Source organism: Pteronotus mesoamericanus, unplaced genomic scaffold (genome assembly GCF_021234165.1).
Source record: "Pteronotus mesoamericanus isolate MK-2021 breed Mesoamerican mustached bat unplaced genomic scaffold, CSHL_Meso_final scaffold_99, whole genome shotgun sequence".
In the NCBI taxonomy this organism is placed as follows: domain Eukaryota; kingdom Metazoa; phylum Chordata; class Mammalia; order Chiroptera; family Mormoopidae; genus Pteronotus; species Pteronotus mesoamericanus.
In genome coordinates, this window is record NW_026555330.1 from 15,965,117 (window position 1) to 16,103,328 (window position 138,212).

General features: G+C 46.1%; 15 protein-coding genes, 9 non-coding genes and 2 pseudogenes across 25 annotated transcripts; 13 read left to right on the top strand and 13 right to left on the bottom strand.

Moving 5' to 3' along the window:
* Nucleotides 1–2,034: 2,034 nt before the first annotated feature.
* TRNAT-CGU (transfer RNA threonine (anticodon CGU)) lies at nucleotides 2,035–2,107 on the top strand. Its single transcript has one exon. It is a non-coding gene; the product is annotated as a tRNA-Thr (tRNA).
* Nucleotides 2,108–5,446: 3,339 nt separating this feature from the next.
* TRNAI-UAU (transfer RNA isoleucine (anticodon UAU)) lies at nucleotides 5,447–5,540 on the top strand. Its single transcript has 2 exons — nucleotides 5,447–5,484; nucleotides 5,505–5,540. It is a non-coding gene; the product is annotated as a tRNA-Ile (tRNA).
* A 3,734-nt stretch (nucleotides 5,541–9,274) lies between these two features.
* Nucleotides 9,275–9,347, top strand: TRNAF-GAA (transfer RNA phenylalanine (anticodon GAA)). The gene has a single exon. It is a non-coding gene; the product is annotated as a tRNA-Phe (tRNA).
* A 3,335-nt stretch (nucleotides 9,348–12,682) lies between these two features.
* TRNAR-ACG (transfer RNA arginine (anticodon ACG)) lies at nucleotides 12,683–12,755 on the bottom strand. Its single transcript has one exon. It is a non-coding gene; the product is annotated as a tRNA-Arg (tRNA).
* A 1,162-nt stretch (nucleotides 12,756–13,917) lies between these two features.
* On the bottom strand, nucleotides 13,918–13,999 carry TRNAS-CGA (transfer RNA serine (anticodon CGA)). The gene has a single exon. It is a non-coding gene; the product is annotated as a tRNA-Ser (tRNA).
* Nucleotides 14,000–14,630: 631 nt separating this feature from the next.
* On the bottom strand, nucleotides 14,631–14,704 carry TRNAT-AGU (transfer RNA threonine (anticodon AGU)). Its single transcript has one exon. It is a non-coding gene; the product is annotated as a tRNA-Thr (tRNA).
* A 2,257-nt stretch (nucleotides 14,705–16,961) lies between these two features.
* Nucleotides 16,962–17,035, top strand: TRNAI-AAU (transfer RNA isoleucine (anticodon AAU)). The gene has a single exon. It is a non-coding gene; the product is annotated as a tRNA-Ile (tRNA).
* A 3,711-nt stretch (nucleotides 17,036–20,746) lies between these two features.
* On the bottom strand, nucleotides 20,747–21,134 carry LOC129063795 (histone H2B type 1-K). The gene has a single exon (XM_054564862.1). The coding sequence runs from the start codon at nucleotides 21,132–21,134 to the stop codon at nucleotides 20,754–20,756; it is 381 nt and encodes a 126-aa protein (XP_054420837.1). The 3' UTR covers nucleotides 20,747–20,753.
* A 285-nt stretch (nucleotides 21,135–21,419) lies between these two features.
* Nucleotides 21,420–21,847, top strand: LOC129063808 (histone H2A type 1-like). The gene has a single exon (XM_054564874.1). It carries the CDS (start codon nucleotides 21,455–21,457, stop codon nucleotides 21,845–21,847), a length of 393 nt encoding a protein of 130 aa, XP_054420849.1. The 5' UTR covers nucleotides 21,420–21,454.
* A 1,129-nt stretch (nucleotides 21,848–22,976) lies between these two features.
* Nucleotides 22,977–23,410, top strand: LOC129063775 (histone H3.1). The gene has a single exon (XM_054564841.1). It carries the CDS (start codon nucleotides 22,977–22,979, stop codon nucleotides 23,385–23,387), a length of 411 nt encoding a protein of 136 aa, XP_054420816.1. The 3' UTR covers nucleotides 23,388–23,410.
* Nucleotides 23,411–25,521: 2,111 nt separating this feature from the next.
* Nucleotides 25,522–25,621, top strand: LOC129063977 (uncharacterized; annotated as a pseudogene).
* A 1,105-nt stretch (nucleotides 25,622–26,726) lies between these two features.
* On the bottom strand, nucleotides 26,727–27,430 carry LOC129063809 (histone H2A type 1-H-like). The gene has a single exon (XM_054564875.1). The coding sequence runs from the start codon at nucleotides 27,393–27,395 to the stop codon at nucleotides 27,009–27,011; it is 387 nt and encodes a 128-aa protein (XP_054420850.1). The 5' UTR covers nucleotides 27,396–27,430; the 3' UTR covers nucleotides 26,727–27,008.
* A 285-nt stretch (nucleotides 27,431–27,715) lies between these two features.
* LOC129063789 (histone H2B type 1-K) lies at nucleotides 27,716–28,145 on the top strand. Its single transcript, XM_054564857.1, has one exon. The coding sequence runs from the start codon at nucleotides 27,716–27,718 to the stop codon at nucleotides 28,094–28,096; it is 381 nt and encodes a 126-aa protein (XP_054420832.1). The 3' UTR covers nucleotides 28,097–28,145.
* Nucleotides 28,146–34,377: 6,232 nt separating this feature from the next.
* LOC129063786 (histone H2B type 1-C/E/F/G/I) lies at nucleotides 34,378–34,770 on the bottom strand. The gene has a single exon (XM_054564854.1). It carries the CDS (start codon nucleotides 34,768–34,770, stop codon nucleotides 34,390–34,392), a length of 381 nt encoding a protein of 126 aa, XP_054420829.1. The 3' UTR covers nucleotides 34,378–34,389.
* Nucleotides 34,771–34,974: 204 nt separating this feature from the next.
* LOC129063865 (histone H2A type 1-H-like) lies at nucleotides 34,975–35,385 on the top strand (annotated as a pseudogene).
* Nucleotides 35,386–35,871: 486 nt separating this feature from the next.
* Nucleotides 35,872–36,552, bottom strand: H1-5 (H1.5 linker histone, cluster member). The gene has a single exon (XM_054564831.1). It carries the CDS (start codon nucleotides 36,550–36,552, stop codon nucleotides 35,872–35,874), a length of 681 nt encoding a protein of 226 aa, XP_054420806.1.
* A 3,063-nt stretch (nucleotides 36,553–39,615) lies between these two features.
* On the bottom strand, nucleotides 39,616–49,037 carry LOC129063866 (uncharacterized). Its single transcript, XM_054564952.1, has 3 exons — nucleotides 48,631–49,037; nucleotides 41,564–41,868; nucleotides 39,616–40,047 (listed from the first exon to the last, which is right to left on the bottom strand). Exons 1-3 carry the CDS (start codon nucleotides 49,035–49,037, stop codon nucleotides 39,617–39,619), a joined length of 1,143 nt encoding a protein of 380 aa, XP_054420927.1. The 3' UTR covers nucleotide 39,616.
* Nucleotides 41,556–41,870, bottom strand: LOC129063811 (histone H4). The gene has a single exon (XM_054564877.1). It carries the CDS (start codon nucleotides 41,865–41,867, stop codon nucleotides 41,556–41,558), a length of 312 nt encoding a protein of 103 aa, XP_054420852.1. The 5' UTR covers nucleotides 41,868–41,870.
* Nucleotides 49,038–50,168: 1,131 nt separating the features above from the next.
* LOC129063807 (histone H2A type 1-like) lies at nucleotides 50,169–50,596 on the bottom strand. Its single transcript, XM_054564872.1, has one exon. It carries the CDS (start codon nucleotides 50,559–50,561, stop codon nucleotides 50,169–50,171), a length of 393 nt encoding a protein of 130 aa, XP_054420847.1. The 5' UTR covers nucleotides 50,562–50,596.
* A 274-nt stretch (nucleotides 50,597–50,870) lies between these two features.
* Nucleotides 50,871–51,296, top strand: LOC129063790 (histone H2B type 1-K). Its single transcript, XM_054564858.1, has one exon. The coding sequence runs from the start codon at nucleotides 50,882–50,884 to the stop codon at nucleotides 51,260–51,262; it is 381 nt and encodes a 126-aa protein (XP_054420833.1). The 5' UTR covers nucleotides 50,871–50,881; the 3' UTR covers nucleotides 51,263–51,296.
* A 4,313-nt stretch (nucleotides 51,297–55,609) lies between these two features.
* TRNAM-CAU (transfer RNA methionine (anticodon CAU)) lies at nucleotides 55,610–55,681 on the bottom strand. The gene has a single exon. It is a non-coding gene; the product is annotated as a tRNA-Met (tRNA).
* Nucleotides 55,682–56,049: 368 nt separating this feature from the next.
* TRNAG-GCC (transfer RNA glycine (anticodon GCC)) lies at nucleotides 56,050–56,120 on the bottom strand. The gene has a single exon. It is a non-coding gene; the product is annotated as a tRNA-Gly (tRNA).
* A 16,638-nt stretch (nucleotides 56,121–72,758) lies between these two features.
* Nucleotides 72,759–73,700, top strand: LOC129063799 (putative olfactory receptor 2W6). The gene has a single exon (XM_054564865.1). It carries the CDS (start codon nucleotides 72,762–72,764, stop codon nucleotides 73,698–73,700), a length of 939 nt encoding a protein of 312 aa, XP_054420840.1. The 5' UTR covers nucleotides 72,759–72,761.
* Nucleotides 73,701–95,104: 21,404 nt separating this feature from the next.
* Nucleotides 95,105–100,186, top strand: ZSCAN16 (zinc finger and SCAN domain containing 16). Its single transcript, XM_054564829.1, is given in 9 exon segments — nucleotides 95,105–95,222; nucleotides 95,225–95,321; nucleotides 95,323–95,386; nucleotides 96,207–96,251; nucleotides 96,253–96,331; nucleotides 99,101–99,166; nucleotides 99,169–99,231; nucleotides 99,234–99,525; nucleotides 99,527–100,186. Coding segments are annotated over 9 exon segments (948 nt in total). The 3' UTR covers nucleotides 99,651–100,186.
* An 8,354-nt stretch (nucleotides 100,187–108,540) lies between these two features.
* Nucleotides 108,541–121,452, top strand: ZKSCAN8 (zinc finger with KRAB and SCAN domains 8). Of its 2 annotated transcripts, none has more exons than XM_054564817.1 (6): nucleotides 108,541–108,678; nucleotides 112,962–113,471; nucleotides 114,038–114,179; nucleotides 115,798–115,886; nucleotides 116,182–116,305; nucleotides 116,952–121,452. In XM_054564817.1, exons 2-6 carry the CDS (start codon nucleotides 113,055–113,057, stop codon nucleotides 117,908–117,910), a joined length of 1,731 nt encoding a protein of 576 aa, XP_054420792.1. In that variant the 5' UTR covers nucleotides 108,541–108,678; nucleotides 112,962–113,054; the 3' UTR covers nucleotides 117,911–121,452. The 2 variants fall into 2 exon arrangements, with proteins under 2 accessions (XP_054420792.1, XP_054420793.1); XM_054564818.1 differs by having other exon boundaries at nucleotides 112,965–113,471.
* Nucleotides 121,453–128,106: 6,654 nt separating this feature from the next.
* On the bottom strand, nucleotides 128,107–131,970 carry LOC129063867 (zinc finger protein with KRAB and SCAN domains 4-like). The gene is made up of 2 exons (XM_054564953.1): nucleotides 131,409–131,970; nucleotides 128,107–129,112 (listed from the first exon to the last, which is right to left on the bottom strand). The coding sequence occupies exons 1-2, from the start codon at nucleotides 131,787–131,789 to the stop codon at nucleotides 128,171–128,173; spliced, it is 1,323 nt and encodes a 440-aa protein (XP_054420928.1). The 5' UTR covers nucleotides 131,790–131,970; the 3' UTR covers nucleotides 128,107–128,170.
* Nucleotides 131,971–138,212: the final 6,242 nt, after the last annotated feature.

Genomic DNA, 138,212 nt, shown 5'->3' on the forward strand with positions numbered 1-138,212 from the left:
TTTTAAAATCTATTATCTTGCTACATCGACTTCTGCTTCTATGTGCGGCTGCCACATGGCACGGAACTTGTTAAGTAGACACTCTAGTAGTCTGACCGACGTGTAGTTCCCACCTATCACCTGGCACCTCAAAATGCTACCGACCACTCCAGGCAAGGCCAGCCATGGGGCTGGACTGGAATTTTGCTGAGGTACATTTGTAGGCAAAAAATTGCTGCCTGGTAGTTTAAAAGCAATACAGGAAGAAAAACTTATTGAATGTCAAAGCTGCAAAAACTTAAAATCCTAATTTTAAGACCAAGATTCTAGTCTATGTAGAATGTCATAGAATGCATTTTTTTTTTACCTTCATAAAACAAAAGACATCTAAGTCACATCATTATGAGAAGAAACCTCAGAGGGAGGTTTTTTCTTACTTTAACAGAATGAGCATACCATTGCTATTGAAGACCTTAAAGTGTTTTTAGCAGTGTCATAATCTTGAGGGAGTAAACAAACCAACAAGCCAACAAACAAACAAACAAACAAACCCCTCCCCCGCCAAATCCAAGGAACTAAGCATAGATGGCTCGTTGGTTGAACCACTAAGGAAAAATACCACAAGATGTTATGGTGGTGCTTTTAGAGGCCAGAAACCTCCAGAGCAGGAAGCGTAACTTGAGTCCCGCGCCCTAGACGGTTCGGCGGCCCGGGCGCTACCGCTGTCGAGTTTTCAGAGTCTTATGCCATAGCCTCTGACGGTCAACGGCCAGCTGCATCCTAGGGGAAGGGGGTGGGGGCGCTGTTTCTGGAATTTTTCGGACTAGGACGGAACTCTGAAGAACTCACTGAGAAACGGGAAGATGGCAGAGCACGGGCGTCAGCGAGGACCCGAGTAATTCCCACAGCCCTGAGACGGGGTGTTGGGTGCTGAGGGCTCCCCTTTCGCCTCCCTTCCCACATCACCCCCAGCCCAGGCCCCTTCGGGCCTCGCTACATCTGTGACCCGGACCCCAGGGTCACTGTGTTCTTTGTAACTCAACACTCGTCCAGCAGATCCAGCTCGATGCTTCTCCAGGATCGGGAGAGACTCTCAGCGACCAAAGAGCCACAGATCTGGACAAGAGGGCCCTCTCCCCTGTCCTCAACCCATCCAGACTGTGTCGTCAGACAGTAGTAAAGGGTCCTGCAGGAGATTTCCTGCCCCACCTGACAGTCTTCCAATGGACTCTCCAGAAATCATGGAGCTTTCCCCTGGTTCCTGACCAGCAGGCCTGTGAGAGGAAGTAAATGGGGTTGAGTCTCCTGTACCCCCTCTCCTTATGTTGTGGTTGCTGGCTGTCCGAGCTCCGTCAAGGGCCCCTTTACTTAGTGAAATGTGTTCGTTTTTTGGTATCTTCGCCAGGGCTCCTGTGGACAGGGCTCCTCTGTCTTGATCCAGAGACACAGGTGGAGCGAGAAGCAGGCCTGGCCCTCAGCCCGGACCCACCATCCAGCCCAGGAGGAGCTTTGTCCGGGCCCCGTTGCTCCCCGAGCTGCCTGAACCTGGTCCTGCCCTCGCCTCTCGGCCTCTCTCCTCACACCTGACGTCGGAGATTTGAGACGAGGATCTGAGAACTGGAGTCTGGAGACCTGGGTGACCGTCAGAGCGACCGGCGCTGTGGCAGGAAGGGCGCGCGGGGCGAATGACGCAGCTGCACTTGGTTCCCCTCCCCCCGCCCCCACATCCCGGCAGGTGGGCCAGGCTCTGCTTCCCGCTGACACCCCCCCCCCCCGCGCGCTCCCTACCCCACCCCATCCCCACCCATCCCCCGCTGCTGCCCTGATCCAGCTAAACCCTCCCAGGCGGATTGGAGGGGGCCTGCTCTTCCTTTGACAAAATCAATAGAAAGGGATATTGAGACTCTCAGAGAGAGCGGTAATATCTTTGTCCACAGCCCAGAAAACCATACAGGGGCTGAGGGTGAAACGTTAGATTTTTTCGAAAGCACCAAAACCTAAAGATTTGACCGTAAGATTAACTTTAAGAGAAGAAGTCAAAGGGTAAGTAACGGAGGCTTCGTAGCTCAGGGGTTAGAGCACTGGTCTCGTAAACCAGGGGTCGTGAGTTCGAATCTCACCGGAGCCTTGGAGAGGTGGGTTTTTTCAAAGCTGCAGTGGAAATAGGTGGTAAAATGATACTGTGTCATCTAAACTCAATGATACCTGAAGTGCAAGCAAGGCCAACGCCATAGCTCCCCGTTTACTCACACTACTCCCATGGAATAGGTTTCAAGGCCCCAGAAACCACCTATAGATACAGATGTTAGGTACACATTTTTTCCCATACTCACGTACCTATGATCATGCTTAATTCATAAATTAGACACAGTAAGAAATTAATAATAAAATAGATCAATTATAAAAATGTACTGTCATCAAGGCTATGTGACATCCCTTTGGACTCACCCTCTGGTGCTAGGCTGCAACTGACCTTCTGACTTGTCAGAAGGAGCACTGTCTGCTTCAGGTGATCCTGGACTATGGGGCCATCACGCTGTGGATTTTTGGGCGTCAGGAGTACACCATATCCACGGTGGAGGATCCTCCGCAGCCTAGGGATTTTCGCCAAAACCTTTTGAAAGAACATTATAGTTGAGAGTTGTCTCTCTTTTTCACTATCAAAGTCTTGCAGAGGCTGTTATCAATCCTTCAGCGGTCCTGTGCATGACTTTAATGCTGCGATTTTATCACTGCCACTTAAATGATGCCCAATTAAAAACTTACGGATTATTTATTTCTGGAATTTTCCATTTAATATTTTCAGACTGCAGTTGACCGCACGTAACTGAAACAGTGGAAATCAAAACCTCAGATAAGGGAGGACTGCTGTGGAAACTAGCTGATGAACTCATTTGTATTGAGTTTCAGCCACTTGCAACCTAAAGAGTCCTGACTAATTTAGTCACTGGAGGCCAACAGAGACTATATTACAGTCATCAGTTTTATCATACTTACCTAAACAGGTGCCAGGCTCCCCTGGAGACAGGAATCACATCTTATTTAATATTGTCTCTCAAAGCCTTGGAGAATATGGCCCCTGGTCTGTGCTCAGTAACGGCTGAGGGAAGCCCAGCTGAAGAAATGTAACCAGAGCGTGGTGAGTTTGCAAATACCTTAGGAGGTATATAAATTACTTGAAGGCCAATGAACCAAGGTCACCTAAGAGAGGAAAATAAGGAAAGTAACTCAGCCCTGATGAATATCCTACCTAAATATGAATGGAGGGACCCTCCTGGTCTCAGTGTGTTATCATGTAATTGGAATTAGTGCCTGAAAGAACAAGCTCTTGATAACATTTAAATGGTTTACATAAAATTACCAAAATCAATACTCTAACAAAGATTAAAATGATGGAATTTTTTTCTTACACCACAAGTGCAGTAAATAATAGAATAAAAGTGTCCATAAGACACAAATACATTCCTCAAAAATTGCTCTGGGTTCTTGAAACTACCCAACATGTTTTACATTGTATCACATTCGAAAAGTTTTACTGTAAACTGATGAGGACTCAGGACAGTCACAGGTGATTCACTTGCATCAAAATCAGCCAGGGCAGCTGCCTACTGCTGGCAGCTGGGACTCTGGTTGCTCTCCGGGTCTTCAGGGCTCTTCACGCTTCCACGACCTCACCGGCGCTGCTCTCTCTGCTCGAAATACATCTCCATCACCCTAGCGGAGCCCTACTCATCTTCCAGAGCTCAGTCGCGTTTCACATTACCCTTAGCAGAGGTAAGAGGTAATTCTTCATATCACCATTTGTTCACCTATGTTATAGCATATGTGGCACAAAAACTAATAAAAGAATCGATGTACTTTTTCTCTTCTTTTTACTAAAATAACACGCCAAAGTAGGAACGAGGATTTCTTTATGACTGAATCACCACAAGCCAGTCGGAATTCAAATATGTGTGATGAATACAATTTTTAAAAAATGAATGAATGCTACTGGAACCGCAGAACCAGCTCAAACTGGCTCTATCCTGTCTTTTACAAAATACTGAGTTGTTTTCAGAGACAGCGGAACAAAACTGCAAGCCATGAAGCCGAAGTATATGGAGAGGAGAAAATACTGCAAATTATCCCTAGGCATGACCTGAACCTGAACGTGGGGACCTTTTCACAAACGAAGGGTGCGCTGTCCAGGAAGGCCTGGTGCTGAAACCCCTAAAATCTAGCCTGGATCAGAAAGACAGATTCTAGCCTTCTCCTGTCTCCTCGCCAGTCGGTTTCAAAATAAAGTTTTTTCTTTGCAGAAGCAGGTGCCATAGCACTGGGGCTTCTGCCCATCGGGCAGTGGACCTTTGCTCGGTAACGCTGCATCTCCAGCAAGATCAGGCTATCAGGAACTATTTAACCTGGGGTTAAAGGAAAATAACCTAAATAAATAAAGCCATCTTTATAATAATTTTACTCTGGTAATGTCTATAATATTTTAGCTCATGCACTGAAATCAGGGGTATGATTTTAACTATATTGATAAAAAGCTGCTAATTATAGGGCACTATGTTCAGGGATTTAAACTGCAACACAAGATTTCCAGTTCCTCGGGTAAGGAGCTTGGAAGTTGCCTGCCCATCTGAGCAACAATTAAGAAGCTGAACAGGCTGAAAAATCAAAACTCTGTTGAAACCATAAGAGAGGGGAGCTCACAGGGGCACCCCTGCCTCCAAGACTGGAGACAGACACGTGCGGTGAATACAGGGAGTCACGGCCTTGCCAGAGCAGAGACCCAAAGGCGCAGTCGCGTTCCTTCGCACCATTTTCTCACTGACAGGACTTAATCCATGAAAGCCAGGCCCCTTATCTCCTGTGTACTCGTGGTTTGACAGCTGCAGTTCCCCAGACCAAAAATAACCAAGCAAACCAACCAACAGACCAACAAAACTGGCCTTTATAGTTGGAGGCTCCGGGGAGGAGGGAACTTGGACATTCCGTCGCAGAGGCAGAGTCTCTGCAACGAACCTCCAAGGGTCCAGGCGGGTGGAGGAGGAGGCGGGGGCTGGACGCCGCCGTTCTGCTGTGATGCGCGCAAAGCGGGAGCGGTCGCTTCTCTGCAGGAGCTGCCGGACCTACTGGCTCTGACTTCCGTGGCGGCTTTCCGGCGGGCTCGGGAGTATTCGGGGGCTCGGAGCGGGGCGGGGCGGGGAGGTGTGGAGGGCGGCGCGCTCAGCCTCTCGCTCCCGGATCCCTGGGAAACTCTGCTTCTAGGCCGCGCGGAGGAAGCCTCGCATCCTTCTTCCGGGAGACGTGGCAGAGCCGTGATCGAAGCGTGCGGTGTCCGCCGGGCCGGTCCCAGGGGTGTGGGGGGTCAGATGCGGGGACCGCGGATCCGGGGTGTCCGGCGCCTGCCTCGGCGCGGAGCTGGAATCCCGCGCTTCGCTCTGCCTCCGTAGAGCGCGCGCGGGCGGACTGAGGAAAGCATGCTCCAGTGGCGCAATCGGTTAGCGCGCGGTACTTATACAGCAGTATATGTGCGGGTGATGCCGAGGTTGTGAGTTCGAGCCTCACCTGGAGCATGTTTTCTTCCCTTTCCGGTGTAAGGAACTGATTTCCATCATGCGTTTCCCCCTTCTCTTTAAAGAAAAATCTACAAGGAGCCCGTGTTATTTTCTATGGCGAGACCGCAGATATCCCCCTGATTAAGGAGTGTCTCGTGGTTTTCAAAGAGGAAGGAATCAATCCAGAGGACGCAGGTTGTGCTGCTCAGCCTTCGCTTTCCTGCTGGGTCTGCGCTTTGACAGCCACCGGTTTGCGGCGAGGTTGCTGAACCCCACCCGTGAAATCTGAACGCGCTCGGGAGTAGGTGGCTGGGTGTTTATTTCTTCCTAATGTCATCAGAAAACAAACAAACAGCCTCGTTTGGAGAACTGCATGTGTTTGAAATAATAACAGGGTTGCTCTGCTTTCATACAGTCCCCCCCCCGCCCAGTTTTAATATTGTCTCTTGTCTCTTGAATATTAACATTCTCCCAGTTTGTCCTCAGTTTTCCTCTCAACTGATGACATAGTCATTCTTTGCATTATTTACTTTGATTCAGCATCTGTCTGACTCTAATGGTTGTAACATTTCTCTCCCACTCAGTCCTCTTACTTTAATGCAGAGCTATGCATCCTGCTGACCGCTGGACACTCCTGACGGGAAATTCCCGCAGGTCTGCAACATCAACACGCGGGGAAATGATCAGCTTCAAATCTACCGGTCCTGAGGGGACCGCCGTGAAATAGCCTCTGATCGGACCCCTCCGTTCTAGTAGGGAGAAATTGTTTATAATTAATTGTTATAAACAATTGAAAATAAGTACACAATTACATAAAGTGGAGATACTTTTTATAGAGAAAAATAAAAATAAGATAGGAGGGGTAGGGGATACCAAGGTCTGCTGGGGGTGCCATTGTACATTGAGTTGTTATAGAAGTTCTTTCTAAGCAAGTGACATTTAAGAAGACACCTGAAGGGAATAAGGGAGAGACTCTTGGACACAGAAGATGAAAGCCAGGCCCAGGCAGAGGCAAGAGCGAATGCGCAGGCCAGGCTGTGGGGATGGCACAAACAGAGAAGAGTGAGGAAAAGACTCAGTATTTCACCATTACACATAAGATTAGCTGAAGGTTTTTTTTCCTCCCCGGATACTCTTTATTAGGCTAAAGAAGATTCTTTCCCCTCTAGGTGGCATGAGTTGAATTATAAATGGGAATTTAATTTTATTAAATTGTTTTTCTGCAGCTATTGAGATGTACATGTAATATTTTTCCTTTAGTGTTTAGTGTGGTGAGTATATTGATATTATTTTTAAACCAATCATATTTATAGAGTAAGTTCAGGTGGTCATGATAGGTTATTCTTTTAATATGTTGCTGAATTCAGTTTGCTGATACCTTGTGTAGGATTTTTCATCCATCTCCCTGAGATACCTTGGCCTGTATTTTTCTTGTATTATAATATCCTAGTCAGGTTGTGATGTCAGCATCATACTGATTTCATTAAATAAGCCGTCAAGTTTTCTCTTTATGCTAATACTGGTAATTTGTGTTTTCCTTGATTTTTAAAAATCATTTACTAGTGATTTACTGATTTTTCTTAATCTTTTCAAAGAACTTTTTTGCTTTGTTGAGTTTTTTCCTATTGTATATTTGCTTGCATTTCAGTAGATTTATCTCTTATTTTTAGTGTTTTCTTTCTTTCATTTTCTTAGGATTCTTTTGCTGTTTTTTTATCTAACTTCTTGAGATGGAAGCTTCAATATTTAATTTTCAACCACCCCCACCCTCAAAGATGTATGTTTAGAGACAGGGTTCCACGTGCGAAACTGCCACCGTGCTCAGGCTGAGTTCCCCTCCTGGCATTAATGTGTGCCTGCGCCCAGAGTGCCGCCAGCTCAGGACGCTCACCCAGGCCTCCATGTCTGCAGCTTTGAGTGCAGTTTCCTTACGTAGACACGAGTGATTGATTATGCTATATTATCAGGTATTATTACTTATATTAAAGTATAGAAGTTAAGTCTGTGTGACATTGGTGTAAAGATAGACAAACAGACTAACAGGACAGAATAGCAAAAAAACCCAAAACAAAACAAAAGACTCCCAGATGCAAAAGTAATACAGTTCCCTATTTTTGACAAGGAGACATTACAGTTCAGTGGGGACAGGATTGACTGTTCAATAAATAATGCTGGGTCAACTGAAATCATATAGGAAAAAATAAATTCAATCCTTATCTCACTCCATACATAAACTTAAGATGAAATTAAACTTAATGATGACAAATAAAACTTCTAGAAGAAAACATAGGAAAACAACTTCATGACATTAATGTAGGCAACTATTTGTGAAATAGAGTGGAAAAATCAGTAACCATTAAGGCTGATAAATTGGAATTAATTAAGATTTAAAACTTCAAAATACAAAATTAGGAGTGCCGATAGCATGCCACAAACTAGGAGAAGATAGTTTGCAGCACATATCTGACAAAGAACTCTATTGACAGTATTTAATAAACTATGAATCTATATTTTAAAAAGCCTGGCAACCAACCTATTTTTTAATGGGGAAAAGGCATATGAAAAGACATAAAATATTATTAGTCATCAAAAAATACAATTTACAATACTAAAACAATGTCACTACATCCTAGTCAAATACCTAAAATTAAAATGACTGACAATACCTAGTATTGACTGGGCTGTGAAACCAACAGCAGCCCCATACATTGTTGATAGTGGTATAAACCGGTACATTCATTTTTGAAAACTATTTAGTAGCATCTAATAGAGTTAAATATATGCATACTATATGGCCCAGCAATTTCATCTATCTATCTATCTATCTATCTATCTATCTATCTATCTATCTACCTACCTACCTACCTGCCATCTATCTATCTGATAAATGAGGGTTTATGTTCACCTGAAGCCATGAACAAAAAAGCTCATTGCTTTTTATAATAACCCCAATTTGGAAACCATGGAAATGCACATCAACATGGAATGAATAAGTACATTGTGGTATATCCATTCAATGGAAGTCATTTAACAGGAACAAACTGCTTTTATACATAAAACATAAGTGAATGTCAAAGATGCAATAATATTGAACAAAAGAAGCTAGACATCACGGCAGATTCCAGCTGATTCAGCGTGTGTGAAATTAAAACCAGTGACATTCCAGCTCATGAACGAGTTCCAAAGAGTGCCTCATTTTGGAAGTTATCAACTAGGGAGCTGGTGGTGGGTCCACATGGATATAAGCTTGCGAAGTTCACCAAGCGGTACGTTTATGACCTGCGTGCTTTACCGGATGTAACATGCACCTCAGCAGAACAGGAAGGGAAGGAATGGAAACGCCTGAAAAATAAAGTAAATTTGAGCGCGAACTAGACGTGATCCCACATGTTGTTGTCTTGGATTCTAGGGAGGGTCCACCCCAACAGGAAGCCCTGAACCTTCGCAGCCCTGCGGCCAGCCGGTTGGTGCCCTGAGGAACCAAGGCGGTTTGTTTTATAACTATGTGTTTTTTTGTTCTTCCTATCAAGCTCAGGAAACTTTGTGCGGGTTTCCCCGGTTTGATGTTATGTAGAAACACTTACCTTTAAAATAGGTAGAATGCTTTTTTTTTTTTTTTTTCAGGAAACAAGACCAAAAACAAAAACAAAAACAAAACCTTAATTTTTCTGATATGTGACATCCGAAAGGGAAACTAAAAAGCTAAAAAGGCTATTTAAAGGTAATTGACAAGAAAAACAACACCAGCTCTGGCCGAAATAGCTCAGTTGGGAGAGCGTTAGACTGAAGATCTAAAGGTCCCTGGTTCGATCCCGGGTTTCGGCAGAGTTCTGTTTCCCTTTTGGGAGAGCCATTGACATTCACAACTTAAATGTGCGAAGAAGAAATACTGACTTAAAGGTTTTATTTTAGTGGAAACGGAAGAGGGTGGAAGACGTGGGAAAAAGTTCTCTTATTTTTCAACACAAACTTCTTTTCAAAGTTAGCATTCCATTAGAGAGAAAAGGGTGCCGCCAAGTGGCCGGTGAATTCAGTTGGTGAGATCGTGGTCCTAATAATTCCAAAATCGCGGGGTCGATCAGGTACTGGCCGTTCACCTATTTTTTTTTTTTTTTTTTAAATCCTCTCCCGGATAGAGTGAACTCTCCAATTTCAGCCACCAACCTAAGATCACTTCACTTCGGAACTGGAAGTTCACAGCTTCCTCCCTCTAATGGAACACGAAAGCTATAAGTGGGATCCTTGCTGTTGTTTGTTAAAAAGTAATATAAAAGCGTTAGGAAGAGTTTATTGAAGGAATTTGGGGGAGTAGAGTGGAAGCGAGGCAGGTGCGTTTTAGGAAAGGGAAAATTAAGAGGTAGGAAAAATTCCCCTTATTTTTATTTTTATTTTATGTTAGACGAACACAAAAATATCAAGGAACTTACTTTTTTTTCTGAAAAGATGATGTCTCATTGAGTGGTTAGTTGGCTCAATTGGCTAGACGGATACTACCCAACAAGACTTGCTATAAAGCGACAGTGATCCAGACAGTGCGGTGCTGGTGAGAGAATGGATAGACTAATGGAACAGGGTAGAGAGCCATCAATCTGTTCTCTACAGCTATCAGTCTGTTTCTATTTTGTTTGTTCACTTATGTTGTTCTTTAGATTCCACATATAAATGAAATAGTATGGCATTTGTCTTTCTCTGTATGGATTATTTCATTTAATATAATACTCTCTATGCCCATCCATGCTGCCACAAATGGTAAGATTTTATTTCTTATGGCCAAGTACTATTCCATTGTATATGTGTACCAAAGTTTTTGGGGTTTTGCTTTGTTTTGTTTTTTTATTTACTCATCTATTGATGGGCACTTGGGTTACTTTTATAGCTTGGTTATTATAAATAATGGTGCAATGAACATGGGGGTGCATATATTCTATCAAATTAATATTTGGGGTTATTTTCCAGATACATCTCCAGAAGTGGAAATGCTGGGTCACAAGGCAGAATGCAGTTCCATTTGTAATTTTTCAAGGAACCGCCATACTATTTTCCATACTGGCTATACCAATGTGCATTCCCATCAACAGGTCACTAGGGTTCCCTTTTCTCCACATTCTCACCAACATGTGTTGTTTGTTTAATTATTGATGATAGCCATTCTGACAGGTAGGAGGTATATCTCATTGTGGTTTTAACTTGCATTTCCTTATGATTTGTGACACTGAGCATCTTTTCATATGTCTATTGACCATCTGTATGTTCTCTCTGGAGAAATGTCTATTCAGGTCATTTGTCCATTTTTTTAAATTAGGTTTTTCGTTTTTCTGGTGTTGAGTTGAATGAGTTCTTTGATTTCGGGTATTTACCCTTTACCAGATGTATCATTGGCAAATATGTTCTCCCATTCAGTGGATTGTCTTTTCATTTTGTTGATGGTTTCCTTTGCTGTGCAAAAACTTTTAGTTTGATGTAGTCCCATTTGTTTATTTTTTCTTTCATTTCCCTTGCTCAAGGAGATATATCAGAAAAAAATATTACTAAGAGAAATGTCTGAGATTTCTCTGGCAGTGCTCTGTTCTAGAAGATTTATGTTTTCAATTGTTGCATTTGATTTTAATCCATTTTGAGTTTATTCTTGTTTATGGTGTAAGATGGTGGTCTAGTTTCATTTTTTTATGGCATGTATCGGTCCTATTTCTCCAACAAGATATATTGAATAGGAATGTCTTTCAATTTTAATATTTAGCTGAGGTTCTCAGAATCTGGCATTTCTGCAAAGCACACAGTCTTTCTCCGCCACCCCAGAAATTCACCCATTTTGCTGTGGCGCGGCCACTGCAGGAGCCTCTGTTTCAGCAGCTGGTGTCACTGTCCACGACATCACTGCCTGTGCAGGATCCTCAGGGACCCTAAACACGGGGCTCCTCTGCTCAACCCCACAGGACCAACCTGAAAATAACAGGCCCTTGAGTCACCGGTCCATAAGAAGAAGTTGGCAGTTTTCAGCCCAACGAAGACTGGACTCAGCCTCTACACCTGTGGATTTGTCTGTGGATTTTTAGTCCAAATCCGAAGAATTGAAATCAGAATCCTTAGAGAAGCCTGTGAATACAGCTTAAAGATGTGTTTTTTTTTTTTGTTTTTTGTTTTTTTTTTTTTTTGAGGGAGGTGGCAAGTGGGTGCTAGGGAGAGAAGTTCCCTCCATATTCACACAATGTCAACGAACTGAAGCTTAAAGCACAGTGTTCTCATGACCGGGCAGCTCAGTTGGCTGGAGAGCGACAGTCATGACGTCACGGTCGCGGTCCCCATCTGCCGCTCGCTGACACGCGCACGGGTAACCAGCCCAGGTACCTGCCAGGCCGCGCGAGGACACGGTTCCACGTTAGTAAATTCGCGCACAAGTCGAGATGCTCGTTTGGTTGGTTTTGAGGAATTTTCCGCTCTTGGTCGTGGTTTCCCCGGCCTCTCCGCCCGGCCTCCACGTGGATACAGGAGGCCTCTGCCCTCATCGCCTTGCATCCTCGTCTTTTCCTGGGTCCTCTTTTTTAAAAAAGAGGTGCGCTCGTTGGTTCTGTTGTCCGCCGAGGGCCGGCTTCTCAGCTCCGGCCCGGGCACCTGCCAACATGTCGGGCCGAGGCGTGTAGCCGGGGGCTTCAGGAGCAGCTACGTCCCGCGTCTCCCCGCCGAGCCCTCCCGGACTCAGCCTCCGTCCCCGCCTCCCGCCCCCGGTACCCTTGTTCTTGCTGGCAGCCCCGTGTCTGGTAAACGCAACTTGTAGAGATCTCCGCGAGAGAGGACTAACCAAACGCGGCAAAAATGCTGACAAAGAAGACGACACTGGTAGAAAAAAAAACTTGTTTATTTTTCTTTAAAGCTTCTTTGATTTTAAAACCTTCCTTTTAGTGGTCTTTCTCAGTCCAACGCCTTTTTCAAGTGCAGGGCGAGATGAAAGGCAGGAAGAAAATCGTGCACGATGGCTTCCTTGATGCTTCCAAGGTCTCCATCAGACTCAGCAGAGGGTCAACGTGGGAGAGCAACTCAAATCAATTCCAGAGAAATACATTCGAGGGAATTCAAGGATTGTTTCAACAGTTTTTCGGAGGAACTGCCCAGTATATTGGGAAGGGGAAGGAGAGAAGAAAAAAAAAAAAAAAAGGGAGAGCAAGCGAGCCAGCCAGGAGTCGAACCTAGAATCTTCTGATCCGTAGTCAGACGCGTTATCCATTGCGCCACTGGCCCGCGTTCTGTAAGGCCTGACTTCAATACCATCACCTTTATTACTATCAATATATGTATTTTGTATCTTACCAAAAAATGGTTTTCTTATTTAGAAAGGTATTAGAACCGGAAACAATACAGATCCTGGGAAAGCTTGACTTATTTTGTGATTTGTTTGCATAATATAGATATGTATTATTATTATTTTTTTAAAACAGTGGTCAACCCTCATTTTCTTGACTCTGCATTAGAAACTTGTTTGGGGCTTAGTAGCTGCTTTTTTTTTTTTTTTTTTTTTTTGCTTGAACAAATCTCAGTGGGCTCAATTATCTGTTCCCTGTTCCTCTCTCCATTTCACATCCTGTCTTCCCTCCTTGTCCAACCTATATTAGTGCCCATTTTTGAGTTCTTATTATTACTGTTTTTCAGAATATTCATCTCTTCAGAAAATGAAATAAACTCAAAATGTAATAAGAAAGCAAAAGAATTCAAGAAAAAGTATACATTTTAAGAATTGCATGTAATTAAAAAAAAAAACCCTTAGAAACCAGGAACTAATTTCTCTAACATATATAAAGTTGACTTAAAATTTACTTGCGTGTACAAAGTTGGCAAAATAGCTGAAAAAGCAAAAGCCGTTTAAAAACGGCTTTAGTCTGTTGAGAAGGAGATGAGGTTTTGTTTGGGCTTGAAATTCAAGGCAAAGTCAGGAATCATAATATATCGCCTCTGTGCCTCAGTTTCCTCATTTGCATAAAGCGCTTCAAAGAGCTCTTGGCAGATATGACTAAGTATTCTCCTAAATATTTATGGCTCTCACCAGCCTCTGATGAGCAGCTTCTGATGAGGTCATTAAAGATTACTGCTGGAGAGCTCTGTAAGGGATAATCAGAAAAGAAAGCTGCTCCCAAATTTTCAACATCTCTTCTGCCCTCCGCTGCTGCGATCACACAACTGTCGGGCTCAACTTCATCTCAACATAGTCAGCGTTTTCCATTTCGCTCTACAACTGGAGCTCCCTGTGGGTAGAGAAGGAGGGCTGGGGGCATAAGGGGAGGAAGACTGGACTCCGGGGCTTCACAGACGCCCAGAGAAGGAAAGGGAAGTAATGGAACTCACAGCTGACTGGGGCCCTCTCTCTCCTAAAATAGTCCGGTTATAGGATCCACGCAAAAAACATTAGCGCTGTGAGCAGGGTTTGAACCTGTGTGGGGAGACCCCATTGGATTTCGAGTCCAACACCTTAACCACTCGGTCCTCACAGCTCCACCAAGGGAGCTGAATGTCATGTGTCAGAGCACATGAAAGAAGGGATGAGACAGCTGATTCATTAATGTCCCCAAGAAACCCTTTAAATCCAAGCTTACGTATTTTACTTAATGACAATTTCAACTTTTCAGATAGGTAAAAAAATCTTGGCAACTTCTTTGACTTAGCTTATTCTTTCATTCCACATGGGTGAGGGAATTCTTTTTTTTCTCAACCTTCAAAATGTACCTATATCTGAAAAACTCACTACCCAACAGCTACTATCTGGTCCAAGACACTGTTCATCTCTAACATGAAATATTGCAAAAACCTTTTAATAGGTTTCTCTTCTTCCACCCTTTCCAGCTTTCCAAAGCATTCCAAGAAACGTAATCAGAGAGATCTTTTTGAACCTAAAACACTTTATGGCACAGCTTTACTCAAAACTCCACAGCATCCTGGTATCTGTATTGGGAATGACATTGTTCAACCTTCTAGTTTGTCTTCTCCTTCAAAGTACCCCTTTCCCTAGCAAAGTGTAAGGCTTGAATAATAGAACATTCATGTGGCATAAATTCAAGTCGATTGCTATTTACCTAGGGAAAATATCTTGTATTGGGTTAGCATCACAAAAAGGAAGCAGAAGGGAGGCCCTGCTGGGACTTGAACCCAGGATCTCCTGTTTACTAGACAGGTGCTTTAACCAGCTAAGCCACAGAGCCAGCTTTAGATATAGTCAACCTACCTATTATTTGGACATTATCTCACATTTCTCAGTTGAAATAATTTTTCTAACTGGTTTACAAGGTGATCGGGGGAAAAAAAAAGAATAGATACTTGGTCTCAGTCAAAACTAAAGAGAAATGTTCTTTAGGAGGATGACCACAGAGAGGATTGAGACACTTTCCTGGGAAATAGGCTATAAACTAGACTATAAACTCTGGCAACTGGGCAAAGACCTTTGTTGAACCCCAAAGGAAAAATGAATTAGCTATTAACCATTACTTTGTTCCCACCTGCTATCTTCTCTATTAGTGCGGAGAAAGAAGGATTACTGGTCAAAGATTAGCACATTTGACACATAGTTCCTGAAAAACTGTGAGGCTATGTGTTGCACCTACCTACCAGACCGCCCTCCAGAATGGCGGCACTCAATCCTCAGCTTCAAAACTCCGGACTGTTGACAGCTCTCAGCTGGCTTGGTCTCTGGGACCTGCCCTCAAAAGAAGGGAGTCACCTTGCTCAAAGCTACGCCCACCTCTGGGGGCAACTCAGATCCAAGATTGGTCGATGGAAGGCCTGCCCTCCTGCTCTCAGCCTCACTTCAGGACATTTCTGAAGGGTCATTGCAGGTTCCCCAATGAGTCTGGCTGAGGTCTGTTATGACCGCATCAAGTTCAACTGCCGCCTGTCCCAACCGTACTGATTAAAGAGCTCCTCAAGGAATTTCCTGCACACAAGCCTCCACCTCACTGTCTGACCCCAGGGAACTGACCTAGGACATAAGGCAAGTGACTGATGCCTACTCTGATCTCTAGATGTCAAAGTAAGACTTTCAGAAGTCATTTTCCATAGCAGGTGCCCTAGTAAAACAAGAATGATAATAAGGATAAAATTCTGCTCTACACCTACACTTTCAAAGTTTTCACCACAGAACAAAATAAATGAAGATACCTATTAGTCGATTCAAAAGATGTACAAAATTAATGAAAGGTGCTATAGCATCAGAAGAATAATTTGTATTTATGATATTAATAGCAAATAATTGAAATGAAAAGTTAGAAAATAAATGGCAAATGTAGCTAATCACAGGATGTGATTCTAATTTCTAGTTTTTAAACATCGTGCCTGAGAAAAGGGCTCTGCAGGAAGGAACCTCACTGGGAGATCTGACCACAAATCCCCTCAATGGGTAGCTCGCGGTGGGTACTGAGCACCAGGCCTACAATTCGTTAGTAAAAGGTTATCTTTGCCTTAAGCACGCCCTGTCCACTGTCCTTATGCACCTAGGTTAGCATGCCTTTGAAAGGTCAGAAGTAATCCTCTTTTTCAGACCGGTGGGAGGCCTAAGCACATTCCAGAGAGCACAGGGCGCTGTTCACTCTCCTGTAAATCCAATCCCCGCCTTACTTTCTCCCGCCTTTAGGTAATCTTCTTCACATCACCTCCCTGATCGCAAAGGTAGGCTAGAAGCTGCAAAACTGTCACTCCCTGGAAGTATTTGAGGGCTTGCTTCCTAGCAGTTGGGATTAGTTAGGTTCAAATCAAACGTTAGAAAAACTCTTTACTGGTTGGAGCGCCTTTAGGTCAACAACGTGAATATCAAGTACCTTATATTCTAGTAGCGCTTTTCCAAAAGAAGGCTGTGCAATATGTAGATATACGCACACAAGCGCTTAGAAATGGAGAGAGCTTCTAAAATGTGTCCAGGCCAATTAGCTTCTGAAAATATCACTACCTCTAACTGAGAAACGGTGCTGAGAGGAGGGGAAAGGAAGCCAGCGCAGGGGGCAGAGGTGACTCAAGAATGAGTGCCGCGCTGGCGCGTCCCTGGCGGACAGCTGTCGGCAGGTGGTCAGCCCGGCTGCGAGGGGCACCTCCCCTGCGATCCCAGGCTTCTCTCGGTTCGGGCAACGGCCCTGACTCTGGACCTCCTGGCCGTGGGCTTGGGGTCCTAGTTCCCGGGGACCGGAAAGGGTTCTGGAGCGCCGGCCCCCCGACTCGGGCGCCACCGCGTGTCGGACTCCGGCAATGCAGTTCCAGACCCGCGACCCCGAGCACGGAGTCTTCTCGGTTTGAGAAAGACCAAGTTTCCCAGGAAGAAACGCATATCTGGAGCTTTTCCTCCCTCCCCCTCCGCCCGCACCCCCGCGTTCCTTCGCCAAAAGAGAACAGAAAGAAGGGAGGAATTCCCTCTTCTACGCAAGATGAATATCAAGAATAGTGCTGTGTGAATATGGCTCAGCAGCAGACCGCCGTGGCCGGTTAGCTCAGTTGGTTAGAGCGTGGTGCTAATAACGCCAAGGTCGCGGGTTCGATCCCCGTACGGGCCATGTAAGGGTGGTAATTTTGTGCTTTAACCGCGTCAAGCAAAAGCGTCTCTAGATTAAGCAGGACTTTCACTTCTTCCAAACCTCCTGGCTGGCCCCTTCTATGACTAACATCCTCAGGCCTCAGGCTCCACTTCATTCTTCACAGCAAAATGGTAACGAAGCACCTTATTCTTGTTTACTTTATTTTCCTGTGAGGAGACTTCCTTAGAGGAAAAATCTGAATTATGTTAGTGCTCTGAAAACAGATTGTATTAATCGTATATCACCTGTCATATTACACATTCCCCAGTTCAGTCTCACACAAAACAAGATTAAAAAGAAAAAGTTTCCAAAACTTCAACAGTAGGAATGACAAAGTTCTTTCTTTAATACACTCTACACACTTATTCCAAAATAAAATAAAAATTTTAAACATTTTTAAAAAATTGTAAGCCTTTTTTGCATACATAGTACATTAATGTTTTCAAAAACAGGAACTAAAAGATAGAGATACATTGAAAAGTTTTCCTTCCATCCTCCTCCCTCATCAGCCCATTTCTCACCATTACCTCCCAGAAGTAAACTCTGTTCTTAATTTCTCATTTATCTTTACATGCACATATTATATTTGTATTGCTTATTTCTTTTTTCCACACAAAAGATAGCATAATTATTTACTCATTATTTTGGATTTGCACTTTTCTCTTAGTATATCTTTGATATTTCAAATTGCACTTCAGCTTTGTACACTGTAAAAATCATAGCTTATTTTCAAATGAGCCTGTCTGTCCAGCCAGAAGTTGAATCTGGAAACTTCTGAACCATTTTACCAAGCATAGGCATATCCAACCCAGAGGAGGAGGTGGCGGAGGTCATACCCTTAATTCTGTCTTACGATGTGAACAAATCACTTTCGTAAGCCAGATGATATTCCGAGAGGTTTCGCTATGGACGCCTAGACTGTTCAAAACAGAAGAGCGGGCTAGGGAGTTGCATGGGATCACGGGGCAGGCAATACAAAGAGCTTCCTCAAGGTGAATCGTCATGACTTTACCACTGGTGTCCATTTTTCTCCAGTTTCCTTCACCTGCGAGGGTGTGTGCCATGAATAAAGAAATCACGAACAATACGAGGGAACAGTAGAATGAAAGTTCATTTTAGACCTATTGAATTCCTCCAATCCTCAGAGGATCACCACATTTCCCTTCACACAGTAATGTTTTTATTGCTCCATGTTTTAAAACAAGTAACATCCATTGAAATAAAAACTATTTGCAAAGAATATGAGATGAAATGGGAAAGGAGGGTTTGGGAACCAGTGCGTGCGATCTCCATGTGCCCGACCTGGATGGGCTCCTGAGAATGGGTACTTTAAAAAAGAATGGTGAGTACAAGCCTATCTTCCCCCTGAGGAGTTTCTCATAGAAGCAGAGTTTATATGTATAGATGTCTGTTTGTAGATACTAATATATCAAGTACATAACATAACAAAAACTAACATTTATTCATTCAGCACAATTTTTTCCAGCATCTGTGAGACAGTCACTGTTTCTGACACTAGAGATGTAGCACTGAGTAGAATTATTTTTTTCAGGATTCCATGGATGCAATTCAGAGACAGCCAAAGACAGCTGAAGGTAGAAGGAAGGTTAAGATTCTTCCTCTAAAGTTTTTTTTCAGTAAACCTATTTTATTCCACCACACAGTGTACTCAGAGTAATCACTCAAAGGAAACCTGGGTAGTAAACAAAACTACTGTCAAGGACACAGGACGCAGGCAAAGCCCAGGGCACAGTCTGATTGGTGTGGCTGGTAGACACAACAACCCAGTTTTAGTTTCAGTGAGCTTATTGTTTACAGAGACAGGAAAAGGAAGAGTAGCCAAAGGTGCCAGCTCCCTCGCTCCTTGTTCTGCACACCGGGAGGGAAGGGGGGACGACCGGGGAAGGAGGCTGGCGGAGCGCACGGCCTGCGGAGCCACCCGGCTGCCCAGAGCTCAGGGAATCTAACACTGTCACACCGGCTCCTCTGTGCACCCCTTCTCCAAGCCCAGAATTTGTCAACCACTTGCTGCTCTCGCTAAGTAACTCTAGTATCTCTTTCAGTCACCTCTGGGCTTCGTTCCTGAGCATAGGGTTTCTTCCTACTTCTAGAGCAGAACATGGGACCTCTGAAGGATGGCTTTGTGTTGTGCCAAAGAAAGCTGAGAACACATTTGCCGTGGTAACAGAGGCAGATTAAGTCATACTAGTGGGGCCAGAAGGGTTTCCCCACTTTTATGACGTCACTGAGTGATCCCACAAATGAGCAGGCAGAAGAAATCGCCTATATTGTCAGGCAATTCTTCCTTTGACCTTCTTGTTCTGAGACCTGCTTCTCCCCTATTGACCCTACAAAAATGTGAGTCAGGTCATGTCATTTCTCTGCTCAAACCTCTGATGGCTACTCAGAAAATAACCCAAGTTCCTTCCTATTACCCACTGGGTCCTACACAATGAGGCCCCGCCTCCTTTGTGCCCTCCAGGGCTCTCCGTCTCCCTCCACGCCAGCGCCCCGGTGGCCTCTCGCTTGCTCCCGCCTCCAGGCCTTAGGATGTAGTTCACCCACATCTCTGCTCAGCTCATTCTTTAACTTTCTTAGGTTCCTGTTCAAATGCTACATTATCTATTTTCTGACCATCGTATATTCAGTAGTAACACTGCGGCCACCTTCCTGCCCCATCCCCAGCCTGCTTAACTGCGTCGTCTGTTCTATGGCTACTCTCAAAGAAGGCCAGTACCATGCGAACAGACACCTTCTCTGATTTGTAACTCCTGAGGCCAGGGGCCCGTCGTTCCATTCCTAATCCCATTTCGTCGGCAAACTTTATTACAACCGCACTTTGGCAAGCAGCAAGTGGAGACGCGCACTCTGATAAATCCCCTTTTCTTGCCTAAAAGATGTACATGTCGGAGTGCACAACACCCTCCACTCAGCCCCTCGGGCGCCCCGCGCAGCTGTCTCACATTCTCCCCGGATGACCTCAGCCACGCAGGCCGCCTTGGCGGGGCACATCCTTCTTCACCGCTGATGGCAACGGGGCGGGGGCTGCCAAGACCTAGGACGCTTTCCCTTCGCGTTCCTCTAGTTTGACTTTAGGCTCAAAGAATTCAAAACAAAAGGCTGGCCAGTTCTTTAAGTTCACTGTTTTTTTTTCCCCTGGAGTTTTATCCTATATTCTCAACACCAGGCCTAATCGCGGCAAAGAAGGTGTAAGAGCTTTCCTTTGTTGCTTCGCTCTATCTGGGTCAACCTAACTCTGAGGTAGGGTAGTATCTAAGAGGAAGTCCTTTTTTTTAAAAGAGAGAGAGAGAGAGAGACCCAGTGAGAGAGAGAGAGAGAGAGAGAGAGAGAGAGAGAGAGAGACCCAGTCTAATGACTTTCGGGATTTCTATGGAGAAATGTTGGCCGCCTCCAGACTTTCAGACATTGCCGCTACCCAGTAGAGGTGGGGAAAAGTTAGATGCTAAGTTTTGACATATTCTTGCAAAAGTGACAACTGCTTAAAAATTTCAACAGATGTCAGTTAGACACTAAGTTTACCTTAAATGTTACTTTGTAAGATGGTGAACCCAGATCCTCCCGCCACCACCTCCCAAACACACAAAGGAAAAGCAGAGCAGCTCCTTCTTGGCCGGTGAGTGGCTCTGAAAAGAGCCTTTGGGTGTGAAGGGGCCCGATGAGTCTCTCCGCGGAGGGCTCACTTGGCGCTGGTGTACTTGGTGACGGCCTTGGTGCCCTCGGACACGGCGTGCTTGGCCAGCTCGCCGGGCAGCAGCAGGCGCACGGCCGTCTGGATCTCCCGCGACGTGATGGTCGAGCGCTTGTTGTAGTGCGCCAGGCGCGACGCCTCGCCCGCGATGCGCTCGAAGATGTCGTTGACGAACGAATTCATGATGCCCATGGCCTTGGACGAGATGCCCGTGTCCGGGTGCACCTGCTTCAGCACCTTGTACACGTACACCGAGTAGCTCTCCTTGCGGCTGCGCTTGCGCTTCTTGCCGTCCTTCTTCTGCGCCTTGGTCACCGCCTTCTTGGAGCCCTTCTTCGGGGCGGGCGCGGACTTGGCGGGCTCGGGCATGGTCGGCAGGAAAGGCCACAGACGCTGAGGAACGGCGAGCAGGAGGCTGCGGGTGTGCTCCTCCCGGGTCACAGCCTCTTAAAGGAGGCGGGGAGTAAAGTCCTGCCTGACTGGCGGTAACTCGTGGGAACGTCACACGAATGTTGCCCAGTCAGGACAAGCGTATTTCAGAGCGAGGATTCCCATTGGTTTAGGCGAAAGCGCTGTAACTTTTCGCCAATGGCACTGGTTCTTCTTTCGAGCCCTGGAACGACTATAAACAGGGCAGCTTCGGGCGCCACAACTCCCACTCAAGTCGGAGCCAAAGTTTTCTGTGCATCATGTCGGGGCGCGGGAAGCAGGGCGGCAAGGCGCGCGCCAAGGCCAAGACGCGCTCGTCGCGGGCCGGCCTCCAGTTCCCGGTGGGGCGCGTGCACCGCCTGCTGCGCAAGGGCAACTACGCCGAGCGCGTCGGGGCCGGCGCGCCCGTGTACCTGGCGGCCGTGCTGGAGTACCTGACGGCCGAGATCCTGGAGCTGGCGGGCAACGCGGCCCGCGACAACAAGAAGACGCGCATCATCCCGCGCCACCTGCAGCTGGCCATCCGCAACGACGAGGAGCTCAACAAGCTGCTGGGCAAGGTGACCATCGCGCAGGGCGGCGTCCTGCCCAACATCCAGGCCGTGCTGCTGCCCAAGAAGACCGAGACCCACCACAAGGCCAAGGGCAAGTGAAGTGGAAGATTTGAGTCTTTCTCTACCTTAACCAAAGGCTCTTTTCAGAGCCACCCACGTTCTCACTAAAAAGGGCTTGCTTTTTCCCAGTTGCAGCGGCTACTTGCTAACAACCCTTACTGTAATACCTCAATGAACCAATAGATGTCAGTGCGGCCACTCCTGGAAACGTGAAAGTGAACCACAAAAGTTAATAGCATAGTAAAACGGGTGGGGATGCTTTGCAAAGTAGGCAATTTATGGTTATCAATGCTGCAGACCCTCAGGGTTGAACCAGGAGAAAAACATGAGAAGAACAATAGGTTACAAGCAAAGATTTAAGTGCAATTTTAGTGACCGGGCAATAATACCACTTGTCTTAGTCTCCAATTCTGCTGGGCCCTAGTCGATTGTAAAACGGAAAACTACTCCATGCCCTCGAGTTATGTCCTTTAGGCAGAATTCAGTGCACGTTCATAAACGACGCAAGGGCACACTGAATTTATTTGTACCATTTACACGTTTAGGATGTTTTGCTCACCAAATCTCAGTTGAAATCGTAAGACTAGTGGAATGCTTTATATTAGAATGCTAGTTAGTGAAAAAGTAAACATTAAGTGTGACATTGAGTTAGATATATAGAAAAGGTCTATAAAACATTGTAAAATTCTCTAAGTAGAGAAACCAAGATGTTAACGTGAAATTAGCCTTCTTAAATTTGAATGAGACAAAAAAATCCCTTAGCCAATCCCATCCAGCGCGCGCCTTTTCAAAAGGATCAAATGAAAACCAGTTTCCGGTGCCAAAATTTAAAAAGTTCTTTTCGCAAACAAGGTGTTTCATTGTAATATTTACTTTCAATTCCGCGGGGAAAGGTCCAAAAACGCTGTAAAGAAAAGGCGGAAAGTCGGTACAGTGGAGATAAGGGTAGAACACAGCCGCTGTTGAAGGCGCTGGCGGTGGAAGTAGTTTCTAGCATGAAGGTCCCGGAGGCTCCCGCTGTCGGAAAGCAGGTGTCGCCTCCAATAACTTCACTGCGAGGCTTGATGGGCAGACGCCCGGTCCAATCAGGGCGGGACTCGCCTTATATAAACCGGTGGAGGGGGCCCCTCGCGCTTCTGCCCCACCTGGGTGTGTCGGAGTGCGCAGGATGGCTCGCACCAAGCAGACGGCGCGCAAGTCGACGGGCGGCAAGGCGCCGCGCAAGCAGCTGGCCACCAAGGCGGCCCGCAAGAGCGCGCCGGCCACGGGCGGCGTGAAGAAGCCGCACCGCTACCGGCCCGGCACGGTGGCGCTGCGCGAGATCCGGCGCTACCAGAAGTCGACCGAGCTGCTGATCCGCAAGCTGCCGTTCCAGCGGCTGGTGCGCGAGATCGCGCAGGACTTCAAGACGGACCTGCGCTTCCAGAGCTCGGCCGTCATGGCGCTGCAGGAGGCGTGCGAGGCGTACCTGGTGGGCCTGTTCGAGGACACCAACCTGTGCGCCATCCACGCCAAGCGCGTCACCATCATGCCCAAGGACATCCAGCTGGCGCGCCGCATCCGCGGGGAGCGGGCGTAAACTGTCTGCACGTCTTGATTTTGAACCCAAAGGCTCTTTTCAGAGCCACTTCTGTTCTCGTAAGAGTGGCTGTTGTACTTAGGTGTTGAAAACACTTAACATTCGTAGAAGGAACAAACGGCGGGCTCTGGTGAGTTCCTTCGAATAGTGGGGACCTCATTTTCCTCAAGTGTCAGCAAGGTCTCGTGTGGAGTGTGTATTGTAGTTACTGGAGAGAAACTTGAAAGCAACAGATATGTGGATATAAAGTGACTGGTTGGACCCTAAAATTATCCACAGGTAAGGAACAAAGAAGGGACCCGTCCGCATGGAATAACCGCCCACCACGTAGGGACGGGGTTCAGTGCATAGATAACCGGGACCTCTTTTCCCCACTTGTTAATCTGACAGCATAGCTCTGCTTACGTGTCCCGTGGCATCTTCACCGCACAAACAAGGGCACCTTGCACACTGACTTATTTGAACTCCCCCGGTCTCGTGGGAGAACGTATGTAGACTTAAGTGGGGTAATGCTGGTATTGTGCTTAACATTTAGCATTAGTGTTAGCAGACCTCAGGTTTTCCTACTGATAATTGCTCTGTCACGAACCCATAAAACAGAAAAAGACAAATTTGAAACTAGCTCCCTCAGGAAAATGCGTTAGTGTTCAGACAGATTTTCTTTTGTTGAGAATTGCGTTTTTCATTGTTTAGTAGTAGCTCCTGATAATCCTATAGGATAAAGCTCCTAAATGTTTTCTTCACATCCATTCTAAATTTGATATAAAATTAGCAAATGAGCCGCCTGGCTTTTGTTTGCCAGCTTTCAGTGTCCCGGTAGTGCAGGCCTGTGGGAGCAGCAGTTCCCAGGGATTCAACCCAACTCAAAGGCTCTTCTAACATCCACCCACGTGCACACCAAGTAGGACTGTTTCCGCGTAACTGGTACTTGCAGTTTTCTAAATGCCTAAAACTACGTTCAATTACTCGAATCGTAATGGTCTAGATTCTCCACCAGGAGTTGGGCCTGGCAGTTCCTTACAAGTGCTTTTCATCAGTTTTCTTGACAGGCAAGCACCTCAATTTACACTTCCTGTCAACTTGTGTACAACTGGTGTCCCTGGCCCTTCCTCCCTATTACATACAGAAAAGGACAGAACACTTGACTCACCTACACATTCAAGACTTTACCTGACAAATTGGCTTATGTACTCTGTGTCATCACAGATTTGTACAACGAATGGGAAGTCGTCCTTTACAGTCTTAATACTTTTTTAAAAAATTAGATAAGATCACTACTGCAAACATTAAACTGCTCACCATCATGTGCATCACCTTCCGGTACATGGGAAGGGCGACCTGTGATTACCATACACAGATTTTACATTGATGATAATATTTTACCAAATTTAAATCTATTTGAATCAACACCTCTACCAAAATAAAGTGCTGAGTATCTTCTCTCCAGAATCAGCTTTCCTCTAAGAAAGAAAAAAAGTATTTTTGAGGGGAGAACGGCCCTTTGACGTCACCCTCCCACTCTGCCAGCTGATTCAGCAATTTCCATAGAGATTGGAATTCATGAGTGTGCATGCAGTGCCTTCTTCTGAGCCGGGAAAGTAAGCTAGGAGGCGGTCAGGGAGGACCCACGAGAGATGGCCTGTCTACTCTGATCTGTACTCTTACTGACTGGGAAGGACACCTGCTCCTGGAAACTAATGTAATTATCCAAATTCATCTTTCAGTTTTCATTATATGAAGAGTTTATTCAGGGGCAGTGAGTAGTTCTAGTTATGTGGACATTTCTAATAACGTGGATGTGGACACACCATGTCTCTCAGGACTCTGTTGAACAGCGATGGCCTGGTAATTGTGCTTCCATCGCCCCATGCAAGGAACTGGGTTTCACTCTAGGAATGGCAGGCACACGGAAATAAATGTTCAGCAACACCAGGCCGTCTGGATCATGATAATGGGCAGATGGTGATCCAAGTACTAAGTTTAAGAAGAGGTCACAGGGGAAGTGGTGAGAACGATCCGTCTGGGCTGTTCATTTTGTTTCCTGGAGGTCAGCAAGAGTTTCAGAAACTTGTAGGTGAATGTGAATGTCTGAGTTCAGGAGACAGCCTGGATGGGTCAAGATTTGCAAGTCACTGTGCCACGTTGGCAGCACATGTACTAAACCACTGATACGGAGATCAGCATGGCTCCTGTGCAAGGAAGACACCCTAATGCACGACCTGGTCCATATTTTTTTAAAGTATTATGCCCAGTGAACTAAGCCAGTCAGAGAAAGAAAAATACCATACGATTTTACTTATGTGTGGAATCTAATGAACAAAATATACTAAAAAATAGAAGCAGACTCAGGTATGAAGAACACACTGACAGCTGTCAGAGGGCAGAAGGTTGGGGAGATGAATGAAATAGGTGAAGGGGATAAAATTAAAAGATTTTGGTGTCATTAGTATATAAAAATAGTCAAAGCCAAGGAGTGGCCCGCTGATCCCTTTCAGCTTCTCCCTGCCTCTTTTAACCTCTGCTTTCATGCCAAGATCCATCTTGCATTTGCTGCGCACGTTCATGCTCAGTCTGTACTGGAATTCCTATGCTTTCCAGTTTCCTCCAGTCCTCAGACCAGATGTTACCTCTCACACAGCTGACTCCTTCTCTATGCTCCGCTAATGTCCCATGTCCACACTTTTTGCTACATTGGGCTGCACTTGCTGTGTGTTACCCCCGGTTAGACTGTTTCTTTAAAACAATCAGTGTCTCATTAACATATTCCTAACACTTGGTACCTTAGTGTGAAATAAATACTTGTGAAAGCATCAATACATTATAATAAAAAACAGAAAAACGTCACTCTGCTTGACATGGGAGACTGGTACGTGGCAAAAATATTCCAATCCATCCCAAGGCCCAGAATAAAAGGGCTTCGCCATATGCCGGCACAGACATGAGAAACGTGCCGGAGTCTTTGAGCCCTCTACTCTCAAAGCAGCCTCAGGGTTTTTCAAGTTTATTTCTTCAAACTGCAAGTCTCCATCAGTGCTCTTGAAATCCACTCGGGAGCACCTACTATGATCATGGCTACATACAACACATGGACATCAAGGAAGGCCACTGTGGTAATAAACATACTGTCAGATAGTATGAATTAGTAAGTATAGTCAAGCGGTCAGAAACATTCAAAACAATTACTTGCAAAATAGTTAAAAGACCTGCGACCTTCCTGCTGACAATAGTGGGTGTCTGTGGAAACCACCTGTTATGTGCTCCAACAGATACTTGCAACTGATGAACTTGTCATTTAGGTCAATAGCTAGTTTTCAAAAATATACGTGTGACCTTCTTGAGTCAAACTGTTTTCTGGGTTCAGCATGACCTTGACACTACGACCTAAGTGGAACAAATATAACATGGGAACTTCTCTTGTTTGCAAAGCCTCCTAAAGGACAGATCTGGAATTAGAGGCAGCAAAAATGAGGTCTCACTAGGAATATAAACAGTGTTGTGTCAGAAGTTTAATAAGAAAAAGGGACTAGATTCTAGAAATGCAAAATTCGTGCTATCTTCTCAGTGATTATAAAAGTGGCTCTGAAAAGAGCCTTTTGTTTACTCGTTTACCATACTTGCTGCTTACTTGGCCTTGTGGTGGGTCTCGGTCTTCTTGGGCAGCAGCACGGCCTGGATGTTGGGCAGGACGCCGCCCTGCGCGATGGTCACCTTGCCCAGCAACTTGTTGAGCTCCTCGTCGTTGCGGATGGCCAGCTGCAGGTGGCGCGGGATGATGCGCGTCTTCTTGTTGTCGCGGGCCGCGTTGCCCGCCAGCTCCAGGATCTCGGCCGTCAGGTACTCCAGCACGGCCGCCAGGTACACGGGCGCGCCGGCCCCCACGCGCTCGGCGTAGTTGCCCTTGCGCAGCAGGCGGTGCACGCGCCCCACCGGGAACTGGAGGCCGGCCCGCGACGAGCGCGTCTTGGCCTTGGCGCGCGCCTTGCCGCCCTGCTTCCCGCGCCCCGACATGATGCACAGAAAACTTTGGCGCCGACTTGAGTGGGAGTTGTGGCGCCCGAAGCTGCCCTGTTTATAGTCGTTCCAGGGCTCGAAAGAAGAACCAGTGCCATTGGCGAAAAGTTACAGCGCTTTCGCCTAAACCAATGGGAATCCTCGCTCTGAAATACGCTTGTCCTGACTGGGCAACATTCGTGTGACGTTCCCACGAGTTACCGCCAGTCAGGCAGGACTTTACTCCCCGCCTCCTTTAAGAGGCTGTGACCCGGGAGGAGGACACCCGCAGCCTCCTGCTCGCCGTTCCTCAGCGTCTGTGGCCTTTCCTGCCGACCATGCCCGAGCCCGCCAAGTCCGCGCCCGCCCCGAAGAAGGGCTCCAAGAAGGCGGTGACCAAGGCGCAGAAGAAGGACGGCAAGAAGCGCAAGCGCAGCCGCAAGGAGAGCTACTCGGTGTACGTGTACAAGGTGCTGAAGCAGGTGCACCCGGACACGGGCATCTCGTCCAAGGCCATGGGCATCATGAACTCGTTCGTCAACGACATCTTCGAGCGCATCGCGGGCGAGGCGTCGCGCCTGGCGCACTACAACAAGCGCTCGACCATCACGTCGCGGGAGATCCAGACGGCCGTGCGCCTGCTGCTGCCCGGCGAGCTGGCCAAGCACGCCGTGTCCGAGGGCACCAAGGCCGTCACCAAGTACACCAGCGCCAAGTGAGCCCTCCGCGGAGAGACTCATCAGGCCCCTTCACACCCAAAGGCTCTTTTCAGAGCCACACATGTGTTCCCTGAGAGAACTGGCACTCGATTTTGCATAAAAGGTAGGGAAGACAGTTTTCAATCTGAAAACTTTGGAAAATGCTTCTTAAATTGTGCAAAAGTCCCTTTTGGTATTTATGGTTAAGAATGGTAACAGGTCAAGAAACGTAAAACACCGGAAATTTTTTTAGTTTATGCTTAAACTTAACATTCATGCTCAATTTGCTGCTGAGAATCCCCCTCTGAGGAAATTCGTGAGTAACTAGAAAATTCAGGGTGCTTTAGGGTGAAATTATTAACCAACTCCTAGTGTGAATCATTGGCAGAACGAGAACTTCCTGTACAGGGTACAGTGCCACCTGACTCCTCCCTCTTTCTGATTATCGCATAAATGGATTTAAAGGAAACCCCAGTTCGCGTTCCCTTCGCTTATTATTTTGTAACACCTCTGGTATGTGCCTTATGGCCACTTGTCACTAGGCTTACATTTGCACACAATAACCTAGTGGTATTGGGATAAAGAGGGTGAAGAGGTAACTTAAGAATGAAACAAGTCACCCCTTTTCACCAGTTCGGAATGGGCAGTTTCCTCTTCTCTGTGCACGTGTCCCGACCGGGGCAGGGGCACCGCCATCCCACACCCCACCCGCGTCGCCTTCCTCCTGAAGTTACGGGGAGCAGCGATCTCCTCCTGCTTCATTCATGTCCTTCACTCATGTTTTAATGTTTTACCTCCTTCCAGGATGGTGTTCGTGTTCACTGCAATTTTAACACTGTCAAAAGTTTTCTTGGGGAAAATGTTCAGAATGTAGGCCAGCTCCACATTTCATCTCACTTTTAATCCCTTTCCCCCTTCGCTGTAAGGGAGAAATTCTAAATGAAAGGGCAACCTTTTTGACTGGTGAAGGGGAGGCGGGCAGGCCTTTTCTCCGGGAGCGAAGCGCAGCCTCCCGGTGCAAAGGCTGGCGTTTCAGGGCCGGCCCGGACGTGTCAGGGGTCCGTGCGCAAACACACGTCCCTGCCGTTCGACAGACTATTAGATAAGATTTTAAATGCCGATATCTTTACTGTATTTCTAGCTATTGCTCAGTCTTTTCTATGAAACGGCAGGAGGGCTTAGGATTGTGGGAACAAAAAAAAAAGCACAAAATTTGCGCTCAATTTATGAGGTCAGGGAGCGAAAACAGTTCTGTTAAGGCGGTGGCTGTTTCCTTGGCCTGGAGGAGGAGGAGGCTGGGAACACGCGCAGAATTTTCATAGAACTTAATGTTAGTCCATTTCTTTACGATATCAGTCGACACTGCATAGAAAGCTGGCACTGTACGAAGCAGCACAACGGTTTGATCATTTCCTAAAACTGTTCTGCGTTACCTGTACAATGTAATGACGAAATGGCTGCTTTCACTCGGCCAGTTTTATGTCCCTCCCCCACCCCCGCCCAGTCTCTCACTCTTGCATCCAGTGATTCTTAGCTTTAATCATGCATCAGAATTTAATCATGCTGGTGGAATTTTGAAAAAAAAGTATCACTACCTCCTCCCAACCCCAGAGATTCTGATTTAATTGATCAGAGGAGCATCTGGGCATCAGGGACATTTGAAATCCCCCAAGCGGTGCTGGTGTCTGGGAGGGCTGATCTGTGGGAAGCAGCCTCGGAAGCACCCAGCAACACACCTCGTGCCCTCGACTCCCTCGCAGAGCCCTCCTCCTACGCTGCCCAGGGCTGGTCGCCAGGAAGGGTGTGGCCGAAGCGATGGCAGGTCGCTTCCAAGGTTAGATGAGAGATTCCCATAGGCCGGCCCTCGGCATGAGTGGTCCTTCAGGCACTCAAACAGTGAGGGACTGAGGCCTGCAGGCAATAGCGCTATAAGGAAACCTCTCCTTGGACCTTGGAAGCTCCAGTCCCCCTGAAGCCTTGAGAGGACGAGAGTCCGTGACTGCAGCCTCCGAGGACCCTGCCCCAGAGCCACCCAGCCAAGCTGCTCCCAGGTTCCTGACCCTCAGAATCTGTGAGGTAATAAATGTTTCGTCTCTTAAACTGCTGGATTTTGGAGTAATGTGTCACACAACATATTTAGTTGATAATATAACAACTAAAATCTTGACAAGCTTTTCTTTCAAGATTTTATCTTGTTATACCTCTTTCAAGAAATTTTCCCAGATTGTCATATTCCAGATTAATATCTACTCCAAATTGCTACAACTAACAGTAAATTAATATCATATAATTAACTATATTAGATATCGATTTATAATATATATTTTAATATTTAATTATATACATTTAACGGGCATAGATAATTTATATAGAAATATAACAATTGTATTATTCTGCCATATCTGTTTTATGAGGTTGCATGTATTATTTTATTCAATGTTGCTCAAATCTCAGTCATTTTAGTTCTACTTACACAATTCTATTCTTTTTGCTGTATCTAGATATACTCTAAATTGTTATTTACTTAACTGTTTTCTTTATAAGCTAATAGTTTAAAGATTTTATTTATTTTTAGTTATTTATGTGTGAAACGGGAAGGGAGGGAGAAAGAGGGAGAGAACTATCAGTGTGTGGTTGCTTCTCACGCGTCTGCCACTGTGGACGTCGTGGGCAGCCCACGCGTGTCCCCTGACTGGGAACTGAACCGGCGAGCCCTTGGTCCTCAGGGTGGCCCTCAATCCACTGAACCACAGCAGCCAGGGCTTTCTTTATAAAATAATATTTTAAAAGACAACTTTACATCACTACCTAGTGAAAATTTCTACGTCTGACCATGGACAGAGAGTAACTGTGGAACAATATTTTTTAAAAACATTATTCAGTTCCAGTGATATTCTATTTACTGTCTCTTACCTTGAGCTTGAGACCTGTTCTTTGTTATGAAGTTGAAGAGGGACAGGGTGGGCGTCCGTGGGTATTTAATGGCCTGCTCGTGTCTAATTGCCACTGTACCAGTTACTTAAACAGAAAGGTTCAAGGGGCATAGAAAAGAGAATGACACCTTCACTCTCTATTTCAGCATTTTAAACACCAAACTTTACATACTATGCACCGTAATTTCCTGGGCTCTCTTCATGGTGCTTGGTATAGATCTAGGAAAATGTTGGTTTAATTAATGTATTATTTTGTTGAACCACTGTGATATGTCTGTCAGAAGATATAAATATATATAACTCAAGAAACTCACATTGTGGCAAAACATTTATAGTCATACTTCTCAAAATTTTTTAATAATTACTTACTCTGTTGAAAGAAAAAAACATCTGTGTATACACTGTTCATCATAATTTTAACCTGTGTACCTCATCCAGGACCCAAGAACATGCTTGGAATCTGTGTACCTCACCTCATAATGTCCTAAGAAAAAAGTGGGACCTTGTCGTTGTCTCTATTTTGCAGATCATTAAGAGAGTGACAGGCTCACTGAAGTGCCCACAACACCCAGCCACAAGCTCAGAGCAGAACATCAGTCTCCTCAGGTGACATAACATGCAGAAAGCTGCCCTAAACTTAGGATCAAATTTTCTCATCTATTTCTATGCTCCAATCTTTGTTTCTGTTCTATAAATTGTTGTTCATGTAAAAAAAAATTGACAAAAATTATTTGGGGGTAAATTATGTGAATTATTGGAGCTATCAGTTACAAATTGCAGTGAAAAACAGTAAGTAGCATCCTGTTTGGGGATCAGCTGAAATCAGTTCCCAAGGCTGAGCAGCAATGCCATAAATTAATCTAGATTATTGAGTTTATTTTAATTTTTTCCCTTTATTATAGGAATGTTTACTTTCTAAATACTGGAGTGAAAGGGGCGTCATATGTGAACCTTGTCTAGAGGGGCCAAAACGCCTCCTGCACGTCCGCTCATTCTGCAGGTTCTGGCCGCCCTCTGCCATATCCTCCTAGACATCTGCCCTCCTGACAGTTCAGTGCCTTTCAGGGCATCCCTGATATGAAGCACACATATGTACACATTCGCCAGGCCCCGGACATATGTGTTTAGGTAACTTGATCCCTCTGCACCTGTTCCCATTTCCTCTCCTAGATGTTATCTGCTGTTTCCCTCATTTTGAAAAACAAACCACCACCAGAATTGGCTGCTTATTTTCGGTGTCCGTGCACTGCTGGGCAGGATCAAAGGCACGTATGCTTTGAAAAGTAATGATTTAAAAATCCCACGTGTACTGGTGAATTTACTACCTTCAAATATCTTGAGGGAGAGATGTGGAAGGAGAGAAGACAGATTTTAAAAAGTGTAATTTCTCTTCTAAAAGAATAGAGGGAGGGGTAGACACGCACTGTTCCTTAAACACATAAAATTGTAGAACACAAATGTGCGTGTGTATACAAACACATACATGTCCGCCGCATAGAACTGTCAAAGGTTTTGTGAGAAGCTGAGTAAACGGAGTTTACAAGAGCTGGAGACGATGGGATGCTGAGTAATTGTAGCCAAAATCTCAAGTTTTCAGAATCTTTTGCTGGCCTCTGTCAGTCTTTTTTTCCCTAGTCTCTAGAAGAAGGTAATACTACCTAGAGGGATGCCAGTAACTTTGGAGTTGTCATAAGATTTCCTCACGACGACATAGATGATGCTTGAAACATATTACATACAACTTCCATGTATGTCGGAGCCTTTCACCGCCCCCTTGCCCTCCCTGTATCACATAAGTGTCCGCTGCCACAGCCTTAAAACATCTATTAATGAAGCTACCTCTTAAAATTTTTAAAAATCACACACATGTGCTTCTTTGTGTGCTTAAATGATATGAATTTGGTTTTATTTTCAAGCGTTATAAAAAGGTACCACATGTAAACCTGAGATTTGTTTCTAAAATTCAATTGTGTGTGTATTTCAGTCATTTTCTCTGCTATATGCTATCCTGAAGTATAAATGCACCTCAATAAATGTATTTATTCCTTTGACCATGAACGTGTGCTTTCTTCTAGTACTTTGCTATTAAAAACAGCACTGCTCTGTTGCATGTCTCCAGTTACAAGTGTGCAGAATATATTCACATAAACTTCTGGGAGTAACATTTCTGAGCCACTGGAGTAAGATAATTAAACACAGGGCATCATCAACAACTTTCAGAAAATATCCTGATGCGGAAGCCTTTCCACACTGCTCCTGGGCAAAGAGCAAACTACGGCTAAGCACCTAGGCCATCCCTGAGGGCTTAGAACGGAGAGATGGGTGCAGGCGCCACGACTGCGGTCCGGTAACGGCCCCTTTGCCCTTTATTTCTCTTTCTCTCTGTGCCGGTGACTGGCAGCCGCCACAGCCACAGGCACAGCTCCAGGGCAGGGGTTCGACCAAGGGCTTTCTTTCAAGACCAACTATCAAATCCTGGCCCCACTGCCTTTTCTTTTTCTTTTTGCTCTATTTTCTAATTTTTAAACATTTCTTCCAATTAGTAGAGAAACAGTGCATGAAAGACTAGCAGAGTAAAAGAATAAACAAAACAGCAGGTTTCACAAGAAAAATAGGGAATAAACCTAATTACTCCCATAAAGAGTACTTTCACCCAGAAATCTGAGAAAATGGTTAAAAGGGCAGTCCCTCCCAGAAAGCCTCACGGCCCAGAATTCTCCGAACAGGACAGAATCCACAGGGAATTTATTTCAACCTGTGCATAGACCTGTGGTTTATTTCAAACTACAGGTGCAGTGTGTGTATTGGGTATCACTGGTTTATGCGTAAGGTAACTTGAATTGGTTTTTTTTTTTCTCTTGCATTTTCTAATTTACTACTTGGAAAATCAACTCAGGAAAAGGGAAGAACTAACATTTCTCCACCTTACTCCCCAACCCCCAAGACAAAACATGAATAAGACAATTTGCTTATACTTAGTGCTTATCAAGCTCTATTTTTATTAGTAAGTTACTCATTAAATCAAGGATAGAGGACTTGAAAACAGTATGAATACACCAGTACCCAGATTGACATTTTTTAAAGATGATTTAACTGTTTTGAGACAAAGGGTACTTTTCTTTATTGTACTTGTCTGATAATGAACTTCACACTTGTTGACTCAAGACACATGAAAAACGCATTGAAGGGGGCCACAGCATGCACTACACTGCAGTGGGAGTATTAGTCACAGGATCAAAAAATGAAACTGGGGAGCTTTTTTTGCAGCAAATATACATTTCCCCATTAGTGAAAAGTGAGTAACAGTTCTTTTTTATAAAGACTTAAGTGGCTCTGAAAAGAGCCTTTGGGGTTTAGAAGGCCAAGCGGCTTCTTGCGGGTCTACTTGGAGCTGGTGTACTTGGTGACGGCCTTGGTGCCCTCGGACACGGCGTGCTTGGCCAGCTCGCCGGGCAGCAGCAGGCGCACGGCCGTCTGGATCTCCCGCGACGTGATGGTCGAGCGCTTGTTGTAGTGCGCCAGGCGCGACGCCTCGCCCGCGATGCGCTCGAAGATGTCGTTGACGAACGAGTTCATGATGCCCATGGCCTTGGACGAGATGCCCGTGTCCGGGTGCACCTGCTTCAGCACCTTGTACACGTACACCGAGTAGCTCTCCTTGCGGCTGCGCTTGCGCTTCTTGCCGTCCTTCTTCTGCGCCTTGGTCACCGCCTTCTTGGAGCCCTTCTTCGGGGCGGGCGCGGACTTGGCGGGCTCGGGCATGGTAGACAAAACAAAAAAAGGAAACTCAGCAGCACAGAGAAACTGACAGTACAGGTTGACGTGTCCTATTTATATAAAACTTCGCATGCAAAGAAGGTGTTATACAGCATGGTCTGATTGGTAACTTCGGAATATCAGTCCTGTCCAATGAGAATGCAGGATGCCAGGACTTACATTTCATTGGTTAAAATGAAACAAATAATAGCTAAAAACTGCTATAAAAAGTGAGCCCCCTGAACTTTCATTTCTATGGCTACTTACACTGAAGGGTCAAGATTCGGAATGTCTGGACGCGGGAAGCAGGGCGGCAAGGCGCACGCCAAAGCCAAGACCCACTCGCCGCGGGCCGAGTTGCAGTTCCCGGTGGGGCTGGTGCATTCCACGCTGCGCGAGAGCAACTACGCCGAACGGGTCATGGCCGGGGCGCCTGTGTACCTAGCCGCCGTGCTCTAGTACCTGGCGGCCGCTATCTTGGAGCTGGACAACGCTACGCGCGAGAAAGCACCTGCAGCTAGCCATCCGCAACAACGAGGGGCTCGCAGTCTATTGGGCAAGCTGACCATCGTGCAGCGCGGCGTCCTGCCCAACATCCAGGCTGCGCTGTTCGGTAAATAAAGGTTTAAGTAGCAAAGTTCAAACCCAATGGTTCTTTTTAGAGCCACCTAAATACTTTAAGAAGAGCTGGGAGTCCCATATTTTTAACCTGGTGACAGTGTTTTTCCTACAGGGGAAGAGAGAAGGCAATGAATGAAACAGTGAATATGTAGCTTCACAGTCGTGTCACCAGCACTGGGGAAAGCATGGGAGTTGTACCGGAGATCCTAGGTTCGCAGGCAGGTGTGTTCAATCCCTAAATTACCAGACAGGGCAAATGGGTGTAATGCCAGACTTCCTGTTAGTCCACTTTGGGTCTCACCGTGTTTATACCACTATCAGCAGTCAGGAGAAACAGCAAAAGGATGGACTTCGCTGCATGGCATACTCAATCAACCACGTACTAGTGGGTAGGTAAAGTGTTGGAGTGTACAGCTGTTTCCAGAGATATCTGGGTGGCTCTGAAAAGAGCCTTTGGGTTTTGATGCCTTTTAAAAGGCATGCCTCCTACTTCTTTTTCGGAGCCGCCTTCTTGGCCTTCGCCGCCTTCGGCTTGGCCGCCTTAGGTTTAGCAGCTTTGGGCTTAGCTGCCTTAGGCTTCACAGCCTTGGGCTTGGCGGGACTCTTGGCTGCCTTTTTGGGCTTCGCGGCGGTCTTAGTTTTCTTGGGGCTCTTGGCCACCTTCTTAACGCTTGTAGCCGCGGGCTTCTTCGCTTTCTTGGGAGTCTTCTTGACGGGTTTCTTGGCCCCTGCAGCCTTCTTGGGCTTCTTGGGGGTGGATCCTGCGGGCTTCCGGGGCTTGGTCGCGCCCGCCTTCTTACCCTTGGGCTTTGCCTCGCCAGAAGCCGCCTTTTTGTTGAGCTTGAAAGAACCCGAGGCGCCGGTGCCCTTGGTCTGCACGAGGGTGCCCTTGCTTACCAAGCTCTTGAGGCCCAACTTGATGCGGCTGTTGTTCTTGTCCACGTCGTAGCCCGCGGCCGCCAGCGCTTTCTTGAGCGCGGCCAGGGATAGGCCATTGCGCTCTTTAGAAGCGGCCACGGCCTTGGTGATGAGCTCCGACACCGGAGGCCCGGACGCTTTGCGTTTCGCCGCGCCCCCGCTCGCTGCCTTCTTGGCCGCCTTCTTCTTCGCCGGAGACTTCTCCACCGGCGCCGGGGCGGCGGTCTCAGCAGGAGCGGTTTCCGACATGACGATTGGAGGAACTGCTAGAGGAGGAGGAGGAGAGACTCAAAATCCAAAGCGCGGGTTTGCAGTGCTGCCTCTCTCCGCCCGGGCTTATATAAGCCGCGGCTGCGCTGTGATTGGTGGCGCGTCCTATCCACCGCCCTCGGGCGGCCGCCTTTAGCGGTTGGACTTCCAAATTGTCTTTCCGTGTTTCTTAATCCCCCAAATCGGATTAAATGCTGAAAATAGTAGGACACAATGTGATGCTCTGAAGCTCCAAAGTAGGAAAGCAGTCCCCACAGGCACTTCCTTGTTTGTGTTTTTATGAATCACGTGCAACTGGTGAAAGATATTTTTTAAAATCTCCGGTTTTCCGTAGAAATCCACCTGGTTTAGGGCATCGTGCTACTTAGTTGCATGTGACAAATTTCTACTAGATATCAAGTGAAATTAAAAAAAGAAAAAGCTGTGTCCCTAAATTTGGCCTTTGGCTTTTGCAAGAAGAAAGACACTAGTGTGATTGGTATGTCATAACCTGTGTTTCTAACTATAGCAAGTCACACAGGCTCAGGGAAACTGGTTGCCTTCAGTCCTCCATGAACCTCATGGACCTGATTTTTAAAACTGGTTCAGCTTCCTAGGGGGTTCTATGCACCTATGTCTTTAGAAGCAGGTATTTTGCATCTTGGAAAAGATCATTTGCAGCAGGGAGAATAGAAATTACTTTGGAGACACGATCCAAAAACCTAGATTCAAATTAAACCTTAAGTTCGGTATAGTTGATTGACATGCATTCTATCCTTAGTTCCTATTGAGATCTATTAAAATGGGGATAGAAAATGTTTAGCCCAGATAATGTTTTAGAGAAAACTCTGGAATCTGCTAAAAAAAATCTTCCAGGGCTCCCAGTAGCTGTCAAGAGCAGAAACGGGACTCTGTCTGTTTCCAAGGTACTTGTCCCGTCCATCACGAGAACTTCTCATGTCCATCAACATTAGCACATTGGGCCATCGGCAGCACCCTCGTTTGAAAGCAGACGGGAGACATCAAGGTGGGTATTGTGTTTCAGCAACGATAGGCCTGCATTTTACAGAAACACTTGGCTGCTGTCTATGAGAAGGGTGGGTTGGAAATTTCCTGAACTCAGAAGAATTCAGGAAAACATTAAACACCAATGAAACCGAGGCAATGATCGTGAGTTTGAAATGGAGGATGGAGACGCTTGCTATTGGCTTGGAAAGAATATAGGGTGGGGAATGGACAGGAATTTTTGCCTGACCTGGATGATAAGGGAGATCAAATGACAACTGCGGCCTCCGATGCAATCCACAGTGAGTCCTGTTCTCTGTGAAATACTTCGCAGTGAAATAGCCAACACACTTCACTCAAGGGCGTCCTGAAGTTGAAACTATAATAGCCAAGGATGGCCATATCTGGACAGTGACCTGTTTTTCTAAGGTCCTCAAGCTAAAAGTGGTTTGGATGTTTTCTGTTAGGAAAATAATGCAACAGAGACCATATGTGGCCAGCAAAACCTAAAATAATTACTATCTGGCCCTTTTGCTGTGTTTTGAACTCATCCACATAGACAACATTGTGGTACATTACTGCAAGCGAGCCTCACTGAGAACAGTGTGAATCACAAAGTAAAGACAAGGAGATCCTAAGAAAATGTTCCAACTGCACACTTCCCACTATTTCAATTACAAATCTTTTAGAAGACCTAGGGGATTGGGAAGCGGACCGCTCCATGCTTTAGGGACAGCAGAGAAGGGAGGTTTAAGAAGAGCCAACATATACTGAGCATTTACTAAGTGGCAGGAGCTAATCTAAGGAAGCAATTAAGATTTTAATTCATTTGCCACATTTTATACCTATACAAACGGAGGCCTGGAGAGAGTCTGCGTAAACTGTCAAAAGTTACACAGCTGATAATTGGTGGCTCGGAGGTTTGAACACAGACCAACTGGGTCTATCGTGATGGGAAAATCCAACAGGGTGTGGAGACAGGAGTCTCCGAAGCTCGGAACAGGAAGTCGTCCCTACACCTGACAGCTACTGACAGAGCTCCGAACTAATTCGTAGGAAAAAGCTTCCGGCCCCATCAAGCAGAATCTTTGCTGAATCAATTCAGTCTTTTCAGAAAGTTAAAGGAGCCAATAGTTGGGACAAACTGGTAAGCCTCTCTCAGTGGGCAAAACTGAAAACAGGGAGTGGCCCAGATGACTGACCTGACTGAAAATTCTCTGGAGGAAAATTGCCTGTGTATAACCCCACTCCCTCCTGGAGTTAGGAGGTGCCCCCCAAACGGTGAGCCCCATTCAGGCGCTGATAGTCTTATAGGAAGAGGACACGAGGGGACTTTACAAAGCTGAGAATAGTGGACAAAATAAACAGCTGAGCTTTGTTTAAAAACCGAATCAGGAGGGGCTACAAGGAACAGCTTTAAAAATAACGTATCAGACGTAACCCCTACTTGGAAAAAGAAATCATGAAACTCCAACAGACTAACAAGCACATGTTTAAAACACTTAGGCCAAGTTCTCGCACCAATCTTCGGGGGTACTGGGACGCAGTTTACAGGTCAACCTGCAGGTCATCTCCCCACCACTCACCAGTCGCACAGGCGAACGGCAGCGTTGCTCAGCACATTGAAACAAGGGCTGGCAAGCTCACAGCAAATACTCCGAGACTAGAAAGCGAAGCAGCGCACCTCTGAAAGGCGCTGAAACTCTTTTGAAAAACTAAGCTGCATCCCAAACGCGTACCCCACAATACCTTGAACTGAACCTCTCAAAATCTTGAGTTTTCCCTCACTTGTAATCGAGTATGTTTAACTCCCAGAAACCACTACTCGAGGGCCTAGGGTAGGGGCAGGTCCGGGAGCGCATTATGGTACAAGCTGCGTTCAGAGGACACAGTCAGCTGGCGGTAGCTAGCACGTCTCACAGCCCACAACTTAGACTTCAAAAGCGTTTTTCCGGAGTTGCCTTATGTTCCCTAGAGGCCTCCCGCTCTTTATCCGTGAGAATTGAGGGGCTCTGAAAAGAGCCTTTAGAGGTGAAGTACAATTGGAGAACACTCAAACTTAAGCCCGCTCCCCGCGGATGCGGCGCGCCAGCTGGATGTCCTTGGGCATGATGGTGACGCGCTTGGCGTGGATGGCGCACAGGTTGGTGTCCTCGAACAGGCCCACCAGGTACGCCTCGCACGCCTCCTGCAGCGCCATGACGGCCGAGCTCTGGAAGCGCAGGTCCGTCTTGAAGTCCTGCGCGATCTCGCGCACCAGCCGCTGGAACGGCAGCTTGCGGATCAGCAGCTCGGTCGACTTCTGGTAGCGCCGGATCTCGCGCAGCGCCACCGTGCCGGGCCGGTAGCGGTGCGGCTTCTTCACGCCGCCCGTGGCCGGCGCGCTCTTGCGGGCCGCCTTGGTGGCCAGCTGCTTGCGCGGCGCTTTGCCGCCCGTCGACTTGCGCGCCGTCTGCTTGGTACGGGCCATAGCTACACACAGACAACCACCTAACACGGAAGAGCAGGATAACCCGCCAACACCGTATTTATAGCGACTCTCGCGCTCTGATTCGACAGGACCTGCTCCTCCCACTCCTTCCACACCGATTCAATTCTAGGTTTAATTCTCAGGAAACATTTTCCCGCCTGTTCGGTCTGTGTGATAGTGTTCAAAGAAAATAGATTACTGGTTTTTAAAAACTCTCTAGGATGCATTAAAAATTCTTAAGAAAATAGGAAAGTTCCTTGCACTGTTTTAACAAAAAAGTGTCAGAATGGGATTCTTGACAATAGTTTGATGAACGTGAAAGGGAAATAAGTTAAACGGAGGGTTGAAGTGGTTTCAACTTCTAGCCACTGTGTGCCGCGTCGGCCTTCTCCAACCTGAGTGTGCTTAATTGCTCGTTTGAAAACGAGGTTCGGCCAACTTTTTCTCTAAAAGGTCGTATCTTGATACTAGCGTGAGCTTTGTGGACATAAGTTTTCAGTAAAGGTATCAGAACAGACGGTGTAGATCTGAGTCACAGACTTTGCCACATTTGTGGGTGACAGACCTACTGGCAGTGGTACAAAAATGCTTCCCAACTGGGGCAAGTTACACAACTTAAGTTTCTAACCAAATTCCCGAAGTTTACATTACCCTAATGCGAGGTAAGTCCTCTGAGAAAGAAAGGATTTTATAAAATGCCTACAGCTCTTCAGTAGATCTTGAGGGACGGCAGAAGGACCATTGCGTAAATGAAAGGGCCGTAGAAGGCGCCCGAGCGCGCAAACAGCGCCCCAGGCGGTGAGTTAGGAGGAGAAGAGGGAGGCGGAGAGGTGGTGGCCCCAGTAGGGGCTTCCCCCTTCACAAACGCAAAGTGAGGCCTTGGGGCTCGGAAGCTAAGACACTCGAGTTAGAACACTGACAAACTCAGAAGTGCCTTACAAACCGGTTACGCTTAAAGTGGCGTCCTAGCTTGAGAATGGAAATCAGCAAGACCCAGCTAGTTCTTTATAAACCCAAGCCACCTAATGGACGGGGCTGGGTGCGAGGGTGGTGACAAAACGCTGCCTCGGAGCCAGGGCAGAGGTGTTGAGAGCAGCTGGGCGGGGGAGAACCGAAAGCGTGGCGAGCTTGACATCGCTCGCAGGTAACGTCAACATTACCAGCCATCGCTTCGCTGGCAGTGCCCCGCTTTAGCTACTGTGGGTTCCTAGAGCTGGTGACTCATTTGTACTAACATTGACTTAAACCTCAACCCGGCCCCGCCCTCTCGGAGGCAGCGGGGCATCCAGGTCTCCGCGCACTGGAAACTGCCTACGCGCCAAACAGGGGTTGTGGCTGTACCGCCCACAGAGGACATGAGGCGTAAGGACTCCTTGCCATCGGCTACTAGTGCTCAGTTATAACTTTCACTTTTACTTCGGGACGTGCCCCGAAAGGACAGAAACGGCGAACAGTTCTTCCTGAGAAATAGGCGGCCCTGAAAAGGGCCTTTGGGGAAATAAATACTAGGATTATGGAAACCGCCGCTTCAGCCGCCGAAGCCGTAGAGGGTGCGGCCCTGGCGCTTGAGCGCGTAGACCACGTCCATGGCCGTGACCGTCTTGCGCTTGGCGTGCTCCGTGTAGGTGACGGCGTCCCGGATCACGTTCTCCAGGAAGACCTTGAGCACCCCGCGCGTCTCCTCGTAGATGAGCCCGGAGATGCGCTTGACGCCGCCGCGCCGCGCCAGGCGCCGGATGGCGGGCTTGGTGATGCCCTGGATGTTGTCGCGCAACACCTTGCGGTGGCGCTTGGCGCCGCCCTTGCCAAGCCCCTTCCCGCCTTTACCGCGACCTGACATGCTTGCAAGAAAAACACACGACTAACCAAAACTTGCTCGCACGGTTTTATATACTTCTTTAGCGGACCTGTGTGGGAACGCATCTCGGCCCCTTCTCCCCGCCCCTCGCTTCTTCCAAAAAGGAAAAGGGCGGTGCTTCATTATACCCTTTGGCTTAGGAAAAAAACACAAGGTAACATCATTTTCAAAGCTGAAACGCTGAAAGTTCATTCTTTAAGATCAGGAACAAGACGAGGATGTCCACATTCACCATTTTCATTCAATATTCTGTAAGTAGTCTTAGTTACCACAATCAAACAAGAAATCAAATGCGTCCAAATTGGAAAGCAAGAAGTAAAACTCATTATCTATACATGACGGTGTACTATAGAGCTAGCTCCCTAATGATTCCACCAAAAAAACTATAAGAACTAACAAATAAATTTAGTAATGTAGCAGAGTACAGAATTAATATCCAGAAATCAGTTGCATTTTCATACACCAATAACACTGTCAGAAAGAAATTAAAAAGGCAGAGATGTCACCTGGCACCTGTTAGAATGGCTATCATCAATAAATCAACAAACAGCAAATGGTGAGGATGTGGAGAAAAGGGAACCCTTGTGCATCGTTAGTGGGAATGTAAACTAGTGCAACCACTATGGAGAAAGGTATGGAGGATCCTCAAAAAACTTAAAGTAGAATAAATAAAATCAATCTGCCTTGAAAGAAGGAAGGAAGAGAGGAAGGAAGGAAGGGAGGGAGGGAGGGAGGGAGGGAGGGAGGGAGATGGAACTCCTACCTTTTGTGACAACATGGATGGAACTGGAGAATATTATGCTAAGTGAAATAAGCCAGTTGATGAAAGACAAATACCATATGATCTCACCTGTAAGCGGACTCTATTCAACAAAATAAACTAATGAAGAAAATAAACCACAGGCACAGAAACATGGAGCAGACTGAAAGTGACCAGAGGGGATGGGGAAGGAGGACAATGGTAGAAAGGAGGGGAAGAGACAAGATTAAGAACATGTATGAATGACCCCTGGACACGGACAGCAGAGTGGGAATTGACTGTGGGAGCGGGTGGTGGGGGTGGGATGGGTGGCGGGGGGTAAAGGGGTAAAAATTGAGACAACTGTAATAAAATAAACATGATTTATAAATTTAAAAAAAGATTGAGGAATACAAAACTTTAAAGTAGAACTACCACATGGCACAGCAACCCCACTTCTGAGTACCTATGTGAAGAAATTTGAAACACTAATTCAAAATGATATATGCATCCTTTATGTTTGTTACAGCATTATTTACAATAGAAGCAACATAAGTGTCCACCAATACTGATTAGATTAATTGTGGTACATTACACATTGAACTATTACTCAGCCATTAAAAAAAGAACGCAATCTTGCCATTTACAACAACGTGGGTGCACGTAAAGGGTATTATGCTCAGTGACATAAGTCAGATAGAGAACAACAAATACCTACCATAAGATTTCATGTATATGTGGAATTCAAAAAAATAAACAAATAGAACAGAAACAACTACATACAGAGGAAAACTGATAGTTCCAGAGGGGAGGGGTTTTGGGGGATTGGAGAAAAGAGATTAAGAAATACAAATCGCCAGTTATAAAAATAGACAGAGGGGTGTAAATACAGCTTAGGGAACATGGAAGAACATTGTAATAACTACTCGTGGTGCAGATGGGTACTAGACTCACGAGGGTGTTCAACTCATAAAGTATGTAAAGGTCTAATCACTACGTTGTGTACCTGACACTAATATAATATTGTTTGTCAACTCTAAACGAAAAATAAAACACACTTAAAAGCCTAATTAAACATTCCTCAGTCCAGCTACTCCTTCTGCAGTGCTGTGTGCTCCCTCACCTCCGCGAGTCCGTTCCTTCATCTGGGTCAGGCCTTGCTGTCTCTTTCTTTCTCTGTCACCTTTTAGCATCCACAGCACCTACTGACTGTGACTGCTAGATCTGAAGGACCCGTCCAAAGAGCCACAGTTGCATCATCCGGGTTGTTTATGAAGCCTCGTGTGCAAGGCGCTTTCTGCTTATCCCTGACTGAAGCAGCCTGCGAAGGGTCTGGCTGCGCTCAATGCCCCGATCATGGGGCGCTTCGAGGTGGGGAGCCTCACTTCTCAGCTTTGCTTCTCCGCCCCTGTCCTTACCTGCTACTCATTCTTTCTCCTTCTTTTCCCTTTCTTGCCTTGCTTGGGGTGGGAGGCAATTTTATATGTTATTTCATCTTGGTTAGAAACAATTGCGGTTTCTAACGTTGGTTGAGGAAGGTCAGCTCTTATGCACTGTTTCCTTGGAGAGTGGATGAGCAAGTGAAAATGCCTCTCAGAGCTCAAGCGTCCACTGCGGTGGCTAGAAAGGCATCCTCTGAGGATATGGCGGAGGGCGGGGCCCTACAATTGTTTCTGGAAACACTGAGAAAACTTACCAGTGCTCCTTTATCTGGTGATGGCGACAATGCTTTGCTCTGAAAATGGTATTAACATTCATCTCCATGTTTCTCAAAGGTGTAATTCTCTCTGTTGCAGTAGAGACTGTTAATTCTCTACTTCCACCTTCATGAAGGTGACAAATAGTCTGGCTCTGCAGGATTCTTACCTTTAGAAAACCTGAGAATCTCTGTTTATTTAAATTAAGTAGTATTGCCCTGACTGATGTGGCTCGGTTGGCTGGGTGTCATCCCACAAAATGGAAGGTCTCTGGCTTGATTTCCACGCCGGGCACATACCTGCGCTGTTGCTCTGTCCCCAGCTGGGGAAGTGTGGGAGGCAAACAATGGATGTTTCTCTCACACATCAGTGTTTCTCTCCCTTTCTGTCTCCCTTGTTCCCTCTGTTTCTCCCTCTCTCCCCCTCTCTCTAAAAATAAATAAATAAAATCTTTTAAAAACACAGTACTATTAAGATGTTTTCTTTTCATCTCTCAGCAAACAATAGCGCTGATTGACACAAGTTACCCAATAAATTTTTGTTGAGTAACTGGGACAGTTTTTCCCCCCTCTCACAGCAGGAGACATATTGCTTCCAAGAGAAATTTGACTGTTTTAAATTCCATAGAATTCTCCTTTAATTGGATGAATAAATGAGCTATATGGTTTCCTTTGCAATGTTCTGAGGGTTGCTTACTGGTCTACACTTGTGCAGTCGATAATTTTTTAACATTCTTAGTTCCAAGTGTTGGAGTCAATCTTTTTCAATATTGTTATATTTTCAATTTGTTGTTCCTCAGACTTATTTTTTTTTGACACCTGATTTTGTTTTGTGGGTTTCGGTTAAGGCATTAGAATTGGCTGGTAGGTTGTGTTGTATGTCCTTTTTACTTTTCTCTTGTTCTTCATTCAAAATTATTTTACATGCTAGTAATTAATACCTCCTCTATCTCTTATTTCTTCTGTCCCCAAAACACACACACTACGCCCTTCGGTGTAGTTTCCGCTCCATGAACGAAGGCCCTCCGGTCTCCCTGTCCGTCCACGGTGTCCAGGCCAGAAGCTTCCCTGTGAGGCACAGGGAGGAGCCCCGCTTCTTGCTCCCACCCGAGAGTAATCGCCATCTTGGCCCTCATCCTTAAACTTCCTTAAGCTACTACAGTCTCCATCTGCTATAAATATCAGCTAGAGAAGAAACTTGGAGACACAGAATCCAGTGTCTCCACTGGCCTCCTTCCCTGGCCTCCTTCTTTCCTCATCTTATTTACCACGCCCTTTGCTGAGGGTCACTGGGTCATGTTCTTGTCCGCTCAGGGCCTAAAAGCGGTTTCCAGAAGGGACTGCATACTTCCTCCTGAAACTCTCTCAAGACCCAAAAGTATTCTTTAATTTCCAAAGCTTTTCATGCCTGACACCCCCTCCTTGTCTTACCTAAAACTCTACGACGTTTCTGCAATATCGTACGTGGGACCACTGGGGGTCTTTATGTTCCCTTCTAAGCCTCTCTTAATTTAGCTGATTTCCACGCCTGAAATGTATCAAACAATACCTGCCAGAAACTGATTTTCTTTCCTCCACGTCCCTTTACTAATATCTTTGGGGCTGGATCCAGACAGAACAAAATCAGGGCAAAGAGGAGACCCGCTTCTGTCGGGGTCTTCTGACGTCTCACCCTCGTGGCCTGGGAGCAGGGACAGCGGTTAAGAACACAGTCCCTGCCCTGGCCGGCGGGGCTCAGTGGATTAAGTGCCGGCCTGTGGACCAGCGAATACAGTCCCTAAGCTTCTGTGTGTTCTTTGAAATCAGATCGGTTGCTACAGGCAATCTTTGTGTTCCGCGAAAATTCCTATGTTGAAACCTAATCCCTAATGTGATGGTGTTTGGAGGTGAGGCCACTGGGAGGTGCTCAGGGGATGACCTGGGAGCCATTTTGCCGGGGATTGGAGGCCCCTAAGAGGACCTGGCCACCCGTCGTCTCTTCCACAGGAGGACAAAGTGAGAGATGACTGTCTCTGAACCAGGAAGCCGGCTCTCGCCAGACCCTGGACCTGACAGGGCGCCACTCCTGCACCTCCCGCCTTGCAGAACTGTGAGGAAAAAGTCCTGCTGCTTAAGCTACCCCGTCTGTGGCTTTCTGGCGGCGCAGCCTGACCGGACTCGGCCCCTGGTGTTCGGCGAGGCGTATGTAAGAAGTACGTGGATTTGGTGCCTTTGGTTTTGGTGTTTAGTCCAGGTTATTTGGAAGTCGAGTCAGAAAACTGTTGGAGATGCTGGATCAGAGGACCAGGTGTGACCAGAATGACAGCAGCAAGGCTGGCTGAGCCTTGGGTGCAGCTCTTATTTTTGCCATTTATTTGTTCCGTGGCCTGAGAAAGGAATGTTTTATTTGTTCCCTTAAATTATCTCTATCATTTTGCTATCACAAATAACATTTTGATGAATGTTCTTGATTTATCCTCTTACGGTTCTGTAGGAGAATTTCTTTGTGGCACAGGTCTTTGTAAACCGCAGTTTTACTAAGTAAGTTAGAAAGTTCTAAGGGGACTAAATTGTAATGAGAAAGATACAATAAAGATTACATTTTTTTAAAAAAAAATTTCCTCAAAATGTCTGTGTAAAACTGCCACCCATAAACCATCACATAAAATTTCTCCACCTCTCATGCCACACTTGGCAAACCCAGCTTTCTGATTTGATAACCTGCTGGGTGTTATCTAGTATTTCATTATTTTAATTTGCATTATCTGATTAAAAGTGAAGTTAAAAAATTTTTTATGTAATTGTTAGCCACTCAGTTATCCCCATGTAAAAACTAAGACTTTTCCCCTTCAAGGTCAGGATAAACTACTACACTGAAAGCATAGTTTCTAACACAGAACTGACATTTTCTATAAACCCTCTGTCAGGCCACTTAGGTAAAGGAAGAACAGAAACCCTCATTCTCCTGTTTCCCTGTGGCCATTGGAGCTTAATCTGATCGCCCCTTCCCTTCCCAGATGCGTTAATTAAAAGAAACCTCCATCAGTTTTGTCACCCAATACCCAAGGGCCTTTGGAAAAGACAGACTTCTCTAGAGCCAGGCAGAGTAACGATGCCGTTTGGACCCTGAGAGCTATTGCCAGGGTCACATACAAGAAGGCATGGAAAAATACTTTGAAAACTGTAAAGCTTTATGGAATCGTCAGTATTATATCCATTCCCATTGTGACAAAAGTGGTGACAAAAACTATCTGGGATGAAATGGGCAATACAGGAGGGGGGAGCACTCAGTGACAACCTGAGGCTGAATGGGACTTTCTGGGTAAACGATGGCACATTAGCAACATTCATTCCACAAGGATTTAATGACCACTTACCATGTACCAGGCTTTTTTCATTCAAGGGATCCAACATCAAATAGAATGATATTTGGCCTTGAACACTCTCTTGGAGCTATTTCATACATGTGCCATGCAAGGCATAGTGCCATAGGAAAGGCTTCAGGTGGGCTGGAGGTATCACTACCCTCCTGGTCTCCGTGTGGTTTGAACCTCAGGGAGGTCACCAGGATGTTACATGATGGTTTCCAGGACTCAGCCATCAGGTCTTCCTGGCACAATGCCTGGGACTCCTGCTCACACAGGTCTACACTACCACGATGCTGGAACCTGGCAAAGCCAAGCCAAGCCAGAGCTCTCATTTGCGTTTTATATCAAACCCTGGAATCATTGAGAAAAATTCCAGGACCGTACCCTACAAGATTACCAGGTGCTACTGCCTAACTATGGACATTAACCCATTTTCTTTTGGAGTGCAAGATTCAAATCTTCACGGGACAATTAGAACGTGTAAGGTGCCCTTCCCTGTGCAGCAAAGACATCAGAGGACAGTGAAGCACAACTCTATTGCCGGACTGTAAATATCCGACTTGGGAAAGGGAGACGCTGGTTTTCTATGCACTGAACCTCATTTCTAGGTGGTAGGCACAGTTCCTTTCACATGACCAGACCTTTTTGCTCCTTACCTGTAGTTAACAGTAAGAGCTGACTCTGCCAACACATTGTTCTCTCCAAGTCCTGTTAAGGAATTCAAACTTCTCTAAGAAGCTATTTTATACACTGCACGAGACACCTTGCCAATACTTGAACCCACTTTGGGGAAAATGAGATGCTTCTAATAGCGAAAGAAACCCCGATCCCTTGTTTCCTTATTAGTTCTGCACTAATCGTGTACTATTAACACGTAACTTAGCAGTGCAACAGCCACTCCAAGGAGAATGGAAGTGGCTCTGAAAAGAGCCTTTGGGTTCAAAATCAAGACGCGCAGTTTACGCCCGCTCCCCGCGGATGCGGCGCGCCAGCTGGATGTCCTTGGGCATGATGGTGACGCGCTTGGCGTGGATGGCGCACAGGTTGGTGTCCTCGAACAGGCCCACCAGGTACGCCTCGCACGCCTCCTGCAGCGCCATGACGGCCGAGCTCTGGAAGCGCAGGTCCGTCTTGAAGTCCTGCGCGATCTCGCGCACCAGCCGCTGGAACGGCAGCTTGCGGATCAGCAGCTCGGTCGACTTCTGGTAGCGCCGGATCTCGCGCAGCGCCACCGTGCCGGGCCGGTAGCGGTGCGGCTTCTTCACGCCGCCCGTGGCCGGCGCGCTCTTGCGGGCCGCCTTGGTGGCCAGCTGCTTGCGCGGCGCCTTGCCGCCCGTCGACTTGCGCGCCGTCTGCTTGGTGCGAGCCATCCTGCGCACTCCCACACACCCAGCTGGGGCAGAAGCGCGAGGGGCCCCCTCCACCGGTTTATATAAGGCGAGTCCCGCCCTGATTGGACCGGGCGTCTGCCCATCAAGCCTCGCAGTGAAGTTATTGGAGGCGACACCTGCTTTCCGACAGCGGGAGCCTCCGGGACCTTCATGCTAGAAACTACTTCCACCGCCAGCGCCTTCAACAGCGGCTGTGTTCTACCCTTATCTCCACTGTACCGACTTTCCGCCTTTTCTTTACAGCGTTTTTGGACCTTTCCCCGCGGAATTGAAAGTAAATATTACAATGAAACACCTTGTTTGCGAAAAGAACTTTTTAAATTTTGGCACCGGAAACTGGTTTTCATTTGATCCTTTTGAAAAGGCGCGCGCTGGATGGGATTGGCTAAGGGATTTTTTTGTCTCATTCAAATTTAAGAAGGCTAATTTCACGTTAACATCTTGGTTTCTCTACTTAGAGAATTTTACAATGTTTTATAGACCTTTTCTGTGTATCTAACTCAATGTAACACTTAATGTTTACTTTTTCACTAACTAGCATTTAATATAAAGCATTCCACTAGTCTTACGATTTCAACTGAGATTTGGTGAGCAAAACATCCTAAACGTGTAAATGGTACAAATAAATTCAGTGTGCCCTTGCGTCGTTTATGAACGTGCACTGAATTCTGCCTAAAGGACATAACTCGAGGGCATGGAGTAGTTTTCCGTTTTACAATCGACTAGGGCCCAGCAGAATTGGAGACTAAGACAAGTGGTATTATTGCCCGGTCACTAAAATTGCACTTAAATCTTTGCTTGTAACCTATTGTTCTTCTCATGTTTTTCTCCTGGTTCAACCCTGAGGGTCTGCAGCATTGATAACCATAAATTGCCTACTTTGCAAAGCATCCCCACCCGTTTTACTATGCTGCTATTAACTTTTGTGGTTCACTTTCACGTTTCCAGGAGTGGCCGCACTGACATCTATTGGTTCATTGAGGTATTACAGTAAGGGTTGTTAGCAAGTAGCCGCTGCAACCGGGAAAAAGCAAGCCCTTTTTAGTGAGAACGTGGGTGGCTCTGAAAAGAGCCTTTGGTTAAGGTAGAGAAAGACTCAAATCTTCCACTTCACTTGCCCTTGGCCTTGTGGTGGGTCTCGGTCTTCTTGGGCAGCAGCACGGCCTGGATGTTGGGCAGGACGCCGCCCTGCGCGATGGTCACCTTGCCCAGCAGCTTGTTGAGCTCCTCGTCGTTGCGGATGGCCAGCTGCAGGTGGCGCGGGATGATGCGCGTCTTCTTGTTGTCGCGGGCCGCGTTGCCCGCCAGCTCCAGGATCTCGGCCGTCAGGTACTCCAGCACGGCCGCCAGGTACACGGGCGCGCCGGCCCCGACGCGCTCGGCGTAGTTGCCCTTGCGCAGCAGGCGGTGCACGCGCCCCACCGGGAACTGGAGGCCGGCCCGCGACGAGCGCGTCTTGGCCTTGGCGCGCGCCTTGCCGCCCTGCTTCCCGCGCCCCGACATGATGCACAGAAAACTTTGGCGCCGACTTGAGTGGGAGTTGTGGCGCCCGAAGCTGCCCTGTTTATAGTCGTTCCAGGGCTCGAAAGAAGAACCAGTGCCATTGGCGAAAAGTTACAGCGCTTTCGCCTAAACCAATGGGAATCCTCGCTCTGAAATACGCTTGTCCTGACTGGGCAACATTCGTGTGACGTTCCCACGAGTTACCGCCAGTCAGGCAGGACTTCACTCCCCGCCTCCTTTAAGAGGCTGTGACCCGGGAGGAGCACACCCGCAGCCTCTCGCTCGCCGTTCCTCAGCGTCTGTGGCCTTTCCTGCCGACCATGCCCGAGCCCGCCAAGTCCGCGCCCGCCCCGAAGAAGGGCTCCAAGAAGGCGGTGACCAAGGCGCAGAAGAAGGACGGCAAGAAGCGCAAGCGCAGCCGCAAGGAGAGCTACTCGGTGTACGTGTACAAGGTGCTGAAGCAGGTGCACCCGGACACGGGCATCTCGTCCAAGGCCATGGGCATCATGAACTCGTTCGTCAACGACATCTTCGAGCGCATCGCGGGCGAGGCGTCGCGCCTGGCGCACTACAACAAGCGCTCGACCATCACGTCGCGGGAGATCCAGACGGCCGTGCGCCTGCTGCTGCCCGGCGAGCTGGCCAAGCACGCCGTGTCCGAGGGCACCAAGGCCGTCACCAAGTACACCAGCGCCAAGTGAGCCCTCCGCGGAGAGACTCATCAGGCCCCTTCACACCCAAAGGCTCTTTTCAGAGCCACCCACACTTTCAGAGAAGCTGCTGGGTAATTTTCCTTGTAGTCCTTGTTTTTCTTATAAAGGTCGAGGTTTGTTTTTGGAGAGGATGATACGTCGAGACGGATCAAGTACTAAGTCCTCCGTAGGCATTTTGAGGTAAGCATTGGGCGTAGCGTATGCTAATTTATTATGGACTTTTTTAAGGTCTTTTTGAAAGAGGCTTTCCCTTTTTCCTTCAGCCACTAGAGATTTCGCTTTTGTTTGCACAATCAATGCCAGTAATTCCCCGGTTTCTAATTGGGCGCCGTCGCTTTTTGAAAAGCCCGCCCTGGGCTCCAATTGGCCAAATGACTTCCCCTGTGTCCTTTTCCTGTTCTCTGGAAGGTAAACTGTGGACCCTGAGCTGGGGACATAAATCGTCAGCCTCCGCACCCAGAGCCATAGGCTGAACAGGGCGGTTAGGAGGCTCCCCAGATATAAATTGTGCAGTAAGGAATCCATCAACCTGGAGAGCCGCTGTCTTCCTCTTTATCAGGGTGAGTCGGCGGGAGGCAGGGGTGCCCAGGGCTCACTAGGACGGCATAGCTCAAGCTGAGATTTGAGCACCCACGATGAGCACTCCAGCCGTGGAAGTCAACCCCGTGTAAAATGAGAGAAGCGGGCCCCAGAGGTAGGAAATGAGCTCAATGCTGGGTAGCCAGGAATCCGAGAGGGGACTGAAGGCTCGAAGGAAAGTCCTTTAACTTCCCATCATCTTGCAGTGGTACCCAATCATCTTTCTTGCATTTTAAAGCGGTAACATTCTCCGCCACACTTTTTCCCCTCTGTAGCTGTAGATGTGAACAAAACCAACTCCATCTCCGTGTCCCGGATTTCATGTCAGTTCCATTCTGTGACGTTTGACCTACTTCACTGTCCTCAGCCAGCATAGCAAAGCTTCCTGGTGGATGGTTGTCTGTGTTCCTTAAAATACAGTTTAAATACATTTTTCGATCAATAGCTGGAATGTATTGAAAACAGATAAATATCAACCTGTCGGAGAAGGGCCAGGAGTATGGCCCCAGCTCCACTACATTCTTTATCCCTTTGTCTTGTCAGTCATCGGTGCTCAAGGTATTTAAAAAGGTACGGTAATAGGGTACAGACAGGGGAAATATTTTGTGCAGAATTGCTGGGCGGTCTGTCCACACTGGCCCAATCTTCCCCTAAGTAAACTACCTATAATAAATTGTTACATCCTACGGAGTTGCCTGCTTGGACTCTCTGAAGACACCTTCTCCTTACGGCGGCCATTACACTCTTGCCCACCAAGGGACACAGATATTAATAAAATGCAATGGTGTCAGCTGAGAGGTGTGGAAAGGTAGGTGGGGAACAGGTAAGCTAGTCTCAATCCTGTTCTCCTCCTCCTGACTTCCTCAGCTCTCTGTCAGAGGAATACTGCCCCACGGCGAGAGTTTCTAGGCCTCTTGGGGGAATTTCTCAAGTTTGGAAGTCTCTATAGTTGGCATCGAAAGCTACAAAGCGAAGGCTCTGATTGGAAACATATTTTGAGGACTCCTGGCCGCCGCCGCCGCAGTGTTCTGCGTCATTGAGCGCAGTCTTATATTCCCGGTCTTCGGGCAACTAAAAGTGACCCCCGGAGTCCCTTCCCACAGAAACAACCTGTGACTAAAAATAAACCTCCTTTTTGTGAGTCACTTGAAGCCACTGCTAACTGGTACACATGACAAAGCTTTGTTCCAATCTTGGAAAAAACAATACAGTAAGTCCCCTCTACTCGAGAGGGATACGTTCCAGGACTTCCAGTTGATACCTAAAACCAGGGATATTACCGAACCCTACAGGCACCATTTTTTTTCCTATAGACACATATGATAAAGTTTAATTTATAAGTTAGGCACAGTAAGATTAATAACAATAATAATGAAATAGAACAATTATTCCAACACACTATAATAAAAGTTATGTGAATAAGATCAGTTGTTTCAGAGATCCTTTGCTGAAGTCTTCCTGGAGGCTCAATGCTTTCTGGTGCAAGGCATTGTGGTGCAAGACAATGTGTGTGCAAGACATCAGAACACATTTTCTGTTCATGCCTTCCGCTACAAATTAATGCCTTTTTCTTCTTAACTAAGCACTTACTACACACTGTGGCCATACGGTTTGCAGTTTGAGGTGTAACAGGAAAGCAGCGTAAATTTCTTTTTCGTTCACAGTTTCACAGAAGATTTATCCTTAATGTAGATCTCAGCGACTTCAGCATACAATTTTTTCTCTCCTTATTAAATCAAGAGCTTAAATCTTTTAACTTAAAGGAAGCACTTTACATCTCCTCTTTGGCATATCTGAATTGCCAGGATTGCTGCTCTTGCGATTTGGGACAATTATTAGGTAAAACACAATGCTTGAACCCAAGCACCATTAACCGAGATGGCTCCAAGTAACTAAGGGGCGAGGAGCATTTACAGCCTGGATACGGTGCCCGAAGGGCCCGGCCAGGACCCAGTAGGATGGCGGGAGATTTCATCATGCTGTTCAGAACAGCTCGCAATTTAAAACTCATGAATGGTTTATTGAATTGTTTATTTTTGAAATTTTTCATTTTGTATTTTTGAACGTTGTTTGTTCACAGGTAACTGAAACCTTGAAAAGTGAAACCGCAGATAAGGGGGGGTGGACTCTTTCACTACCCAAAACAGTGCTTTGAAGCCCCTGCCTTGGGCTCCTTTTAAAATGATGATCTCAATATAACAGTTCTCTTTTTTTATATGCTTATTGCTAAGAAACGCTTCACACAGAGTAAAATGAGTATCTTGTAACAGACTACGAGATAAACTGAGTTTACCCCTCTGAGGAGATGCCCAGTCTATGGTGACAATCTACCAGAACAAACTGAAAATCCATTTTTTTCAATAGAACCCAGGAGAAAATAGAAAAGTAATGTTCTACCTTTGTTGGCAATTTTTTTTTTCTTTTAGATGAATCACATGTGCCACTGGTGATTTGTGAGATTAGAAGGCCTGTACCTAGAACAGTATTTTAAAATTCATCTCAGATGGAAGTTGTATTTGTAAAGGACATGTATGGAGGCAAGAGTGAAAATGGAATGAGACCTTACCAAGCTCCTAAGCTGAAAACTGTGGTTCTTTACTGTGACTGGAATTTCATGTTGAAAAAATTAGTCAGTAAAAGAACTTTAATGACAAGATTTCTAAAACTGCTGTTGCTAAGTGGATAAAGATGTTGCTTTCATTTTGAGACCAATGGAAAATCAAATATTTCAGCTGCCCGTTCCAGGCATTGGCTATGCTTGACTGTTTGGACATGGATTAACACAGAGAAATAGATAGAATACCAACAATATTATGAAGGAAAGCTTTTTGTGTGGATATTCACAAACTGAATGCTTTTTAAAATAAGCATTGTGGTATTTAAATGAAAGCCTAATATGGGCTCTTTCCAGACTCTTTGCAAAGAAAAATTATTCATTAAAAAGAAAAGAAAAAAGATATAGGAGAGATACACATTAAATTCATGACAGAGTTGCTCTCACAAAGGGGGAATAAGAATGAGGATACTTTGATTTAAGTGTGTCTTTTTCTGTAAATACAAAGGAGATTTGTAATTAAAGTGCCCTAGTATTAAATAGTAGATCCATTCTGTGTTGTCATTTTTGTACTAGTCTCTGTTTTTTTTAAAGGTAAAAGAGAAAGATGAAGACTAATGTCTAATACTGGTGTTTGCTGTGTTAAAAACTGTGACTTTTAACATACAATATTTACCAAATCTCCAGGGACTGAGATGTTCCAGATAGTGTTCTAGAAACTACAGCATCCAGTGGGAAAACAAACAAAAAAAACTCCTTCCTTCTGTGAAACTACATTCCACGGGGAGGAAAATATTAAATGAATAAATAAAGTATATATTATACTACACAATGAAAAGTACTAAAGAGAGAAACAGCAAAGGTTTCAGATTGCTGGAAGTTTTAAATACTCCGAACTCCCTTCAACTGTATCTCTAAACCTGAAAATAGGTGTATACGGTCCGTTCAAATTCTAAACTTACATTCTTGTTTCCATATGGCAGTAAGTAGAGATAGGCAGCTTTCAGCGGATGGATTACTATTCTCCGCTCTCAGAAGGGGTACGTATGTCGTTTCTAGATTACAACTAACGTGATTTGTAATTTTTTTTGTTTGTTTGTGTCAAAACATTCGCAGACTGAGACTATTTCCCCTTCCGTCCCCTTGCCGTAGTCCAAGATTTCGTTACAGACAGATAAGCCACGAAAAAGGAAAAGAGAACCTAGCAGAGGATGGTTTCGATCCATCGACCTCTGGGTTATGGGCCCAGCACGCTTCCGCTGCGCCACTCTGCTGGCTATGAAAGGCGTTGCAACTTTAAGTACTTCTATGATTAGATTTGCTTTTAACAGTTTTCTATATGTCAGAAAATTATTTTTTTAAAAGGCCATTTGTTGGTTTTATTCCTACTTCAAAGAGAACAATGAGTCCAGAATACATTGAGTCCAAATATTCTGAACGCCAAAAACTGGAAGTTTCTGTTAGAAAACAGCCCGGCGCCAGCCCGCCCCTAGCCTAGCAGACAGGACTCCAGCCCTGTAGTTGGAATGTGTGAGAAGTTCTAAGCTCGAGTGTGAAAAGTACCCGACCTCTGAACTGGAGAATTTCAACGTGGCTGGGAGAACTTTAAAAACAAATAAAGTTTTAAAGGAAAAGACAGAGCTGCATTGGCCGGGAATCGAACCCGGGCCTCCCGCGTGGCAGGCGAGAATTCTACCACTGAACCACCAATGCACAGTCTTGGGAGTGGTATTTCCAGCATTAAGAACGTGTTCTTTCTGCTATTTCTTTTTTAATTGAAGTATTAATTCATTTCTTTTTCCAAAAGATGTTTAAATGGTTTTTCACTGTTTACGAATATAACTTCGTAATATTTCCTCTCTCCTCAGGAACACCCCCTTTTATCTCAGGTTCAGGGGACACCTCCTATGTGGAGACCCCGCCCCTTTCATGAAGTGGAATTTCTATACCAATGACATAATGTATCAGATAATTCAAAGAAAGTTTCTTAAAATAGAAGCGAATATTATCATTCTGCCATTACCCGGGGCATCACTGTGATAAAGATACTGCTCACAGGTGATGAAATCGAGTGTGGAGAGTTTGGATAATTTCCACACGTGACACAACTAGTGAGAGAGACTCGGTGCTGGGACCCGGGCGCAGGTCTCTCTGAAGCTACATCTCAAGCAATCGACTCCTTTTTAAAGATATATTGTCTGTGGAAATTGTGGAAAATACAAAAATATGCAATGAAGTAAATGAAAGTCCAGTGTAACCTTATCACACGGAGATAGCTGATATTCTGGTGGCACCGGCTTTTTTTTTCATTGCACTTGTAAACGCGCGGCTCTACCTGCGCATGTTAATATAACTTCCACCTAGTTGTACGCACTTGGAAAACGCTCAGTACAACAAGGCACAGAAAACAGCCATGCAGAGGAAAGGGAGACTTTCCGGCTTAGCAGGGCTTCTGCAAGTCAGGTGGTCCAATTTTTCTCCAGTATTTGAAAACCGTATCGCCACAGAAAAAAACCAAAAAAAACAAAAAAAAAAAAAACATTCAAGCCATTCCACTTTCCAGTGTTAGCCCCCCATACGTTGAATTAGAGGTGTTTCCACCCATCTTTTTCCTGAGAAACCACAAGAATCAACTTCTACTTGGCTTTTCCCCCAAGGCGTGGCTGCAGCTATCATTGTGTCTGTGTCTGCTTTTGTTCCTTTCGTCATTAACAGGAACGGTTATAATGCAAAACTTACAGAGGAAAGGCGCCAAGCATTAGGCAGATTAAAATTAAACCTCTGTTTTATAGAGATTTCTATTTTCCCATTTGCCAGAAATGCTCAGATTTGGGGGGAATCCCATCTTATGTCATGCTAAAATCTGCTTTACTTTCACCCATTAGTAGGAATTCTAACCTTTATGGAACAAGCTCCACATTGTTCTTGACTGCCCTTTAAAAACTTGATGAGAACTCTTGCATCATGCTTTGATGAAGCATTTTCTACTCCATGCTGAACAAATCTATGCTTTCGATAATTCTCCAAGAGCCATGAGGTTCTGACTCTTCAACTCTCTACTCATTATTCTGTAGAAGCATTTTAGTTTTACGACATCTTTCTTAAAATGTGAATCCTAGACCTGACACCAATAACCTACATGTTTTATTATCAGTAGGGTCCGTATTGAGATTTATGGCACTCAACCAGTTTTGCAAAATGGATAACAGCACAGTGTTCTTTATCTACCAATGTTGGTGTTTGTTTACTCCCTGGCAGAAATCTAAAACAAAGAGTTGCAAAGCACTTCCCTGTAGTTTACAGTAATTTAACCACATACTCAGTGGGAGAGGTGGACAGCTCTAAGTGATGTCCTTGTGGCCGCTCACTTGCTCAGCAAACTCTTCCTCTAGGACTAAATCCTCCACTCTTTGTAAGACCTAGAATAGGTAATTTTAAATAATATAATATTTGCAATTTTAATGATAGAATAATTAACAAAAATATTAAATATTAGATACAATTGAGTGTTCTAATGGTTAACATTGTCAATTCCAATTTTATTAACATTATATCATCTGGGTTCATATTATTGATGTTGGGTTATGAAATAATTATTAACAAAATAATCATATTTTAGCAATGTAATTATGTGGTACTATTAAATATGGATGAACAGAAATTTAAATTTGAATAAAAAATTATTACCAATTAAAAAAAGGAATGCCAATGGGAACAAAATGTCTTATCAAAGAAAGTTTGGGTTTAGGGGGGTTTTTTTGTAGGGTTTTGTTTTTTTGTAAACTACTCATTGAATTCTCTAAAGCCACATAATTATTTCTATCAGCAAGAAATTTCCATTCCATATATAAATTCTCTAAGCAACCACATGAGGTCATGTTACCAAATATGATTTCTATGTCAAAAAATAGACCTCTATATAATTTATCTTAAGAAAATCTCTTTTTAACTTGGTTTATTTTTTATTTTCCATGAAGCAGTTTTAAAAAATTAATATAAAGCTACATATCTATCTGTCCTTTCAAAGATTTTTAAATTTGTAGTCTAGTTACTAAGTTCCTCAACTCAGGATTGCATAGTTTGTCTTCTAAGATTAAAAAACATATATTACCTTTTTAATCCAGCCAGAATATTTATTTTTTTACATACTGTAATATGCAGGTTTTAAATTTTTTCTTTTCCAGAAGAAGGAAGCCATTTATAATTCTGAAAAAGATTAGGATCTATTAAATTGGGGCGGGGGGAAGCATTTAACAAATTTGAAAAAAGAAAACCACAAATAGCCCCATAAGAAAATGACAAATTATAAGAATAGGCAATTTAGAGAATAGCAAACCCGAATGATCAGTAGATATAAGAAAATATGACGAAATTCTCAAATGGAGAAGGATAGAGTAAAGTAATGATGATAAAGCTCTTCATACTCACCGGATTGGAAACAAAATGAGATCTGAATCCTGTTGCTAATGAGAATGAAGGAAAAGGCCACTTAGAGATTTCTGGTCGAAGTTCAGAGTTACAGGATGTCTGGGGGAGACATGGCAGTGGTTTCTGAAGACATATTCCCAGCGCCCTCAGTCTGCAAGGGTCCTTTTAAGCCCCCAAGGCACCTAACAGCATCCTCAGCTCAGGATGTGTTTCATCCCCATCCTACCTTCGGTCTCTGAACCTTTCCTGCACATGGGGCCTCTGACTCTGGCGTATGCAGGGTTCTCACACATATGTATATATCATGTCTGGGTATTTCTTTTTGCTAATTTGCCTCACGTCTATCTGATTATTAGAATCGGGGGAACCATGAGGGTAGAGAAAGGTTTACTTCTCCGCCACAGCTTGTTAGCCAAGTAACATGAATAGCCTGGAGAGGTGCGAAGGGTGATACCTAGAGAAGGAAGGGGCATGAAGAAAAACTGGAAAAGAAAACAAGTTAAGATTTGGTGTACAGTAAAAAATTTTAAATAAATTAATAGCAGTGATTAGTTACATCTGGATAGAAAAGTGGGAGTAAACGTAAGGATAGTCAAAGGACAATTGTACTAGTGTGTAAAAATTTTTTACAATATTTTTAATAGGCTGTAATTTATTTGGCTTTTCTTTTTAATAGGTTGCAATTTAAATGAACAAAATTGCAGCTGTAGAAGGAAGTAAAAAGAGGACTAAACAAAAATATGAATGAAGGTAAATATTTATTTTGCAGAATGGATCAAGTACATATAAATTGAAATTGTCTCAGAAGTCCTTAAACTTAGAAATTGCCAAGTAATGCCCACTTATCCCGATCCTGAAAGTTGAAAAAGATCTGCTGAGTTTGCTGTTGTTATCCAGACACGGTACTGAGTCCTTTGAAAGGATTATTTCATTCCGTTTTCATTAGGGCCCTTTGAGATCGCAACTCATCATCTCCACAAACAGGCAGAGAGAAACCGACGTCGAGAGGGGACAGTGAACTGTCTCGTTCCTTGAACCTCTGGAACATTGGAACTGGGAAGATAACCTGTAGCCTGGGCCAAATCAGTGTTGTCTTGCAAACAACCGTAAAGGTACCAGGATATCACACCTCCTGACCACAGGCCTGACGATTATGGGCACCCTTTGGAATCAGTAAGAGTCCTGTGCAGCGGAGCAGTAGGAGCGGAGCTTGCGGGCACCAAAGGGAATTCCTTCCTTCTGTTCCTGTGATCACGCACCCCCCTTGCTCCCGAAAACCCCTTGCCCTCGCCCTGCCGTCAGAGCCCAGTTTGCGTTGCTGCCTGACTCTGTGCCCCAGACAGCGATTCATTGATTTTAAATAAACAATTGTTGCCTGTCGCTTCAGCTTTTAATTTTTAGATTTTTAGGTTAACGCATAATTTGGAAGTCTCACTTTTGTTTAATCTTCATTAATTTTTTCCTCTCGTATGATTACCCGAAGAGTCACTTGCCTCTCTTCTTACCATTAGGACTTACTTCTTAGAAATTTACTTATTAGCTTAGCTCCCTTCTTTTGCTTGGAAGAACATTATTTGATATGTTATTCTCTGACCACCTGACTTTTAATGGAAAATGTAGTGAATGTTGGAACCAAGCTCTGCTTAGCAAGGTAGGCAAACCAGCTGGGTTTTCTGTAAGAAGCCCAAGGCTGGAGACCGTGGCTTGCTTATCGAGCAGTAAATGGGAGCGGGGCGGGGCCCTATTCAAACTCCACTGAAGCTGAAGATAAGCTTCGGTACTAGAGTCCCAAGAGCAGCCTCATCCTAAGAAGTCAAAGTGAATGCTGAACCTTGCTCCGAACAAGGACAGTCCGACACCATTCTCTGACCTGGTGGAAGAAAAGGGGCCACATGTTAACTTGACTGGCTTAGGGGGGGCCTGCGAGGCAGACTTACAAACTCAGAGACCTAACCTAACCACAAAGGATGGTCTAAAATTAACATCGATTATTTAAAGCAGTTCTTGGTGGGCAGCCATGTCCTAGGCCAGTATTTTTCTCTAAGGAAGGTCGATCTTTGCCTTACCTGAGCCTGCCTGTGGTCTGTTTGCATCTATCGTGACACAGCTTTGGAATTTGGAATGTCAACGGAACTTCCTTTTTTCCCCCAAACCCCTTGGGCACAAGTTGAAACCACAAACCCCCTCATTGTTGTTGTTATCATGTTAATTGTTGACTGTTGACTGTCCCTTACCCGCCTGAGGAAAAGAAGTCTGTGTCTCTCCTTTCACCTTTTATCTCATCCAGAGGTTTCCTCACTTCGCTTTCTCCTGCCTCCCCAATCCATCACCAATGGACTTCTTGTAACTCCCTTACGGCTCTTCCTTTGATTATAATGTGTAAAATGAGCTGCCAAACTGCCAATCTCCAGAGCTTTTCTCGATCTGTTAAGATATGGCTTCCCAGCATTTGTCAGTTTGGCTCAAATAGTCCCCAAAAATTTTCTACAGGTTTGAATGAACGTTCCCTGTGTTGACACCTAATTGCCTCCTTTTAGACGCATGTGATTTGTGTGATTTCTTTTCTAATTTTAAGAAAATACCGATTCTTCTATCTACTTTTGATCGGTAATGTTGTATTTAGTTGAGTACGGAGACCCTCCGAGGCTGTACAAGCTTCAGGCCTCCCCACGCCTGTAGGACATGCACGGGCGGGACTGGAAGTGACAACAGCAGTTTCCCAATGACAGTCGTCGGAATCGGCTCCAGGTGTTGCAGGCGCGGGGCCCAGGGTTGGCCCCAGAACCGCCCTGAGCCCCGCAGAGGCAGCGCGTCGCGGCAGAACAGGCCGCTGCGTGTCCGCTCGGCCTGCGGCTCTGGGAGCTGCTTCTGGAAGCTCAGCATCAAACAGCTCACGAGTGGGCGGACGTCCTCGTTCACCCTGGTAACTCCTTCCCTCTGCCGTGAACTAAAAGGGCCGCGTCGTTGGCCACGAGGTAGCTTCTGGGTGTGGCGACTGGTACCAGGAACGGCGGCAGGTGGCAGACCGCAAGGACGCGGTGCCCTGGTCTTGGTTGTCCGACCTGGTCCCTTGCCTGTAAAGACTGGGAAGCAGTGCGGAATGGGAGGTGGGCAGTCGGTGGTCTCCAGGGGAGAAGGACGCCCCCTAAAGGGCGTCCCGTGGCGCGTGGGATGGAGCCGTGAGTCCAGGCCTGTGGCCGCAAATCGCGGTGGCGGGCGGAGGAGCAGGAAGCCTGAAGCGCGGCAGGGCGGCTCTTAATCCCGTCGGGGAGTTTAAAGACATGCACGAATGCTCTAATCTTGATCAGAGGACCAGGATTTTTTTTAAAATCTGTCTTAAGCGACTCTTTTTTATTTCTTGTCATTTCAGGGTTACAAAGAAAAATAAGTTGCAGGGCATGATGCTGCGGGTTTCTGAGTCGTAAAGTAAATAAATGTATAGCCCTTGTGATACTGTGCTATAAGAAATATATATTTGGTCTTAATCCCTGGTTCCTGACACAAGACCCTCTTAGACCCTAGAGATTTTTCTGAGTGATGGGAACGCAGAGAGTCCTTTGTTATTCATAGTAAACCTCTGTACGACCAGACCTGAGTTTATGCTAATGAGGTCGTCCTGGGCGGGGCCCTAGGTGGCCTCAGGATGGGGCTGGTCGCCGGGAAACCGACCTTACGATTAGAAGGTTAGAAGTTTCAGGCGCATCCCCCAACATCCTCACCCCCAGGGAGGGCAAGAAGGGCTGGAGATTGAGCTAATCACCAATGTTAATTATTTAACCAATCGAGCCTAATGACTGGCATTTGGAGGCCTCTGGGTGGTAATAGCTGGCATTCGGAAGGTTGCTGGGAGGGCCGGGTGCCCGGAGAAGGTATGGAAGCTCCCCGCCCCCCAATAGCTTGCTCTGTGCACGTCTGCCATTTGGCTCTTTCTAAATTGTGTTCTTTATAATAAACCAGTAATAGTGAATGAGCTGCTTTCCTGAGTTCTGCGAGATGTCCTAGCAAATAATCAAACCTGAGAGCAGTTTGGGGGAACCCTGATTTACAGCCAGTCAGTCAGAAGTGCAGAAGGCCCGGTACTTGCCATTTGTATTTGAAGTGGGGCGACCTTGTGAGACCGAGCCCCTTAATCCGGCGTTCGATGCTAACGATGAGCCGTCGTGATTGAACTGAATTTCCTCGGAGGACTTTTCTTATCCGTGGAAACAAAAAAGTTGCTCAGGGCAGGATCTGGTGAATAGGGAGGGTGGGGCACGGGGTCAGGCCGTTGTTGGTCAAACACTGAGAAACTCAGCATGGAATGGGCAAGCGGACTCGTAAGTCACCCATCATGAAATGAGCAAACGTGTTGAAAGAGCCTTCAAAAAAACATTCACTGAAGCGTCTCACAACGAAGCCAGCTGGTCCGCCGACGCGGAGGGGTTCCTAGAACACTCACCTCGCGGGGGAAGCCTGTACCACAAGGGGCTGCCCCCAGAAGATATTTACAGGGGTTTTGGGCCCCCCATCATATGTTGATAAGATTGACGAGTGTTCCAGTGTCCTGGGAAAAGCTCCCGTGTCTGTTCTTTGTAATCTAAGGATGAAAGAAGAACTGAGCATTGAGGTGAATTCCTAATTTCAGGGGGACACTTGGACTCTCACAATGTCTGCAGTCTGGATGACAAGATGTCCCTCCAGGGGATCAGAGTGACGATCACAGCGGGTTAATCGTCTGGGCTGAAAACAATTAGCTAGTAGATTTCAGCTCCCTAAGACTAGCTTCATGGGCAGGTCATAAAGGTCTTAGTTGTTTTGTAAAATCTAGAGGACTCTCCGGCGGACAGTCGGAGAGCTGATTTGAGTCTTCGTGAGGGAGCTTCAGGGGTGCTCACCCACATTCCCAGTTGCCTTGGCTCTGAGGCCCAGAACCCCCTGAAGGATGGGATGTTAAATGTTCTTGAATCCTGCAATAAAACCACAAATCCCTACTCTTATTATCTGTGCTATCTTCCCACAGTGAGAGCTCCAGACATTTCTCTGGCACCAGCACTTGGGAAAGGAATCCCCCTTTTGTAGGATTATTGGATCTTAGCTGTGAGCTAAACTTTTATCTCCCGGGGGGGACTTTGACTCTTTGGTCAACCACTAAGTGTGGAGATTTGTGCCAGTTACGTTACATTGTTCCTGTCCAAGTTAAACTTGCAGGGGCTCAGGGAGGCCACCCATTCAATACACAGTCACTTTCCCTGATTCTGGGTGCACCGACCGCATGTACTCAACCACTGGACCAACCTCCACCTTGGTTCCCCACCCACGGGACCACAGCCATTATTGTAGGAAGGGCAAGTGGGAGCTCGGGGAATTGTTCATTTCCAAAAGTGTAGTTATCCAAATCAACACCACCTCCTGAGAGAACTTCAGAGATTAATGCTTCCATTAAGGACTCGAAAGATGTATTGGACCTTATTTACATTTCCTTTTTGGCCTGTGCATGAGACAAATGAGTCTAGTGAATGAAATGGATTGTTGTAAACTTAATCCGGTGGCAAGTTTAACTTCAGTTGATTTTGAAGTTGTGGCCTTCTCACGGTAAGAATTAATCCAGCTCCTGGGTTCTGGCATGTGCCTATGGATGCGTCCATTTGTTCCAGAATTCATTTCATTGAGCAGATAACGCCAATGGGGGAGAAACAGAGCACATCTTCACCGAGTCCCCTCGGGGCATATCAGGCCTCCAGCTCCCTGACAGAATCTGGACTGCAGCCTCCTCGATTGTCTCTTCACCGGACCGACTTCTCGGCGACTCACCAGACCAACGGCGCCGTGCTGAGAGGGCCTGCTGGGCTGGAAACAACAAACTCCTTATCCTCCAGTGAGACAATGTGGTCTTACAGCTGGTGGGACATTGTTCCCACGAAAACTGAGGGGACCGTTACCATAGTGAAATTTCTGGAAGTCCTGTGGTCTTTCTGCGTGTCCTGCCTGTAAGAACGAAGCACCGCAGCAAACCTGGTCCGCCGGTCACTCCAGTGATGACCCCAAAGGAGTCCCATCCTAACCCCTGGAACCTGTGAATCTCTTGCCTTACAGAATAAAAAGGATTTGCAGATGTGACTAAATACGGATCTTACAATGGAGAGGTCATCCTGGATTATCTCAGGAGCCCATTGTAATCTCAGGGGTTTTATGAGCGGGAGTCAGGAAAAGTCAAAGTCAGAAGAAAAGATTGGAAAATGTTACGCTGCTGGTTCATTTCTCTGGGATGAGTGTCCAGGGGTGTGACCGCATGTGGTAGGTGCGCGTTCCGTTCCTTAAGCTCTTTTCCACAGTGGCTGTACTTCCCTTCCCACCAGCTGCGTGTGAGATCACCATTTTCTCTGCACTCTTGTCAGCACTTGGTGTGATCGCTATTTTAAATTTTAGCTCCTTTATATAAGTGTATAATGGTATCCCCTTTGCTTTTAATCAGCATTTTCCTAATGGCAAATGACATTGAACACATCCTCATATGCTTGTTTGCCGTTAATATTTCTTCTGTGGTAAAATGTCAAGTAATGTCTTTTGCCCATTCTCTAATTACTTGGGTATTGCGTGTTTATACTGTTGCGTTTTCAGAGTTCTTCACATATTCTAATTAGGAGTCTTCTAATACATAGTTGGCACATATTTTCTCCTAGTCTGTAAGCTGGTCTTTTATACTCTTAACAGGGTATTTCACAAAACAAATGATGCCAATTTTGATGAAATTTATTGATTTTTTCTCTTATGAATCATCCTTTTGGCATCATTTCTAAGAAAACAAACCCCTATGCACCTTTACTTTTCTGTTTGTGTCTCAGAGTTTACTGAAATTCTCAACTGTGTTAATTGGTATTTTTCGTTACTTTTGGGAAATTCTTAGGCATTATCTTTCATGTTTTGCTTCTGCCCCATTCTTTGTCACTTCTGACTCCTGATGATTTGCATCTTAAACTATTTATGTAGACATGTATGTCATTATGTTCATAATTTGTTTCCATTCCTTTTCTCTTTCTTGGTGTTGCTTTTGTCTTTTTTTTTTTTTTTTTCATCTTCCAGCCACTATTCCTATGTTATAATGTTGCATACATTCAGACTGAGTTTTTAATTTCAGTTATTTTTCTATGTTATGGTATATTTCCCCCATTCCTCCCTCTCTCCCTCCCCTCTGTTTTACTGTTCATAGTTTTTGATCTTCTTTTTCTTAGATAAGTCCCTTTAACATTTCATACAATAAGGGCCTGGTGATGATGAACTCCTTTAACTTGACCTTGTCTGGGAAGCACTGTATCTGCCCTTCCATTCTAAATGATAGCTTTGCTGGGTAGAGTAATCTTGGATGTAGGTCCTTGCCTTTCATTGATTTTGAATACTTCTTGCCAGCCCCTGCTTGCCTGTAAGGTTTCTTTGGAGGAATCAGCTGATAATCTTATGGGCACTCCTTTGTAGGTAACAGTCTCCTTTTCTCTTGCTTTTAAGATTTTTCTCCTTGTCTTTAATTTTAGGTAATGTCATTATGATGTGCCTTGGTGTGTTCCTTGGGTCCAACTTCTTTGGGACTCTCTGAGCTCCCTGGATCTCCTGGAAGCCTATTTCTTTGGCCAGATTGGGGAAGTTCTCCTTCATTATTTTTTCAAATAAGTTTTCAATGTCTTGCTTTTCCTCTTCTCCTTCTGGCACCACTATGATTCAGATGTTGGATCATTTAAAGTTGTCCCAGAAGTTCCTAAGCCTCTCCTCATTTATTTATTTATTTATTTATTTTGAATTCTTGTTTCTTCATTCTGTTCTGGTTGAATGTTTATCTCATTCCTTCTGCCCCAAATCATTGATCTGAGTCCCAGTTTCCTTCCCTTCACTGTTGGTTCCCTGTATATTTTTCTTTACTTCACTTTGCATAACCTTCATTTTTTCCTCCATTTTGCGACCACACTCAACCAGTTCAGTGAGCATCCAGATTACCAGTGTTTTGAACTGCGCATCTGATACGTGGGCTATGTGTTCATTGCTTAGTTCCATTTAAAAAAAATTATGGATTACTGATCATATATATGGTCTTGCCTCTTTTCATGTCTGTAATTTTTCATTGCATACTTGACTTTGTGTAAATAAACAACAAAGGCACTGTTTGCGATGACACTCTTTAAGCAGGTCAGCCAGAAGGCTTCTTTCTCTTCCCTTTGCTGTCCTCTACCCCCACCATCACACCAACCACAACTAGCATCTCTGTTCTTTCATTTTGCTAAACTCTAAATGTTCCATTCTCCTTCTCGTTACGTACATTTTATTCTCTTAATCATAATTCACCTCTTTCAGTTTTCTTTAAAATAAACTCAGCCCTGGCTGGTGTGGCTCAATGGATTGAGCGCTGGCCTGCAAACTTAAAGGTCACCCGTCTGATTCCCAGTCAGGGCACACGCATGGGTTGCAGGCCAGGTCCCCAGGTGGGGGCCTGTGAGCAACCAAGAGATGTTTCTGTCACACGTTGTTGTTTTTCTGTCTTTCTCCCTTCCTTCCTCTCTCTCTAAAAATAAATAAATAAAACCTTTAAAAGATAAAAGCAAATCCAACATAGAATATAACGAGTGCTAAAACACAAGTGCAAATAAAGAGTTCCTAGAAACCAGACACAAGAAGAGCTAGCTGTAAAAAAAAAAAAAAAAAAAAAAAAAAAAGTGAAATACAAGTCTTTTCCAGGAAGGCTATTTGAACTTAGCCCTAACTATTTCAGTGTTATTTTTAATAGAATAAACATTCCCATCTGAGAGAACATGTAAGCAAGGAGACATACAGTTGGCAAAAGTCACAATTAACAAAGATCTACTTTAAGCCAGGGGAAGGGCTGGATATTTACTATTTCTTACCTTTTTTACTTTCGCAAAAACCCTCCTAAGTAATTTTTCCCCATGAAAATAAATGAGGCATTCCCATATTTAAGCTTGCATGATTTTTTCGGAGCTAGAGTTTGGGCCATTCTCTCTCTATGGCTATTTGCCTTCCCCTTTAGTGCACATTGTTTTCCAGAGAAGATTCAATTTTTCACTGTGTAGGGTAAATGGTGAGTAGTTTAGTGCTCTAGGAGAATAAAATAAAAAGGAGCTCTTTTAGATAGAACTGGAAGTGTAGGTTGGTTCAGAGCCAGCCTCGCTATTGGGGAAGATGAGCGTTTCTCCAGGCAACGAGGCCCAGTCCAGTGCTTGTCACATGCTGCAAAGCAGCTCTCGCGAACATGGCCACACTTGAGTTGGGTTATTTTTATTTCACAGGAAAAAGCTTTCCATAACTATGATATTTCCATCAGTTCCACATTTAAGTGTATTTGTGATGCATTAGGGGTAGGTTAGGGTGTGAGTAAAAGGTGGCAGAAAAAGTTGATTGCTTCTGAAATGTCTTCATTGGCTAAGAATTCCACACCCTCCATTGACTTAACGCCCCACGAGGACGTCATGCTGCTCATTTCTTAAGGGACTCATTATCACAGGTGGGGAATTCTCAAGAGCAACAAATTCTCCAGGTATTTCCCTGCAGTTTCCAAGAGAAAATATTAGGCCAACAGGTTTTAATAACTTAAGTATAAGGAGCACCTCTCAGGGGAAGGGATCCTCTAATTGTGCCAAGAAGTTGGGGGGGATACAGAATTAATATTGACTGGTTTTGATTGATCATCTACATATTTCCATATTTCTGTTGACAGAATAAAATCATTACATGCCATCTGTGTACAAATTGATGAAGATGATGTTGTCATTTTTTTCTACTTATCTTTTATCGTCAGCAATATAGTGATGTTCAGATTATAGTATATGAATAAACAGTAAAATATTTGAAAAGAAAGATTATAGTATATGACTTTAATAATGTTTAAATTTAAAACATAGCATTTGACATAGTGATGACCAGCTATGTTTTGTTTCTACTTGATGAAGGGTATCCACAGATAGCCACTGGAGTTAGCCATCCCTACGATAGTAATAATAATAATTACTAAAATCTAAATAATACTTTAAATGTACAAAACCTATTTATATATATTATCTCATGTGTATCAACTCAACTCTGTGTACAGAGATGAAGTGTGAAATTCATCTTCCCCAGAGGTCTTTGATAGGTAGATATAAAAAATATGTTTCTGTGATGCACCTGTTTCTACCTTGGTCACCTGGGACTGCAGCAGGTAGTAATGGGATCTGAGGAACACAGCATACTATTGTTCTTGGTCTTTCTTAAAAACCATAATCTGTTAATTTGTTCTAATGACAGTTGAAGTCATTTGTCAGTCAGATACATAGTAAATTTCTTGAGGTAATAATTTTACACCAAATTTGGCAAATTGAAATAAGATTATTTTAATGTTTTGGGGCTCTTTCTTGTTTTTGCACTAATTTTAAATGTCAAAGTCAATCTCCCTTTTTAATCCATTATCTTCTTGATAGAGCTGTCTTAAGTGGAAAATATTCAAGTTAAGCTTTATTATTATAAACTTTAAAATTGCATAGAAAACTCATCTGAAAGAAACAGAATGGTGAAGGCCTATGACCAGCCCTTGTCTGCACTGTGTGCCCCAAGCAGGTGGCAGAGGACACATGTCATAAAGGAGACCAGCCGACCCTCACCCATCTTTCATCGGTTGTGGGCTCTGTTCTGAATGAAGAGTGAAGCAGCCACTCTTGGCGCCTGAGCTGACGAGGCCCAGTGAGGAGGGCCTGTTGTGCTCTCTCTTTCTCTCTCTCTCTCTCTCTCTCTCACACACACACACACACACACATCTGGAGAGAGAGAGAGAGAGAGAGAGAGAGAGAGAGAGAGTTTTGGGGAGAGTAGTATTCCCTCTGAGACCTCATGCTCTCCTGACCCTTGTTAGCGATAATTAGTTCAGGGAATTTTTGAAAAGAAAGTTTTACTCCACAGGGAGAGGCAGAAAAGGGAGTGTTCAATCCTATATCAACTCTGAAACCCATGAGAAGTTCTTTTCACACTTGCACCCTTGGACCCCTGCTGTGTTCCCTGTGCTGCGTGTGCATCCGAGGCACCGCCTGCTTCCTTACCTGGGGCCGGAGGGGGATGTGGCTGCTCGGGGCCCTCAGGCGGTGTAACTGCTGTTTGTCCACCAACATTCTCCCTTCACCCATCCAGATTCAGCTGCTGGGTCCCATGGCCTCTTTATCTTCTTTCTTTTCTCACAGATTTCCTAAACGCCATCTTTCTTTTCTCCTAGTTTTCACCCTGGTCATCCCAGTTGGACTGCCGAGTGAAGCCCCAAGAAGGAGAAGGAACGGCGGACATGGCTTGTCTGAGGTTGCTGCCACATTTGGTAAGTTAAGGACCCTGGGTAGGAAGAAACGTGACCACCCCGTCCAGTCCTCTGGTTTGGTTTAGGTTTTTTTCACCATAGACTATATATATAGGACTTGTGGGCAGTTGGACATATTATGCACCTTAATGTCGGCTTTATCAAGCTGTGATGAGGGTGGTTAAGTATCACTCACTCTATGAGAAAGCTGGAGACATTTTGAACTCATTAATGGGGTTATTACTAAAGGCATGAAATTAAAACCTAGTGGAATCTACGGAATGGGAAAACCCAAAGAACGAAATACTAATTGTGGTCCTGCATTGCCCGAGACGACATTGAGTAATGGGCTCTCAGTGACTGCGCTGCTGAGTGTGCACAGCGGGGCTGCGAACTCCGGCGCGCAGGGCTCCGGGCTCCGCACGGCTTCGCGTTCGTCTTGAGCGCCGTTGGCGCAGGCGAGCGGTTGTGCGGCGCCAGTGCTTCTCTTAGCCCTGCGATTTGACAGTTCATCCCTCCCAACAACCAGAGATGTAAATCCCCACTCTGGCTCTTTGTAAAAGATGCGGATAACAGTTGATATTGGGGCACTCTTTGGTTCAATTGTTTTAAACCTTGTGAAATTGAAATTAGCTGGTCAAGGACCCAGACGTCACAAAGAAGATGCACATTTGTCGTATTTTCCAAACAATATAAAACTTACTTAAGTGTGGTAGGTGATCAATTGCTTCATGCAATTAAATAATTGACTCCTGTGAGAAATCTGTCCTTTCCTATGTTGAGAAACCATCTTATTAGGTTTAAAGAAGGCAAGACAAACCCACAGATCGTTTAAGACTATTCTTGGCAGACCAAGGAGTTAGCCATTTGTTATTTAAAGTTCAGAAATACAAGAACACGGTGCTCACAAAGGGAAGGCTTGGAAAAGAGACACAGCAGTTGGATTTTGATGTGATAAAATTAGGGGAAAGGTGGGCAGTGAACAGATACTTTAGTCACCAGAAAAACTTTCAATTGCAGTGAAAAACTCATGAGAATAATCCTAGTTAAGTAACTTCACGCTTTGTGGGGTCCTTTGGTTGATCTGAGAAACAAAAAAATAAAATATTGCTCTGCCTACAAGGAGCACGCCCATGCCATTCCCAGGCCTGCATCTCCTAAACCCTAAGGGCCCCCAGGACACTTGCAACAAGGGGAGCAATAGGCAGAGGCAGCTCGTTCCAGGCCAACCCCCTGGACCCTGCCCCGAGGCCCCCTTTTCTCTGACTCTCCAGTGAGCGGACAGTGAGCTTTGGCGCTGCCCCCGCCCCGCCCCGGTCCCGGCCGGGCGAGAGGACCGGGCTGAGGCCGGAGGGAAACCACGGCCCGCGCCTGATTCCTCCCGCCTGGGCTCCCCTGTTGCTCCTTCAGTGCTAAGCCTTTCCTTGATTTGCTACCTCCGGCTTTAATAAACGCACCCTCAAAATCACCTACACGCATGTTGCAAAATCCTTCCTGCACAAAGTCTAGACGCGTACACTACAGGCCAGCCCGAGGCCACCTGCTGCGGGCCTGGTCCGTCCGGTAACACTCTCACGGTGGAACCACTCGGTGTGGGTTTTCTCCTTCCTCCACCCCATGAACAACATAAATCCTGCTATTGTTTTATTCAGTAGCTGATGTCCTGCGCCATTGAAGTAATTTCCATGTGTTAGCGTTCACAGCAGAGAACCCTGCGGCTGTGACAGACACAACTGTGGGTCCCTGTGACAAGGCAAGTCCCCTGGGGCACCAGAGGACAGGCGGGGCTTGCTCTTTGAATCTGAAGACACGAAAGGCCACAATACAGCTTTTTTCCCCTTTATTGATTCCAGAGAGAGGAGAAGGGAGGGAGAAAAAGAGGGAGAGAAATACCCATCTGTTGCCTCCTGGACCGGCCCTTGGACCGAACCGGTAACCCGGGCCTGGGTCCTGCCCCGAAAGCGAACAGCGACCTTTTGCTTTAGGGAACAACGCCCTACCAACCGAGCCACACCGGCCAGAGTGTACAGCTATTCTTTTCAAAGTATTAAAATTTAATTCAATTCCTGTAGTTTGGAGAAAGGCTGACAAATATTTGTGTTTTCTGGAACATTAGTTTAATTGTAAGTTTGGTGAGGAAGATGCCTCAGATGACGGGAGCTGTCTAAAGAAAGCAGCCACGCGCAGATTCGCGTCGCTTTGGCGCGGCCCCGGCCCCGGCCCCGGCCCGGGCCGGGCGAGAGGACTGGGCTGAGGCCGGAGGGGAACCACGGCCCGCGCCCGCTTCCTCCCGCCGCCCGCAGCGCCTCTGTCAGGAGGAGCAACGACGCTGCCCGCTTCCCGGGGCTGCTTTGACCGAGAAATGGGGGAGACCTTGTCCAATGGTTAACTTTCGCGCCTCGTTCATGAAGTCCCTAAACTCTGGTTACGCAGCCCCACAAACCCCAAGACGGCGCGTTCCTCAGCCCGCGCAGCGGCGTCATTAACTCGGACGGAAATTCTGGGCGGGGCGCCCAGCGTTTCCGGGGTGGGGGAGCTTCCGGCGCCGCTTCACCGGCCGCCCGCTGGGGGGCGCGCACCGCGGCTTCCCGCGGACGCTCCCCTTTCTCCCGACAGGCAACGCGCGGTCGCAGGCGATGGAGAAGGACAACGCAAGTTCTCCCGAAGGCTTCGTCCTGGTGGGCTTCTCTGACCGTCCGCGCCTGGAGCTGGTCCTTTTCGTGGTGGTCCTCACTTTCTACCTGCTGACTCTCTTTGGCAACATGACCATCATCTTGCTGGCAGCTCTGGACTCCCGCCTGCACACGCCTATGTATTTCTTTTTGGCCAACCTCTCATTCCTAGACATGTGTTTCACCACAGGCTCCGTCCCCCAAATGCTCCACAACCTGCGGGGCCCAGATAAGACCATTAGCTACCTGGGTTGCGCCACTCAGCTCTACTTCGTCCTGGCTCTGGGGGGCGTGGAGTGCGTCCTCCTGGCGGTCATGGCCTATGACCGCTACGCTGCCATCTGCAGGCCCCTGCACTACGCGGTCATCATGCACCCACGCCGCTGTGGGAAGCTGGCGTCCGCGGCCTGGCTGAGCGGCTTTGGCAACTCTCTCGTAATGGCACCCCAGACGTTGCTGCTGCCCCGCTGCGGGCACCGACGGGTTGATCACTTTCTCTGCGAGATGCCGGCGCTCATCGGCATGGCCTGTGTCGACACCATGGCCCTGGAGGCTCTGGCATTCGCTCTGGCGGTCTTTATCATTCTGGCGCCCCTCAGCCTCATCCTCGCCTCGTACGCGTACATTGCGCGGGCCGTGCTGGCGATCAAGTCAGCCGCCGGGCGAAAGAAAGCCTTCAACACCTGCAGCTCCCACCTAATCGTCGTCTCCCTCTTCTACGGCACAATCATATACATGTACCTCCAGCCAGCAAACACTTACTCCCAGGACCGGGGCAAGTTCCTCACTCTCTTCTACACAATTGTCACTCCCAGTGTTAACCCCCTCATATACACGCTGAGAAACAAAGACATCAGAGAGGCCGTGAAGAAGGTTCTAGGGAAGGGGGGTGCGGACACATAGTAAAAAGTGATCAAATTTGGGGATTATAAAAAAAGTTATTTATTTTTAGAGAGAGGAGAAGGGAGGGAGGAAGAGAGGGAAATGTGTGAGAGAGACATCGGTTGCCTCTCCCAACCAGGGGGACTTGGTCCACAACCCAGGCATGTGCCCCAACCAGAAATCAAACCAGTTTGCAGGCTGACACCCAACCCACTGAGCCACACCAGTCAGGGCGGGATTCTCTTCTGAACTCTCTTCTGTATCTGTTGTTACACCTGCCAAGTACAGGAATACTCTGACATTGTGTACCAAAGAGACACCTAATGAGACCTAGAATTTGATGGGCTAGCTGGGCTGAGGAAATGCGATACTCCCAAGCTGACAGTCACTGGCATTCCTCTCGAGTACCCCTAAGGCGAGCTTTCTTCACTGGGAGGGCTCCCGTCCTGGACCTACCGGCGAGCTCTGCTTGCAAAACACCAGCCGTGAATGTGGACACGAGGCATTTTTGCATCTATGCCAGCTTCCATCACAATGATTTGATTTAGTGGGTCCTCAATATATATGAAAAGAGAACACTTAGAAGTAGGGAAGTACTTATTCTCTCTAGAAAATTCAAACGTATTTTTATAATAAGTATCAAGTGCCTGAATGCAAGGCAAAATAAATTGTTCAGTTATCTAGCACTCAGGATCTCCAACACTGACATTGGTCGTGCAGATTTTTAATCATTTATGTAACTGAGTTTAATGATATTTGTGTTTGACCTTCTGAGGCAACAGAGAATGAAAAAGAAAGGATGTAAAGAAAGGCCATGAGGTATTTGCTTTATAGAACAGGAAGAATTTATTGCTTATAGTCAATAATGAATACTTCATTAATGATGAAAGAAGGCTAAAGGGTCTTCCATATGTTATCAGGATGGTCTTGGACGGAGGCAGAGAAGTGAGAGATGAGCTCTGGGGAGCTGCTGTTGGAATCTTTATGATCGGGTGACGTTGGCTTCTTCACGTTCATGTTAGCGACTGCAGCCCCTCCCCAGTCATAACAGAAATTAATGTGAATGGCTTGTGTTCAGGCCTGAAATATTATCCGTTGGATGAATCCATCTTCTAACCTGGGGAAACGTGTGTTACATTAAAATTTCTGCAAGCGAATGAGGAATCCAAAATTTGGGAGTACTGCCAGCAGCATGAGGAACTGGATGAAAGATGGGCTTAGCAATTTGTCGCATAAACTCCCTCAAAAACCTCAACAAAATTCAAGCCAACCTAGGGCCCCCAGAATGATATCAAATCCTTAATAAATTTTCAGATACACTGTTTTCCTATTTTGAGCACTAATTCTTACACTTTGTTCAGATAGAATGGATTTTATTTTAGATTAGTCAGGTCTTGAAAGAATGGGTTTCTGGTTTAATTTTGATTATAGAAAATATGCTGTTATTTTCTAAAGAACATAGAAAAATTAGAATACGGTTGATTCTTCCTACTTTATAAACTCAGTAAGAGTTGATTCTGAGTCACAGTGATGTTTATTAAGGGCATAATTAATGCAGCCAATATCCAAAATTTGGTACCTCATGGCTTAGCATCTCTTCCACTGAAAAACAGCTTACATGTCCTACTGGCATAGAAAAGATACTATACATTTCTCAATCAGTAAAATTCCTTTTAGCATCAATCATTAATGAGCAATGATTGCAATACTTTTATCTCATCTCTACATTCTTTAAATATCACTTTAGAATCAATAATATCTTGGATTGGGGGCAGGAAACCAACAGAAAGCATATAAATTTCTATCAATTTTGAAAGCCTCCTTTGGCATTTCCAGCTAATTAGCTTCAAAATTTCCCCTTTTCCTCACAAAAGGTAAGTTTTGTCACACTCTTCTCTAAAAATTTTAGAACTGTTAGTACGGTTATAGGGAATAATGAGGGTCAGATATCAAGGAGGAAATGTCACTATGTCTTTAAAAAGCATCACCTTTTACTTAATTTATAAAGTTGTTCACCGAGTTTATTTACTTGTGCCAACTTTAAGTTGGAAGAATCAAATATATTCCAACCATTCTGCCATCTCATGGAAATAACAGAGTCACCTCCTTAGTAAAAAATAACAGAAATGTTCATTTTATCCTCTGTAGGTTCTTCACCTCACCAACCCGTCTTTTCATCCTGCAGACTGGCCTTTACAGAGATGGAGGTTTAGGTGAAAATAAACACTGGGATTCACCCCACTGTGCACATTGCGTGCCTCTTAGTCACGGTGCTCACACTTCTTGCAAGAGAAATATTTCATATATGCTCATGTATGACTTTATACTTACTGTGATTTTAAATTAAGAGCTATGAGAAGATAGCTCAGTAAATGCTTCTTAATCCGATTATCACATCATTCTCCACCTTGTCTTGATGTGTGGTAAAAGACAAATGTAATCTCTTTTATATCTTTTCTAGGTTCATATTTTTCCTTCTCATTCACTCATTCAGCAAATATATATTGTGCCAGTCATTGTTCTGGGTACAGGAACAAAATGCACAAAACATCCCCATGGCATTGAGCCTGCATTTTGGTGGATAACAGAGAAAACAGAGAAGTGAAAAAATAAAACGTGTGAGAGAAACATTCAGAAACGTCGTGAAGATAAGTGTGACAGGCCGGTGCTAGGAAACGGGCGGGCCGCGATTTGAAATGCAGGGGGTCAAGGAGGAGCTTGGAAACCGCGTCGCAGACACAGAGGCGGGCAGCGCAGGTGTCCGGGGCCCGGGGTCCCAGCAGCCACGGCGGTATGTAGGTCAGGCAGGTGAGGAGGCACCAGGAAGGCCTGAGAAGTGTCCAGTGAGTCGGAGGAGGACCCAGGGTTATCCTGCAAGGCGCGAGCGGGCGGTGTTCCGGGAGGAAGGCGTGACCAGCTGTCCAGACCGCTGCCGGGCGTGCAGTGGGCCTGGGACCGAGAACTGGCCGGGGATTCGGTAACGCGGGGCTCCCTCGCAGGCCTGCGAAGAGCCCTGTCCGCGGAGTGCGGGCTGAGGCCGTGACTGGGGTGAACACAGGAGACAAGAGCGGATCCGAGATAGAGGTAGTGAGTCAAATCGAGCCGAATCAAATCTTCCGAGGAGTCTACAGAGAAGCAGGGGAATGGATGTTAATAGGAGAGAAAGGATGACATGTTTGTAAACTGGAGGGAAGGGAATGAGGCAGCAGTAAAATGAAAATGCAGAAAAGGAAGAAGGACGTGGGTAGGTGAGGAGAAAAAGCATTCAGCCCAATGAGGAACGGTCCAGAGCAACAGAGGGACCGAGGTGCGTGAGCCCAGACGGAGCCCCGGCCCGAGCTTGTTCTTCTCCAGAGGCTTTCTTTTCACTGTGAAAGGGGAAGAAGCATTGCAATCTTATTAACACTCCAAGTTTATTAAAGCAAGGAGATAAGCAAGCTACTAAAGTCCTCTGAAGGAATATTTCAGTGAATGTTGCGATTTAAATTCTTTGATTAAGGTTATTCGATTCACTGATTATCTTAGCATTTATCGTTTTAGCTGGAATGTTCCATCCTGCTTTTCCTCATTCTCTCGTGCTATCATTTGCTCCCTGCATATTAAATAATATGGAATATGTGAAACTGCCCAGCAGGCTTTCATGAATATCACCAGTGCTCCCGAAGTGTTTTCTGATTGCCTGCCTGTTTTCTCGGTAAACTGGGGCATAAAGTTTATCAGCAGAGAGTGAGAGTGAGTAAGCAGGTATTGCTGATCTGATGAACCAGAAGACGTGAAGCAGTTGCCCTTGAGAGCAGAAACGGAAAGACTAAGGAAGTATAATATAATTGTCTGGCAACAGTAAGAGTCTGCATTTAGAACTTCTGTTAAACCACTAACCATACTGAGGAAAAAAAAAAAAGGAATTTACTTGAGGTATGCAATTGTGGCTTTGGAATGAAATTGAGTTTTCTCGAGTTCTGTTATGCTGCATTAGCAGAGGTGTGGGGTTGGTAAAGGGTTGAACTTGACCAAAGTTGTGATATTGCTATTTATTGCAAGTGTTGGTTAAGGAAGAACCAACATTTGCAAGGGAATAAGGCAAGTAAGAAAAAGTGGTGAACTCAACTGGGAGGCCTCGAAGGGTCAAGAGTAAGTCAGCCGGAGGAATAGAGGTGTTGCTTGACGGGAGTGTTTGAAATTGCGATTAGGAAGAGGACTCAGTTGGTCAAACCAGAAGTTCAAGCATCACCCATGAGTCAGTCCTTTTTCTTATTGTTTGCATCAATAAACAGTCTGTGAGTTTACCTTCCTCAGTATTTCTTGAATTTGTTTTTACTTTCCATTGTCATGGCTCAACCACCGTACTATGACAATTTCCTATTTTCTCTCTTGGCCTCTAGACTTATTCCCCTCCAATTTATTCCCAATGCAATGGTACAAAAATGTAAGTCTGTTAATGGCACACCCCAGGTTAAACCATCACAGGAAATAACTTCTGCCCAAGCCCTCCAAGCACTTATTGTAAAGTTTAAACTGTTAACAGGGTCTCACAACTGCCTGCATGATCACTCCAACTGATGCAAAACTTTCTTCACTTTCATTTAATGCCATTTGAGTTTTATCTATTTAGATATATTGTGTACTGTAATATGTTCCTTTGCGTGAGTGGACCACAGGGTACTAATCAGATCTCTAACTGATATTCATTTAGGTGCCTTCCAATTGTCTGCTATTACAAATAAAGCTATTATCAACATTTTTGTGTCATCTCATGGGGAAGTTTTTCTCTCTATATAAAATTTCTCATAGTGTATGTGACTCTTCAGTGTTATTATATATCACCTGTTCCCATTCACTTATATTTATTATTTTTATTTATTTTTAAACTACATGTACATAGTTGTCAAAAACTAAGAAATGTGTACTAAGGGTAAATAGAGACACATGAAGAAGAAATAAGGTAGAGTCACCATTTTATTGTCAATATAAAGTCAATACTTTTGCCCTCAGAATTTACTCCATCAAAAATGACCTATGCTGGGACGACTGTAATCGCATGAACAATAAAATATGTTCTTTAAAAAATTAGCTATGCCCATTTTTTTCAAGATGTTTATTGTAAAATATCATAAGTCTTTGCCATAACCTATTTACTGTTCTTTATACATTAACACATATAATCAACAAATATTGACTATGTACAAACACTTTGCTCGGAACATGACAGTGAACACAATACTTATAGGAAGGGAAAATAGCGTGGAGCGGAGAATAATAAGCCATTAAACACAATAGAGTCAACAATGCAGTGTCACTGGTAGAAGACAACTCTCCTAGGCCTGCCGGCTAAGTCCCTGCTCCACCGAATGCCCCCTGAGGCGAGGGGTGATTGTTCCAGCTGGGTCTGGAAGGCAGCGCTGGGTGCACCCCAGGGCGGCTGAGCGGCCCAGGGGAAGGCGCGAGGCGCTAGGCGCTCCCTTGGCGATCGGTCCCTACTCAGGGGTTTCTCCTGTAAGACAGACAACCCTAGAGGTTGCTCCATTTTGTGAATTATAATGAAACCCTTTTGAAACTTTTTAATAGCTGTGTGTATGCGGAGAACATGCTAATGAGTTCCACTTTTCTAAGAGCCAGATCCCTGTGGGCACCGAGAAAACAAGACCCCTCTTGTCAGGCCCTCCTTTCTAATAATTATTCTAATAAGATCTCTAGGGTTTTGCTCTCCAACTTCTGTGAAGAACTGCAGATGCTGAAAATCTCTGTCCCATCAACTCTGGTTTTAAATATTACCCATTGGCCGCATCACCCAGGATCTCTTAATACTTTCCTCAAGTATCCAGGAGGAACCAATGAGTAAATGTAGCCATATTCCAAGTTTACCAGAAAACAGAAATGGCCTGAACAAAACTACTTTTATCAGTAGATCCAAGTATTTCTCATTCCTCATCTTATCCAATCTGTAATTCTATCCATTCTTTCTCATCTGTAGAACATACCGCATTTCCCTGTGTATAATGTACACATTTGCGCTCAAATTTTTGAGGGAAAAATAAGGATGCACATTATACACGGGTAGTACCTGAAATGCCTTGTACCTGTTCTTCTGTTCTGTAATTATTTGTTACATAAAATTTCTTGTACCATAATATGTTCCAAAAATGCCAAAATCCCTTTATAATACAAAAGCTAAGTATCTAAATATAAATGCATAATTGAATAAAAAAATCAAAACAAAAGATTTTTTTCCTGGACGTTTAGGCCAAACCCGTGGTGCACATTATACATGGCAAACTATGGTGACTATTATCAGGGCGGTCACCTGCTGCAGCAATCGTTTTCTTTGGTACAGTTATTATCTCTGTGGACCTGCAGCCTCCCTCCAGCCACGCGCAGGATACGAGCAGCAGCATCGCTCTGTGCCCTGCTGAGCCCCCGACCCACTGTCAGGAGCAAGGAAGTCAGGGGCCGCTGTGGGAATTTCCGAGGAGAACCACTGGCTTGACAGGAAGCTAACGCAGGGCTTGAGTGCCTCTGAGTGGCTGACAAACTAGTTATAACTTAATTCTACAAATTCTAATAAAGCACCGACTACGTACGAGACACTGTTCCAGGTACAGGGGATATATCAGCCATGTAAATCTCCTGTCCGCATGGAGCTAACCCTCTAGTGGGAGATTATACATTAAATAAAAGAAGCTAAAAATAAACTATGGTACAGCTTGTATCAAAATAGTATACAATTATGACAATAAACAAATTACTAGTACACTCAACATGAATAATTCTCACAAACACAATGTTGAGTGAAAGAAGCTAGATACAACACAGTTTATACCATATGATTCCCTTTCTATAAAATTCAAAACCAGGCAAATGCATCTGCGGTGCTGGAAGTCAGTGTAGTGGTTCTCTGGGGAACAGTGTCTGGAAGGAGAGATCAAGGGTGCTGCTGGGGTTCCAGTCACAATCTGATTCTTACTCTAGATGTTCATCATATAAGGTTTATAATTTAATGAATTGACCCCTTTATCGTTATATAATGATGTTCTTTGTCTCTGTTACCATGTTTTGCTTTAAGACTATTTTGTTTATGTTGTACTCCTGAAACTCATGCAATACTGTATTTCAATTATATCTTCATTTTTAAAAAGTCTGCTTTGTCTGATATAAGTACAGCTACATACATTTATGTATGTACATACATACATTTAAAGGAGAATTAACATCAATCCTTCTTAAAGTCTTCAAAAAAAAAAAATTGAAGAGGACCAGCTCCAGCTGAGGCCTGTCAAAGAAACCCAGGAGGATAAACCCTGTGAAAGAATGTCCATTTTTCTGTTCCATCCATCGTTAGCACACATTTCCTGTCAAGACCAAGCATTTAGCAATTCAAAAGGTATTTTACAAAAAAAAAGTAGTGGGATTTATCATATCAAAAGACACAGGTTTGACATGCAACTATTTGAATAAGTGGCATACTCATTGAAATTGACATATTTTGTCAATTTAGTTCCACATTATAACAAAAAGTAATATCATTGATATTAAATAGAAAAAAAAAATGACCTTTGTGTTTGCATCAATCATAGGTATAAAAGGTCTGTCCTCAGCGAAAATGAGGATGAGAAAAAAAACAAAGAGAGTGATCAGAGAGAACAGGAAAGAAGTGCAGGCCAAGAGAGAGAGCTCATTTTAAATAGGTATCTCATAATGCTGCAAACTGGACTTGCACTTACCTCACATGCCATAGAATATAATTTTGAAATCCATAAAATACACCCAGATGTAGAGATTTATGCCCTAGGATATACTTACACAAATAATTAAATTATATCCAAAACTGGTAAGGCTGCATGTATACAATTTTGGCAGTTTGCCTCTCTATCCCACCTAACACATTATATTGGCTACCTTGGTCTTTTTGCAGGGTTGTAAAACAATTAAATACACAGACTGAACCTGAAAATACTGTCATTCAAATAGAGTGCTTAACTCTTGACCTCAAGATCCCTAAAATTACTAGACCTGCTTAATAGGAACTCTGAAAATTCATTGGTTGTGCGTAGTCAATTGGTATCAGGATTCTAACATTTGTTTTAGAATTAAATGAATTTTCCTTCCTTTAAATTCATTTTTACATATTACCAACAACTAGGGCGTGTGGAATTCCTGGTGGGATTATTCCCTATCAACATTTTTAATCAGGCTAAAAAAATGTTTAAAATAACTAAATAAATACTTAGAGATAAAGACAGATACATATTCAAGGCAATGACAGGTCAAAAAAATATAATGTAAAACTTCAAGTAATGCAATGAAAAGCATAAAGAAAAGGATAGTTTGGTATTATAAAAATCTAAGAACATCAAATCTGCATTAGGTTAGTTTAATATGCACCTCTCCTTTTGGGGAGCTGTCTTGAAGAGTCAGTTACTTTGGTCCAAACACATTGCCAGCTCTAAGGTTACTGGGTTGCCATGTTCATCCAGCTGTTTAGTATTATTGCTTGAGCACAGTCTTACAGTAGCATCACAAAATCAATAATTCAGTTCTCTCCTATTCAAAATGTTAGATATATAGTATATTTTAATTCCCTTTATTTTCAACTGCCCGTGACAATCTTCCTTGGTGGAAGAAACTCCCCAAGTGGGGATTTATGACAATCGAATTGCTTTTGGAGACCGTGTCTTTAGGCAGATAGGGAGAGCTCAGAGGAAGCCCCTCTGTTTGCTGTTTTTCATGTGCGTGTTTTGGGAGGCCTATTCTGTTACCCTTCAGGAGATGATGGAACCGCGCTGCAAACAGACTTTGGAAACACTGGTAGAAGCCTGGAGCCCGCGCAAGAGGTTATTGCAGGGATCCAGGAGTGAGAGGAGAGTGTATTTGCCCATCTTTAGGAGAATGGACGAATGCAATGCTATATTCACAAATGGAATATTATACAGTGATGAGTATTAACTTTAACTCAACAACATGGATAAGTCTTAGTAACATATTGCTGAGTGAAAAGAAGCAAATATCATATTACCTTCACATGCCTTTTAGATCAAATCCTATGTTCTTTGGACATAGATGTGTATCCAACAGAACTTTTTTTCAAAAATCAGTTTACATTCAACATTATTTTGTATTATTTTCATGTGTACGACATAGAGGTTAGACAACCATGTACTTTACAAAAAGGATAGAACTATCTCTTTTTAAAGAGGAAGATGAACACAAAATTGTTGGCAGTGGGTACATCTGACAGGAGGACGGGAGTAGTAAATGCAAATTATTGTTAATGTTGTATTTCTCCGGATTGGGAAATGGATCCAAGAATGTCCACATTTCAGAGCCAAGGGTTGTGATTAACCCCACTGTGTAGAGGTGCGTCCCCGGGGCAGGGGGTGAACTGAGGGTTCGCGGAAAGCCCGGCGAAGCTTTGCCAAGGTGCCGACTGCGCTGCGCGCCGGCAGCGCGGGCTTCGACTTCCGGGCCCCGGGCTGAGAGGGAGGCCCCGGCCGCGATGGCGCAGGAGCGCCCCCACCAGGGCCAGGAACGGAGACGAGACTCTGCCTCCCTCAAGATCCAAAATGTTCCGGACGGAGGCCACGCCTGCTGGGAACCGGGGCCCGAGCGCCCAGGAGGCTTCTGGGAACCACCGACAAGGCCTGGCGCAGACTCAGAAGTCTCCGCGGACGGACACGCGGCCAGCGGCGCGGGGCCGTCCTTCCCCCGGAGGTGTCCGATCGGAACCAGCCCTGTGGGAGAGGTGAGTCCGGGCCCTTGTCGCCTACAAACACCCTGTCCCCGCCACGCTCCCTCCGGGGAGTCCCGAGGAACTGGGTTCGGCGGCGGGAGGGCCTTCGCACTCGCCGCTTTGGAGAGGAGCGTGGGGTTTCCATAGTTACCCGCGTGCTTACGTCACCGCGAGGGGTGTGGTGTAGGGCGGGCAGGCCTGGCCTGGGGAGTCCGCTCGGTTCGCCCCCGGCGCCTACTACCCCCGGGAGGAGTCGCCGCCCTGTCGCAGGAAGTCGTTCTCACTGTCGGGCCCAGTGGGTTCTTGGTCCTTCCCCCGGTGGACGCTGCAGGCCGCCCCTGCCCCGGCCTCTCTGCCGTTCTGAGTCTTCCTGCGCCTCAGCGTCCACTCTGTGCCCCGCCACCTCCGGGACACAGTCGCTGCGACGCGCACGCAGACACACGCAGTCCTCCCCGCCTCGCGCGCTAGGACATGCAGCGTCTCCACCGTGCGGCGTGTTTAGTTCACCTTTCAACGTTTAACCCGCATTTCCAGGGTGGGATATGGAGCGTCTCTTGCTGTTTAAATGTTTTCAATCCATGTGTGTTTTATGTCATTTCTTTCCAACTACTTTGTAAATGTCTTGCAAATGCAAATACTATTTTTCTAATTCCTTATAGCTGTAAATCAAAATACAGGTTTTCCAGCGCAGCCCAGAGCAACCCCTCCGGCATCGCCGGAGCAGGGCCCAGGACCTGTTTCTGACGACGTTCCCCGTGATGGTTAGGCCGCGGGCGCGGCTCCCACCCAGACGTCCTCGGCGGGCGCTGCACTGCCGCTCCGAGCCCGGCGCCGGGCGGGCGTTAAGACTCTTAACGAAGTGCGCGTCCGCGCGACAGTCAGCAGCCAACTTGATGGACTGTTTCTGAGACAGACCTGAAGGACCGATGTTTGCATTTCGCTCTTGTACTCCTGGTGTCACCTCTAAATTCCTGTCATTCAGTGTTTCGGTTCAGAAACCCAAGGGACCGTTCCCGCGGGCTCACAAGTCTTACGGAGCGGATATTTAATTCCTAGACTCACAAGAGACAGATATGAACGTTATGTCACTGGTTAACGATATTTTATTTTAGTGGTGAGATGATTGGCCTCAATGTCCAAGACCTGCCCTGAGCTGTGAAACTGGGAAGGCGGAGAAGGAACGGTTGGGACGAAAGTATGTGGGAGGCCACTCTGCCCAAACGCCCTCAGTGATTCCCCGGAGCCTAAAAGACAAAGTCGGAACCATGCCCTTGGCATCTGAGGCGACATCCTCAAACCTACTCCGCTGTTGCTTTCCCACTTCTGTGTCCCTACCATTAACCATTTGTTTGCCCCACCATTTGTTGCTCGTAATTTCCCGTGTCTTCCACATCCTACTTAAGCCCCGTCCATTCTTGCTGTTATGTAGCTTTCCCGACCAGTGCAGCCTCCTTGCACTTTCTCTCTCTCCAGCCTCATGAAGCACTTCTGTTATTTTCCTCAGGTCCTTCTTCTCTGTTTAACTTAGAAACAGTTTAACCACATGTGCCATGTTCACATTTAGTATTGCCTTGTATTTATATTTAACGTTTCTCATTTAAATTATCTTAGGGATTTTTTATTTTTTAATTTTTATAAGGGTTTATTTGAGCCAAACTGATGACATAGGCTGGTAGCAAGATCGCAAGTGCTCCCTAAATTATCTTGTTTTTAAGTTCAAATTTTAAGCAGCTGTGAGGTGGAAACTCTGTAAAAGTTGTATTCACAAAGCAGGTATTTCAGTGCTTTTACACGTAGTGTAAATTTACGCTAAATAAGACCCTTCAGAAAGCAGATGTGGGTTTTCTGGTCACTCATTCTACCCCAGGATGACGATAGACTCAGCGGTACCTGCAGCTCAGAACCCCCAGGAGGACGAAGAGGCTCTGAGAGTGAAGCGGGAGGAGGAGGATTGTGTCCGGAGCGGGGACGCTGGCTCGCAGGGGAGCGACTCCCTCAGCCGGGAGCTGTGCCGGCAGCTGTTCAGGCGGTTCTGCTACCAGGACGCCCGTGGGCCCGCCGCGCGCGGCGCCGGCTCCGCGAGCTCTGCCGCCCGTGGCTGCGGCCCGAGACGCACAGCGAGGAGCAGGCGCTGGAGCTGCTGGTGCTCGAGCGGTTCCTGTGCGTCCTGCCCGCGGACCAGCGGTCAGGGGCACCTGCCGAAGGAGCGGGACAGTGACCCTCCCTTCTCAGACTGTCCTAGGAGCTGTCGGCGGTCCTTTGCTGTGTTACCCAGTGAGAACTAGAGAACGTTTTCCTGTGTGTTGTTGGCTCACTTAAAAAAGAGAGAATTTTCTTCCTTATCCAGAATAATCATATATTTCCATTGGTTCTTTATCCAGAATATTTCCAGAATATGGGATTTTTTTTAATCTATGAAAAAAATTAAAGGAAATAAGAATGAATGAGTTGAGAAAATGTCATGAAATGAGAGAAGACAAAGAGGAAGAAACATCAAGAAACAAAACGTGTTAGTAGAGAAGACAGAGGCAGATGAATGATGACACAATCAGAACATAATCCTGAACAAGATCCATACTGAGTTTTTAATTGTACTTTTTAAAAAGATTGTATTTATTTTTAGAGAGGGGAAGGGAGGGAAACATCCAAGTGTGGTTGCTTCTCGTGCGCCCCCTGCTGGGGACCTGGCCTGCGCCCCGACTGGGAATGGGACTGATGGCCCTTTGGTTCGCAGCCCGGCGCTCCGTCCACTGAGCCGCACCAGCCGGGGCTTATTGTACTTTGGATCTTACAAAGCTTTCTCATGTTTTTATGGAAAGTCGGTCATAACAAACACTGCTGGTGTTTCCTCCGTAGAATGCTCATCACTGTTCTAAAAATCCTTTGTTTACAGGTTCATGGACTTGATATCATTTCGGCGTGAAAATCCCCAAAATAAAATCAAGAATAAATTACAGTCATTTTTCTTAACTATCCAGATGCAGCTTTCAGGTTTGTTCCGGAAGCATCCACGCCATCTAAGATTGGCCCTTCCCCCATCCTCAGACCACGGCTGGCGAAGCCCCTTTCCTGCCCTAGCACATTCCAGAGAAAGAAACCCTGTAGCAAAGAGGGGCTGCTTGATTCCAGCACAGCACAGAGCCACGAGCTAGCGGGAAGGAGCCGTGAGGACCAGCCCTTGCGTGGTCCCTGTGGTGGGAGAGACGAGATTACAGGGCCGTGGCAGGGTGCCGAGGACAACAGGGGGCCTGGTCATGGTGTTCAGGGAGAGCAGGTCAGAGTCAAAGCAGTCGCCTAGGTGGGAAGTGGCGGCGGTAACAGAAATGTAGAGAAAGGGGACCATTTAGCCGAAAGTGCCGAGGGAACCTGATCACAGTGGAAGAAGGAGGGGTGGATGGATGTTTTCTGCTCCACATACCACCCCCCAGGGCCCCTTACAGCTTCCCTCTTCTCCCGCATCTGTGTCCTCCTCTGCTTTCTCTGTGATGGTGCCTCCCTTTCTCCCTCGGAGCCTAACCCTCGGCCTCTGCCGCAGACCCAGAGTGCCTTGAGGTCCCTCCGTCACTCATATTTCCTTCTCCCGACTTTGTCTCCCCCCCCCCACCCCGTTCTTGCTGGTGATGATCCTGTTTTGTCTGCGCCTTCCTGGGTGTCTGTCTCTTCTGCCCACATTACCTGCTCTTACCCATTTTTCTTGTGTGTCCTTCATGCCTCTCTTTTAAAAGGCCACATTCTCAGAGTGGCCAGATGCAGTACCAACATGTAACTATCGCAAGTATATCTGAATAATTTCTTTTCTTCCAGCTCAGCAAGCAGGGTTTTACCTCTTTCATTATTACCATTTTAGATAATGAGAGTGAAAACAATAGGCCTATGCCAAATCTGGACACTCATGAGAAATTGGAATCGCAGAGAACTATCTCAGAACGACGTTCAGAATTCGTATTGGAGGAGCTTGGTGAGCCCGAAGACACCTCTGAGTCTGGAGGGCAGATGAAGAGGCAGCAGGGAAGCGAGCCTGAGGAGTCTCGAAGACCACCATCTGCTCAGGATGGAGGTCTTAGCAAAATCTTCACCCACAAAAATGTGCTTTCAGGTGAAATGAGAAGCCAGGATGGGTGTGACCAACGTGTAAACTTGAACTCAAGTAAATGTACACACCAGAAACCTTGTAAACATGGCACCTATGGCTATATTCTCACGTGGAATTCGGGTTTCATTAAGCATCAGAGAATTTATGCTGGAGAAAATACTCCCCAATATGGAAAATCTCTCAAGTGCCTGAACCTTATTAAACAGGCAGCAGTTTTCAGTAGAGAGAAAACCCATCAGCGTAGCGAGTGTGGGAAGGCCTTCAGACACAGCTCCAAGCCCACAAGACACCAGAGAGTTCACACTGGAGAGAGTCCCTATGAGTGTAGTGAGTATGGAAAAGGCCTCAGGGAGAGCTCAGATCTCCATAGACACCTGAGAGTGCACACCGGCGAAAGACCCTTTGAATGCAAAGACTGCGGGAGAGCTTTCAGCCTGAACTCCCACCTCATCCTGCATCAGAGAATTCACAGCAGAGAGAAGCCCTGTGAGTGCAGAGAGTGCAAGAGGGCCTTCGGTCAGAGCTCACACCTCAGCCAACATCAGAGAATTCACAAGAGGGAAAGCCTGTTACTGTGAGGGGCTTAGATTCATACGGAACACTAAGGGGCGCGCAAAGTGTGGGGAACACTGAATACAAAGTAAAGGCTGGGCGAGGTGAGATGTGTCTTTTCTCCCTCTGGTTCTCTGATGTGCTGTCCTGCGTGCACTCTTGACCTCTGTGTTCTCCCTGTGGGGCTGGGGCTATGCCTCTGCATCCACTGACCCCCAAAGTCAAACAAGAGCAGAATTGCAGGGAGGCTAATAAGTAGGTTAGTCTAGCGGCGGGGAGGGGGAGAGGAAAAATAAGGACCTTCTTGCAAAATGCCTGTGACCACAGTGTGGGGGGGGGGGGGGGGGGACAGGGCCTCTGGACAGCAACAGGTTCTCTGGCCACTGACCAGTGTGGAAGAGGATGGAGGGAACTGGTACTGAAAAAGGTCCTGAACATTTATACCAGCACAGAAATGCATATATTCAAAATGCCTTGCACTTCTTACCTTTATCTTGTAATATCTTTAGTACACAGTAGAGCGATTATCCTCATTTTATTGAAGAAAATTCTGGGTGTAAAGGACTTCAATAACTCGTCAGCAGTTACAAGGTTATGAGGGGAAAAGCAGGATTCGCCAAACCTAGAGCTGGTCATCCGCAGACGTGGTTAAGCCTTTCCCCCACAGGTGTCTGGCAGCTGCAGAGGTTTATGAGTGTTCAGCTAGAAAAGGCTGTTCTAAAGGGTCACCTCCATACAAGGGTTTAACATTGGAAAAAATTCCACGTCACAAGGAGAAGACCTTGAAGCTTTTCTCATGCTCCTTCCTAGAGTGGCTCCGACCGGCTTTGCCTCAGTGTGCAGCCACAGGGGCAGTCGGGTGCTTGTGCGGAGTTGGACCACATGGCACCTCTTCCACACTCACTGCATGCATAGAACTTCCTCTGAATTCTCAGATACCAGACAACGCCCGAGCTGCCACTAGAAGCTTTCCCGTGTTCTTCGCTCCAGCGGGGAGTTTTAGGCGAGCATCATGAGATCTCACACTTACTACAATGATACAAGTCTCCACAGGTGCGCTCTCCTCCGGACACCTGGGTGCTAGGTAAAGGCTTTGCGACACTCACCACAATGTTAAGGTTTTTCTCCAGAATGGTTTCTCCTATGACTAATGAGTACGTTAGTCTATGCTTGATGACAGTTGAATTCCAGGTGAGAATTTCCCAACATTCATCACCTGTTGGTTTGAGGCTTCTCCACAGTTGCCTGCCTTTATCCCAGGTGAGTCACACGTGCCTCAGAGGTGTTGTCACCCCAACTCCGAGTGCTGCAAGTCCTGTGGTTGGGAGGGCTTGAGTTTGGTTTAATGCTCTCTTGTCCCAGTCCTGAAATTCCTAATTTTATCTTTAACCTTGTGCTTTGTAAGCGAATAGGACAGTGGAGCATATGCCTGAGCAAAGGAACACGTCTGCGTTTCTTGCCCCCATTTGGGTTGGGCGTTTGTTTTCTGTGAGAAAAGTTTCAGTGGACCCGTGAGTAGCTTTGGGGGTTCAGTAAGGCTCAGAGTATGAAGGGGAGCAGAGGAGGCTGCCCAGAATGTGCCATGTTGCCATGTGAATTATTTTGAGCTGAAGGCAATCAAGACCCAGCTGACTCAGGAAAAACTTGTACCGCTCCCTCAACTACCTGGAAGAATTTAGATAGTGGGCCTGTCCCAGGCAGGGAGCTGTTAACAAAGTTGCTTTGATCTGAATGACCTACGTGTGGGACAGGGCAGCCCTCTGATCACCAAACCTCTGCTCTGGTCCTCCTGTGAGCTGCTGCCTCCCCTTCAGCGCCCAGGCCCCCATCTCGTTTCTTAGCTCAGGTCGGCAGACGAATCTCAACTGCCTGGCTGCCTTTGGGTCTTCTATTTTGTAGTGCTCTTGTATGTACGAAATTAAAATGGTTTTTCTTCTCTTAATCTGTCCTATGTGAATTTGATTGTTAAATCAAAGAACCCAGAAAGAAGGGAATTTATTCCACTCCTATACATATAAGGTAAGCGTGTTACAACTGCATCTGAGTCCGTTGCTGACAGCCAGGTGAGACCACACTTTCTGCTGCATTCAGGACTTGCTTGAAAGAAAGGTGGTAAATGGCAGCGTCTAAGAAACAGGAACAGCCAAGGAGCCCAACAACATTCTTTATTATTCCTGTCAGTTCCCTGCATTAGGCAACTTCACCCAAAATGGCAACACCAAAGGAAAAGGAAGGAGAGCCGCTCTGGTCCCGTCCTCAGTGTTTGCTCATCAGGTGGAATGTGTGTCTGTCAAGAGCGACCCTTCAGTGTTACAGCGTTTTCACTGAGCATACAGGGTGGGCAAAGGTCCCTTTACAGTTGTGAGTACGCGAAAGACTAGCCTAGTATTATTATTTAGTAATTGTATTATTTGTGTTATAATTGTAAACCTACTTTTGCCCACCTCTCTGTGGGATGCTCAGGTATAAATTGTGTGTAATTTTGGTGAATCCACGTACAACTTAAATGCTTTTATATTTGCATTTAAACTGGCAGTGCACAATATAAAGGCCAACAGTAAAATTCATAATGATCTTTTAAAATTTAATTTTTCTTTACTTCAAGTTAAATTAAATAACAAAAACACGACAAAACGAGAGATACCCCCCCCCCCGGGGTATGGGGATTAAAAGGTTCTGTAATTTAATACCTTTAACGCTATGTTGTCCTGCCTTGTCCAAACCCCTATTAGAAACTTCTAAGCGCCAGACACCGTTTCCCCAGATGGACTGTGGGCTCCTCAGGCCAAGACCCATCTCCTAACACTCTCCTTCGATTCCTGCCGTGTGTACCCGCTGTTTCCCCGATACCCGAGTTACAGTAAAACAGCGGTCACTCTCGGCATCTGGCCAGGCTTTTCCCAAAATAATCTGAGCATCACCTGCGCCACCAGCCAGCTCTCCGCGTCCCGGGGCTCGGTAGTCCGGTTCGGTCAGGACCACGGCCGACCGGTGACCGAGTCTGGACCCGACCCACGCCCCCGCGGATTCCTGGGGTTTTTTCCCTTTTATATCCCTTCCCTTTCTGATAATAAAAATCTCTGGTAGAGACTTAGGAAACTAAAGTCAAAAGTTTCCAAGCACGCTGAGGTCACTTTAACAATTAAGAGAACGTGAGACACCTGCCCCGGGGGTAGGGGAACCCCGTTCGCTCTGCCGCCCCCACTTCGAAAGTGCCGGCCTCCAGCGGTGACTCACGACGGACAACGGAGGCTTGAACATACTCGGTCCCCTCTCTCTCCTCTGCCCGCGAGACAGCGCTCGGGCGCGCAGCCCACTCATCGCTAGCCCGACCCGCCACCCTCCCTGCGATTGGCTGCGTGGCGGCCAGGAGGCGCAAGGAGCGGGAGAGGGCCACGGTTGGCAGGGAGGTGAGGAGCGGGCCAAGCGAGTTTGCGAGTGCACTTTAGCGGAGCTGAGTCCGGTACGAATTTACTGAGCACTTCCTGGGGATCGGAATCCTGAGTGCACTTTCTCCGTACCGGATTCGTAAGTGCACTTCCTCCGGGCCCAATTTACGTAAGCACTTCCTCCGGACCGGATTTTTGAGTGCACTTCCGCTTTGTTCAAGTCACTGAGCCCTTCCGCCGGTCGCAATTTACGTGAGCACTTCCGCCGGGCCCAATTTACATGAGCACTTCCTCCGGGCAAAATTCTAGGGTGCACTGACGGACGCAAATTAGGAGAGCTCTTCCCCCGGACTGGATTATTGGATGCACTGCTCCGGGCACAACTTCTGTTAATGTTTCTTTCGGCCTGGGATCTTGGATGCTTTCGTTGGGTTAGGGTTTATAAGAGAAATTTCTCCGGATTGGAATCGGATTGGACGACCAAACCTCCCTGAGTCCGGGGCTTGTGGTGGTTCTGTTCGATGATGTGCCAGTTTGGTTTGCGTTTAGGGTAAATGGAGAAAGTGGTGTAGGCTGGCTGGTTAACTCACTGTATTGTTTTATTGTTTAGAAGACCTAAACTAGTGGAAGGCAACATTAAGAAGCGGCCTAATGTTCTTTACCTGACTGATTCCTGAAACAGCCTTTTTCCAAGGGCTGGGGAGGTTGAAGGTGTGTTTGAAAGATGCCGAGTGGAAGCAAGTGCAGAGAGGACACGAGAGGGCGCCCTTGCACTGTCCGAAGTTGTGTGTCCAGAAACCGAGGGGCCAAGCGCCTGGATGGCCCGGTCGCTTTGCAGCCAGTAGCCCTTTACTAATGGGTTTTACTAAGTGCCAGGCATGGATTTCATGCTTTCCGTAGTTATTCTCAAAACACCTCTGTAAGGCCTCTAGTTTAGTTAGTCTCATTGTAACACTATCTTCCTGCTTTTCTAATTGTGCTATGGTTATGGATGAAGAGTATAGAATTGTTCTTTACCTTTCGGGGAAATTTTCTCTAACATATTTTTACAGGGGGAAATAAACGTTTAGAGAGATTAAGCCACGCCATGTAGGAGAACAGGACAGGATTTCAGCTGGGACTAATGGCAGCCCATGCTAATCAGTGGATAATCCACATTTCTGTAAACCAGTGGCCCTGCTAAATCTGCTGTTACATGGAAAACCGAAACCATATATGTCAGTTGTCTTCACTAAATATGACATTCCACATTGCTTGTCAACATGACTTTACTGTCCCAGGGAAGCCTTGCCCTGGAAGATAAAAGTTGTAAATAATCATGTTTGTTTGAATAACTTGCCCTCAATTCTTTTTTTTTTTTTTTAAGATTAAACGTATTTATTTTTAGAGAGAGGGCAAGGGAGGGAGAAAGAGAGGGACGGAAACATCGATCAGTTGTGTCTCACACACGTCCCAACTGGGAATGGAACCCACAACTCAGGCATGTGGTCTGACCAGGAATCGAACCAGCGACCTTTTGCTTCGTGGAACGACACCCAACCCACTGAGCCCCACTGGCCAGAGCTCATCTCCTTTCGACAATGTTCCTTCTGAGCCTCATCTCTGGTCTCCATCCTTCATGGACCCCCTGAGCTCCCCATCCATCATGACCCTCTTCCATTGGAGCCCCTGACTGCCCTGCCCAGATTAGGTCTGACTTCACTGTGCCCTCATTCATTAGTGGTTAACACGGTGGTCCCCTCCCCCCCTTTTTTAATGTTTCTAATCAACTCAAAGCATACTGCTTTTCCTGTGCTGTTCAAGATTACAGATTCTGTCTTTCACTCTGAGTCCTAAAATGGGATTACCTAGAAGAAAATATTCGTGAGTAGGACAATCTCACTTTCTTTTGGAAACTAATGACCATTCAGGAAGTGACAACTTGTCCCCCCTGGGGTGCCAGGACTTGGCCCAGAGGACCTCGCAGGAAACGCAGGCAGAGGAATTCTTGGGTCAGGGTAGGCTGGCTTGTGGGGTCTGGCGAAGGACCTGCTCTGGCAAGTCTTGAATGACCCGCACTGTGGCTTCAGGCTGACAGGTTCCTGGTGTCTCCTGGCGAGGTTGAAGTAGTGATGTTTGTCTGTCCCCAACCCCCTGCACGGTCACTTTCCTCCTCCGACAGTCTGCTCTGTCATCAGTGTCCTCTGGACGTCTGGCCTCCCTGCTGAACCCTTGGGCCTTTGATTCTCTTCTGTGCTGTGCTTTTTCATCGAGTCACTCTTGTTCCTGATCTTTTTTCACCCTTTTCTGGAATGACTCCACCCAGTTCTCACATTTGCAATCTCCCAGTTTTCTCCCATTTTGTTGATATATTGAGCCATGTGCCTCTAGTACGTGCTACATGCTGATAGCATACAGCGCACTGTGGCACCATAATAATATTATTTCCCATGTATTTCAGTGACATTTGAATGCTATGCTTGTCATCTCAGGTGATGGGATCAGAATTGAAAAAGGACAATTGATGGACAAAACCTGTAGTTCCAACTTCTAGAACAGTGCCTGACATAGTAGATGAATGGTGAACAATCGATATTTGTGTAAGAAAGGTAACGAGGTAGGAAAAGAATTGTTACCCATCAGATTGTCAAAGGTCAAAGTATTTATAACGTGTGGGTAAGTATGTAGGTAGCATTGTAGTGAATTCGACGATCAGTGTCTTGGCACTAAAAGTGCAGATGCCGGTACCCTGCTCTGTCATTCTCTTTCTAGGAACGCTTGCCATGGGCCTGCCCTTGCACGGGATAAAAGTGTTGGTCACAGTGATTTACTGCAGCTGCGTCTGAAAAGGAAAAGATCGGAATAACCTACATGGACATCAACAGGGTAATTAAAACTTGTGGCACATACAGTCGAATGTTATGTAGTTGGGTTTTTTGTGGGGTTTTTTTTGTTTTGTTTTGTTTTTAAGAGCAAGAGCGGCGCGGGGCGGGGGAGATGTAGAAATGCTGTCATTTGTGTAGAAGGAAGTGAGGGTGATACGTGTTGTGAAAAACATTGGTCAAAACTAGATGCTGGGAGACACTGATTCCTTTTAAATATCGAACTTTGTGAATGCATTCTTTACTAATAGTGCTTCAGAGGGGAAAAGATTTTTAAAGCCATGCTTGCAATGGACCCCAGCCGGGCCCTCCACCTGCGGGGCTGCCACCGAGACGGGCTTCCTAGAGCGGCCAGAGGGCTGATTGGTCTTTGGAGGGTGTCCCGACCTACCCAGGACACGCTGTCGCTGGTCTCCGTGCCGGACCGTGTTGGGGCGGCGGGCGGGTCCTGGGTAGGGACTGGACACACCTTCCCGCATCCCCAGCTCCTGGTGACGTCCTGGAGAGGACGGAGCGGGGACCGCGGCTGCGAGCGGTCCTGGGGCAGCACCACCAAGCCGCCAGGTGGGCGTCGGGCTCACAGCTGCTGCTCAGAGTTGGACGGACCAGACGGGACTGGAGGTCTGACCTGCGCCGAGTGAGGCCGGACCGCGTCGGCCGGGCCCGCCCCGCCCCCGCTGGGACCGCTCTGCGGGCTCAGCCTCCACTCGGGTGTTCGCCGCTCGTTATTTCTCAGAGAGGAGATTCCAAGAGTCTCCTCGAATCGATCCCCAGCTGAAGACTGATCTCCTGAGAATGGGCACAGAATGCCCACAGGCCTGGCCCCCGGGGGACGGCGAGGCCCGGCACTGGCGGCAGAAGGAGAGCGCTGCGGGGGCCGGGGCTGCGCTGGGCCGCGCGGACGGGAGCTCTGCCGGCAGCTGTTCAGGACGCTCCGGGGCCCCGGGAGGCCCTGGCCCGGCTCCGCGAGCTCTGCCGGCTGTGGCTGCAGCCAGAACGCTACACGAAGGAGCAGATCCTAGACCGGGGAGCAGGCGGTCGCTGCGCTGGCGGATCTGGAGAGGGAGCTCGATGAACCCCCGGAGCAGGTGGGAAGGGGCTGTGAGAGGCAGAGCGTGTGGAGCGGCCGAGAGAGGGCTTCGGGCAGAACAGCCCGAGTTTTGAACGTGTGACCCTGGAGAAGAACAGGCTGGGAGGGGTGGGGCGCTGGGAGGAGACGCCAGGGGAGAAGTTAGAGGAAGGCAAATGTGTGTCCATAAAACAATTTTCTGACATTCACAGCTACGTATAAAAAAATGAGCCACCTTGTAATGAAACAATTTCGATTCCCAGAGGAGTACTCAGCTTAGGGTTAGTAAATGTCAAGGATATTACAGAACAGCACTGTCTAACAGAAATATAATGTGAGCAACATTTAAATAAAAACAAGTGAACATAAATAGTATATTTCAGGTAAACCAAAATATGTAATCAATATAAAATTGAGATACCTTACCCTTTTTCGGTATGTTCAAAATTTGATGTGTATTTTACACTTCGTAGATCTCGGTTTTTACTGGCCCTGTTTGAGGTTTTCAGTGACCACGTTTCGCCAGTGACTGTCACACAGGTCAGCAGTGACCCAAGAAATGCCCACTGGGTGGGAGCTGGGCTCCATGGCTCCCAACCTACAGGACTGAGGTCCTGGGCCTCAGCACATCGCTGTGAGAATGTCGGTCACTCTCGGTGTCCAGAACCATAGAGTTCTCTTCCTTTATAGTCATTATTGCCACCTCTTAATAAGAATCTGTCCCTTTTTTTATATTCATGGTCCCTGGAAGATGTTCCTTTTGACCTTTTCTCTGAAGTTCTTGCAGTTCTTTCAGAAAAGTCTATCTTACGAGTCTGATCATGCTTCATTGTTCCCAGGTCTGAGCCCAGTCAGAAAGACAGGACACACCCCTGGACAAGTTGCGCCCCCTCGGGAAGGCCAGGGGAGTCAGGGGCTGCCCCATTCTCCCCCAGGAAGACTCGGCAGGAGCCCCAGGGGAACGGTAAGAAGCAAGTTTGCTGTGTGAGGGACGAGGTGCCTCTGGTAGAGGAGCTCACTCTCACCTTCTTCTTTCCAGTTTTCCCTCCTTGTCCTCTACCTCCTTGTGGGAAATGTTATCCCCTTCCCACCCTTGCCCAATCATGGAAATTATATTTCAGTGTCTCATTAAACTTAAAAGCTGTTATTTGGTATAACAGGTGGGGGGTGGTACTTACATTTTCATTCAAGTTAATACCTAATACCCTGTTGTTACCTGACGATTCCATCTCCGGAGAACCTTACATTTCCGTTTTGAGCAGGGGTCTTGCATGACCCCTCGTATTAGTCGGTGAGGGCTGCTGGAGTGGAACACCACTCGCTGGGGGCTTAACCCACAGAAGCCGTTTCCTCCGTTTCAGAGGCTGGAAAGCCCAAGGGCCGGCCGGGCTCCCCTGGGGAGGGCTCCCCTGGGGAGGGCTCCCCTGTGTCCCCCACCGCCTCTTCTCTGTGCCCACGCAGTCCCGGTGCCACTCCCTCTTCTTGTACCTGCTGGGTTAGGGCCCCATCCTTACAACCTTCATTACCTGTTTAAGGGCCCTGTTCCGAAATACAGTCCCAGTGGGGGTGAGAACTACGGCATATGAATTGGGGAAGCACCGTTCGGTCCACACCACACCCCCGTGCGAGCAGAAGTGGAGAGGAGAGCGAGTCAGTCGGCAAAGCCTGTTTTTTGTCTGTGTGTGCCTGTTAGGCTGACGGGGTTTTGGTTGTGGTTTGCTCCTCATCCCACTAATTAGTTCACTAATTAAAACCAGGGTGTCTAGTGTATCCTCAGGCTACACTGTAAAGCGCTCAGATCTTACCCAGTTTACCCAAACTCTGCTTCCAGTGCCCCGTCCCTTGTGCAGGGGACACTCGTGTCCTTGGCTCCATCCTCACTACTTTAAATTTCACGGGTATGGTTCTCTCATTCTCCAGGGTCCCTGCCAGGCAGTTTGTTTAATCTGAAAGGTTATTTTAAGCTATTTCTGGCCAACATCTGGAAGGCACAGCATTTACTTATATATGATTTAGAGAAGTCTTTAGTGCTTAAAAGTGGAGCGTTGGCTCTTGGTTGGCTTTAGAGGTGAGGATGAGACCCTGTTCCGTTCACGCCTCTTCCATTGAACATTTGTTGCGCAGCAGCTCTGTGCCAGGCACACGAGAGAAGTGATAAAAGAGAAGACACCTGAGTCCAGGCAGCTCCCCGTGGCGGGCCTGCGAGGCGTCAGTGTGTGCGCGAGCTGAGATGGGAGACGTTCCAGGCAAAGAGAGCCGAGGGGGAAAGAAGCAGAAGAGCATCACACGCCCTAAGAGCAGCTCTGAGTTTGGTTTTAATGTAGAGAATTTTGTGGGCGGGAAAATCGAAGGCCAGTGGTGAAGATTCCAGAGCATCATGCTGTGGACACCGAGCTTGATGCCATCAGACAGAGGTCTGTTCCGGTGTTCTAAGTAGAGAAGTGGGTGACAAAAATCACTGTCTGTGACTCCGTTTTATTAAAATTACATAGAAAAGGGTTGGAAGGATTATATGCCAACATAGACAAAGAATATTTCAAGATAATTAAATCGTTTTCTCCTCTACTTCCCAAAGTCTGTAAATGAAATAACAGCTTTAGTAGAGAAAAAAGACGTTGATACCAGGGGTGGGGGAGACGTCTCTCAAATACAAAGAATGGTCCACCAGTGCAGGAATAAGGCTTCCCCTTATAATAAGGGTGTGGGTGTGTAAGAGCTAGCATGAATTCAGGTTTTTGGGGTTTTTTTTAATCCTCACCCGAAGATATGCTTGATTTTAGAGAGACGGGAAGGGAGTAAGAGAGAAAGGGAGAGAAACAGCGATGCAAGAGAAAAACTAATCAGTTGCCTCTCGCACACACCCTGACCGGGGACCAAACCCGCAACCCAAGTGTGTGCCCTGACCGGGAATCAAACCTGTGACCTTTTGGTTTACAGGGTGACACTCCAGCCAACTGAGCCACATTGGCCAGAGCTGAATTCAGTTTTTATACTTGTGAATTTGCAGTGCCTGTGAAACATCTAAGTAAGTAAAACCCAGCAGGCAGTGTAGTTTAAATTAATGTTCTAGCTCTGGGAGAAAGGTGTAGGAGAAGGCGGAGATTTGGCATTCATCTGGCTAGATGCCAGAAGACATGGGTGCAGCGCAGGCCGACCAGGAACAATTTATAATATAGTAAAAGAACCTCAGGTAAGTTTGGGTGGAGGAGGAATCTGTAAAAGGTGTTGGAGACGTAGAGGAGCAGATGGGGGGTGTCATTGAAGCCAGGAGTCAGCCAGACATGGTCGCTTCCCCCAACAGGACACAAGGTAAGGACTGGTACTCTCAGAAAAAAGGATTCAACCCAGCACATGCGCAAGATCGCCCACTGTCCCCTCCTGCTGCTTCCTCCTCTGATGGTTCCTACTCACCACACCCCTCCCACGTCTCTATTATTTACCCTCGGCACATCTGCGGTCCCCGTGTACATTAACCACTCTGCGTGTGCACGGGTTTGCCAGGTAACCCCTTGAACCACATTTCTGCCTTTTCCTCTCTTCCTCATCGACGTCCCAATATTGTATCCTGCTGCCATCTTTTTCCCTTTCTCTTCATTATCTTTTGATGGTGCCAAATACCTAATTTGTATATGTGTGACTTTTTGTTTTTTAATAATACATTTGTAACACTTGTATGTCATGTCTTCCCTAGTTCTCTGCTTCTCAGATCTAAAATAGGGCCTTTTTGTTGCAGGTGATAAAACCGGGACTGAGAATGAAGAGTTGTCCCAGAAGGAAGATATACCCAAGAACATGGAATTTTGGGGAAGGCAAATAACAGAGTGAACAAACACGTTCAACATCCCAAATCCAAAGGTGCTTCTGAAGTGAGGGCAGAGTAGAGCAGCGACAGAGGGAAAGGAGACACTATGAATGTGACGACTGTGGGAAAAGTTTCAGTCGCAGCTCAGCCCTTAGTAAGCACAGGAGAACTCACACTGGAGAGAAGCCGTACAGACGTGAGGAATGTGGGAAAACCTTCAATCAGCGTTCACACCTCATCGGACATCACAGAGTACACACTGGGGTGAAGCCCTATGAATGTGAAGAATGTGGGAAAGATTTTAGTGGATGCTCAGGTCTTACTCAGCATCGGAGAATCCACACAGGTGAAAAGCCCGAGAATGCATGCGTGCGGGAGACCCTTCTGGGTAAGTTCAGCCCTTACTAGACATCAAAGAATTCATGCAGCAAAAAAACTACTGAGAAGGGGTAACAGCAGCTCCTTAGCTGCTCAGGTCTAATTTGAGACCTTACGAGTATCCTGAGTGTAGTCAAAGCTTCGATCATCAATAGAAATTTCCCTGGCACCACAGAATCCGGCAAGGGCATTGCAGGTTTTTTCTGTGAAGAGCTGATGGTGGAGCGGACCCACCGCTTAGGTATTAGGTTGAAATAGATGAAAACTGCTTTTGAAATTAATAACTACAACAGTACTATTTCTTTACCATCATTATTGATGTAATGACCTAATTACCTAAATATTCCTTTTTTTTATCTGCAGTAGGGGGACATAACCATGTCGTGCCATTTTTTTTTTCTCTGCCAATGATTAAAAAACAGGAAACCATGAGAAAAGTCGGCAGGCTAAAGACAACAAAATGGGAAGGAAAGCAGCAAGTGAGGAGCAGGGGCTGCTGGCACAGGGCGGCCAGGGGTGTAATGAGTGTGTTAGGAACCCTGGACTTCAGATAAGTTACTTCTCTTCTGAGTATAAACCAGCGATTTTCAACCAATGTGCCACAAGAATTTTGAAAACATGCAATACCTTACTATTTAGTTGGGCAGAGACCTCTTTTTCCTTAGATTGTCAAATAAAAAAATGACAACAGCCAACAAACCAATAACTGCCTGGTGTGAATGAATCAAAATTATACCCATTTTTTTATCAGATCGCCAAAATATTTTTGGTTGCCGCAGAATTTTAGTACTTAGCTTACAAATGTGCCTCAGGCTGAAAGAGGTTGAAAATCGCTGCTGTAAACTGAGGCACATGGGAGAGGTTGGTCTGGAACTGCATTCTTCGGTGTGGCAGCCAGTCTCCACAAGTGGCTACAGAAATTAAACTTAACACAAATAGAATGGGAAAGTCAGTTCTTTAGTGACATTGCCACATTTCAGTGCTCAGCAGTTGCACGTAGGGAGCAGCTCCTGTATTGGATGGCACAGGCATAGACCATTTTTATCACTAAGTTCTAAGGGGCATTGCTGTCCCCATCCACCACAGGTAAGGCACCTTCCAGCTCTGATACTGCGATTCTGAGTTCGGGGAGGCAGCAAAAGTGACACCGGAGGAGGCTGCAGTGACAGCAGGAAGTAAAGTACAAACACTCCAGAAGAAAACAATTTAGTAATAAGGTACTTTTTCAGCCATAAAAAAGGAGGGTTATTCTAATTGGAGGAAGATGATTGTTAAAGTAAATGTAATAACCTAATAGTTTAAATTGAAAGCTTAAGTTACTACCTCATCTCTGTGAAGAGTGCAATTGCCTTTACAAGGCAGCATCCCTGTCAGGTCACCTACACTAGTGAGACTGGGAGGCCTGGGACACCAGGGCTGTAAGACACGCCAGCATTTCATGTGCGTGAACAGAGTGGCAGGACAGGAGTTGAGGGCATGGGCCCAGCACCGTCGAACCTGCAACACGGTCCAACTATTAGGACCCACGCGTTTGAAGAACAGCCAGCACCAGAGCCATCAGGGAGTGACCTAATTTCTCATTAAAAGACAACTTTGTATACTTGCTTTTGCATTGTGTTTTTTGTGTCTGCTGTTGTTGGTGTTGATTCCAAAGTGCTGGAATCACTCCAGTGTCTGTCACCCTAGAGGGGCAGTGATAGGAGTCGGGACAGAATGCTGTGGGGCCAGGGACCTCTGGGGGGATGTCAGGAGAGGAGAGCCCAGTGGGGTCTGGGACAACAGCAGGCATGAGACAAGGGAGGCGTGAGGTTAAAGGAGGGCCGGGCAGGGCTGGTACCAGGAGGACAGGCACTGTCTTCACAGGTCTGTGGAGACCCACAGGAGACACGGGGTGAAGGTGCGACCAGCTGGAAAGAAGAGTTGACGTCAGTCACAGGCACAGTTATTGGGAGAGAAGATCTAATGTGTTGGACACAATCAGAACCACTGGGTTCCAGCAGAGTCATCCTGGGTGGGCGGCACCTGCTCTAAAACAACCCCGAACAAGGAAGACAGTTAACTCCAGTAATTGCTCTCCCATCTTTTTGGATTTTTCTTTTAAGGGAGGCAAGAACTCAGTTTGTAGTTTTCCTGAACTAACTGGACAGTTGTGATCGGAGGAGGCAGCTAACTGTGAGGGCAACTCATAGGCAGAGATGGTATGACTGGTAGTTGTGAGGAGCCAACAGCCATGAAGGGAGGAAAGAGGTGAGTGAGGGATGTGGGCACTGGCGGAGGAGGGAAAACAGGAGGAAGAGATGGAGGGAAAAGAATAGGGAACAAGGATACAGGGAAAGGCACAAAGAATAAGATGATGATAGGGAAAGAGGAGAATGGTGAATAATTCTAATATTGGCTTCAATCATGTTTGAGATGAAGGATCACATGATAGAGCCATGCAAAGATGAACAGACTGGCTCCTTATCCCCAAGCGCTTTGCAGTCTTATGTACACAGCACATATTCTTGATGTTACATTTACTTGAATGAGCCTACGTGTTCATCCGGAGCAGGAATTCTTATACTCTAGTCAAAAAGTCCATCTACAGCGAAAGTGCAACTGGAAACTTTGAAATGGTTCAGAGCAACCTGTTGTCCCTTTAGTAACACCTCGAGGGAGCTATACTGAGGTTATTGACATTTTCAGCTAGACAGGTCCTTGTGGGGGCTGTCCTCTGCATTGTGGGGTGTTTAGCAGTATCCCTGGCCTCTAATTGCTCTGACAAGCAAAAATTTCTTAACAGGTGCTGGGGGAGTGGCGGGTGTCCCCTGAGGGGAGAACCACTGATTCAGAGGAAAATAACCTGTTCTCCATGACTGTTCCACCTCATGGACAGGAACGCTCCTTAGAAATGGAGCATATGACCTTGCTGCTGGGCCCTTTTCCTACTCCCACAAAATGAATCCAAGTCCGTAAACTCTGTGCAGCAATTGTGCTAAAGTAATCGTCAGGACGGGAGGAGTCTGTACGGCAGTGTGACCTGCGTGAAGAGCCTCCCCCAGACTCCGGGGCAGCCGCCTGCCTCTCCTGGGGACCCGGCCGCGCCGAGGCAGATCCTTGACCGAGACACGCACCGCCCGGTCACAGTAGCCACTAGGTGCTATGCAGCTAAGAAACTAAATATTTAAAGTAAACAACTGGCAAGTTGTTGGAAGAGCTTTGTTTGGAGTAATTTGGATACATGAATATCCATTTTAAATTTTATATAATGTAGATTATTCTTAATGAAAATTTAGTATCGGGATTGAGATCTGCAGTAAGCGTACACACACCAGCTTTCAAAGAATTAGTTTGAAAAAGTATTTTATCTCTACATATTGATTAATGTTAAAATTATATTGGTTTAAACAAAATGTTAAGATTGATTTCACCTTTTTACTTTTTTAATGTGGCTACTGGAACATGTGAGGTTTTGTAGGTAGATCCCATTGGACTCCGCGTTATTAGGCAGCGCCGGTCGAGGTCCTCCCGCCCTCGGGCTCGGCCGTCTCGGTGGAGAACCACCCCCGTTCTGCCGCACGGTTTTTCTCCTGTGTGTGTGCTGCGCTGTTTGGGTTTTTTTGTTTGTTTGTTTAAAGATTTCATTCACTTATTCTTAGAGAGACGGAGAGAAACATGGATAGGTTGTCTCTCACAAGCGCCCGTACCCGGGAAGAGGCCTGGGACCGGGAGCCGCGCCAGCAACCCCGCACCCTGCAGGACACGCCGCCGCCCGAGCCGCACCGTCAGGGCTCCCAGCTCCTCACACTCGTGCACTGCGCGAGCCTGTGCTCAGCGGCGCTACGTGCCAGGCCCCTACCCAAGCACTGGGCATCCAGCGAGGCACCAGGTGAACGAGATCCCTGCCCTTATAAACCTGCAAGAGGCACGCAGCACGAGTCAGTCGGACGTAGGCTCTGCCGCGAGTTGACAGGAAACGGGCCGAGAAAGGCTCTTCTGGGGAGCTGACCCTCTGAGGCGGACACGTGCAGCCCGCGGTCTGCGGACGCGGCACCCGGTACGGTCGCCCCCGCGGGACCGGCTTGGCCTGTTAGGGATGAAGGTCCTCGTGTCTCCGGCGCCGGGTCTCGGGGACACGATCTGAAGTCTGGGCGAGAATTGGCGGCCGCCGTCGGCGCCACGTTCGGCACGGTCTTCCCCTCAGACCGGCTTCATCGTTATCAGTATTTGATCTCCGTGAATTCACTGCGTCCTCGCTGTCGTGTGTTTTAAAACAATTCCCGTAAGGTTCACAATTACCACCATTCTGAGCTCCCTAAAGAGGTAACCCCAACCGCGCCGGCGTGGAACAGCCCCCCCCTCTCCTCTCCTCAGGCCCGATCTCCCCGGCGGCCCTTCTCACCGCCCCACCCTCAGGGCACCGGAACCGTCACACCGGAAGTGGACAGAGTCGCCAGCGCACTGAGAAAGGGGGCCGGCCTTTCCCGCGTCCAGAAACGCTGGCGTTCCCGTCTGGGAATCTGGGAACACTGTCGGGCAGCCGGTTTGTCGACAACAGACTTGGGGACCCTCCGGGATTCCATACGAAGCGGAAAGGGACCGAGGACAAACTCCTCCGCGGCCTGCAGCTCCCTGCCTGGGGACCCCGCGGCGGTCGGTCCCTCTGCGCTTCCCGCGCGGGTCCAGCGGGAGCGGAGAGCGGGCGGGCTCCGGACAGAGGCGGCCGGATGTCCGCGACCTTGGGGAGGGGTCTCCGGCGGTCACTGCTTCGGGACCTGAATGCACCTCACGGATGAAAGGAGACGAAAACTGGTCTCTTTTTTGCACTTATCCGGTCCTTAGGAAACACAGGGACTAGAGTAGGGTGAAGCGTCCCCGCGCTGCAACCCTTCATGAGGTATGATGTAATTGGAACCGAGCATGGTGGTTTTACTAATGGAGAAGAGCAACATTTTAAAGGACAAACCTGCTGGCTCACGATTTTTCCTTCATCCCCACATTTCATTCGGATACATTAAATAGGAAGCCTCTTAATACTGTATGACTTGGCAATTGGAGATGTGGTTAATAACATCCAAAGGTGTTTGCATGGGGAGTTGAATTTAAGAAGGAGAAAGAAAATCCCAGGTCCAGGCGGTTTCATTGGAGAGTTCTACCAAACATTCAAGGGATAAATAAGTCCTATATTATATAATCCTTCCCAGACAACAAAAATGAGGTTACACTCCACCCATTTTATGAGGCTAGCATACCTTACCCGATTTCTTTCATGTTCTGCTCATGATTTCCGTGAAGTATTCTCCACTGCTGGGTGCCTGTTCATATTTAGGTACGAGACCCCGAGCTGATCAACCTAGGTAGTGTGAGTTCCTGCACCTTTAGGAAGCTGCTTGTGCTGCTGGTCTTACCCCACTGGGAGTCTGAGGGCAAGTCGTAGGGAAGCAGGCTACAGGCAGGCCTTGCCTTAGAATGAGGGAGCGGAGCAAGCTGACTGGCTGGGGATGTACTCAGGTACCGCAATGAGAGCCGCCTTCTCTAAGGTGGAAAGCTTCATTGTGCTTCCTCCGAGGCAGTGCTGTCTTTATTTTTCCTCCTCCTGCTCTATTGCAGAAGTCCAGAGTCATTGCAAAGTTTGCTATGCTTCTTTCTTAGGCCTCTGTTTTCTTAGTAAAGCTCCCCCAACCCCCAACTGTTTTAGAAAGCAGATACCAACTCCTAAGTAGAGGACGGTGCCCCAGCTACCAGTTAGAAAGGGGAGCTATTTAATAGTTCAAAATCCATTTCTTAGATGAATGGCCCGCTGTTGTTTCTCTGCAGCTGCTGGCCCTGAAGTTGGAACTTCAGGGTTTCTCTGGAAATGCACACCAGGCCTTGGGGTCTTGCATGGCAGTTCCCGCTGCTTCAATAATCTGTGATCCCAATTGCTGGTTCTTTTCCAGAAATTCCTCAAAATTTTTGACCTTTTTGTTTTCTAGCTCATTAATTTATATACTTTTTTTTTTTAGTTTTTCCATCATTTAAGTAGGTTTTTGGGAGAAGAAGTTGATGTTATGTCACTCTTCCAACGTGAACTTGAAACAACCCATGTTTTTTCCTGTATACCGCTTTCTCTCCCTTTTTCTCATTTTTACATATCCCACTTCTGGGTTCTTAGAGAAGGCCTTCTGATTAAAGGAAAATCAGAAGGGTCAGATTCAGGTAAATGGAGAGTAGAAGGAAGTGCCCTTAGAGAGAGGAGAGTGAGCAAACATGGGAGAGGCCAGCCACCTTGTATTATGGCAGACGTTGAAGAGATTTGCAAAACTGAATTAATTCCACTCCTCTTACTAATTTTGTTTTGAAAAATATAGTTAAGTATCACAAAATGTTACATAACATGTAGTGGGCATGTTGTTATTTTACAGAATATTTTCCAATTCCTCATTTTTAATTTTGAACACAGCAAATTTTGATTATCATGACCCACATAAGCTCTCTAGGCCTTCCCTAGGTCCACCCCCACCCCCACCCCCGGTTTTTATTGTCTAGAGAGAGGGGAAGGGAGGGGGAAAGAGGGAGAAAAACCAAGGATGGGCCCCGGGGGACAGAATCTGCAACCCAGGCATGTGCATCAAACCCGTGGCTTTTGGTTTGCATGATGACACCCAGCCGAGTCACACTGGCCAAGGCTCTTTGTTAGTTTCTAAGAACATAAAAGGCTCCATGATACAATATTTGAGAATTACTGTGCTAGGTCATATACCATATATAAAGTGGTCCTTATGAAACTAACATTCAGAACTACTTAGGAGGCTGGGAACACCTCCCAGGCCCTAGGTATGGAAAATACGTGGTGTCTTAGTAGAAACATGTCCCCTGCTTATACAAATAGAGAAAATACCAGTAACAAAAGTCTTAACTTTTTTTGTGCTCTGGTGTGGGAGCTTTTGTTGGACCCTGCTACTCTGGGAAGTTTACAGTGTGTCCTCTAATCCCTTGTGTGGCTAATTCCAGCAGTGCTTAGAATAATTAAATGCTTATTTTTCCATAGCAGGAAGTGAGTAGGTAATATAGATGATCTATACATAGAGAATTAGGAAATGGCAGTGTTAGCATGTTATTTATAAATAAATGTGAAGGTTAATAAAAGTAAAAGGAACCAGTGAAAGTGGCCATCTCTAGCGAGGAGCGCTTGCTGCCTGGTGTTTTTTACGCCATAATCCTAAGAGTATATTTAATTTTTTATTTATTGTTTTAAATTTTTTACATATGTATGCAATCATGTAGCCACAACCCCTATCAAAAATAAACACCACAGGTTAATTTCACATATTTTTGAACACATTCATATAAGACTACATATTTTTGGATATGTGTACATTGTTCACCTATCAGTAGCTCTTTTTTATTTCTGGGTAGTATTTCATTGTATGAACATGTTGATGACCTTTTGGATTTGTCTGGTTTGGGCCTACCATGAATGAATCTGCTCTGGACTTAGCTCTTCATGTCTCTTGGGTTAATATCTAGGAGTGAGATTCCTAGGTCATAATGTAGGTGTTATTTAACTTTATTAAAAACTGCCATTTTTCCAGACTACTTGTACCAATACACTCCCACTAGCACTGTGTGTTTCCAGTTGTTTCACATCCTCATCAGCACTTGATATTGTTAGCCATTTTAATGGTAGCCATTCTACCTCACTGCTGTCCTAATTTTATATTTCCCTAATGTATAATGATGTTGAATACCCTTTCAGGTACATATTGGCCATTCATATACATTCTTTTGTAAAGTGTGTAATAAATTCTATGTTAATACTGGTTTGTCTATGACCGAGTTATAAGAGTTCTTAGTATATTCTGAATACCAGTTGTCGGAAATATGTGTTGCAAGTTTTTTGCTGTCTGGAGCTTTTTTACACTTTCTTAGTGGTGTTTTCTGTTGAGCAGAAGATTTAAATTTTGATGAAATCAAATTTATCACGTTTGTATTATCATTAGTGCCTTTTGAGAAATCTTTGCGAAGGTCGTGATGTTATTTCACTTCTGAACTACATCTTTGGGCTTTAAAAATTATTTTTCTAATGTGAAAACAGAAACAGCAGAGTCTGTTGCCAGCTGGGAGTCAAGACCTACGAAATAAAGAGCAAAGATGAGTGTTTTGAGAGTCTGGAAGCACTGAACCTTCTCCGTGTTTGCTTTGTTGTGATGATTAGATGACAGAACCCTTAAAGACAAATCAGAACTAGTATCTGGACAGGATATTTCTGGGTTAGCGTTGTTGGGCACTGGATGGAACCTTTGCTGGTTGCTATCAGCAGGAAGGGAAAGGGACAACGAAGGTGAAGATTGGAGGGGCACCTGAGAACTGAGAATAGATGGATGAGTAGGAAACTTGCTGAAGAATAAAAATGTGGGACCAAAACAACAAAAGGAAAAGACAGTTTCCACAACCTCCACCCGCGAGATCCTACTTAGTCTGAAAAATTAAGACTAATACAACAGGTATGTAAAGAATGAACGCTGTTTTCCCGAACTCTGGTATTAAATCGAAGTCTACCACTGAAGCTTACGTCTTAGTTTTGGCGTTAAAAAGGCAAAACTGCAAAAGCATGTTTTGTAAACGAGTGCAACCCATTAAAGTAGGAAGTGGTGGAAGATACGTTAAAGATCCGTAAAGAAGTTATATTCAGTGAATTATTTTTGAATTGTAATAGTGTAAGTGTACTATTACTAGGTGCCGTAGAGACTTTTATACTAAGAACGATGGTTAACAGGAATTCCTCAAGGACTGGGTATGCACGGACAAGGACACCTGACTACACGGGCACACAACCGGCTGGACGCGAGCCCAGCGAACCGACCCCCCGCGGACCCTTCAAGGGCTCGCTCGCACCTCCCTGCTCTGGAGCGCGCGACCCTGCGACGCGCAGGCGCAGGAGGAGCCCGGGGCGCCGACCATAGAGCTTTCAGACCACCAGGATTCCTAGAGAGCTGCCGGAAGTGCCGGTGGGCAAAATGCGCTTTGGCCGGTGTTGGGCCGCCGCTGGTGTGGAAGCTGGGGGCTGGAGGGCCTGGTCAGGCTGCGGCTTTCGACCCCCTTTCTCCCGGCCTTACCGCGGTGTCCGTCCGCCGCCGCCCTTCCCCACCCCTGCCGCCCCAAGACTCGCGGTGAGTACTGTTCGGCCCGGGCCTGAGGGAGCCCTGTGGCCGGAGCGGCCGCCACCGGGGACAGACCTGAGGGTCCGAGCGGGGCGGGGCCGAGGTGGCGCCCGGGCTGTGGGGACCGCCACCGGCCGCGGCCGCGTCGCCAGACTTTTGCGAAGGCACTTTTTCTAAGGGCTCGTTTTCTTCATCGGTTGTGGATTAGCGGTGTTATTTGCAGTCGGGCTAGTTTGTCGTCTTAAAATAGGAGACGGCCCCCGCATTGTCTTTTTGCGCTGCAGTTTTGCTTTTCTCTCTCAATAAAAATTTCACTTTTTAAACAGATATATTTTCCTTTGGAAAGCCCCAGTTATTCGTGGAAACCTATTATTGCTGTGGAGTTATTCTGCTCTTTGTAATGCAGTATTCAGACATTGGTGATGTTGGCTGGATAATTGTACAAAAAGAAACGCCTCGGGGACGCGTGGAGTCCGCCTCGTTCAGAATTCCGCCTTTGTTAGAAGAGTTCACTGAGGCAGGTGCCCTGTTTCCAGAACTCGGGCCACCGGTGAGCGGCGTGTCCGGCAGCAGCGACCGCCGCCGCCGCCGAACGGGACCCGGGGTTCTGTCGCTCGGTTAGTGACGCATGTCTGTCCAGTGGTCACCGGGGTAGCAAATACAGACAGACTTCGAATTTCCGCCGCGGTTCCGCGTCGAGGGCGGTGGGCGCCAAACCCTTCCGCCGGTGCCGCCGGGGACACTGCAGAGCACTTTTTCTTGATCATGCGAGTCTGGAAAATACCTTTCTTGTTTTGTTTCATTTTCCGTTCCCAAACATCCCAAATTAGACTTGGTCTGAAAGAAGAAAACATTTCTTCTGCACCTATTGAACAAATAATGCCGTTAAAAGCTGAATTGTGCCTTCAGTAGTTCCCAGGATTATAGGGTTTGGGGTCTGAAGAAGCCTCGAAGGTTGAGTGTTCTAACACCCTAAGTCAGTGAAGGGACCTGGCGTTGAAAGGAGATGCAAGAAGCTGTCTTTACCCACAAGGAGCTTCCCAACTCAGTACAGGTGTGTATACGAAAAACTGAGAGCAAAGTACACAGGGGATTAACTCTGTAGTGCATCTCGCTGTACTTGCTTAGTTATAGGTTCCAATCGTCAAAAACCGATCGTGAGGGGAAGGGACTAAAAAGAAAGGACAACGCTTGTTTGCTGATTTTGTACAAAATATAAACAGACCTGATCATTAAATGATTTCAGTCCAAGCTTTGCTGATGAGACTTTAATATTAGGATATTAATATTCTAATGTAATGTTTTAACATACCAATAATATAAAGTCCTTGAGTGGTGCACACTTAACGTTGAAATAGTTTATAGTTGGTATTTATGAGATTAATTAGTTTATCATTGGAATTGATGAGGATTAATAGTTTATAGTTGGTATTGATGAGGATCGGCATTGATGAGGATTACTAGTTTATAGTTGGTATTGATGAGGAACTCTGCTGAAATTGGATGTGAACTCTGCTAAAATTGAATGTAAACATGGCCAGTTGTTCATTAAAGGTGAGCGTTGGTTTTAAGAAAATTCAAAAGAAGCCCTGGCTGCATCGCCCAGTTGGTTGGAGCCTTGTCTTAAAACTGAAAGGTTGTGGGTTTGTTTGCTGGTCTGAGTTGATGCTTCTCTCTCTTCCTTTCTGTCTAAAAGCAATAAAAATAAATAAAAATAAAATGTCCTCAGGTGAGGATTTAAAAAAAACTTCAAAAGAAAAGATGGTCAATCAGTGACTCTGGAGCATCACATTCTGAATAATGAGAGGTTAGATACATATCCCATGGTAATGACCTTTCAAGTTTTTAAACTATAAGTGGCTGTTTTAAGAAAATTTAAGAATTTATTAAATTTTAATAGATTTTTTTTTAAATAAACTATTTTGAAACCATGGATGTTAATCCTGCCTGTTCAAAACAAACTTGCTTACCCCTTGTCTTAAACCCTCCAGAAAATCTCAACCCAAATTCACTCTTCCTCAAATCTTACTGTTCCAGGAAATCCCCCCCTTCTCTGTAAAGTCATCATCCATGATTTAAACTCTCTGATGTTAATCACCATATTTAACCATATCTCTTGCTCTTTGGTTCTTCCTGTATGTAGTTTACTCCCCAAACTATTTTTCCTAGCCTTGTCTCGTTTCAAAGATAATATTCAAATTCTCTTCCTTTCCTAAGTAGGGGTTCATAACCCTCCTGGAGATCTTGATGGGTGTCAGGTCTGTGAACTCTGCTGAAATTGAATATAAACTTTTATGCCTGTAGGTTTTTTCCTTGGGAGAAATTCTCTGTTTTCATTAGATCGTAGAGACTGAACCAACATCCCCCTATCCCCAACCAAAGAAGCCTTGAAAGAGAGAGGCTCTGCTCTGAAGACCTATGTCAAGAACTGCACATAATCAGGTTTTCCTTCTGAGTGTCGGTTCCCTCCCTTTGTGGACTCTAGGTCTGTGGCGCTATGTGGACGTTGGCTTCTCTTGCCGACTACTTTTGGATATTCTGCCTTCAGTTATGTTCTTCAATCCATTTTATATTGTTCTGCTATTGTGATCTCTCTGGCAAACAGACATGTAATATAATTTCCATGTTTAAAAAAGAAAAAGCTCACTGCCACAGATAGGCATTTGCAAGAAAACTATGGCCATAGGCAGACAGTTCCAGCACTCTGCACAATGTGATAAACCCTGTATTAGGACCATGTGAGAAACACCTAGACAAGAATGAGCACCTTAATCTGCTTGGTCAGGGCACGGGTACAGGGTGGGGACAACAGAGAGGTCTTGTAAAAAAAAAAAAAGGGAGGGGGGAATAGTCAAGCTGAGACTTTCAAGTAAGAGTTGAATGGTTTCAGCTGGACCCGGATTTATCACCGTTGGTGTGGACACTTTGTTTTTGCGGCTATGTTTTGCATTGCACGATGTTTAGTAGCATCTCTGGCCTCTACCCTCTAGATAATAGTAGCACCCCTTCCCCTCAGTTGTGACAAGAGAATTGTTTCTAGACATAGCTAAGTGTCTTGGTGAAGGGGGTAAAATTGCCCCCAGTTGAGAATCACTGAGCTAAAGAGCTCTGCAGCAGAATTTTTAAAATAAACAACCCTAATTTTAAAAACAGGCAATAGTCTTGAACAGATATTTCACCAGAGGATATATACAGGTGGGAAATAAGCACATGAAAGGATGCTAAACATTATTGGTCAGTAAGGAAAAGCAAATGAAAACCATAGTGAGATCCTGCTACATACCTATTAGAATATCTTAATTTACCACACACACACACACACACACACACACACACACACACACAGAGTCAAATTTTGGTCCAATATGGAGGAGCTATAATTCTCACATGTTGCTAGAAGAATGCAAACTGTAGCAGCCACTTTGGAAAACAGTGTGACAGTTTCTTAAAAGTTGTACACGCATTTACCATGAAGCTCAGCACATTTGCTTCTGGATATTTACCCAAGTGAAATGACTATGTCACTTCATAGTGGCTTTATTTGTAACCAAAAACTGGAATCAACTGAGGAGTCTTAACTGGAGAATGGATAAACATACTTATAAGATGCAACAACATTGATGATCTCAGATGTGTTATGCTGAGTGAGGATGCCAAACTCCCAAGGCTTCATCCAAGATGATCTAAATTATAAAGCATCCTGGAAGGTCATTAGGGTTTGGGACTAGACTTCGGGTTTGTAGATGGTGATGGGGCATCCAGGTTCCTTGGAGATGCAGAACCAGTGTTCCAAAGGGAAGAAGATCGTGACAGGGTCAACAGTAGAGGTTCACCGTGAGATCGGAGGGAAGACAGGAGCCCAGGCAAGAAAATGAATGTTAGGTGGGGAAGGACAGTCCCTGACAGTACCTCAAGCTAAACTATTTGGAAATTAGTCCCATCTGTTGAGACTGAGGGACAAGTTGAGAGCTAAAGTGTATAGCAACAGTACAGCTAGTGTAGCAAATGCTGGGAGAAGTTAAGTCAGCATCTCTGAGGGCTAGAACTTCAATTAGACACAGTGCACCTGGTTTCTTGACTTTGTTTACCCATGTTCCACATCCCCAAGGAGAGAAAACAAATGGGTTGGTATGAGAAAAGGCTACAGAGGTAAGGAGTTACTTCTGGAAGACAGAGGAGAAGACTTACCAATGACCAAGCTGTGAAGTCCATATCATAGGGAGCTTGAGATGTCTTCGTAAATCACTATGACCTTTGACTTTCCTTAACACTGTTATTTTCTCTTCCTCAAGAAGTCCCCTTAAAGAAGAAGCCCTCAGAAGGTTCTCTCTTAAGAAGATAAAGAAGGTAGTAGAAACAAGCCTTCTGAGCTTTTCCAGCCCTACATGGCCGCAGAATCAGGAAAGTCTTCAGCCCCATCCCCACCCAACCAGGCTCCTGAGGAGGACCTTGTAATTGTTAAGGTCGAGGAAGATCATGGCTGGGACCAGGAATCCAGTCGACATGAACACAACCCTCCTGGCCAAGAGTTGTTCCGCCTGCGGTTCAGGAGGCTGTGCTACCAGGAGACCCGAGGACCCCGAGAAGCCCTGATCCAGCTCCGGGCACTTTGCCACCAGTGGCTGCGGCCAGATTTGAACAGCAAGGAGCAGATCCTGGAGCTCCTGGTGCTGGAGCAGTTCCTGAGCATCCTGCCCGCGGAGCTGCAGTCCCTGGTGAAGGAGCATCAGCTGGAGAGTGGGGAGGAGGTGGTTACCCTGTTGGAGGATCTGGAGAGGCAGATTGATATACTAGGACGACCAGTAAGTAGCTGGAGGTGTGTGTGCCGTGACTGGGCGTCCCGGAGGCTGGGTGGAGGGGGAGTACGTGCCGGGCAGGAGTTTCTGCTGTTGGAGGGCAAGAGCAGTCATGGGGTTGCATGGTTTGTGTTTACAGAGTTCTTCTTTTTAAGGTTATAAATCCACTTTTTGTCCTCCTAACATCTCTATACTGTGTTACTGCTCCTGTTTACCAGATGTATAGAGAGCTGAAATTACTTTCTCAGGGGCACCCAAACATTAAAGGTAGACCTGAGACCAGAACTCAGGTTTCCCAGTTCCCCATCACAGGCTTTTTCCCACTGACTAGCCCTGCTCTGTTCCTGTTTATCGTCCTTCTTCCCCAACCTTGGGAGCACAGTGTGTTGGTGTTGGGCCCAGGGAGGACGCAGCAGAGCTTTTCCTTTGGTGGCTATGCTACTTAGCGTGTTAGTACTACTTGCTGCCAGAGGAAATCAGCACGTGCCCTGTAAATGGGCTCTCGGTCCTCTCACACCCTCACCTTGCTTCTCAGAGGGATCCCTCGTAATGCACCTGCCCGTTGTGTCCAGGTCCCGGCTCGTGCACATGGACACAGGGCCCTCTGGGAGGAGGTGGTGCACTCGGAAGTTGCACCAGAGCCCCCAGACGCTCAGCTCCAGCCTACGGAAACCCGGCACGCGGCCCCCATGCTCCACGGGCCCCGAGACAGAGGTGAGGAGCCGACTTCACTGATGAGGAGGAAGTAGGAAGGAACTTCACCTCGTTCCTGGGGAGGCACTCTTCACACACCACTCTTAGGTCTGATGTAAATGTTTACCTAGGCTTCACATGTACACTGTCAGTCCCAAGTCTAAACTCATGAAGAAATTAAAGAATTAGGGATTTTTATGTATTCGTACATTTCTGTTACCTCAACATATTTCCAACGAGACATTTTTGACATCGTCTGGTTTCATCATACCACTCTGTTTGCAGATATCCCAGCATGTATTCCCTCAGCCAGTCGGGCGTATCACTGATCACTACGCAGCTCGTCCACAGTTCACGCGCATGTTTTGCCAGTGGTTCCAATAGCGTTCGTCCAGGGCAGCACTTCAGTGACTCAGCCTTTCTTTGCTTTTCACAATCTTGACTTTTTTGAAGCGTATGGGTCAGCTATTTTGTAAAGTGGCTGCAATTTAGATTTGTATGATGTTTCCTAATATTTAGGTTCAAGTTATGTCTATTTGGCAGGAACACCCCAGAAGTGAGATTGTGTTATTCTCAGGTACAGCGGGGATTTGTCCTGTTATTGATGACTTGGTTAAGGTTATTATTCCTGGGTTAATTGGCAGTAAAGTTACTGTTTTTCTCTTTGTTATTAATAAGTAATTTGTGGGAGGATACTCGAGTCTGTGTAAATAGCCTGGTCCTCATCACACTATTGTTACCAAAATACTAATTTTAGTATTAATTGGTGCTTCTTCACTCAGTCAGTGATTACTAAGACAGTTACAAAATGAAAATTTTCTAACTCTGTTATTCCTTTTATATTTTTTTTTATTGTAATGGAGACTATTCTCTTTTCCCCATTTTACTTTAGTATTTTTTAATTTATTAGTATAGAGTCAATAAGGTATTATTTTATTTCATAAATATTCTGTTACTATGTTTATTTTGATGCTTAAACTGTCTCAGATTTACCAGAGAGTCCTTTTGACATTTTCCCATCATTTTCTGAGAACTTACTTTCTTACAGAACAAGGATTCTGGTCTCATACTTGCCCTGCATTTATTATTTTTTTATTTATGTAGGTTATAGTAGTTTGTTCTATATAGATGGGTTTCTAATGTGTCTAGAGAAAAAAACATGGAAACAATTTCAATTATTAATATAATTTTCATCTGAAGTTCTAAAGCCTGTTGCCAGTTTTGATTTTGTGCTGTCTGGTGTCTGTGGGAAGCAGCTGCTGGCAGTTGTTGTAGTCATTTCAGAAGGTACCAGAGTAACTACAGAGAGATTGCCCGGAGACCAGGACCTAAAGGAATCCTGACAGGCACAGGGATAGACTGTAGCTTCCGTCACAGGAGAAATTATAGAGCCGTTCCTGTTAGGAAGCTGTACACTTGGTATGTTTGACGGGCACTGCGGGCTGAGTGGAACATCAAAGGACAGTGTTTCACGGACAGCAAGAGGTGTGGGCACAGAGCCCAGGCTATCAGCATTTCATAGGGAAACCCTCTGGCGGGCATTCCTGCCGAAATACAGATAATTTAGAATGGGTTACTGCTGGCTCCCGCAAGCACAGAGCAAGGCTGGCCTCCTTCACGACTCCTTTCTCCTCCTCAGCCGCATCTGCATCTCAGAGCCCCACCCCTTCCCAAGAAGGAAGTCCTGGAGACCAGGTGACGGCGTCACTTCTTACAGCAGGGTTCCAGGTGAGTTGTGCTCCTCCTCACTGAAACCCCATAGCTGTCCTTGGTTATATTAATGGCATCGACCGTGTGTGGACTGCTTGTCACGATACTCATCCAAGAACTTTGCCCTAAATTACTTTGAATAGAGACAGACTGATCCTTGACTTGGCACATTTTCTTCTTCCCAGCCGTTCAGATTCCTCTGTACGGCATGTCCCCAGCTCTTAAGCCTGTCCAACCCCAGTGGGTCTCTGAGACTCTGGGTTTGAGCTGTGGAGCAATCCCAGTCCTCAAATGGTTGCTCGTTCTGTTTCAGACTTTGGAGAAGATCGAAGACATGGCCGTGTCCCTGATTCGAGAGGAGTGGCTTCTTGACCCATCCCAGAAAGACCTGAGTGGAGATGACAGGCCAGAGAATTACAGAAATGCGTTCACCCTGGGTAAGGAGATCTCTGGGTATTACTATCAGTTTAGGGTGTTTTTTGTTCATTTGTTTTTTATGTATACTTAATTGTGAGCTTTCTGAAAGACATAGTTGAGTTTAAATTCAGGATCCCACGGAGAAATACAATGTTGAGACTTCTTGAGGTCTAAAATGAAACTTTCATTCTCCAGTCCAGGATGGACTTACTTTACTCTTTTAGCGCTCTCTGGGTTCACGCGTTGCTTCTGCCCCCATTTCCCTTGAGGTGTTTACATACATTGCCCTTACTTAGGCTGGTTGTGCTCCTGCCTTTTAAGGCTGTTTGGGGCTTTTTTCCATTTCTGTCCCACTCAGATCTTTTCGTCATCTATATTCCTCCCAGTGCCCGACTTCCCCTTCTCCTTAGCTGACCCCTTCCTCGCTTTAGTCCCCCTCCCAACAACTACTTTTTCATGGCACTTCGTCCCCAGGTAGCTGGTGGTGCTTGGTTTTGACCTGCTCCCCTCTCCCCACATCAAGAAGGCATTTTGGAGACAAGTTTGCATTTCTTGTAGCTGTTTCTGGTGTATTTTACTCTTCCCCTAGCTTTGACTCCTTTTTTATAACAGATAGAATAAGAAGTGACATTGGCTTGATGGTTATTAATTACATTCTTATTTCAGGTGGTGAGACCAAGAATGATAACAGGGAATTAGCTTCGAAACAGGTAACATCCACCGGAGTCCAACTACATGGAGAGAGAGCTGCCAAATGTAATGGGGATGTTATCGGGAGTCTCCAGCGTGGAGAAGCCCAAGACGTGGGCAGATTGGACAGGCATCGGGGAAACCCCACCCAGGAGAGACGGCACAAATGTGATGAATGTGGGAAGAGCTTTGCTCAGAGCTCAGGCCTCGTTCGCCACTGGAGAATCCACACTGGGGAGAAACCCTACCAGTGCAATGTGTGTGGGAAAGCCTTCAGTTACAGGTCAGCCCTTCTTTCCCATCAGGACATCCACAACAAAGTAAAACGCTATCACTGTAAGGAGTGTGGCAAAGCCTTCAGTCAAAACACAGGCCTGATCCTGCACCAGAGAATCCACACTGGGGAGAAGCCGTATCAGTGCAACCAGTGCGGGAAGGCTTTCAGTCAGAGTGCGGGCCTTATTCTGCACCAGAGAATCCACAGTGGGGAGAGACCCTATGAATGTAATGAGTGTGGGAAAGCCTTCAGTCATAGCTCACACCTCATTGGACATCAGAGGATCCACACTGGGGAGAAGCCCTATGAGTGTGATGAGTGTGGAAAAACCTTCAGGCGGAGCTCACATCTTATTGGCCACCAGAGAAGCCACACTGGGGAGAAACCCTACAAATGCAATGAGTGTGGGAGGGCCTTCAGTCAGAAGTCAGGCCTTATTGAGCATCAGAGAATCCACACTGGAGAAAGGCCCTATAAATGCAAAGAATGTGGGAAAGCCTTCAACGGGAACACTGGCCTCATTCAGCATCTGAGAATCCACACAGGGGAGAAGCCCTATCAGTGTAATGAGTGTGGGAAAGCCTTTATTCAGAGGTCGAGTCTCATTCGACATCAAAGAATCCACAGTGGAGAGAAACCTGAGTCCATTGGAGTTTAGGGGAAGACATGAGTCATAGTTTGGGCATTACTCAACATTAAAGGAACCACATGCAGGTGACAGTTCTTTCAGTGCAAAAAAAAGGCAGAAAGTTTATCCTCGCTGCGAGCCGATGTAGGGTCAGAATCGGTAGTGGTCGCAATTAGAATAGGTCTTGAGTAGGTGGGTCCACTGCCTCGGTGCAGGTTGATTAGTCTGACTGTCCTGGGAGGTGTCTGATGGCCCAATGTACCCTGTAGAAGCTTAAAGAGCATTAGAGTGGCTGGCGGCACCTAACTTTGTCTTCTGGGTGAGTAGCTATAGAGCAAGGCTGCTCCTGGCTCCCCTGCTTCTCCTTGTGCGCCCCGCCCCGCCACCCCTCCCCGGTTATTCCCTTGAAGGGAGACATGTGCTCCTCATCTACCCAGGAAGCTGCTTTAGAGTTTAAAGCAGCCTCTATGTGAGGCTTCAATTTGTAGTTAGCATTCTAAGATCCTAGTTCTAGGGAAATTTTTACAGACACAATGTATTTATGTTTCAGTGTGCATTTTATTCTGATGTTCTTGGTGGTCCGTGGAAGTTCGTATTCCCACGCAAACTCAGAACAGCACTCCAGAGTCTTGCTTCCATCATCTTCACTGACTCCACTGTAGTCATTGCACACCCCACGTATCCTTGTCCAGGTCCCAAGGCAGCCAAGGAAGTGACGCCTTAGTGAGGGTTCTTGGATTCTACAGAGAAAGGTGAGTGCAGACAGCCCAGCCCGGCTGCTCTCACGTGTGGATGATTGGCCCTTGTGGTGACATCTGGCTCTCCTTTCCGCCTCCACACTGCATGCTCTGGTACAGGTGGGTGTTTTACACCATCATAGTTAATGGCGTCACATGGAAAGAGACAGGCTTGAGGAGGATATACAAATCCTCACACAGAATGTGTACTCACTCCTCTGGCCCATGCCAGCACCAGTCTCATAGGTTCCTGACTAAATAGTCAGTCCCTCTTGTCATTGCCCTGGACTCCCTTTTCAGGTGGCCGGCACCTCTTTCTCCATCCTCGTCTTGCCATGAGCTTATCTGTCACACTGGTGATCTCTCAAGTACCTCACCTCACAGTGGCTCATTCTTCTCAATTTGGCACATCCCACCTGTAACCCAGCAGAGACAACACTAAACTCATCATCACCAGGACTGCCTTTCATCTTGGAGGCTGGTTTAAAGTAGCATCAGGGCTCACGCATCCACACAGGTGTCCTTTCAGCTGGGTGGTTGTGGCTATTCCGGTGGTGCTACTGTTGAGCAGTGGCAACTGCTCCAGACACCCCCATGTGATAAGCTACACAGGGAAACTACATTACTTTAGAATCACATCTTGTTTTCAACTGTTTGATTATCCACTTATTCACCAGATTTGGAATCGAGTAACTTTTGGTTATTTCCAACGTCTTTCATAATGGGCATCAGTTCCATTAATCCTACTCAGAAAAGGAGGATACAAGTCCTGCTGAAAACTCCAAGAAAAGTTACATGACTTCGCACTGTGACTATTCCGAACAGGGACAGCACTTAACTGTTATTTTTTGATTGATATTTTTTAGAAATCAGTCATAAAATGTGACATCATAGAGGTCCCCCTTTGGGATCATAAATTCCTTCCTTGTAATATCCTTTCCTCCCCTTTGGCTTACCTTCACCACAAACACCAAGGTTACCTACACCTATTTGATTGAGTTACTGGTTCCCCACTGTCATTTGTCATCCTGGTTCCCTTGGTGAACTTTTCAAGAGAGTGCTTTCGCGTGCGTGCGTGTCTGTATCTGTGTGCACGTGCTCATGTGCCAGCGCAGAGAGGTTTATTTTGGTACATGTCCTTTATCCCCCTCTCTCTCTGTTTCTCTCTCCTGTGGATTATCATTCCTAATTCTCTTGTACTTGAAATTTCGAGAAACCAGAAATGAACCTGGTTGTCTCTAGATCTGTGCTCTCTGCTTCAGTTGTGCCTTACGCTCTGTAAGAGACTAATTCTGCCTGAGGCCCAGTGCTGCCTGTCTGCAAGTATCACGTAGGATGGACATGGGAGAATATGTAGCATCTGGCAGAAATTCAGAGAAAATAAAATATGACCAGAGAGATCAGTGTTATACTGGGTAAATGTGAAAAAAGGGCGACTTGAAGGAACCATCAGTGCTGACTCAGCACCTGATTAAAGGGCTCAGTAGTAAAAGAGTGACACACAGGAAGTCCCTTTATCCTGCAGATTTTGTTTTTATGGTCTTAATCTGCAGTGAACTGCTCACCAGTATACTTCCTCTGCCTCCTCAGCTCCTCCTTTTAAATGGACCTTGAATGACAAAATGGTTATTCCAGAACTCCACTGCCACCCAACATAGTCCTGGGAGTTTGCCTCCCCTGAGCAAGGTATTGGTGCTATAATGTGGGGGTTGGCTCCCCTGTGGAGCTGTGAGCTTTACTCGTAGTTCTGAGGCTCTAGATGATGTGACTGATGTTTACTGAGCACTTGGTGTGCACTGGACCCTATGTTAAGCATTTCTTGTGCTGTGGTAGATGCTATATCCCCCATTTCATAAGTGAACAACTGAGACTTAGACAGTGAAACTGGTTGACCAAGATCACATAGCTGGTAAGTGACAGAGCAGAGATTCTAACCTACACAGTCTGGTTCTTGACCCTGTGCTCCCGACCACGGTGCTGCTGCATCTCTGATGAACACCCTAACCCTGGCCAGCTATGTGAAATCTTGTATCCCTAGAACAGAAATGTGCAGGATAGTGCAAATCCGTTAAAATTCCTAGAAGATTGGTTGAAAATGCTATTTTGCTTTATAATTACGTCATTATTAATTGGTGATGCTTTCGATGCTTTCTAGCAGCACAATAAAATGTGTAAGTAAAAATGTTTAAATGAGTAAACAGGAGTACAACACAGTAATTTATAGACTCAAATACATTTCTCTCTGAACTGCCCCAGGGAAAGCAGAAATACAGAGAGAAATGAAATATCCACGCAACAGGCCAGACAGATAGACAGGTGACAGTAGGAAGTTTATCTTAAGCACGAAATGTGGATAGCCTACCTACTGCTCATTTCCAATGACCATTCCATTTTTCTTCTGGCATTTAAGGTTTTTCAAACATGTCAGCCATTGTTCAATGTATTTCCTCAATAAACTATCCTTAAAACTTCCTAACTGGCTTTTGTACTCAGCACTCCACTGAAATGTCCTCAGACTCAGCAGTGAATAAATATTGTGTCTTTTCTTAGTTCTTGTCTTAATCTGTATTTCATACTGTTGGGTTTACCCTGTATCTCAGGAAATCTCTTCTTTGGCCTGTGGGACCCTCTTTGGTCATTTTTCTCCAATTTCTAGCTTTTATTTTTATTTTTTCTCTTGCTCTCCACCGAGCATATTCACTAGTTTTTCTGTCCTCACCCTAGTTTATCCGTTTTGATCGTCAGGAACAATATTTACCACCATCTCTCTACACACCTTGTTACTTGAAAACAGAACTCGTATCTTATCCCCCTCTTATCCCCCAAATACCATTTTCTTTTTAAATGGGTATCATTGCTTAATTTATTTACCCTAAACCAACTTACTACCCTTTATGTTTCTCATCCCACTCTTGGAGTTGTTCTGGTTTCCACTCTACATGTCCTAAATCTTGGTAAGTTCCAATTTTTTTCTCCTTGAGGCTGGACATTTACATTTCTGCTATCCCCTCATAGTTCTCTGTTCAGATCTGTATTTGGGGCCTAGGTTATTTCCAGTGCCCTTGCTCTCAAGATCCTCATCTTGTAGGTATTTAAGATAATCTCCTCAAACTCCGTTTCCATGATGCTTCACTTTCAGTCAAGAACAGCCAGCACATAATTCCTGTTGGAGCAGTGATGTTCCAAGTGCTCTGTTACCTGCCCTCCACGCTCGGCCTGCTGCAGGCTCTTCTCCAACATACTCACCTACATCATCACAGGATACTTCCTGTGGCCTTCGCTGTTGTCTTACAAGCCCTTGACCTTGCCTCTGTGCCTTTCTCATACTGTTTCTTTTGCTTAGTTTGCTCTTTGGCCCCAGCTCATGTTCATCACCCTCCTTCAAAATCTGGTTTCCCTTCTGTCTTCTGAGGGGGACCTCCCTGACTGACTGTGCCCGCACCAAGACCGCACTTACTCTGTGCTGCCTGAGCACTGATCCTTCGTTTGTACTGTGGTCCATGCACTTACTAATATGTAGCTTTGCAATTATTTTCTAGCACTCTATTGTAGTTTCACATTTGTATTTATTTCTAAAATTAAATTGTAAGCTCCTTGAGGGCAGGAATAAAAATTTTACATTTGTATCTCTGCACCCCTAGTGCCTAGTACGGTGCTGAGCACACAGTAGGCGTTTAATAAATGCTTGTCGCATTATTGTGTGGATTATTTGTGGTGTTAACTACAGGAATTTTTACACTGCTTTCAAGGATGTGTATCTGTTACCAGTTTGTGCACAGACCTATTTCCACAGTGTAACAGTCACTGCCAACATCTAAGACTAAGGCCCAAAATTCCAACTTTGGGAGGGTATTTGTGAAAGGTTGAAGTATGAATTCTCCATTTGTTTGGCCAGACTTACTTATTTGCTACAAAAAATAGTAAACAGTAAAGATTACTGCGGTATTCAGAAGTGGATGAGGCTAGGCTTTTGTATCAGTTCAGTGGTCCTCAACTGGAGAAACGTAGCATCATCTGGAGACATCATTGATGGCTGGGATGTTCCTGCCAACTAGTGGATAGAGGCTAGAGATGCTGCTAAATATCTTGCATGCACAGGACACGACGACAACAAAATATCCCATTGAGACACACTGATCTAGGTATGTTTAAGGTATATAGAGAAATACTAGCATTGTAATTAGAAAAATTAGCTATGCCAAGCTTTACAAGAATCCTAAGTGTATATGTACTTTGTAGTTTATAAAATTATAAAAGGAAAAGGTCCTAATGTTTGGCATTCACTGCAATGTATATGCCAGGGTGAAGGGAAGCTTTAAATTGTTGGTCTGCTAGGTTGCTTTCAGCATCAGACCTGTTTCCACCCTTACATCAGGTGGGAAGTGTTGCCAGAGTACAAGTCTAGTTCTGGCTTCTCCGTCTTGGTTCATTACGTCGGATGAAAGGTTTAAAACCCTGAGGTTTGTCCCTGTGGCAGGGGGCTGATAATTTGCCCGAGTCTTTGAGGACAGCACACGACCCCCAACAGTCTTGGGCAACCATAGTTGAGTAATAACCAACTCCCCAAGGGTTTGCCAAGTAAACACATTCCCACTTACATTTTTTAAAAAGATTTATTTACTTTTAGAGAGAGTAAGGGATGGAGAAAGAAACATCAGTTTGTGGTTACCTCTCATGTACAACTTAGTGGGGACCTGATCTGCAACCCAGTCATGTACCGTGACTGGAAATCGAACTGATGACCTTTTGGTTTGCTGGCTGGCACTCAAGCCACTGAGCCACGTCAGCCAGGGCCCACTCGCAAATTTTTAACATACTCGTTTAATCCTACTTAGGAAAGCAAATTTGTAAGGGAAAATGTGATTTCCTATATTAGTTTAAAGAACCTTTTAAAAACTGGTCTCCTTTTGTAACTCAATGGTACTTCCTCCAACAGGTTTAAAAAAGATCAACCCTAGAGGTAAAAAATAGTGTAAATGTAATACACCAAAAAACCGCATTGCTCTCTCTAATTATTCATATACTCTATAGAATAAGTTCCAGATTATTTTCTAACCCATTGTTCTGTACATAGAAGCCCTAAGAGGTAATGTGGCTTGGACGGGTCACATTAGGTTGACGGTAATAAAATCCAGGTTCCAGAGGCTTTGCCCACTGAGAGGGACCCTCCCGGAACCTAGAGCGGACCCCCAGGTGTTCAGGGCGGGATTCCCGGAAGTCGCCCCTCCAGGCCACTGCGGGCCTCTATGGTTCGTTTCCTCAGGCCTCCGAGAACCAGGGGAGTCCACTCACACTCCCTTCTGCTGGGGTTTGAGTGGCTCTGCGGGTCCCGTCGACCTGCCTACCCCCCCCTCGCCCCGCCCTTCCTACGCGCCTCCCTCGTCCGTTTTCACAGCGTCCCCTCCCGGCCCCGCCCCCTGAGGCTGCGGCTCCCGAGATCCACGGCGCCGCCCCTCGCTCTTCGCCCGTCTCGCGGCGGCGCAAGGTCCCACGGCCCCGCTGTGCTGAGGCTGGCAGCTGAGGGACCCTGGAGCTGTTTTTGAGTTACTCTCATTTTGCCTCAGTGAAGAAAGCGTAGCTGAATGCCTTACGAAAGCACCTTTTTTTTGGAGTCTGGCATTTCCGCCCCCTCTCAACCTTTTCTTCTGAAAAAAATCAGAGCAAATGTCCCCCTGTCTTCTTGATAGTTTTTCTTTGAAATTAAAAATGTTTACTCAGAGCCCTGGCCGGGTGGCTCGGTTGGGGCATCATCCGGTGCCCCAAAGGGCTGCGCGTTCGTTCTCAGTGGGGCGCATGCGGGAGGCGGCCGGTTGATGTTTGTCACCCATCCATGTTTCACTCTCTCCCTTCCCGGCCTCTAAAATCAATTAACATCCTCAGGTGAGGATTAAAAGAAGTTAACTCAAAGGTATCTGATAACAGACCCAGCTTTAAGATAATTTACTCAGAAAAAAAATGACGTTTATCCTTCGTTGTTGCCTGAAGTCAATACCGGCAGTTCGGGGCTGTGAGGGGAGTGAACACAGTGGGGAGGAGAAGGCACTTTGGAGCAAGGACAGGGGCGGGCAACTCCAGCTTGACCAGCCGCAGACCGGAGGGGTTCCGAGGGGTTCGGCTGGGACGGCGGGTTGCCGCGTTTTGCTGACGACAGCAGCACGCATTTCCATGGTAACCATGGGTCGCGGCCCGGGCAAGAATTCGCGTGCACGTGGTCCCCGCACCGTGAGCTTTTTCGGAGTCACGTGATAGAACGGCGCCCCTGGACATGGTTCAGCTCCTAAGCCATGGAGGGTACGGGGTAGATGGGACAGCAGACCCACAGCTGATCTGTGGGGGACCTTCTCCGTGCACCCAACGGGAGTCAGAAATCAGAGGCATGAAAAATGCATGTTGTATAAAGAAATTGGAAAGACACAAGAAACTAAAAGTGATTATCTGTGGAGGTGGTAAGTTGAAGGGGGATCGGGGTAGACAAGACATCTATATATGTCTTTGTAGAGTATTTTGAGTTTTTAATCATGAACTTGGACAAATTCTTTAGTAAATTGTTTAGAACAGTTTCTGGGCAGAAATGAAAGTATATTTCTACAATTGTCAACAAAAAAAGTTCCCACAAAAATAGCCATCCTGAAACATTTCTGTAGTAGCAACTCTACTGGAGATGTATGAAATAGATATTACATATTCAAAGCTGACTGAAAAAGTTTCTTCAATTGAGTTCTTCAGACCCAAATTTGGCTGTCATGAGTGAAAACAAAAAGACTAAACAGGGTGTTTATAGACAAGTAGATAAATTGAGTTTACTTAGTGGGTAAAGTTCCCATTATGAACAATTGAGATGGAACCATACGTGATTTGGAATATCATTACAAGAATATCAACACTGTCAGATACAGGATACTTTTTAAAGGTAGTCTTTATTGTTTAACTGGCATCCCAATATATAGAAATTTTGATGAACAAAGTAATTTCCATTCCTCTACCAATATCGATGTTTTCAGGTTATTTACACAGCACTTATTTATATAATCAGATCCTCACAACCCTGTAAGCTAAGTTGTCATGCCTGTTATTTTTTTCCCACTAAAATTCCTAAAAACAATTTCAAAAAGCATAGAAAGTGGCATTTTATTCCACTTGCTATACTGCTTGTATCTTAACTCAGCAGCTTGTTTTACTGGATATAATTTCATCTGAAAAATTTTATGTTGTTGTCATCCTTTTAAATGGGATAGAGTTAAACTCATTTTAGAATCCCCTTACTAATAAATAAGGGTATTATTAATAAATATACCTTTGTTTTACACACAATTGGCATGTGTAAGACTAGCAGCAAATTATTTTTTTATTTGAAATTACACAACCCTTAGTTTTCTTGGTAATATTTTTATCATAAAATGTCAGGGTACTTACTGAATAAAATTTAAACTCTTTGCTCCAGCACAAAAGTATTCTACAATGTTCCTACCTCTTCAAACTTGCCTTATTTACTAAATTTGACAAACTCCTCTTGTCTTTTCGGCTAACGTGTCACTTTTCATGGATTAAAAACAGCTCATAGCCAGAAGTGACCTTTTCCTCTGAACTTCCACAGCCTTCTTTATACTCAAGTAATTTATCCCGGCACTGTCTCACTTACGTGCAAGTCTTAGCAATGAGACTGTACAGAATGCCTAAGCTCAAGTGTGTATGTGTGTGTGTGTGTGTGTGTGTGCGCGCGTGCACCTGCATGCACGTACTTTATCCCTTTCATTTGAGTCAGGAAAGCCAGTAATCAAAAGTATTTTTCTACAATGTTTGCCTTCTCTACAGAGAAGTGTTTTGTGCTCAGAAGGGGCAGAAAGAGTAAAATGAGGCACAGTGGTCCTGTGTTAATCTCAGTAAGTTATATTTCTACAATCCTTTCTGGTTTGTAAAAGGCTTTCATGTATATATCTCTTCATATGATAAAAGAAACAAACACTAGAGAAAAATGAACAGTGTTTAAGATCAAAGCCATTAGCAAATACTTAGGAAAAATAAAAATGAGAGAAAAGGAAATGAGTAATTTGTGAAGGTAACAGAAAAGGTCAATGTAAAAGGAAATTTTAAAAGACTAGGAATGATTAAGTGGAAAAAAGTTTATAGGGTTGTAAGACCTAAAGGTTCAAGTAAGACTGCAGTGAGGGGACTGAAGTCAAAGGTTGCAGGACTAACAAAGGGAGAGCTCTGTGTTTTGCAAAGTCCCTAGTCAGCCTGTGCTCAGGCAAAGCAGGAATCCAGGAAGGTAACTGAACAAGACATGGTCAGGGTTTCATCAGAACCTGAATGTATGCTTGGCAGAGCCTGGTACAGCTGGAAGCAAGTGATGTGTACTCACTAGGAGAAGATACCAGTCTTTGAAGGACTCACAGAAGGTGATTTGGGTGAAAACAAGGATATTACAAAATTCTTACTGTGAGTAATTCGCAGCATAGTCTTGACTTCACATGTTGGCACCTGGATCTTGTGGAATCATTTTAGTCAGTCACGGTTCCCAATGTGCTTCTCTTGCTGCCCACACTCAGGCCCTGTCATTGGCTGTCTCTGGCCACATTTTCCTAGCCCAACCACAGGGCACTTTTGAAAACATGAATGATACTGGTTATAAATATTTGGTGTGAATCCTCTAGCTTGGAGGAAGCTTAAACTCAGCTGGCATAAGCTTTGGTACACCGATGGCTCTAATTTGGGAGGGAGAGATGCAGATGGTGTCTTGACTTTTGGTTACACCCAAGGAAAGTAAAGGCTGAGAAATAAGCTGTTGAACATCATAGAATTTGTATCTGTTTTGCTCAGACTTGATAAACTGATCTTTATTTACCTGATTGTGAACAGTTTCCCCCTAAAGAGCAACAAAATTAATGTGAAACAAGGTAACTGACATTGACTGCCGAATGGAGTTGTGTGGGTGGACCAGTCTCACAATGTCTTAATGATGAAGAAGCTGTTTAAGACATTATTAGCTGTAAGAAGAGAATATGCTGGTGAAGAAACATGGATTTCTCCAACCCAGCTCTGACGGTCTTAAGTACTTGGCAATAAATACGCTATATTGACCTCCAAATCTAGAAACTCAAAGCAGTACACACAAAAACAGGTGGCTGTAGGTAGAAATTCCTCAGAATTCTAGACATCAGATTTTCAGAGAAGTGAAGGTCATTTCACATGTAGCAGCTATAGGCAATGCACCATGGGGGGAGAAGACGTCATTGACCCAACCCACGGCTGGAGGGTTCCCTGTGGGTAGAATGAGCAGCCAGAGCAGCAGCCCCTCAGTCAGAACCACCGACCCAGGAAAGGTGGTGGCTGAGGGGATGATCCAGTCTGGAAGCCCCCGGAGTCCAATAGATGGGGACAAACTTGTCTCAGGTCCTACGTCTCCCAGACAACAATCCAGGGCCTCCTTTCAAACAAGGATTTTTCCAGTCACCCTGTAGAATGTGGAAGATCTAATACCTGCCTGAGGGCGTGTGGTGAATAAAGCCCCAGCCCATTACTTCTGTGGTCAGGAGGGGCTCCAGGGAGGCTTCGTTCAAAGAGGAAGGAGCAGCAATTTGGGCACCAAAGATACAGGTCCCCGGGACACGATCTTTTTGACAACGTGGCTTCTCTGATGTTGAACAAGGTATGATGTTCGGGTGAAGCCTTTTCCACATGCCTCACACTCGTGGGGTTTCTCACCAGTGTGGATTTTCTGATGTTCAACAAGGCTTCTGTTCCTCGTGAAACTTCGCTCGCACTCATTACATTTATAAGACACGGGAGCCGCGACCTCCCCCTCCTGGCTCGCCACCTTCCCGTGACTCTCCCAAGTCTCTCCGCGCTCAGGATCCTGGACATGTCCATCGCCATGGACCCTTTGGTGTCTCAGGAGATGCGAATTCCGCCTAAAGGCTTTGCCACATGCGCTGCAGTGGTATGGCTTCTCCCCAGTGTGGATTCTGTGATGCTCAAGCAGACTGCAGCTCTGGCTAAAGGCCTTCCCACAGTCCTCACACTCGTAGGGCTTCTCCCCAGTGTGCGTCCTTTGGTGCTTGATGAGGTTTGAGCTGTGGCTGAATACCTTGCCACAGTCCTCACATGCATAGGGCTTCTCCCCAGTGTGGACTCTCTGGTGAATGACAAGGGCCGAGCTGCCAACGAAGGACTTGCCACAGTCCTCACATGCATAGGGCTTCTCCCCAGTGTGGATTCTCCTGTGCTTAGTCAGGCCTGAACTCTGAGCAAAGCTCTTTCCACACTCGTGGCAAACGTGCCGCCTCCTCACGCTGGTGTCCCTCTGCTTCGTCTGTAACCTGCCCTGTTCACCTGCCCCTGCTCGTGGGGGTGTCTGGGCAATGGCTTCGCCCTGGTGGCACCGCATCAGCCCCGGCTCTTGTTCCGGATGCTCCTCAGCTAGAGGCAAGTCCCTGATCTTCACCTGCATTTCACCACCTGAAAGAACAAAGGGCCAGCCGCTGTCAGTCATGCCCTGCTACAGAGGAGCGCTCTCGGCAAGAACCACAGCGGCCTCGCTCTGCTCTGCTCTGCTCTGGACGAGGGTTTAAGCACAGGAATGGGGATGGAGGTGCAGAGGAAGAACGGGGGTGCGGCAGGGGAAAGGAGACCCGGCACGGGAGCGGGTCCATCAGAAGAAGGGCACAGACAGGGTGAGGGAAGGGGCGAGGCCAGTGCTGGCCTCTGAGGGATGGTCAGGCAGGGCCTTGCACCCTGGACCGGACCATGAAGGGCTGGGCAGGACGGCAGGCAGGCAGGCAAGGCGCGGGCACGGACTTCTGAGCGCTCTGTACAAACCAGAGAAAGGCGGAGCTCAGGAAAGCACGGTCTCCCCTGCTCCCATCCCGGGCAGACGCGGGGTCCCCACACACAGCCGGCCTTGGTGCTGGGGGACCCGAGGAGGAACCCCACTGGAACTCAGACCAGCCAGGCCTCCTGTGAGCCTCTGCGCCCTCATCTCTGACGAGGTCAGGCTCCGTCCTCATGGCTAAGTAGCTTCCAGCTGCCCCGCTCCGGCCCCGGGCCCGTTTCCGGAAGACACCCCCCAGCTCTCCCCTCCCCGGGCTCGCCACAGAGGGGGACTCGGCTCGGACTGGGCGCCAGCTCTGAGCCAGACCCGTCCTGCCTCCTCATCCCGCTTCACCGGACTAGGGCGCAAGGCAAGACGGTTAAGGGGCTGGTCGGCGACAGGGTTCAGAAACCGTGACTCCGAATCCAAATGCCGTGGCTCTCAGTGGCTTCGAGCAGCCCAGGTGGTTCCGAGACTCAGAGGCAGCCAGGACCCTTATGAGTCCCCGGTGCCCGTCCGTCTTACCCGCGGAGGTGAGAGCGCCACAGCCCTCCTGCCTTCCACCTCCGCACACGTGCGCCTGAGGCGACTCCAGCTCCATCCGTGCAGGGGAGACAGTCAGAGCCACAGCTTCCATTTTCCGCAGCCCCTGAAACAACAGGGGACCCCCTCCTAGCTCCTCTGCCCAGGATGGGTCCCAGGGTTGGCCACGTGCAGGAATGCACGGCCCCCGTTTACCGTCTTAATCCTCGCTCTCATCACGGGTGTCAAGACAATAACCGCTAGAGAAGGACCTATCCCACACATTAGGAGAAGGGCTTTAATTTAATCCGAAACAGCCCAGAACGGGACAAGGGTGTGAAACAAGGGCCAGCGCACTGAAAGCAGCAAAGCCGTATCCACAGCTTTTCAGCTGACAGGGTCGGCGACCAAAAATACAGTCACCGTGTTTGAAATCGCCTTACACAGGCCCTGCACATGGCATGTCCTCGTGGAAAGCAGGCTTCCCTCCAGGCAATTTATAGTTAAGTTAGTTTCCAAGTTACCTTCTCAGGTGCAGCTCAGAATTCCGACATCCTGCACCACCCTCCCGCTCTCACCTGCAGGAAACTGCTGTCTTTAGTTCAGTGTTACTTTTTTGGCCAGAGCGAAGTAAGGAGCCACCCAGTGACCGCACTGCACTGTGGGTTCGTGGGCCAAATGGCAATTTTGTTCTGCTCCATTGTAGGTGCCATTTCAAATTTTTTTTAATATTATTACTTTTCTGGTGATGAACTTAAGCTTTGTAATTTACACCTGGAATGTCAGGATCGGCACAGCCAGCGTCTGGCCTAGCTGCCTGGTGGGGTGGGCCCCTTTTCAGGTAATTTTTATATTTTTTAAAAAAGGGAAAAAAAACGTTAAAAAAAAAAATGAAGATCCTGAAATGAGCAACTTGAAATGAGTTTTCACTATTAGAACACTAGGGGGCACCCCCTCCCAAATATTCCATCAGTGTAAAAAGGGTGCAGGGGGATATTATTTTTTACTAGCCTCTAAAAGAGATTTAACATTTCCTTCCGTTATAAGTGAAAGCAACAAAACCAAATGGCATAAGCACACACGGGTATTTGAGAGAGAAATTGACGGTGAATTCGCATCATATTACAACCTGGCAAATGTCAGCGTCACTCAGGCTTGTAATCCCTAGAAATGACCAGTTACTACGCCAGTCCTTAGATCTTGCTATTTAGTGCATTAATTTACAGAAGCGCATGTATAACTTTGCCACACATTTACACACGCCGCGCAACTGTATTTCAACGTTATTGAGTTCTTTTGTGATCCTTTACGTAGTCAAAGGTGTTACTGTGAGATGGGGCCCCGGGGCCTCACCTGACTGCCAGGGAGGCTCCCCGCACACAGACCGCGACTTGGGCTCCCGCGGGACCGCCCGCATTCGGCGCGCGAGTGTCGAGCTCTCAGCCCCGCGCCCGCCCTCTACCTGCGGCTCGGGCTCCGCCCGCGGGCCCTGCAGATCCTCCAGCAGCGCCACCGCCTCCTCGCCGCTCTGCGGGCGCAGCTCCCGCATCCGAGCCCGCAGCCCCGCGGGCAAGATGCGCAGGAACTGCTCGAGCACCAGCAGCTCCAGCATCTGCTCCTTGCTGTGCGTCTCGGGCCGCAGCCACAGGCGGCAGAGCTCGCGGAGCCGGCGCAGCGCGCGGCGGGGTCCCCCGGCCTCCGGGTACCGGAAGCCGCGGAAGCGCTGGCGCGAGCGCTCGGGACCCGGGGCCTCCTCGTCCTCCGCCTTTACGGCCGGGATCCCGGCCCGGTCGTCGGCCTCCCGGGCGTCCAGGGCCGCGCCCTGGCCCGACTCTCTGGCCATCCTGGGCCCGGGCCGCACTCGCGCGTCCCTGCACCGGAGCTGTTTCCGCAGAAGATGCCCGGCGGTGCGAGGTCGCCTTCCGCCTGTCACACGGCAGGGACACCCATAGGCGCAGCTTCACAGGTTTCTCCGGCAACCGCGCCTTTGCAGCGTCGTCCTCTGCGCCCCACCCCAAATCTCCAGAACGCGCTGCTGAAGGTGGAGCTACGCCGGCTTCGCGGGCGATCGCCTTCCCGGGCTCTCTAGGAAGAGCCTCTCTGTGGCTGTTTTCAGATTAACCCCTTTGCATCGTAGCTTCACCTCCACTGCGGGGAGGCAGTAGCGGGAGAGAAGGAGTGACAAGTTCTGTATCATTAGACATCCTCTGTAAGGATGCTGCTGGGGTCCCCCGCGCTCGGACATAAGCGTGACTTAAAGAGCTGGCATAAACTCGACACCAATTCTGAAGAAAGCAGAGCTTCCTCGGAGCCCTTGGAGTTTGGGCAGGAGGACCTTCTTCCCCGGAGAAACATCACCAGGCAGTTGCTGTAAGAGAATAGCGGCAGCCCCCGTGCCTTGCGCCTCCAGCTTCCTGCTGTCCTTCGAAGCCAGACTGCTTGAAAGGAAGCGCCCTCATCCGACTCTAGTCCTCCCCTTCCACGCACCGTTCACACACTCTAGGCAGCAAACCGCCAATAAACTCATTGAAACTGCCACCTCCAAAGTAACTGTAGCTCCCTCCACCCCCGCCTCGACCCGTTACCACTTTCCATTTCCCACGGTTCCTCACAGGCTTCCCTCTTCCTCAAACTCTACTCCCTGGCTTCAAGGACCTATTCTCCTGCTTCCTTTCTTCTGGTTTCTTCCCAGACCTCATTCACAGTCTAGCATGTGGTTAGATCCAAAGACTCTCAAGCCAAGATACCTGGGTTCATAAACCTGGTTTACCACATTCTACCTGGGTGACCTTAGTAAGTTACGTAACCTCTGTCTGCCTGATTTTCTCAATCTATAGTAAACAGGACTAATAATAGTAGATAAAGATGTTGCGAGCATAAGGCGAGATTTTTTGGTAAACTATTTAGAACAATGCCTAGCCTATAATAAGCTAGGCCTACCCCCAAATGGAAGGAAGCCATGAGATTCCTTTGAACCAGATGGCAGTAGATTTTAAGCCAGAGGTGACTGCAGTTACTTTGCTGGACTGAAACATCAGTAAGTCCCCTTTCCACCCCATGGAATGCAAGTTTGATAGAAGTTTTAAATGGATGAATACCATGCTGACAAACTTCTTAGTATTTTTCATTTTATTTTTCAATTATAGTTGACACTGAATATTTTATCAGTTTCAGGTGTACAGCACAGTGGTTAGACAATCATATGTAACACTTTACAAAGTATTCTGCCTGATATTTCTAGTGCCTACCTCGCTCCATAGTTATTACAATATTATTGTCTCTATTTCCTGCTCTGTACTTTGCATCCCTCTGACTTTTTGTAACTACCAATATGTACCTCTTAATCCTCTCTCCTTTTTCACCTAGTTCCCCAACACCCCTCCCCTCTGGCAAACACCAGCCTGCTCTCTGTGCCTATGAGTCTGTTTCTGTTTGGTTTGTTCCTTTATTTTGTTCTTTAGATTTCACACATAAGTGATACCATATGATACAATATTTGTCTTTCTATGACTTACTTGACTGAGCATTACCCTCTAGGTCCATCCATGTTGTAGCAGATGGTAATATTTTGTGCTTTTTTATGGCCAAGTAATATTCCATCGTATATATGTACCACTGCTTCTTTATACAATCATCTATTGATGGGCACTTGGGTTGCTTCCATAGCGTGGCTATTCTAAAACTGCAATGATCCCTGAGTTTTTATTCCTCAGTCTATCCCTCTGCAGTTCAAAGAATAACGAGGAAGGGATAGAACTTAGTAAAATGAAAGGTCCCAAAGGCTGTTACAAATGAAAACTACTCCTATTTTTTCTCTTGATGAGCTGCCACATGATGTAGCAGGGCACTGCCCTGAAGTATTGTTGGCATGATAAGAGAACCTAAATCTAATTAAGTTTCTAGATGCTAATGCCTGTGTATTGGTGACAACCAGAAGCAAATTAGCAGTTTTCAAACCCCACAGCACATAAGAATCATTGGGTAGCTTTTAAAACAGCCCTGGCTCATTTGGCTCATTAGCTTGGGCGTTATCCTGCAAACCAAAAGGTCACTTGTTGGGAAATGCCCTGCCTGGTTTCAGGAGCTGTAACCCTGCCAATAGGCTGGAGGGCTGCAAGGCTGGAAAGAATCAGAGGCCTTGGAGAAACAGGCTCTTGAGGAGACATGATGTATCCACCCCCTGCTCCCCAGCAGGGGCATAGCTCCTGCCTCTCTGCTTTGCCTTGTCATGGTCCCTGTCAACAATGGGTAAGATCTCTGGGGGAGGGGCAACCTAAGCCAGGCATCAACTGATACAGGCAGCAGACAAGAAACTGGGGGACACGGGGAAGGGGCAAAAAGGCCCCCGCACCTCTCGGCTTGGCTTGGACAAGGCCGGAGTCCTCACTGAAGACGAGAAGCAGCCTCCTTATCTCTTGGTGGTTTCCTCCCCACCCCTGGCTCAGGCTTGAAACAGTGCAGGAGTCAGCTCTAAATCGGGTCTGGCAGTTGCCAGGGAAGTCAGGCCTAAAAGTAATTTCTTTGAAGTGTGCTTTGTTCTTCCCTTGGATCTCTGGTCAGCTCATGCTGCGAAGGACCTTCACATTATTTACACCCCTTACCCTTTATCATTAAGGCGCTTGCCCTTACCTACATTATCTTTTGTTTATACCGGTCTCCTCTCAGACCCATGTAAATCAATGTATTCCTGTCACTCGTTTTCTTAAAAGCATATATTCTCTGTGAAACTTAACTTACTAATGTAATGAGATTACATATGCATTCTTGCTACCTAGCCCCACTGGTAAGACTTTCAATAAAAGCCTTGGAACAAAGGGCGACGGGGCCTTCTCCACTAGAGGGATGAGCAACGGCCTTCTGCACTTAGAGGGAAGTGCCCCCGTCTGCTATCCAGGCAAACAGAAAAGTGTTTGCGACTTTTCGTGTTTATCCCCCTCGTCCATGACAACCCTGGGACGGGCTCTGAGGGATTCAGAGCCCTGCTCCCATCTCAGCTGGCCGCAGCCGGTTTCCCTCAGGTTCGGGGAACACCCCCGCGGCAGCGTGCCCCGTCTAGCGGTGGCTCATTGCGACAGTCACTGGTTTAATTCCCGGTCAGGGCACATGCCTGGGTTGTGGGCCAGGCCCTCAGTTGCAAGAAGCAACCGATCAACATTTCTCTTCCTCTCCTGCCATCTCTATAAAAATAACTAATTTTTTATAAAATACTGATACCTTGGCTACAACCAAGGTCAATTAAGTCAGAATGTCAGACAGTGGGTGGGACTCAGGTGTGAATAACTTAAAAAATTTCCTAGATGATTTAAATATGCAGGTAAATTTGAGAATTAATGAGTTAAATAATACTTAAAAGAAGAAATCAATCAAATCCAGAATGTGGGACATTTCACGGGACAGAAGACCCAGGTTCTTCATCAAAAAAAATGGCACCTTTTTAAAAGGCAGCAGAGAAAGATGAACTATCATAAACTTAAAGGGACTGAACAGATATATCAACCAAATGCAGTAGTAAACCTTATTTGGACCTGATCAGAACAAAGCAGCTATAAAAAAGATGTATTTGAAACAACTGTAAAAACTAGAACAAAATGACATTAAAGAATTCCTGTGACTGTAGTTGGCCTACAATAATACGGTTAAGAAAAAAGTCTTCATTTGTTAGAAATTCATACTAAAGTGTTTGAGGGTGAACTGATGTAATGTCTGGATTTGCTTTGAAATACTCTTAAAGAACTAGGAAAACAAAAAAATGGTACAAAGATGATTGTTGAAATTGGATGAGAGGCATGGTGGGTTCAGTGTAATAATCTCTTTACACTTATTTATGCTTCAATTTTTCCACAGTAATTTTTAAATTAAATAAAAAATTTCCCTTCCATTCTGAATAATTCAGTGCCAAAGTCTTCAGGCGGAGTCAAAGGAAGTGAGAGAGGAGGCAGCAGCCCAGTCCAGAATGAGTTTGGAGCCGAAGTGGAGTGAGGAGAGTGTAGTCACTGGGGTGGGGAGGGAAGCTATGGCAGGAAAACTGACACTGAGACATTACTACCATCTATTTCACAGACCCCATTCAAGCATCACCAACCTTTGATTTGAGGTTTGAGCAAGAAGACATATAAGAAGGATCGATGAAATAGGTAAATATACTTAACATCATAGGAGCCAGGTTTCACGTGTCAAAGAAGGAGTTACAAACCTGGAAAAGAAAAAAACCAAAATGAATCCTGTAGCATTGAACTGGAATTGAAGGCGTCAGCATGAACTCCAGGTCCCAATATCTAGAGTTATTTACAGAAAGAAATATAGATGTAGGTATATAGGTGTAGGTGTATAAACATTTGGTAAATGGTGCTTCGTTTTTTTAATATCCAAATGGAAAAAATTTTTGGTTTACACAAGCACAAAAATTAATTCTAGTTGCTTAGGACTTGAAGGTCAAAAAGGAAGACTTTCATACTCTTAGAAGAAAATAAGGAGCATTTCTCTATGTTTTTGAGTATAACAAGATTCCTTTAAAAACACACAAACTCAAACTGCACAAAAAAAAATAGTAAATCTGACATCATTAAAATTTAAAACTACATCAGAAGATACCAGAAGCAAGTGGAAACAACAAACAAAAAGACTAACAGAAGGTATTTGCAACCCATGTAATCAACAAGGATCAATACTGAGAATGCATAATGAGCTTCTACAAATAAACAAGAAAAAGCCAACAATCAAACAGAAAAGTTGACAAGGAATATGCACAGGCAATTCATGGATGAGGAATCTGGAATGGTAGAACCCTAAGTAAGCAAATGTAATTCTCTCAAAAAGTTTTTCATTCTACCCATTATAAGATCTTATTACAAGAGAAAATTGAACTAAGTTATATTTTGAATAATAATTCTATTTCATCAATACAAAATGTGTGGTTTTGTTTTTTTCTCATTATATAATTACCTACATAATATCCTGAATTTTGCAACTTGGTCCACAAAATATAAAATATTCACTATTTGCATTTTACAAAAAGAAGTTTGCTGACCCCTGCTCTAGGTCATACTTTTCCATAAGGAACACAATATATTTTAAAACTAATTTCTCCATCCATTATCTGAAAGAGATTTTATATCAATCAATTATTAATTGAAATTCCCATGAGATACTAACTGGCTTAATTTTACAGTTATCGCAAGTAAAATATATAAATCCATTTCACTGGCCTACCAAGTAGTAAATCCAGAGGAAAAAATTTTACATGAGGTATGACATTTTTACTCTCAGAATGTAGTACTTACCCGTTGTGATATTTTCATTATACACGTGACCATTCACTTACAATACTCCCTCCTATTTGCCAGTCCCTCACTTAGCATAGTTTATACCAGTGCTTTCCCCTTTCAATTACATCACTAAAATTCTACTCAGATCAAACGACCTAATTTCATCCTGTTCAACTTAATTTCCCCATTTTATCATTTAGAGTCCTAGCATTAGGAGAGCGCCATTCTCAAGTTCTGACGCAGCTTTTCGGTTACTTTTCAACTAACTGAGCAGATCCAGTTGACTATGGAGAACCACGATGACGGCAATCTCTGTGTGCATTTTAAGACCGGGAGAAATGATCTTGTGTGAAATGAAACTTTCGTCATTTCAGAAAGTGAACAGTATGTGTAGGGAAAGTGGTTCCAAAACCACAGTGTTTCTGGAAAAAATTAACTAGATATGGAAACATCTATGAGATTGAGTTGGATGCTTCTCTGTTTCTGGGTAGAAAGTCTGTGAATTTAAGAATAAAAATCATGACTCTGGCCTTCACTTAGCTAAGAGGCTGAGGTCAAACTTTGGTTCCAAAAGAAGTCCTGGTCTTGCTTCCAGTAGTAACCAGCGGGGTCTGGAGCCATTACTAAACCTATTTCCTTCATGGGGTGGACAGACTCCTCTCTGTGGACAAGCGGGAGGGGCTGGGAAGTAGCGGCCCTCGGGCAACCGCTGAGGTGCAGAGGGCGGAGGTGAGGATGGGAGGAGCGGAGGGTAAGTTGAGAGGCTCGAAAACGCAACTATCTAAGGGCGGATGTTTCAGCAGCAGAGGACTCATTGGTGCGAATTCCTCGTTTTATGTTCTCACGGGGCTCAGGCTGAGGGACATAAACCCCAAACACAGGCGCCGCCAAGCCCCTGACGCACTCGGGACAAAAACCGCCGACTGCCTCAGCCCAAGCGGCTCGGGCTTCGCCTGGCAACCGGCCGGAAGCGGAAGCCGCGCGCGACTGCGGCCGGCGCG

Bases quoted from the DNA above. Each gene is read 5' to 3' on its own strand.
- LOC129063795 (XM_054564862.1), bottom strand. From the start codon at position 21,134: ATGCCCGAGCCCGCCAAGTCCGCGCCCGCCCCGAAGAAGGGCTCCAAG.
- LOC129063811 (XM_054564877.1), bottom strand. From the start codon at position 41,867: ATGTCAGGTCGCGGTAAAGGCGGGAAGGGGCTTGGCAAGGGCGGCGCC.
- LOC129063807 (XM_054564872.1), bottom strand. From the start codon at position 50,561: ATGTCGGGGCGCGGGAAGCAGGGCGGCAAGGCGCGCGCCAAGGCCAAG.
- LOC129063790 (XM_054564858.1), top strand. From the start codon at position 50,882: ATGCCCGAGCCCGCCAAGTCCGCGCCCGCCCCGAAGAAGGGCTCCAAG.
- LOC129063775 (XM_054564841.1), top strand. From the start codon at position 22,977: ATGGCTCGCACCAAGCAGACGGCGCGCAAGTCGACGGGCGGCAAGGCG.
- LOC129063866 (XM_054564952.1), bottom strand. From the start codon at position 49,037: ATGGCTCGCACCAAGCAGACGGCGCGCAAGTCGACGGGCGGCAAGGCG. The intron at 41,869-48,630 runs GTAAACTGCGCG...TTTTCTTGCAAG, and splicing joins CGCATCCGCGGGGAGCGGGC to CATGTCAGGTCGCGGTAAAG. The intron at 40,048-41,563 runs GCGGCTGAAGCG...CTTCCGTGTTAG, and splicing joins CCGCACCCTCTACGGCTTCG to GTGGTTGTCTGTGTGTAGCT.
- LOC129063867 (XM_054564953.1), bottom strand. From the start codon at position 131,789: ATGGCCAGAGAGTCGGGCCAGGGCGCGGCCCTGGACGCCCGGGAGGCC. The intron at 129,113-131,408 runs GTAGAGGGCGGG...GCTCCTCTGTAG, and splicing joins GGGCGGAGCCCGAGCCGCAG to CAGGGCATGACTGACAGCGG.
- LOC129063786 (XM_054564854.1), bottom strand. From the start codon at position 34,770: ATGCCCGAGCCCGCCAAGTCCGCGCCCGCCCCGAAGAAGGGCTCCAAG.
- ZKSCAN8 (XM_054564817.1), top strand. From the start codon at position 113,055: ATGGCCGCAGAATCAGGAAAGTCTTCAGCCCCATCCCCACCCAACCAG. The intron at 113,472-114,037 runs GTAAGTAGCTGG...CGTTGTGTCCAG, and splicing joins TTGATATACTAGGACGACCA to GTCCCGGCTCGTGCACATGG. The intron at 116,306-116,951 runs GTAAGGAGATCT...TTCTTATTTCAG, and splicing joins CAGAAATGCGTTCACCCTGG to GTGGTGAGACCAAGAATGAT.
- LOC129063808 (XM_054564874.1), top strand. From the start codon at position 21,455: ATGTCGGGGCGCGGGAAGCAGGGCGGCAAGGCGCGCGCCAAGGCCAAG.
- H1-5 (XM_054564831.1), bottom strand. From the start codon at position 36,552: ATGTCGGAAACCGCTCCTGCTGAGACCGCCGCCCCGGCGCCGGTGGAG.
- LOC129063809 (XM_054564875.1), bottom strand. From the start codon at position 27,395: ATGTCGGGGCGCGGGAAGCAGGGCGGCAAGGCGCGCGCCAAGGCCAAG.
- LOC129063789 (XM_054564857.1), top strand. From the start codon at position 27,716: ATGCCCGAGCCCGCCAAGTCCGCGCCCGCCCCGAAGAAGGGCTCCAAG.
- LOC129063799 (XM_054564865.1), top strand. From the start codon at position 72,762: ATGGAGAAGGACAACGCAAGTTCTCCCGAAGGCTTCGTCCTGGTGGGC.